General features: G+C 38.9%; 1 protein-coding gene across 1 annotated transcript; it reads left to right on the top strand.

The window, feature by feature from the left end:
* Window positions 1-66,709: 66,709 nt before the first annotated feature.
* On the top strand, window positions 66,710-113,279 carry SLC30A8 (solute carrier family 30 member 8). The gene is made up of 8 exons (XM_030304158.2): window positions 66,710-67,003; window positions 79,413-79,612; window positions 95,827-95,973; window positions 98,298-98,451; window positions 102,499-102,649; window positions 105,103-105,208; window positions 110,836-110,970; window positions 112,343-113,279. The coding sequence occupies exons 1-8, from the start codon at window positions 66,933-66,935 to the stop codon at window positions 112,486-112,488; spliced, it is 1,110 nt and encodes a 369-aa protein (XP_030160018.1). The 5' UTR covers window positions 66,710-66,932; the 3' UTR covers window positions 112,489-113,279.
* The last annotated feature ends 30,900 nt before the right edge of the window (window positions 113,280-144,179 follow it).

Here is a 144,179-nt window from a genome sequence, read left to right as displayed (position 1 = left end):
CATTCTAATTGTTCTCTGCTTGACTTTCCCATCAGCTTCCCATCAGATTGACTTTCCATCCTTGACTGCTTTGTTGTGTGCCTGAAGAGACTGACTCTTATAGATGGTATTTTGGGAGCTTCTTCATCAGAGGGCTTAGAATTGGTTTTGGCCAATGGAAGGCATTAGTGTAAAATTGGAGGGTTGGCAAAGAAAGTGATCCAGTGTTTGATTTCTTCCCTCTTTTGTATCAATTTATGGTTCTCCGTAACCACAGCTCCTGCCAGGTAGCTGTATTTTTCTCTCTGTGGCCTTTAGCCAGAGAGAGGGTGGTATTAGCTTCCTGTTCTAGCTCTGTTCCTGTTCTAGCTCTGTGTGCCTCACCATGCCCTGTCTAATCCCTTAACTCTGCCCACACTTCTGAAAGCAGTCCCTTCATTAACTCTCTTTATTTCAATCCTCCTTCTCAGAATTCATTTTTCTACCTATTCTCTGCCTGACACAACATTCATATATCACCATAAAAATACATATTAAAAAAATTAACAGGAGTTTTTTTTAAGATGGTAATATTTATGGTTAACTTTCATTTCCTTCTATGTGATTTTTGTGTTTTTGCATTTTTAAAGAGAAGAATACATTATGGCACATTATTAAAAAAACAATGTGAAGATTATTACAATGTGACTCTTGTAGATGAAATTGATCTACTGTGCATTTTAGCATTGTTTATACCACACTAACACTTTGTAGATGTCACTGTAGTCGGAAATACATTTTATTGTTTATTCTTCCTACTCTGTGAATGGAGTGGGTGGCCATTAACATCTAAGTTTCATCTATTAGGAATTGGGGGCTTAGAGAATGAAAGTGATTTGCCCAAATTGCACAGCTAGTAATAGAAATTCCAATAGGAATTGGAAACCAGATCTTCTAACTCGTATTCAGTTCTTTCAACAATGTGGATATTGTGTAGGCCTAAATTGTGGGGTATACCATTATTATAGATGCTGGTGACGCTTGAACTGTAAGATTTTTCTTAGAAAGTAATCATGCCTATTTAAAATAAGACATTTTCCCATAAAAATAAGCATGCTCATTTGGAAAAATGCAGACATAGTGAATGCATTAAAAGAAATCTACCCCAAATGATATTGACTATTAGAATATGCTTATTCTTATCTCTTTTTGTGTTTTGTAAGAGATAATATTTATTTCTTAATGTCTAGCATATATCTAATAAGGATAAGATTTACCAGATCAACACAAAAAGATTGTCCAATTGTTTATGTTTATATTCTTTACTTATTTCAAGTCCTTTGTCTGACTCTCCTTTATAATGCCTTACTCTTCCCTGCAGTTTTCTTTCTTTCTTTCTTTCTTTCTTTCTTTCTTTCTTTCTTTCTTTCTTTCCTTTCTGTCATCACCTACCTTTGATTTTATTTTCCTCATTTATTTCCAGATGTTTTATGGACCCATCTGTATGAGATGCTTTGTCAGTCCCTACATTAAAGGGACATAGAAAGGGAAGTCCAACTGAGAACATCTTACTCAGCCAATAGCAATCTACACCCACCAAAGAAAAACTGCTCAAATCCCAAGTCTTACTTTTCCAAGGCTTATAGGGGTCCCCCTGATCCATTCTTGAAAATTAGCAATTCAAATCTTCATTTCATGTGTCCAAACTCCAGAGTCTTTGTGCATGTAAAATTCCCATTAAATTTAATGCTATCTTTGGGTATAAAATATATGGCGTCTGACATTTATGTGTGATTGGGAGTAGTGTGTCTGGAGCTTTATTTCAGTTGCTGAGATTGCTTTATATCTTTTGATTTCTGGATCATTTTGCTGCATTTCAATAGCCACTATTGTGGCTCCACTTGAAAAATGTTCATTTTGTACTTTAAAGTAGATGCAATTCTGCACGGTCGAGTGCACACTACTTCCAAGACCAGTGCTTTTTTTGTTAGCAGCATTGCTTTTGTTTCCTTTTCTGAGTCCTTCACTACTTCTTTCCACTCCACAAATAGTTCTTGCTTTTTGCCTTTAAGTAGGCCACATTCTTTAAAAAATTTCTTCTGAAATCCTATTCATCCCATTCAATACCATTTCACCTTAAATATTCAAAACTCTTTCCCTCTAGAAAATAAATAACCTCATACTTATGAGTTTTAACCAGTTTCTCCATAAGAGATGTATTTTAGGTTAGAGAACATTCTGGTCTGAGTAACTTAGATCGCCAAATTCAATGGCACAGTGGATGACACTGCTCGTCTGTGATTTTGTGCCCACCTAAATTCCCTATCAACTCTTCGTGAAGAGTCCCTAAGAATGACATGTTGGATCCAACAGTTTACTCATTCTGTCCTCTCTATGTGTTTATGGATTAAGGTAAATGGCATAGGACAAGTGAATTCTTCTTGCCACAGGAGAGCAAGTAGAGGGCAATATAGCACTTAGTTAATTCCAAGTCTCCTTTTTCCCCCATGACAAGGGGTGGGAAACTTCCAGAAGTACATGAAGGAAGCAGATCCCAACTGTGGGAGGATGGTAAAAAATACATACAGAACTTTCAGAATTAAGTATGTGTAAGTTTATGTGTGCTTAATTAGTTACAATTCTAGTGCGATGGAGAATTCAACATTTGTTTCTGAAAGATTAGGTTTACTCAAGTTGGAGAGCATAGTATTTAATGCCACAGTCCTTCCCACAGATTTGCACACAATGATTTCATCAAGTCAATATGGAACAATACAAAGAACATTGGTACTAGAATTAGAGGATCTGTGTCTAAGGTGGACTTGTGAATTTGGGCAACTGTCAACCTATCTAGTCTTTAGTGTATTCATCTGTAAAATGGGAGTAATTTTGAACTACCTACCTCAGATGAGATATTATATGGTAAGTGTGCTTAAAAAATTGTCACATGCTCTACAAATGTAAAGTATTGTTATTTCAATGGGCATCAGTGTCATAGCAATTGCTGTCACTAATACATTGTTAATCCTCAAATCTTTGTTGCCAACTCCAGTGTCTCTCCTAAGCTCAGATCCATATTTTCAAGTACCTGCTGAATATGCTTTTGAATGTAACTAAAGGCATGTTCAATTTAAGATATCTTAAGTGATACTTATCTCTTGAAGCTGCTCTTTCTCCTGCAGTTTGGTTAATGACACTGCTATATTCCTCATCACTTAAGACAGAAATCTGGGAAGTATCCCCCACTCTTTCATCATTGATTATCTTATAAAGAGTGGGACCCATTTATCTGCCTCTACAACATTGCTTAACTATCTGATTCTCTCCATGACCATCTGAATTCTAGGTTAGCCTTCTTGTCATTGTGGAAGAAACAGACCTGGTTTGAATGAATGTTGTGGAATCATGCATTAGATTTTATTCTCAAATATGTCTATAGGGAAAAAAGCCAACAACAAGGATCAACACTTTTAAATTCATGCATCTTATACAGTAGAAGCGTTCCAGAAAGAAGTCAGTGTAAACTACAATTTCAACGAGAAAACTCAATTTTCTACCTCATAATGTAGTAAGTGCAAATTCCTGTAAACAAACATATAGTGAGTAAAATACATCTAATCACAAACATGCAAAACAAACTTGCAGCAACTTAGAATTAAGGATTATATTAAGGAGAAAATTACAAATCTTAGTGATTAGAAAGCAAAGTATTACAGGAAATCCTTGTCCCCTTTTAGCAAACTGGCCAGAATCTCAATTTTATAGTAACAATATATAGAGTACGATAGGTTTAGTTTTTTTTTCACTGCGGCTGAATAATTCTTTTTATTTAGTATACTTTTTGTAGTAAAGGATTTACAAATATTTTTCTCTCTTCCATATTTTTATAATAAATCATGATTAGCTCAGTGCTTTGTGGTTTCAAGGGCTCGAATGCCAAAAACTTTCCTTTCTATTGAGATATCTCATAAAATGCCATTGTGATATGTGCTCTGTGGTTTCAACTGCAATTTTAATCATGTTTGAATCATAATTTGGGTTGTCTTATGATTTTCTAATTCCACATAATCTTTTACTGGATTATTTAAATAGCCTTCTTATTGGTTGCCTCATCCTTGGCTTCATCTTCCTCCAATTAAATCTCCATATTGACACCAGTGATCTTTTAAAAATGCAAATGTAATCAAGTCACTTTTCTGTTGCAAACACTTCACTGGGGTTTGGAACCCTACAAAATGCAAATAAAAACCTTAGCATGGTATACAAGTTCCTCTATGATCTTGTCTCCTTAGAGTCATATTTGCTCATGCTATTTCCTATCCCTTATGCCTTGGATATCTTATATTGCAGCCTTTTAAACTACATACTTGGATACACCATGTGGGTTCATGTCTCTATACCCTTACTTGAGTTCCCTCTCTCACTACGTTTTTCTGCCTTTCCCTTCCTGGTGAAATCCTGCTACCTTCCTTTTTTCTTTGTTTCCTTTTTCGTATATATTTTAAACTTTTCAATCTGAAATAATTTCTAGGTTTAAAAAGTTACAAAATAAAATAGTACAAAAAAAAAAATCTCTGTATGCTCTTCATCCAGAGTCTGCTGGCTTCTAATTGCTATTCAGGATAAGTATGCTAAATAAAGTTTATCCCAACCATGGCCTATCAAAGCATCCAGGTGATACCAATTTCCAAACATTGCTCGTTGAATAAATACCTCAAGAGAAGGAATAAGTCTGTTTTTCTGTATTTACTGAAATGGAAGAGCTACTGTTTCCCCCCCACCCCCCCTTTTGGGAAGGCAAAACACACACACACACAAACACACACACACACACACACAAGTAATCTGATACGAAACTAGTTCCCTCTGCCTTTTCTTGGTACTTCAAAAAGTTAAACTACAAAGAATTATAAGAAATAGAGTTACTCATCAAGAGGAGTGAAGAAAATTGCAAAGCTGTCTGCCATAGTTATCACACGCCCTGTCTTGTATTCTGACTACCTAAGGAAAAGGAAAAAAAATAGACTGAGAACTTCCAGGGAGAACCAGGCTATAATTAACCATAGCAAATGGTCTTTCCTCCAACACAGACTTATTCCAGTTCTTAAGTTTGGGTTCAGTTACTTCTGTGCCTCTTATACTTCATTCTATCAAACTACACATCATATTCTCTTTCTGTCATTATCTATTTATTTGTCTCCACTAGACTCTGGTCTCTTCAGGAAGGAGCGGCAAGTGTTAGTCATTTTTCTTTTTGGCAGCACTTATTATAGAGCCTGGCAAAGAGTAGGAATGTAAAAGATACTGGTAGACTGGCTGACTGACGAACTAAATTAACAAAGTGCAGCAGAAATTAATAAAGGAAACATTGACATTTGTGACATCTTTAGAAGGGACATCTTGGCATTAAAAAAGAAAAGTAGTATTCTTGTGACAATTCTTGGTAGGATATGTTCTACGGTTCTAAATAGTCTTAGCTGACATAGCTAATTATAAGCCTTTTAAAGAACTACTAAGATGTTTTTGAACTCTGCAAAGCTATTAGAAGAGGTAGCATTCAAGAGACCACCTGCCTATCCCTCATGCATCCTGGAATGTTGGTGATTGTGTCTCACAGACACGGGCACCATCCATCATCCCACCTGTGAAATTTCAGACTTGACCTACAGGCGTGTTTTGTCTATGGTTCCTAAAGGAGTCTTTCCATTTAAGAGACTGTATTCTTAACTAATACCAATTTTCGACCAAAGAAGCAGCCATTAAAAAGCAATCAGTAAGTCAGAAAGGAGTTTTTGTTTTTAACAGAGCAAGTTTTTTTTAAATGTTTTATTTATTTTTGAGACAGAGAGAGACAGAGCATGAGCAGGAGAGGGGCAGAGAGAGAGGGAGACACAGAATCCGAAGCAGGCTCCAGGCTCGGAGCTGCCAGCACAGAGCCCGAGGCGGGGCTCCAACTCACAAACCGCGAGATCATGACCTGAGTGGAAGTTGGACGCCTAACCGACTGAGCCACCCAAGCGCCCCAACAGAGCAGGTTTTAAAAGGAAATGTGAGAAGCAATGTTTTTCCTTCTCCATTAACTCTATGAATCTAAGCATCAAGCAGACACCCTTCTTACTAGGGTGCCCTTTTAAGTGGCTCCTGTCTGAGCTCCTGTAAGTTGCCTAACTGTGCATTGGCCACTGGTGGTCTATTCATTCTACACACGTTAAGCCTCAGTATCTCCTGAGGAGCTTGTTAAAAATACAGATGTCAAGGCTCTTGCCTATGATGACAAAGGGATGGCCCTAGATGGACATTTCAATAGTTTTTGCACTTCAAAGTTTCTGATTCTTTGCCCTATTCTAAAAAGAAAAAGAAAAAGAAAAAAAAGTTTCTTAGGATGGCTTGCCAAAGTAAATCTCTGTGTTTATTATTTCTAATCAATAAAACATGATACTTTCCCAGTGTGACCTTTTTTGGTGTCTCTTTCCTTTAATTAACTTAACTTTCTCCGTAAGAGTGAAGTGTAATACAATTTGTGTTCAGTTTTTGTTTATTTGATTAGCACTATGTTGCTACTGACATCTGATTTGGGTTTAACAATAAGGGCTATAGTCTTTGGAGACAGATAAAACAAAAGCAAAAATAGGAATATAGGGGATTCTGGGAAGATGGCGGCGTAGGAGGACGCTGGGCTCACCGCGCGTCCTGCTGATCACTTAGATTCCACCTACACCTGCCTAAATAACCCAGAAAACCGCCAGAGGATTAGCAGAACAGAGTCACCGGACCCAAGTGCAGACGAGAGGCCCACGGAAGAGGGTAGGAAGGGCGGCGAGGCGGTGCGCGCTCCACGGACTGGCGGGAGGGAGCCGGGGCGGAGGGGCGGCTCGCCGGCCAAGCAGAGCCCCCGAGTCCGGCTTGCAAAAGCGGAGGGGCCTGACGGACTGTGTTCAGACAGCAAGCGCGACTTAGCGTCTGGGAGGTCATAAGTTAACAGCTCTGCTCGGAAAGCGGGAAGGCTGGAGGACAAAGGGAGGGTGAGCTGCGGAGCCCCCGGACGACAGAGCTCAGTTTGGCCGGGAACAAAGGCGCTAGCCAGCGCCATCTCCCCCGCCCATCCCCCAGCCAAAATCCCAAAGGGAACCGGCTCCGGCCAGGGAAATTGCTCGCTCCGCGCGAACACCCAGCTCTGTGCTTCTGCGGAGCCAAACCTCCGGCAGCGGATCTGACTCCCTCCGGCTGCCACAGGGCCCCTCCTGAAGTGGATCACCTAAGGAGAAGCGAGCTAAGCCTGCCCCCCCTCCCGCCGTGCACCTTGCCTTCCCACCCCAGCTAATACGCCAGATCCCCAGCATCACAAGCCTGGCAGTGTGCAAGTAGCCCAGACGGGCCACGCCACCCCACAGTGAATCCCGCCCCTAGGAGAGGGGAAGAGAAGGCACACACCAGTCTGACTGTGGCCCCAGCGGTGGGCTGGGGGCAGACATCAGGTCGGACTGCGGCCCCGCCCACCAACTCCAGTTATACACCACAGCACAGGGGAAGTGCCCTGCAGGCCCTCACCACACCAGGGACTATCCAAAATGACCAAGCGGAAGAATTCCCCTCAGAAGAATCTCCAGGAAATAACAACAGCTAATGAGCTGATCAAAAAGGATTTAAATAATATAACAGAAAGTGAATTTAGAATAATAGTCATAAAATTAATCGCTGGGCTGGAAAACAGCATACAGGACAGCAGAGAATCTCTTGCTACAGACATCAGGGGACTAAGGAACAGTCACGAGGAGCTGAAAAACGCTTTAAAGGAAATGGAAAACAAAATGCAAACCACCACGGCTCGGATGGAAGAGGCAGAGGAGAGAATAGGTGAACTAGAAGATAAAGTTATGGAAAAAGAGGAAGCTGAGAAAAAGAGAGATAAAAAAATCCAGGAGTATGAGGGGAAAATTAGAGAACTAAGTGATACACTAAAAAGAAATAATATACGCATAATTGGTATCCCAGAGGAGGAAGAGAGAGGGAAAGGTGCTGAAGGGGTACTTGAAGAAATAATAGCTGAGAACTTCCCTGAACTGGGGAAGGAAAAAGGCATTGAAATCCAAGAGGCACAGAGAACTCCCTTCAGACGTAACTTGAATCGATCTTCTGCACGACATATCATAGTGAAACTGGCAAAATACAAGGATAAAGAGAAAATTCTGAAAGCAGCAAGGGGTAAACGTGCCCTCACATATAAAGGGAGACCTATAAGACTCGTGACTGATCTCTCTTTTGAAACTTGGCAGGCCAGAAAGAATTGGCACGAGATTTTCAGGGTGCTAGATAGCAAAAATATGCAGCCCAGAATCCTTTATCCAGCAAGTCTGTCATTTAGAATAGAAGGAGAGATAAAGGTCTTCCCAAACAAACAAAAACTGAAGGAATTTGTCACCACTAAACCAGCCCTACAAGAGATCCTAAGGGGGACCCTGTGAGACAAAGTACCAGAGACATCACTACAAGCATAAAACATACAGACATCACAATGACTCTAAACCCGTATCTTTCTATAATATCACTGAATGTAAACGGATTAAATGCGCCAACCAAAAGACATAGGGTATCAGAATGGATAAAAAAACAAGACCCATCTATTTGCTGTCTACAAGAGACTCATTTTAGACCTGAGGACACCTTTAGATTCAGAGTGAGGGGATGGAGAACTATTTATCATGCTACTGGAAGCCAGAAGAAAGCTGGAGTAGCCATACTTATATCAGACAAACTAGACTTTAAATTAAAGGCTGTAACAAGAGATGAAGAAGGACATTATATAATAGTTACAGGGTCTATCCATCAGGAAGAGCTAACAATTATAAATGTCTATGCGCCGAATACCGGAGCCCCCAAATATATAAAACAATTACTCATAAACAGAAGCAACCTTATTGATAAGAATGTGGTAATTGCAGGGGACTTTAACACCCCACTTACAGAAATGGATAGATCATCTAGACACACAGTCAATAAAGAAACAAGGGCCCTGAATGAGACACTGGATCAGATGGACTTGACAGATATATTTAGAACTCTGCATCCCAAAGCAACAGAATATACTTTCTTCTCGAGTGCACATGGAACATTCTCCAAGATAGATCATATACTGGGTCACAAAACAGCCCTTCATAAGTTTACAAGAATTGAAATTATACCATGCATACTTTCAGACCACAATGCTATGAAGCTTGAAATCAACCACAGGAAAAAGTCTGGAAAACCTCCAAAAGCATGGAGGTTAAAGAACACCCTACTAACGAATGAGTGGGTCAACCAGGCAATTAGAGAAGAAATCAAAAAATATATGGAAACAAACGAAAATGAAAATACAACAATCCAAATGCTTTGGGACGCAGCGAAGGCAGTCCTGAGAGGAAAATACATTGCAATCCAGGCCTATCTCAAGAAACAAGAAAAATCCCAAATACAAAATCTAACAGCACACCTAAAGGAAATAGAAGCAGAACAGCAAAGGCAGCCTAAACCCAGCAGAAGAAGAGAAATAATAAAGATCAGAGCAGAAATAAACAATATAGAATCTAAAAAAACTGTAGAGCAGATCAACGAAACCAAGAGTTGGTTTTTTGAAAAAATAAACAAAATTGACAAACCTCTAGCCAGGCTTCTCAAAAAGAAAAGGGAGATGACCCAAATAGATAAAATCATGAATGAAAATGGAATTATTACAACCAATCCCTCAGAGATACAAACAATTATCAGGGAATACTATGAAAAATTATATGCCAACAAATTGGACAACCTGGAAGAAATGGACAAATTCCTAAACACCCACACTCTTCCAAAACTCAATCAGGAGGAAATAGAAAGCTTGAACAGACCCATAACCAGCGAAGAAATTGAATCGGTTATCAAAAATCTCCCAACAAATAAGAGTCCAGGACCAGATGGCTTCCCAGGGGAGTTCTACCAGACGTTTAAAGCAGAGATAATACCTATCCTTCTCAAGCTATTCCAAGAAATAGAAAGGGAAGGAAAACTTCCAGACTCATTCTATGAAGCCAGTATTACTTTGATTCCTAAACCAGACAGAGACCCAGTAAAAAAAGAGAACTACAGGCCAATATCCCTGATGAATATGGATGCAAAAATTCTCAATAAGATACTAGCAAATCGAATTCAACAGCATATAAAAAGAATTATTCACCATGATCAAGTGGGATTCATTCCTGGGATGCAGGGCTGGTTCAACATTCGCAAATCAATCAACGTGATACATCACATTAACAAAAAAAAAGAGAAGAACCATATGATCCTGTCAATCGATGCAGAAAAGGCCTTTGACAAAATCCAGCACCCTTTCTTAATAAAAACCCTTGAGAAAGTCGGGATAGAAGGAACATACTTAAAGATCATAAAAGCCATTTATGAAAAGCCCACAGCTAACATCATCCTCAACGGGGAAAAACTGAGAGCTTTTTCCCTGAGATCAGGAACACGACAGGGATGCCCACTCTCACCGTTGTTGTTTAACATAGTGCTGGAAGTTCTAGCATCAGCAATCAGACAACAAAAGGAAATCAAAGGCATCAAAATTGGCAAAGATGAAGTCAAGCTTTCGCTTTTTGCAGATGACATGATATTATACATGGAAAATCCGATAGACTCCACCAAAAGTCTGCTAGAACTGATACATGAATTCAGCAAAGTTGCAGGATACAAAATCAATGTGCAGAAATCAGTTGCATTCTTATACACTAACAATGAAGCAACAGAAAGACAAATAAAGAAAATGATCCCATTTACAATTGCACCAAGAAGCATAAAATACCTAGGAATAAATCTAACCAAAGATGTAAAGGATCTGTATGCTGAAAACTATAGAAAGCTTATGAAGGCAATTGAAGAAGATTTAAAGAAATGGAAAGACATTCCCTGCTCATGGATTGGAAAAATAAATATTGTCAAAATGTCAATACTACCCAAAGCTATCTACACATTCAATGCAATCCCAATCAAAATTGCACCAGCATTCTTCTCGAAACTAGAACAAGCAATCCTAAAATTCATATGGAACCACAAAAGGCCCCGAATAGCCAAAGGAATTTTGAAGAAGAAGACCAAAGCAGGAGGCATCACAATCCCAGACTTCAGCCTCTACTACAAAGCTGTCATCATCAAGACAGCATGGTATTGGCACAAAAACAGACACACAGACCAATGGAATAGAATAGAAACCCCAGAACTAGACCCACAAACATATGGCCAACTCATCTTTGACAAAGCAGGAAAGAACATCCAATGGAAAAAAGACAGCCTCTTTAACAAATGGTGCTGGGAGAACTGGACAGCAACATGCAGAAGGTTGAAACTAGACCACTTTCTCACACCATTTACAAAAATAAACTCAAAATGGATAAAGGACCTAAATGTGAGACAGGAAACCATCAGAACCTTAGAGGAGAAAGCAGGAAAAGACCTCTCTGACCTCAGCCGTAGCAATCTCTTACTTGACACATCCCCAAAGGCAAGGGAATTAAAAGCAAAAGTGAATTACTGGGACCTTATGAAGATAAAAAGCTTCTGCACAGCAAAGGAAACAACCAACAAAACTAAAAGGCAACCAACGGAATGGGAAAAGATATTTGCAAATGACATATCGGACAAAGGGCTAGTATCTAAAATCTATAAAGAGCTCACCAAACTCCACACCCGAAAAACAAATAACCCAGTGAAGAAATGGGCAGAAAACATGAATAGACACTTCTCTAAAGAAGACATCCAGATGGCCAACAGGCACATGAAAAGATGTTCAGCGTCGCTCCTTATCAGGGAAATACAAATCAAAACCACACTCAGGTATCACCTCACGCCAGTCAGAGTGGCCAAAATGAACAAATCAGGAGACTATAGATGCTGGAGAGGATGTGGAGAAACGGGAACCCTCTTGCACTGTTGGTGGGAATGCAAATTGGTGCAGCCGCTCTGGAAAGCAGTGTGGAGGTTCCTCAGAAAATTAAAAATAGACCTACCCTATGACCCAGCAATAGCACTGCTAGGAATTTATCCAAGGGATACAGGAGTACTGATGCATAGGGGCACTTGTACCCCAATGTTCATAGCAGCACTCTCAACAATAGCCAAATTATGGAAAGAGCCTAAATGTCCATCAACTGATGAATGGATAAAGAAATTGTGGTTTATATACACAATGGAATACTACGTGGCAATGAGAAAAAATGAAATATGGCCTTTTGTAGCAACGTGGATGGAACTGGAGAGTGTGATGCTAAGTGAAATAAGCCATACAGAGAAAGACAGATACCATATGGTTTCACTCTTATGTGGATCCTGAGAAACTTAACAGGAACCCATGGGGGAGGGGAAGGAAAAAAAAAAAAAAAAAAAAAAAAAGGACGTTAGAGTGGGAGAGAGCCAAAGCATAAGAGACTGTTAAAAACTGAGAACAAACTGAGGGTTGATGGGGGGTGGGAGGGAGGGGCGGGTGGGTGATGGGTATTGAGGAGGGCACCTTTTGGGATGAGCACTGGGTGTTGTATGGAAACCAATTTGTCAATAAACTTAAAAAAAAAAAAAAAAAAAAAAAAAAAAAAAAAAAAAAAAGAAAAAAAAAAAAAAAAAAAAAAAAAAAAAAGCAAAAATAAACTATTGGGAATACACCAAAGTAAAAAGGAAACCATCAATAAAGCAAAAGAAACCATCAATAAAGTTAAAAGGCAACCTATTGAAGGGGAGAAGATATTTGCAAACGATATATTCCATAAGGAGTTAATATCCAAAATATACAAAGAACTCATACAATTGAACAACCAAAAAACAAATAACCTGATTAAAAATGGGCAGAGAGGCTGAACATTTTTCCAAAGAAGAAATACAGAAATATGAAAAGATGTTCAACATCATTAATCATTAGGAAAATGTAAATCAAAACCATAGTGAGATATCACCTGACACATCTCAGAATGGCTGGAATCAAAATCACAAGAAATAACAAGTGCTGGTGAGGATGCAGAGAAAAAGGAACCCTCATGCATTGTTGGTGGGAATGCAAACTGGTGCAGCCACTCTGGAAAACAGTATGGAGACTCCTCAAATAATTAAAAAATAGAAATACCATACAATCTGGTAATCCCACTAATAGGGTATTTATTCAAAGAAAATGGGGGGTGCCTGGGTGGCTCAGTTGGCTAAGTGTTCGACTTTGGCTAAGGTCATGATCTCACAGTTCGTGGGTTTGAGCCCTGTATCAGGCTTTGTGTTCACAGCTTGGAGCCTGAAGCCTGCTTCAAATTCTATGTCTCCCCCCCCCCCTCTACCTCTCCCCTACTTGTGCTCTCTCTCTTTCTCAAGAATAAATAAACACTAAAAAAAGAAAATAGAAATACTAACTTAAAAAAATATATGCATCCCTGTTTATCACAGCATTATTTACAATAGCCAAGATATAGAAGCAAACCAAGTGCCCACTGATTGATGAATGAATAAAGAAGATGTAATATATACACACACGCATGCATATATATACATATGTATATACATATACATATACAACACACACACACAGGAATATTATTCAGCCTTGAAACAGAATGAAATTTTGCTGTTCATGAGAACATGGATGGACCTAGAGAGTATTATGCCAAGTTAAATAAGTCAGACAGAGAAAGAAAAATACCAGATTTCACTTACACTTGGAATCTAAAAAACAAAACAAACAACAACAAAACAGAAACAGACTTATAAATACAGAGAACTGGTGGTTGCTAGAGAGGAGCCAGGTGGGTGATGGGTGAAAGAGGGATTAGACTGTACAAGTTTCCAGTTATAAATAAATAAGTCATGGGGATGAAAAGCACAACATAGGGAATGTGGTCAGTACTAATGTGATAATGTATGGTGACAGATAGTGACTACACTTATCATTGTGAGCACTGCATAGTAGATAGAATTGTCAAATCACTAGGTTGTACACTTGAAACTAGTGTAACATTGTATGTCAATGATTAAAAAATAATAAGAATAAAGATAATTATAAGGATAAGAGTATTTTATTTCACCAACTGCAAGATTCACATCTTTCATATTTTAAGATGTCTGAAACTGGGATGCACCTTTCAGTTCATGGCATTTTATAATCTGTCTTAGAGAGGCAGCAGCTGTGACAAGGTTAGAATTGCCCGTACATACATTCACGGTGTCAGCATCACAACATGCTGAATAGATGGCAACAGCATGGAAGGAAATCCTGGAGACTGGAGAAGAGAACTCTTAACTACTATAAACCAATTGTTTTCCTGAGTATTGGCAATACTTCTAGAGCTGGATCAAAGAAAATTAACTCTACATAATTACAAAACCATGTTAGTCTGACCCTCAGTAAACGCTTTTCATAGTATTACGAGTTATTTTAGGAAAGGCTTAATCACCAGCACTCTTTCTGGCACAGAGGCTGTTGTGTGGAATATGTTGGATATTGACTGATGACTCCAAGTTGGAAAGTGGTGAAGATTAGGATTCTGAGTTTTGAAGTGGTTTTAGAAGTACCTTAACCAATTTATTTCACTTCCATTTTCCTTTTTATGTGTGCACAAAGTTGATTTACGATAAAAGAATCTATGTTTAATTAAGCCAAAAGAATTCTTCCGATAAATATAATACAAAATTATAAGTGATAAGAATGCCCTAGGTTATAATTTAATCAGAAACATTTCTTTCTTTCCTCTTAGTGGTAGTAATAGAAAATAATGCAGTTTCTTACCACTGATGGACTCTTAGATTCTATGAAATGAAGTTATGACAATGAAGGAGATTACAACTTGCTTACTGTGTGTCAGGCACTCTTCCAAGCATGTCACATGTATGAACTCAAATTAATCCTCACAAAACCCTATGAGATATGTACTTTGCTATTCTCATTGTACAGAAAAGGAACGAGTCACAGAGGTGTAACTCTGGCTCTTAACGAGTCTCTAGATTTGTGACCCATGACACTTTTTTCTCTGACACCCAGTTCCTTGTGTGCAAAGTGGGTATCATAAAGCCCACCTCACAGGGCTATTGTGAATATTATTATATTATATATATTATTATATTATATTAATTATATTGTATTATATTGTATTATATTATACTACTTAGTACATAAAAAGGTCTAAGTAAGACCTTAATTCCACAAATTATAAATTCCCTTTGTTGGGCATTTTCGGTTACCTACACAACATTTATTATCCACTTCCTTCATAACAGAATCCTGATTTTGTCCAGATTATCTACCACCTCCTCCAAGAAGCCCTTGTGCCGCAGGCGAACGACTCAACTGTAGTAGTGATCTTTGGTTATTTTAAGCTACTCATGGTAACATTCTCCTTGCTAGTGATTGGTTTAGGAACACAGGACTAAGCCAATCAGATCAGAACATTCCCCTAGCAGCAAGGAAATGGCACAGACATTTGACCCAATGGGGCATGAAGAAAAGTTAGGGTTCTGGAAAAAGTCTTAGAAAAATGCAGGTCCATGCTTCAGATTCTGTGTCTCCCTCTCTCTCTGCCCCTCCCCTGCTCACCCTCTGTCTCTGTCTCTGTTTCAAAAATAAACATTAACAAAATTTTAAAACAAATAAATAAATACATTTGGTAAAATGTTAAAAAAAAGAAAAAGAAAAATGCAGGTCTTTTCTTCTGAATATTTTGGGGCTCACAACTGGACAGCCATTTAGCTACCAGCCTGAGGATGAAGTTGGCACATGGCAAGGGACAGAATTAAGATATCTACAAAGAAACAGAGTCAGTTGGAATTACTAGATTAAGTCAACTCTACCCCAACTTTGGATTTCCAGTTATGGAGCCATTTCAATTCTTTGTTATTTAGACTACCTTGAGTTGAAATTTCTGTTATTTATAGCTGAAAACATCCTGACAGAATGAATAGCTCCAATTACTTTGCCCTTATTTGTTCCAGGTGCTGTGCTCGGCACTTTGTATACATTATACACATCCCTGAATCATTATCTTTATTTTAAAGGTGAGGAAATGGAAGTCAAGGGAACATAATCAGAAGGTGGCACAGACAAGATGCGATTCCTTTCTCTTTTTGCTTCAAAATCAATGATCTTAACTTCTTAAACTTATATCTGATAGAATTTTACAAACCCCATTAAAATTTTGTTCATGGTACTATGTTTTGTTTAAGAAATATTTGCCTTTGCAGAAACTGTTTTTACCCAAATATTTAGTCCAGTTTCATTATACCTACTTTAATATCTTCATCAAAGTCACTGATTTTTTAACTGCAGAGCCATCTGTATTTTATTATTGGCTAGAGTGATTATATCACGGGTGACAGACTCAAATTCCTCAGGGACCCAAAAAAGTTACGAGTGAAATAATAGGGAAGACTTATTCCATAGCTTTTCCTGCTTTTCACATACTCTCTCTCCATCTCCAGGTACTACTTCAGTGGAAATACTCATGGAATGTTTGAGCTGGACTCAAACAGTAGTCCAGTCTCAGTCATCCAGGGGGTTAGAGGTCTTTTAGTGGTCATTCATGATTTCTCATCTCCCTGAGATAGTTTTGAGAAGTCAGCTGTTCTTCAATAGGCTTATAAACTATAATTGGTTCCACTAAGATAGAAACATATAGCTATATTTAAAGAATCAATAGTCTCAGTCAATTATTAAAGTAGGTTAATAGCTACCTAGTGTCCAAGGACTAATGCCATATATGCAGTGATCCATATCCTGCTTTAATTATAATTGGCCCAGGTCCTTAAAGCACAGGGCACTGTCCAGATGAAGTATGTAATATCTCTCTAATGATGAAAAGTAAGGTGTATATACAAAGATAGTGAGAAAGAATCAAGTGATTAATAGGGGAAAAATAGCTGATCACAGAAAATATGCTTTCAATGAATTTTAAAGTTGAGAAAGTATCTGTTTCTTTTTGTTCCAGTTTAGTGGTCTTGGCTGAGTCCCAAGGTTTCAGGGTTTCAGTTACCAGAAATTGAATCAGGTGGGTGGTTAAGAAGACCCATCTGAAAGACCCAATAAGAGGCAATTAGTAGGTGTCCAGGCATGGAAATTTATTATGATGATGTGAAATATGAGAATATGCAATTTGAAGAGAACTGGATGCCATAGTATAATATATGTATAGAATATAATATAGAATATAGTATAGAATAATATATTCTATATATATAGTATATATATAGAATATATATAGCATAGGATATAGTATAGAATAATATATATATAGTATAGAATAGAATATATAGGATAGAATATATAGTATATATACTATAGTATAGTATAGTATAGAATATAGTATAGAATAATATGTATAGTATAGAATATACTATATTATAAAATACAGTATAGTATATATATAGTATAGTATAGAATATATATAGTATAGAATATGTAGTATAGAATAATATACTATAGTATATAATAAAGTATATATAGTATAGAATAATAGTATATATTATTATACTATAGAATATAGTATAGTATAGAAAAATATATATTCTATAGTAGTATAGAATATAGTATAGAATAATATAGTATAGAATATAGTATAGAGTATAGCATAGAATAGAAATAATATAGTGTAGAATATATATAGAATATAGTATATATAGTATAGTATAGAATATAGTATAGAATATATAATGTATGTAGTGTAGAATATAGTATAGAATATATAGTATAGAATATAGTATAGTATAGAATATAGTATAGAATATATATAGTATAGAATATACTATATATAGTATAGAATAGTAATGTAGAGTCCAGGAATCTGAATTAATAGAGAAGATCAGTGAGGGATAATAAAGGCCTAGACCCCTTGTCTTAAGGTGAGACAACTCTAAACAACCATTCACGCTCCAGAACTCCCATGGGATTAGCCAAGGTCTTTGTTGTTATTCTATCACAGTTCTCTGACCAACCACCTTCTGTCTCTCTTGTAGATGCTAATTCCAGGTTTACTGCCCGATAAGCATTCTGCATATAAAACATCTTGATCTGTCTCCCAGGTAGCCCAACCCAAGACACCTCTCTTCTGCCATTTAGAGAGGTAACTGTTCCAGATGGTATAGCTACAAAATGGCAAAGGCTGAAGTGGATATATGGCATGAATGAAAAATAAACCTTTATTGTTTTAAGCATTGACATTTGGGATTAATCTTCCATCACAGCCTAACTTTGCTATCTTAACTAATAAATATACTCACAGTGTCAACCATGTCCTTGGTGTTTCTGGTGGGCTCCTGCAGCTTCATCCAAGTCTCTATCTTTAGGACACTTTCAAGATGGCTCCTCGGGGCTTTATCAGTCCCAGAACAAGAACACAAAGACTAAGTAATACAGCCTTTACATACTGAACTCTGCCCTAGACTTAAGATATTTTTGGCTGTAATTTTTCTCTGAGAGTAGCATAGTGGATCTATTTAATAGATGAAACTTCAGGGCAATGAAGTATAGCTGGACTCTCTTTATCTAGGGTTCTCCCAAATCTATTGGGGAAGGGGGAAAAGTGGAGAAGGGGGGAATAATAAAGCAATTTTATCCTAATACCTCATGCTTATGGAGTCTGGAAGTCAGAATTTCTTCCCAAGTCATCCACAAGGAGAACTCTGGTGGCCCATTTGCCTGGGTGTGGCAGAAGAACATGTAACTCTTCCCCAAGTTGTGTAATAGGAATGGATTCCTGAATTTCTGAGCAGTACAGGTGGGCCTTTAGGACTTTCTATGTCTAATTTGACCCTTCCATCACATAAAGAGAAATGGGGAAGGACTTGTAGTTTCATCAGGGTGATCCAAGGTGATGTACCATCTCTCTTTTCACCTAATAAGTATCTCTGCAACAATCTCCCTTGTATAGCCTTGGTCAAGCCAAGATGCATTCTCTAGAAATTCCATTCTTGACCACTTAGGAAGATACGTTTCCCAGGGAAAGTTTTGGCTCCTTGGTCCTTCTTATGTTTTGTAAATCCCTGCATTCAGTCTTTCCCTAGGTGTGAATGCTTTGCTCCAAAGTGGGCAGGTTGGGAAGTTCAAGCTCATGAGAATCTCTGATTCTTATACAGTCTTTCCCAGAGACATAACTGGCTTCTCTATGAGTTACTTACAATGAAGCACATCTTGCCACATGGACTCATGAAGAAGAGAGTCTTCATGTGAATTTGACTTTGATTCCTCTTCTTGTGAAATAATAACCTAGGAATTTTGGGATTAAGGGTTTTTAACTCCTTCCTGATACTATTGTAAAGGTTCATGTTAGACAAAATGGCTCTGAGCTATGTGAAACAACTGATATCAACCCCAAGGAGATTTATTATTATTTTTTTCAATGTTAAAATCTTTCCTTTTTAAAAAAGTTTATTTTGAGAGAGAGAGAAAATCCTGAACAGGCTCTGTGTTGTCAGTTGCAGAGCCCGACGCAGGGCTCGATCTCATGATTCATGAGATCATGAAACCGGAGCTGAAATCAAGAGTTGGATGCTTAACCAACTGAGCCACCCAGGTGCCTCTTAAATCTGTCCTTTGATGATGTTTTGGGAATTCATCCTGTTTCAGGAACAAATATGCATACAACCGAGAAAGAGAAGTGACTTAGGCTACAAAATCGACATTTTCCTCTTGGCTCTTTAGTAAGTTTAAAAAATAATGATAACTTCTATTTATTGAGCAGTTGCTATGGGCCAGGAAGTTTGTATGTACTCTATTATTAAGCACTCACAACATTTCTGTTTTTACAGATAGGGAACACCAGAGGTTAGTTAAATTTCTTAAGATGATTCTATTATTCATAGTACTCAGCAGAGACAGGACTGAAACCTATGTTCTTTCTGATCTGCTAACCAATTCTTCTCACCATTATACCTACTCATCTCTCTGTAATGAATAAAAATTTGTAGAAATCACTCACCCTCTAGAGATTTCATTATTGATGTCTACATTAAATGGAATTGCAAGTGGTTTCTGAATGTGAGAAGTACAATTAGAGTTATTCAAACCGGATGCAACTTATTTTAAAACTGTCTTTAAAATGTTATGAGACAGATGAGTATGTACAAAAAAGAGGTAGACAAAAACCTGAGATTCTTATCTGGACAAATACCAACAGCATAATAACTTTCACTTCTTGAGTCCTTCTTATGTGACTGGCACTGTTGTAAAGGGCTCTTATGAATTGACTAATTTAATTCTCAGGATGACCCTAGCAGACAAGAACTATTATTATCCCCATTTTACAGTTGAGAGAATGGAGACTCAGAGAGTTGAATTATCTTGTTCAAGGTCATATAGCTAATAAGTGTTAGGTCCAGGAATTGAACTTAGGTAGTCTAACTTTAAATGTGTGCCCTTAGTTATAAGGAGCTTCTGTAGGATAATTGTACCAGGGTGTCAAAGACAATTTAAATGTTCTTGTGGATACATAAGAAAAAAGATTAAGGTATTTGTGGGCAAGCGTAAAGAACAAAGTAACAAGAGAGTCTGAGGATTTTGGATAAGGGATGATGGGTAACCTGACAAGTCTGGAACTGTTTTCTCTTCCTTATACATGAACTGAGTCAAGTCATACCTCTGTTTAGAATGTTCCTTGCATTTGATGTAAAAAATAGAGGATTGATTGTAATCAGACACTCCATTTCCCAAACAAAGATTTTGTTGGAAGGATGGGGCTGTTTACTTGGTTCCTGACTGGCAACCCAAGAGTTCCCAGGATCACCCTTATGAAGCTCTTTTATATCTTTCTGGGAACTCACAACTGTGAGTAATCCAGGAAGAGTCAGGAGGCTTAATCCTGCTGAAAGAAGGTGAATACTCCCACTAGGGCTTCACCTCAGAAAAGAGCACTCTGGTTCATAGGAAGAGGGTTAGGGGAAGGAAATTGGACGGCTGTGCCACTTGTAACATTTTGGCTAATACACTCCAATGGTGGGCCCCTACTTTAAAAGTTCATAGTCATACTGCAGCCAGAGTGGTTCCTAAAATACAAATCTGATCACATTCCTTTCTTGCTTCCAACCTCTCAAGGGCTCACATTTCCCTTTGTATAGAGTCCAATACCCATAGATGAAATATAAAGCTCCTTCTCACCCGACTCTTGCTGACTTCTGCAGGCAAATCTTTCACCTCCCCCTTCTCACACCCTACAGTCTGGCCACAGTTATCTCTTTGGACTTTTGCGGACATGCCTTGCTATCTTTTGCACCTGGGATTTTGCAATTGTACTTTCTGCATGGAACAGTCTTGATAACTCCAAATACATTTTTTAAAGACTAACTTCACCTATGAAGTCCTCTGAGAAGTTTGTCTTCACTTATTCACTCATGCATTCACCGAACATTTATTAAACACCCACCCTGTGCCAGAAGCTACTGAATGGGCGGCGGGGGTGGGGGGATGATTTTGTGCAAGCATCTAAGATGTCTCATAACACCCATACTTAGCTCTATATCCTTGTCACATTGTATTGCATTTGCCTTTTATGTGATTTTTTTTTCCCCACTAGGCTGAGAGTAGCATCTGGGAACAACCAATGTCTTATTTATAGTTTTGTTGCAATACCCAACTCAATGCTTGACATATAGAGTAGCTACTCAGAAATATTTCTAGGATGAGTGGATGAATGAACTGTTTCTTTCAAAATCCTTTCTTCACTTCTAGAACACAGAAAAGTCAGATTTGGTTTACCATTAATCTGAAAACATCTTTTTTTTTTTTTTTTTTTTTTTTTGCAATTAGGTCGACAGAGTCCCTTCAGCTCAGCAGAAGCCTGACCACTTGCCCTCAAGGTAAATCACATCAGTCTGCCCAGAATTTGCAACCACCAATTCCTGATGGAACCTCTCTAGCTTCAATGAGTCCAAGAGACAGAAAGCTGAAATTCCTTAACATGCCCCTAGTCCCTTTTCTTTCTGTAATTTATCTTGAAAGACGACTGACAAAGCCAATTTCAGGGTGAGGAAGTGTGCAATTGTGCACACACTGAAAATAGGGACTCTGGTTTTCTGTACAGAATCTTTCTTTTACTTTTCAGAAGGTTTTTATTCCATTTTGCTAAATATCCGTGTAGTTCCCAGGAAGAAAATCTTGAATTACAGCTGGCTTTCAGCTTTCGCCCTGCCTCCTTAGCTGGTCTTGGCATTGACACAGCAAGCATATGGTAAAATTCAATAAATATTTGTTGAATTGAATTATCTTGGTGGTAAGGGAAATGAACCCTGTAGAACCCCACAAAGCCACAGTGGTTAGGAGTTTTATTTGTGTTTAATCAGTTTAGAACCCTTGGGACTAGAAATATGATGGATAAGAATTGACCACTGAAATATCTCATGTTATTTCCCTCATTGTCTTTCTCCTCTTTACCTCTAGCCACACAGACACATCTTACAAGGTAATAAAATCAGGGTATTTCTATGGGCTATGTGAAAACAATTCTGCTGAACCTAGATGTGGTGGTACTTTGAAGGCTGATCCAATCACTCATACACTGTGTACATTGGAGAGACTCAGAGTAATTGCTCACAGGGTCTTCACTATGATTCTTAGGGACAGGCAGTGGTGTTCAAAGAAATGTAAAGGACCAAGGAATCCTATTATAGCTTTTATTGCTTATTTATCTCCTTATATTAGCCAATCACTTATGCTGAAATGAAAACCTAGAAAAAAAGGAGAGATAGGACAATGCACTGTTCACTTGCTTTTCAGTTTCCTTACTATCCTTAATCATCTATGAGCCCAAGGTAGAGAGTACTGGTAGAATTATAACAAGAAGTGAGGAGTGCCTGGGTGGTTCAGTTGGTTAAGCATCCGACTCTTGATTTTGGCTCAGGTCATGATCTCACAGTTCATGAGATCTAGTCCCTCAGGCTCTGCTCAGATCGCATTGAGCCTGCTTGGGATTCTCTCTCACCCCCCACCCCCCACCCCTCTCCCATTTGTGATCTCTCTCTCAAAATAAATAAAATTAAAAAAAAATAATTATAACAAGGAGTAAAATAAAAACAGTTCAGTTACTTTTGCATGATGTTTCCACTGTTCTGGTAAGAATAAAAAACAAATGCTTGTATGAGCTATGAAATACAAATTGTGCAATTTCAGTGATTCCACACATGAACTAAGTGCTCTTATATTTGCACTTGAGACTCACTGCATGATATAGACAGTAAAGTTCAGCTAATAACTTATATTTTTAATTTTTCTTCCTAAGAACAAATGAAGCATCAAATAAAAACACATCATGACAAGTTGAGAGAGAAGATATGGAAAAAAGGGAAAGCTTTGTACCTTAGTACTCTTAACAACACTTTCTTGCTTGAATTTTAAATGAGACTCCACATTTTCATTTTGCAAATATGTAGCTGACCTAGAACGACGATGTGAATATTCACTCATTTAACAAACATTTCCTGAGTGCCTGTTCATGCCTACACCTAAAGAGATAGATTAGACAGAGAAGCAGGGCTGAGCCTATGAAGACAGGACAAGAAGCTGAACCTGGGAAACAGAGAAGTGTTCTTCAGGTGAGACTCTGACACAAGTTAGAGGGGGCTCCTCATGTTGTCCCTGGGAGACACTGAGGTGAGGCCCCCATGGATGCTGCCTGAGCAAGGCTCCACTGTGTTGGTGCAATCTGTGCTGTGTCTCTTCATCTGGGACCGGAGCAAGAAACAACTTACTTCAAGACACATTTGAATACTGGTGTCGTTCACAGGTTGCCTGGCTTATTCTGCTCCTAGTATTGCTTGCATTCTGCTGGAAGATATATCAGATGTCCCCTATTTAGCTAAAGGCATCAAGGAGTGAGCCATTGGCCCAGTTCAGCCCTCCTTAATGTATCCTTACAAGGAGCTGATAGAAATAAGCTCTTACTATCAGGCTCTTAAAAAAGGACGGAACTCAGCTTTCTTGAGTTTGATAGACAACTTTCTTTCTCCTTTAATCTCCCTCCCTTAGTCATGAGGTAAGACACACCTAGGTATCCTCCTTCTCTTGGAATGAAAATATCTGGTGATGATATTTTGTACCTTAGTCCGTGACTCCTCTTAGATCATGGCTTGACAGCTTCTAGACCCATAACTTCAGCAGCTTATTTTAAAAGAAAATTCAGGGAGTTGAGATGGGGTTTGAATATTCAACCAAATAAGCTGAATGTGCCCCCATTCTTACCAAGTCCTATCTGGTCTTGAGATGGCTTTCTTCTAAGCTATTTCTCTCCCATTGCTCTTTTTTTTTCTTAGTTTTTTTTTTTTTTTTTTTTTTTTTTTATTTAGTTTTTGAGAGAGAGAGAGAGAGAGAATATCCCAAGCAGGCTCCATGCTCTCAGCGCAGAGCTTGATGCGGGGCTTGAACCCACAAACCTTGAGATCATGACATGAGCCTAAATCAAGAGTAAGACACTTAACCTACTGATCCACCTAGACACCCCTTTAAAACTTGTTTTTAGTTTATTTATTGAGAGAGAGAGAGACAGACACACATACACACACACACACACACACACACACTCTCCCATTGCTCCTTGATGGCCCATAGCTCTCAAAGTTACTATGTTAGATGCAGGAATTATATTGGCTGATACACTTCTGAAGTTTGGTCATTGCTAGTGGTGGGGGCGGGGGGACTACTCTTCATTTGTTCCACTGTTTTATCCTATTAAAATCCTATTAAAATAACTTTTAGTAACATTAGGGAGTAAAACTTTCTTGAGGACAGGATTTATTGTTAGAAAAATGTGCTTATTTTTTCGTAGAATGGTACTTGCTTGATATAAACAAACTTGACATTCATTCTGCTTTCCTCATCTCCCAAACTGAGTTAATTGCAAAGTGCATTTTAAAACAACAACATTGTACAAATGATGCCCATGGGAGAGTAAGACAGGCAAAACCTGTCAATAAGCCTTTCCAAGATTCTATTGCTTCATACATTCACTTAGTCACATATTCAATATTTATTGAGGGCCTGCTGCCTGCTGGGAAGTGAGGTGGATACTGGATGTGAATGATGCAAAACAGAGTTTCAGTCTTCATGGAGCTCATCATCTGGTGGGAGGCATGTAAGATTTTCAACTGACCATAAATTTAAGTAATTACAAGCTGTGCTTAGTACTACAAAGTAAATGTATAAAAACCTGCAGTATCACAGAACAGGAGGTCAGGCCTCATTGGGAGAAGATTGGTCAGGGACATTTCTCCTAAGGGTATGATGAGCTGACATGTTAGGCTGTTGTAGAGACAGCAACAGCTCTCAACTCTTCCTTTGCACATTTTTGGGCTCATTTGTTCATCATTTTGTTTTCTTACACCAGCTGTTATGGTTGGAGTTGTGGCTGGGGATTCTGCAAAGGAGAGAGTGCAGTCTTGATATTATAGTCTCTCTTCTGCACTGATGGTGTTTGAATTTTGCTCTTTTGCATGGCTAGGAAGAACTTGCCTTCTCTGCAGAAGTGCTGGGTTTGGTGAATACATCAGGAGAGCATTGCTTTCTTCATTGCTGTGCGTGGCAGATACTGCTATATCAATAAAGGCACTTCTTGCTGAGCCTAGATGAATAATTCTTAGAAAATGTCCAGGTTGTTGCTTCCAAATGATTAGAGTTGCAGTGAGGAATGAATCCTACTTGCTATCATCCCACACTTCTGCTTTAGTTGATAAATGGAACACAACTGGTTCCATCTAGGCCTGGGGCAACTGGATGCTTCTAATGCCAATATCCTGTCCCTGACTTATGATTCATCTAACCTTCCAGTCAAGGAAAATTCTTCTCCCAGGTTTCTGCAAACCATACTCTGACACACTTCCAGCCTCCAAGGAGCATGGGCACAAGTTATTAAATTAATACTGTAAATTGCTCAGAATAGTATTTGGCACCTAATATTTGGAAAATAGATATAAACAAACATTAACTAACAAGAAATACATAAATATCTGTCCTACTTTAACCTTTGCCTTTATATGGAATCAGATTCTCAGGAAAGAATATGGCTTCCTCCTTACCCCAAACCTGTGTCAGGGGTAAACTGCTACTGAATATATCACATGGACCCTGATTCTCGGTAACGCTCTTGTGGGAAGGGATGGATGGCATACTGTAATTAAGGAAGAAAAGATGTGGAAAATCAATTATATTTGAGATATAATTTTGGTTTCATGTCAGAGATGTTTGGGTTATCTTTTGGCATAGATATATGTTAATAGTATAAACTTCCGCTGGGAATTCATCCAAATCTTTTTTGTGACCACTTCTCAGTCTTACCAATGCCTGGACATAATAGACTCTCAACTAACACTAATTAGATTCTTCTATACTCTGTTTTTTAGTTCCTTCTTGTATTCATTTCTGCACATTCCTTCCCCCTGGGGATACAACTTATTACTTATGGACCCAAAGAGTAGAAATGGACCTACAGAGTCATCTAGTCCAAGAGTCTGTAAATTGTATTTTGAGGGTTCCCAGGGATCCATGGAGGAATATCAAGGGTGTGAGCAGGTAGAAAGACTGAGAGAGCTCAACTCCAGATTCCAACACTGACATTTTTGTCCACTGAGTTCAACTGGAATTAATATAAATGTGCTTTTAAAAAAAGTTTCCAGTGCTAAAAGAAGGTTTGGAAACCACTAATAGTTCTAGCCCTTGTTTTATAAAAGATGAAACAGCACCAGAGAGGGGAGATGGCCAGTTCAAGACCTCATAGAATGTAGAGTGAGACCCAGCTCAAACGCAGGCCTCCAGGCTCATGGGCCAGGGCATTTGGGACTGTTTGCAAATGTTCTGCCTTTGGCTTCCAACTCATCTCAGAAAAAGTAGGTTTTCTAGTGGAATTTTGCCTTGGGAACATCACAGTTAAGAATCTCTGAGTCTATTCATTTAGGATTAAGTTCTCACAGTTGGCTGGATTCCTTAAGACACTACTGAATACAGAAATAATTGAGAAGTGCCTGCAGAAATAAAATAGCAAAAAGTATGGACAGAATTGAAGTTGAGATGCAATTCAAAAAAGGGCAACACCACCTGTGGAGACAATGTCTGAAACAGTAAGTGAGCAAGGAAAATCCTAGAAAGCTGGCTGCAAGCATGGCATGGAAGTAGCAGGCAGAAAAGCATATTTATGTTTATAATGGGATTTAGTAACAGAAAATAAACAGACTGGGATGGGGCACACACACACAAAACAACACCAAGTCACAGCATATTGAGGAGATTGTCCCAATGGTCTTTGGTAATACTGTTCTTATAAAAAGGGCTGTTCCATTTCGTTAGCTCAGCAGCAAAGGGGAGAGATGAATTGGAGGGAGTTCTGAGCAGAGTAACGAATGGGAAGGATAATTGGCTTCTGGGGTAAAAGGTAAAAATGTATAATGCTTTTGAGGCACTGTCATAATAGGTTTCCATTGAATTCTGGAAACCAGAAAAACCAAATGGGGAGTGAAAGAACCTCGGATGCATAGAGAGTTAGTGGAAAATGATTGCATAGAATTAGGAATATCAGAAAATAGGTTATACTTGGGAATAAAGTTCTAGTAGAGAAAATCAATTTATCAGCAAATTGAGTCACCATGCTAGACGTAGAAGCAGCTTAACATAAAGTGTAAGATAGGTATCTTTCCTCATAAACTTTCAGGTATGGGGTGCCTCCAGCCAAACCATTTTTGTTTTCTTCTTGAACAGTCTTTGTTCTCTCCAGAGGGTCTTTGCACTTGCTGATTCTTTTGTCTGGGTCAGTAGTTGCCCACATCCTCTCTCTCCCCATCAAGATCACTGAATGACTCTTTCTTTTGTTCAAATATCAGCTAAAATGTCACATTCCCTTCTTTTAAAATGAGATGTTGAGTGGTTTTTGTTGTTTAGAGAGAAAGAGAGTGCAAGAGTATGGGAGAGGGGCAGAAGAGAGAGAGAGAGAGAGAGAGAGAGAGAGAGAGAGAGAGAGAATCTTAAGTAGACTCCATGCTCAGCACAGAGCCAAACATGGGGCTCAGTCCCACGACCCTGGGATCATGACCTGAGCCCAAATCAAGAGTCAGATACTCAAACAACTGAGCCACGCAGGCATTCCTGAGGTATTAGGTGATTAAGTAACTTGACAAATATTACACAGTGTCTCACACCAGAACCCTAGCTTTCATTTCAATACTGCTTTTCTCAATAAGAAATACATATTTCAATTGAAGAAAAATGAGTGTATTCATATCACAGGAGACAGAGAAGCAAGAGACTCCCATCCTAAGTCTAGGAAAGTTCAACTAAAAAGAAAGAGAACCTGGCCACCACACATCATCATTTGGGGTATCTTGAAAAAAGTTTTACAGTAAAAAAAAATGGGACCTTGTGAGAGCCACTAGTTTATAAGGAATGTCAACTGGATAGACTTTCTATAAATTTTACCAAAATAATTACAAACTAGATCCCTGCGGGCTAAATATCATTTGTCCCTGATATAGATTGTGGTACCAGGAAGTGGGTTAAATATTGAATAATCAGATGTGATTATTTAACAATAATATATAATATATAGAGATGCATGTTTTATTTTAAGGAACTAGTTCATACAGTTGTGGTGGCTGGAAAATATGAAATCTGTAGGGCAGGAAACTGAGGGAGAATTTCTATGTTGCAGTTTCAAGGCAAAACTTCTCTGGAAAAATCTGTTTTTACTCTTAAGGCCTTTCAACTGATTGTATAAGGACCATCCATATTACTGAGTGTAATCTCCTTTACTTAACATCAGCTGATTGTAGATGCTAACCACATTTGCAAAATATCTCTACAGCAACACCTGTATTGGTGTTTGATTGGTGTTTGATTAAATAACTGGGTAATACACCCTATCCAAACTGACACATAAAATTAACCATTTTAGGTGCCTGTCTCTATTTCTTTTCCATTTCCAGCTTACCTCTCAAACTACAAAAGCAGGACAGCACATGTTATTTCAGGTATGACCACCAAGAATATAAGAATAGAATAGGAGTTTATTTTTATTTTCAGTGTCCATCATAATTTTTTGGATATTTTTTGGTGATAGCCCTTTGTTAGACTGGTATTGGCATTGGCTTTATTCATGTCTCATTCTCTCATTTATTCATTCCACAAATATTTATAGAACACCAGCAGGTTCTGGGTGATGGAAAACAGTCTTTGTAAATCAGTGCTTTCTGCAATGATGGAAATGTTTTATAATCTGCACTATTTAATACAGTAGCCACTAGCCACATGTGGCTATTTAACACTTGAACTGTAGTTAGTATGACCAAGGAACTGGATTTTCATTTTCATTTAATCCTAATTAATTTATATTTCCATTTAAATATTCACATGAGACTACTGTATTAGGCAATGTAATTCTAAATTATTGAGTTTCTTTTACTAAGATCTAGAGATCAATTAGATTCTGATTATTGCTCCAGAGAATCTTAGAATTAAAAGGGACTTCAGGGGTCATTTGGCCAAACTTCCTCTACAGATGAGGATACAGAGGTAAAATGAGTTGATGAAGGTTAGAGCTTGTTAGCAACAGTGCAGGACCCAGGACTTGCATCAGCTAACTCTCAGTCCACCGTTTATTCCCTTAGTCTGTACAACCTTCCCATCTAATTAGACCATTTGATTTTCCCCTTAGAATCTCCAGCCCATTTAGTCTACAATTAACAAATAACTCTAAAAATGGAACTCAACCATGCACATGGTTTCAGAATGATTACATCTTGCCTGCATCATGGCAGAATAATCTGGCATTTTCTCTTTTAGAAGCCAGTTGGCTGGTGATACACCTATCACCTCTGCAGTAATGCCAATGGGATGTTCTCTCTAGTCATGCATGATCCCCATATGCTTTAGTGAAAACAGAAAACGATTTTATCTGCATAACCCTTAGTCATCGGTATTTTCTTTGGAGGAAAATGCAACTTGGCCCACATAATACAACTTTGAACACGGCACCTTCTTTGATAAATCTCTAGGTGACAGAAATGGGGTGAACAGAGCATCCTAAGGCTTTCTCATATGGCTACTGATTGACTTTCTTGTACTATGCATCTTTCTTTGTTCATTTCCACTGTGCAAAATAAACAGATTTATAGACAGTGTATCTTGGCCAGGACATCATCCTTGTTAATATGAGCTTGATACCATTTTGCACTACACCAAAGCAGTGTGTCATATTGACTCTGTATTTAATTTAACATCAAAGTATAAAATATAGGCCACATAGGACTCAGAGGAAGACTTTGCTTTTTAAAAATAAGGTACATTTAGAAAATAATGGCTATCAGTTGTTGCATGAATGAAACTGTGTCTTGTTATGTGCTTTGGATTTGAGGAGCAGATGGAAAGTGTCTCTGAGATGAGAATGATTGAATAATATAATTTTAAACATGTTTTGCCAACAACCGATTTTCTGTCACAGTGATCAATTATTGAAGATGAAATTCGTATACCAGCTAGAAACGAGGATTGTTATTTAAGGGAAGGAGATGATACTATCTCTTGGTGCAGAGTTTTATTATTTGGGGCCAGATGTCCAATCCACTATCTGTGATTGACACAACGATCCAAGTTCCATCATTCCTATGAGAGGTGAATCATCCATCCATTGCTATCAGGGAACCAAATTTAGATTGGATATTTATTTGAGCCACAAATGCAACTGCTCCAAATCTGTTCAGCTAAAAAAGAGCAATAACTAACATCAAAAAATCTACAGGATAGGTGATTACAAAATCAACTACAAGTCAAAGACAGTAGTTTGGGTTGGGATAATAATTTTTATTTTGCTTTTATGGAAAAGTTTCAAAAGTTATAGTAAGTGCAGGGAAACCGAGTTCATTCAAGTGATCTATCTTTCATGACCACAACTTTACCATCCCGGTATTAATTGGTTTGTCTCTGAAATATATAGAGATGTATAGGGTCTTTGAATTTTTAGAGAACAAAAGTTCTAGGGGAATTTATTGTTTAATATTTTTCAGCATCATTTTCTATTTGTATAATGTTTTATTTTTTTATTTTGATGAAGAAAACTGATGTTTCCTCCTTAACCAGCTTTGGGGGCATCAGTGGAACAACTGAAACATTCAAAACAATCAGCAGCAGTATGAATAAAATATCAGCCACCTCCTAGCAACATTTCATATTTAAAACTTTTATTAAAGTTAATGGGAGTTTTGCCTGCACAAGGACTGCTGGATGGGAAATCCATGGAGGAAGGCAATTTTTAAATGGGTAAATTAAAATCAAATGGTCCCAGATGACAAGAATAAGCAGAATGGTGTTTAGAGTGATATGTAACAATGGCCACAGCAGGTCTAATATGCTATATTCAGACTTCCAATATTATTTTTACAGAGACTCTGCAAATGGCTCCAAAGAGTGAATTGCCAGTGTTATTTTAGCAAGGGAGTGAACAGTGCTCAGAGGTGATACACCCGGGGCCCAAATTGAACTGATAAATGGAGAATGATCCCTCTCCTCATTGTGTCATTAGATCCTCACAACTATCCTTAAAAAAAAAAATTAGAGGACCGCCATTACCCCTTTTTCACAGAGGATGAAGCCAAGGTGAAGATCAGGTATGTAGTCTGCCTCACATATGCAGCTTCTTCAGGACAGTAAAAGGATTCCAAAAGTTTCTGAGGTTCCTGGACATTAAGTAGATAAGCATGGAGTTTTGGCTTTCAGTTCCTCTGACTTGACTCTGCAAGGAGATAAACCAATTCTCAGGATGTTGAGTAGCATTTCTAAGAATTGAACAACATGAGACCTAAATGTTCTAATCTACTCTTCTAACAAATTGTTACTGAGAATCTACTATGATCCTGCCTTGGGTCCTGTCTCAGAGCGGTTGACTATTAGAGAATTTAACAAACTTAAATTCCTGGATTCAGTGTCACCATTTATTTGATAATTTTCATTCCTCTTTATCAGTTTTGATGATCCTGTGGCTCTAGCTTTCATTCTCCTAAACTAGATATCTCATAGAGTGAGAATGGTCTTGACTGATGGTTCCCAGTAAAAGTCCTGAGGTTGAGTTTTACTGGATTGTTCTGCATCATGTGCTTCTATTTGAATCAATCATAGTAACCAGAGGGATTGGCCACTGATTGGCCAGGCCTGTGTTATACACTTGACCTTGACAGAAGGGTGTGTGGGGGCAGCCTCATGTAAATTTCATTAGCGTGGGAAAGGGACAGTTCTCCAAAAAAATTAAAGCAAGAGTAAGTGAAAATGCCATCCATTCTATAAAGGAGAAAATGGAGGCTCAGAGAAATTAAGTAGCTTGACAGAGAAAAAGATGGTGATGAACGGTACAGACAAAGGTCTTAACTTCTAGCTCCAGAGAAAATCTTCCCACACATCCATCATATTGTGATCACTCAGGTCAGGAAGAAGTGTTCCGTTCATCTTTTAAATCCATCCACTACAAATAGGAAAACACAAGAGAAGCTACTAACCAGATTTTATAAACACCCAAGAGCCCTGAGTATATTTTGGCTGGAGAGTTGTTTGTTCACTTGTGTTTAACGAATGGCCCCTTATCTGACAATGCTGAAACACCCATTTAAACTACAACATCTGTATTTATGTTTGCTGAAGACATGCTGTTATTAAGTTGAAAAATTGCTATCTTAACAGTCTCATGGGCTTTAGACTTTGTCTACCAAGGTAAAAAGTCTTTAACAAAGAGCCTTAGTGCTGTTAAGGACAAATACTGAGAATTCAAGGAAGATATTCTATTGAGGGGATGATCTAGGAGGAATTACCACCCTGGATACCAGTCAGAAAAATGCTTCACAGAGGAGACATCTCAGCAATTATAGTGATTAAGAGGCTTAGAATTACCCTTTCTTTATTGACTTTTCCAAGCCTTCTCTTTTTTGAAAAACTAAACCGTAGTGCAAAACATTTCTGAATTTTTAAATTCCCATTATACCTTGCAAGATAGGTACACCAGGTAAGATTATTAGAATTAAAATATGTTGATTAAAAAAACCCTCTCTAAAGAAGATGAGCCAAGACATGGCTACTATGGATGTTTCGGATAGTCGCAAGAGAGAGATGCTGAGACTTGTCCAAATTCTTTCCACTCCTCTGAATTTTATAGGAATTCAGCAACATTAGCTTAATAAAAAAGCCATCAAATAGGTGGAAATTGAAGTCTGACACTGTGCATTCTGTCACTTGCTCATTCTGAATGACACAGCTGAGGATTTCTTTCCAGTCCTGTGGGTGTAAGTGCCAAAAAGATAAAATGAGCAAGAGCAATGACATAAGGTTGCCATATGTCATGGTGCACTGCCTGGGGATGGAGACCCAGAGAAAGGCAAGGTCCTCCCAGGGTGGCCATCAGACTTGCAGAACAAGAGTACGAAAAGCTGAGAGTAAAGCACCTTTAAGAGGTGGCCGGATGCCAGGTCACACACTGGGCATACAATGAAGCATCACCTCTTTGGAGGATAAAATACTTGGAGTCCCAGAGTGTCTGAGAGGATCAGGGAACTGGCTGAAAAGAGTGTGTGTTCTTGGTGGAGCTAGAAGTTAGTGAATATGGGAATTGGGGTGGTGTGTGTGTTTCTATATCCAAATTTATACCTTAATTACATAAGAAATAATCATAATCACAATGCTACATGTACATCACCTCATCTAATCCTCACAATTGCCCTGAGAAATGAGATAGGCAGATCAGGGCCAGTATCCTCTTTCTCATTTTACAGATGAGAATACTAAAGTCTGAAGACAGAGTGATTTGTCACAAGACACGCAAGCATTAATTGTAGACAAGTCCATGAAAATGTAGGCAGGACAGAGTATAGCGATTAATTGCTTAGACTCTGAAATCAAACAGAACTTTAATCTTGGATCTACCATAATTGTCATGTTACTTTGGGAAAGCGCCTTAACTCTGAGCTCTAGCTGTCTCAAGTAAACACGGAGTTAAGATAAAACACATCTTTATAGGTGTTTGGATGATAAAATTAGACACATAATGCATTTAGCACAAATTCTGGCACGAAGTATGTTTTTTAATGTTTATTTATTTTTGAGAGAGAGAGAAAGAGAGAGAGCAGGGGAGGGGCAGAGAGAGGGGGACAGAGGATCTGAAGTGGGCTCAGTGCTGACAACAGAGAGCCCAACATGGGGCTCAAACTCACCAAACCTCGTGATCATGACCTGAGCCGAAGTCAGATGTTTAACTGACTGAGTCACCCAGAAGCCCCACAAAGTTAAGTATTTGATAAAATTACTAGCCATTATTATTGTTTTCAGGCAGACAAAATGTAAGATCAGACTTAAAAGTAGACCTCTCTTGCTTGCCTACTCAACATTCCTTCCTCCTCCTCCTCCTCCTCCTCCTCCTCCTCCTCCTCCTCCTCCTCCTCCTCCTCCTCCTCCTTCTTCTTCTTCTTCTTCTTCTTCTTCTTCTTCTTCTTCTTCTTCTTCTTTTTGTAACAATAGCCCCAGTTTCCTTTGGGGGAACTACTCCTTCCAAATTCTTGGTTACTGGGCATAGTTGGGGTTTTTCCCTCAGAGGGAAAGGAATGCTTCCCTAGGAGGAGGGAGGCATTCAACTAGACCTGACTAAATAGAACCCCATACTCTCTGGCAATGGTGATGATTTATTTAGCCATGGGCAAGTAAACTCACCAAAATGGAGTGAATCCTGGAATTTTTCTGTGAACTACTAGTGAAAGGGGCACTTTCTTTCCACTGGGGGGTTGTGGAGGAGTGGAAGGCCAACTTACCACCCTACGGGGACACCTTTCTGATAGTGAAGTCAAGCGGGAGAAACACAGAGCTGAGAGATGGAAGGAAACTGAGTCCTAATCACATGCTTTGGGGTAGCTGCACAGCAAACCAATGCTGTTCCTGGTGGAGGTTTTGTTTAGTTTGGTTTTAAGTTTTTCTTTATAATTGGAGAGTTTGGAGTTCTCAATTCCAAGATATCTTTCTCGCTCAACATCTGGAAATGTCTCAGATAATGGGTGTGCCTTAGGTGGAGCCCAGTGATCCCAGGTGGGTGAGAGGAAGGCTGCAGAGATTAGGAAACAAGCAGCAGAGATGGGCTGCAACACTCTGTGAAGAAGGGGGTGACATCCTGTCCCTCTCTATTCTGGTTATTGTCCCCCCCCCCATAGTCCCACTTCCTGAAAACTGTACTTGCTGCTAGGAGTTTGTGAAGGTGACATCATTCATGGGTTAAGTTATACATGACACATGCTTTCATGCTTCCCTGAGACAGATTCCAAGTGCCAGAGTGTCTTGTGCCCCAGACCTTAAAAGGGATTCCTAGAAAATGGTTTAATGTGGATTGTATTGTTCTATCTCACCAACTGTTCAGAGAATTTTAATTAAGTTCTGTCGTATTCATCCTTTACTCTTAAAAAAGCCCTTTATTTCATAACCCAGTTCAGAACAGTTAAATATTTCATTTGAAGTATAAAACCCCATTTACCACACAGGTAAAACATTGGTATCTATGAAAAAACCCTTCAGACTCAGCTGAGTGACAAGATCTGGGGCTCTAATTTCAGCTCTGCTGGAGACACTGGAACAACTCAGACTTCTTTGCCCAGAGCAAAAATGAAAATGCTGAAATTGTTTTACTTTGCTGAACCTTGGCAGAAGTATGAGGGAGGCAATGTCTTCAAAGCACAAAAAGTACTTGGAAAAAAATCATCATATTATGTATAGGGTCAAGAACATATTCTGATGGCTACAAATACATAAGCAAACTGTGTTATTATGGGCTCAAGAGTTAGCATAGGGCAAACAGTGGGGTGTATCTCAAGGACGCTCCTTCCCTGAAAGTCCTTGGTTTTACCATCAAGTGATCACGTGGAGTTCTTCACAATGAGAGTTTTCTTTGTTTCATTGAGTGGTTGGTTAATTCATTAATTCACTATTTGTTTCCTGAGTATTTTACTATCTTCTCAGCGCTAGAGATACCAAAAGTGGGTCATTCGTTATTTAATTGTCAATAAATATTTGTTGATTACCTACTATGTGTCAAGCAGTGGAGATAGAGAGATGGGAGGTGGGATAGCATGGTCACAGCTCATTAGAACCTTACTACTCAAATTGTGGTCTAGAGACCAGCAGCATCAGCATCCCTTAGGAATTTGTTAGAAATCCAAAATTTCAGACATACTGAATCAGAATTTGTGTATTAACAAGGTCCTCAGGCAATTTGTATGCACACGAAAGTATGAAAAGTACAGCATTAGGAAGGCGTGTGTCATAGTGTAGTTTAGTGGGCAAAGAATGAACAAGTAGTCTAGAAACTAAGGTGCTAGTGGTTGGGAAGTTTCTGCTCTGATGCTTGCTATGCAAATAAAGAAGTCACTTATCTATGTTATGACTCAATGCATTCCCTTCAAAATAAGATAATAATATCTGCTCTTCTTCTCTTGTGTGCTATTGTGAAGATCAGATGAGAAAATGGTTGCACAGTGTTAGTGCTGTCCAAAGGCAAGGCATTGCTATTATAACATTTAAGGTTTAGAGAGGTTTCTGTATATTGTACTTAGCTTCAATGCCCAGGAACTGGGGTTTGATTCTGATTTAACAATTTCCTGCATTATGATTCTATGTTAAGACACTCTTATCTCTAGGACTCAGAGATGTGAATAACAGTTTTGTTAATGTGCCAGCACGCAGTGAGGTTCTAGTGCTTTTTAGCTGTGAGTATAGAAATGGCTATAGTAGACATTTTTTACATTCAGCTCATTTCAATAAAACTTATTGAGGGCTTGACTACTGGGAAAATCCCCAGGGTATGGCAGGTTTGATTCCACTTTCACAGAGTGTTTATTTTAGGATGATGATGTAATATGCAAAATAATTATAATTCATGATACAATATGCATAGGTGCTCCAAGAGAAGTTCCAACAATAGGCAAAGACATGGGTATATTTGTAAAACACAAGAGATTTGTAAAATAAGAATGTGACAGATTATTTACAGATTACAGTTTTATCATCTACTCCTTTAGCAAACTCTCAGGCCATTGGGTCATGAGATATCTACAGGCATTGGAGAAAACTATTAATAGATTACTAGAAAGTGATGACCTAGCTCCAGGTGTGAACACCTTGTTTTATCAGCCATCAAAATAGAGAATTCAGACACATATCACTTAGGAACCTGAGCTCTTTCTTCCTGCTGTGGTTTATAAAGTTTCTCCATGAAAGTACTAGCACACTGCTTATGTGCAGTTTGCAATAATTGTTAGAGGAAATCAGATTAGGATTTGGATGAGAGAAACAATATACAAGAACCATCGCTGAACCCCGACATTGCTATTTCATACCTTCGTCCCATCTTGCCACTCTGAATTGCTATTTGGATTCCACCACACAGCTTTTGAACAGCAAGGGAATATACTCAGTGGAGTAGCCAGGATTTGATGATGATAGAAAGTAGAAAATCAATCTGGAGGAATTAACTTTTATTACTGAACCCTGAAGCAGTGGGGCAATCACTTAGAGTGAATTCCCCCATCAAAGGCTAAGCTGACCCCTGCCAGCTTTAAATCCCCATTCTTCCATTTCACAGTGCATCATTTTAAAAAGTGAATTAATTGGTTGTTTAGTGGGCCAGAGGCTTGAGGTCCCACTTCCCCTCATTCAGCAGATTCTCAACCATGTGAGACATGGAGACTGGAGGAGACACATCCCATAGCTGTATGAAAATGACCAAGTCAGCCCTCCAGAATGCCTGCCAGAGAGGCCCAGAGCAGTCTCAGAAATGAGAATAAGGAGGTCTGAAGTCTATTTTAGGCTCTACAAGATAATCACCTTCTTTGTTTCTCTAAATGGAAAGCCAGCAAGAGGAACTGCTGTAGTTAGCACGTGATCAGGCAAACTCAGGAGCAGCTAGAGGTTATCCTGCCAAGTATCATCCCTGTTTGCCATTGTGCCTGCTCTGTCCTCTCCCATCAGTCTTCTGTTCCAATTCTCTTTGTTCCTTTTGGGTAATTAGTTCTTCCCTTGTGCACCCCCCTCCGTGGACCACCTTCACCAGGTTTGCATTGTTTTTTAGTAGCAGTAACTATTCATGTTATAATTATTCTTCCATGATTGTGATTTTATTTCACTTCACAAATAGACATTGAGCACCTACTATGTGTCAGGCAAAGACAAACAATGTCCTTTCTCTCTCTGAGATTCCTTTTGGGCAAGGGAGGCAGAGGCCATCTAAATATGTGAAGTAAGTTCCTTTCAGTTAGCAATTAAGTGGGAGAAAGTTCAAAAGTTACATGATGAAAGGGGGTGAGCATTGGGAGCCACATTCTACCTAGTCTTTGGGTAAATGCTCATTAAGGCAGTGGGAGATATGCTGAGACCTCAGCGATGAGAAAGGGCCAGCCATTTTGAGATCCGAGAGGATCATTCTAGACAGAGGAATCACAGGTGCAAAACCATTGTTGGTGCCAAATTCTAAATCCAGGAGGTGCTTGGGAGTAGGCTAATAGAAAGGAGGGAATTCAGGATTTATCTGGAAATTGCATTTGCAGAGCAAACACATTCTTCTTGCTTATATTGTGTGTTGAATGTGTGCTTTTATGGTGAGTGGCTTGGGGAAGGTTTGTAGAGATTTTATGGAGGGGAGAAGAGCTCTTTTGTCAGTGATATATGTGTGATGTCCTGTTCATAAAGGCTATGGCTTAAATATAATACAGGGTAGACCATAAGTAGACATGGGTAGACCCAGTGTCCTAGCTGTATGTCCAGTCTTTTTAGTGCTCCAAAAACATGCCAGAATGCACGATGACACAATTATGGGTATTACTTTCAAGTCTCCTTTGATTTTTTTACTTTTATTTTTTTAAATATGAAATTTATTGTCAAATTGGTTTCCATACAACACCCAGTGCTCATCCCAACAGATGCCCTCCTCAATACCCATCGCCCACTTTCCCCTCCCTCCCATCCTCCATCAACCCTCAGTTTATTCTCAGTTTTTAAGAGTCTCTTATGTTTTGGCTCCCTCCCTCTCTAACCTTTTTTTCTTCCCTTCCCCTCCCCCATGGTCTTCTGGTAAGTTTCTCAGCATCCACATAAGAGTGAAAACATATGGTATCTGTTTTACTCTGTATGACTTATCTCACTTAGCATAACACTCTCCAGTTCCATTCACGTTGCTACAAAAGGCGATATTTCATTCTTTCTCATTGCCACGTAGTATTCCATTGTGTATATAAGCCACAGCTTCTTTATCTATTCATCAGTTGATGGACATTTAGGCTCTTTCCATAATTTGGTTATCGTTGAAAGTGCTGCTATAAACATTGGTGTACAAGTGCCCCTATGCATCAGCACTCCTGTATCCCTTGAGTAAATTCCTAGCAGTGCTATTTCTGGGTCATAGGGTAGGTCTGTTTTTAATTTTCTGAGGAACCTCCACACTGTTTTCCAGAGTGGCTGCACCAATTTGCATTCCCACCAACAGTGCAAGAGGCTTCCCCTTTCTCCACATCCTTGCCAGCATCTATAGTCTCCTAATTTGTTCATTTTAGCCACTCTGACTGGCATGAGGTGGTATCTCAGTGTGGTTTTGATCTGTATTTCCTTGATGAGGAGCGACATTGAGTATCTTTTCATGTGCCTGTTGGCCATCTGGATGTCTTCTTTGGAAAAGTGTCTATTCATGCCTTCTGCCCATTTCTTCACTGGATTATTTGTTTTTCGGGTGTGGAGTTTGGTGAACTCTTTATAGATTTTGGATACTAGGCCTTTGTCCGATATGTCATTTGCAAATATCTTTTCCCATTCCGTCGGTTGCCTTTTAGTTTTGTTGATTGTTTCCTTTGCGGTGCAGAAGCTTTTTATCTCTATGAGGTCCCAATAGTTCATTTTCCCCTTGCCTTTGGAGATGTGTCAAGTAAGAAATTGCTGCAGCTGAGGTGAGGTCAAAGAGGTTTTTTCCTGCTTTCTCCTCTAAGGTTTTGATGGTTTCCTATCTCACATTCAGGTCCTTTATCCATTTTGACTTTATTTTTGAGAATGGTGTAAGAAAGTGGTCTAGTTTCATCCTTCTGCATGTTGCTGTCCAGTTCTCCCAGCACCATTTGTTAAAGAGACTGTCTTTTTTCCATTGAATATTCTTTCCTGCTTTGTCAAAGATTAGTTGGCCATACTTTTGTGGGTCAAATTCCGTGGTTTCTATTCTATTCCATTGGTCTATGTGTCTGTTTTTGTGCCAGTACCATGCTGTCTTCATGATTACAGCATTGTAGTAGAGGCTAAAGGCTGGGATTGTGATGCCTCCTGCTTTGGTCTTCTTCTTCAAAATTACTTTGGCTATTCGAGGTCTTTTGTGGTTCCATACAAATTTTAGGATTGCTTGTTCTAGCTTCAAGAAGAATGCTGGTGAAATTTTTATTGGGATTGCATTGAAGTGTAGATAGCTTTGGGTAGTATTGACATTTTAACAATATTTATTCTTCTAATCCATGAGCATGGAACGTTTTTCCATTTCTTTATATCTTCTTCAATTTCCTTCATAAGCTTTCTATAGTTTTCAGCATACAGATTTTTGACATCTTTGGTTAGGTTTATTCCTAGGTATTTTATGCTTCTTGGTGCAACTGTGAATGGGATCAGTTTCTTTATTTGTCTTTCTGTTGCTTCATTATTAGTGTATAAGAATGCAACTGATTTCTGCACATTGATTTTGTATCCTGCGACTTTGCTGAATTCATGTATCAGTTCTAGCAGACTTTTGGTGGAGTCTATCAGGTTTTCCATGTATAATATTATGTTGTCTACAAAAAATGAAAGCTTGACTTCATCTTTGCCAATTTTGATGCCTTTGATTTCCTTCTGTTGTCTGACTGCTGATGCTAGAACTTCCAACACTATGCCAAACAACAGCGGTGAGAGTGGACATCCCTGTCGTGTTCCTGATCTCAGGGAAAAAGCTCTCAGCTTTTCCCCATCGAGGATGATACTAGCTGTGGGCTTTTCATAAATGCCTTTTATGATGTTTAAGTATGTTCCTTCTATCCTGACTATCTCAAGGGTTTTTACTAAGAAACGATGCTGAATTTTGTCAAATCCTTTTTCTGCATTGATTGACAGGATCCTATGGTTCTTATCTTTTCTTTTATTAATGTGATGTATCACATTGATTGATTTGTGAATGTTGAACCAGCCCTGCAGCCCAGGAATGAATCCCACTTGATCATGGTGAATAATTCTTTTCATATGCTGTTGAATTCGATTTGCTAGTATCTTGTTGAGAATTTTTGCATCCATATTCATCAGGGATATTGTCCTGTAGTTCTCTTTTTTTGCTGGGTCTCTGTCTGGTTTAGGAATCAAAGTAATGCTGGCTTCATAGAATGAGTCTGGAAGTTTTCCTTCCCTTTCTATTTTTTGGAACAGCTTGAGAAGGATAGGTATTATCTCTGCTTTAAATGCCTGGTAGAATTCCCCAGAGAAGTCATCTGGGCCTGGAATCTTATTTGTTGGGAGATTTTTGATAACTGATTCCATTTCTTTGCTGGTTATGGGTCTGTTGAAATTTTCTATTTCTTCCTGTTTGAGTTTTGGAAGTGTATGAGTGCTTAGGAATTTGTCCATTTCTTCCAGGTTGTCCAGTTTGTTGTCATATAATTTTTCATAGTATTCCCTGATAATTGCTTGTATTTCTGAGGGATTGGTTGTAATAATTCCATTTTCATTCATGATTTTATCTATTTTGGTCATCTCCCTTTTGTTTTTGAGAAGCCTGGCTAGAGGTTTATCAATTTTATTTATGTTTTCAAAAAACCAACTCGTGGTTTCATTGATCTGCTCTACAGGTTTTTTAGATTCTATATTGTTTATTTCTGCTCTGATCTTTATTATTTCTCTTCTTCTGCTGGGTTTGGGGTGTCTTTGCTCTTCTGCTTCTATTTCCTTTAGGTGTGCTGTTAGATTTTGTATTTGGGATTTTTCTTGTTTCTTGAGATAGGCCTGGATTGCAATGGATTTTCCTCTCAGGACTGCCTTCGCTGCATCCCAAAGCTTTTGGATTGTTGTATTCTCATTTTCGTTTGTTTCCACATGTTTTTAAATTTCTTCTCTAATTGCCTGGTTGACCCATTCATTCTTTACTAGGGTGTTCTTTAACCTCCATGCTTTTGGAGGTTTTCCAGATGTTTTCCTGTGGTTGATTTCAAGCTTCATAGCATTGTGGTCTGAAAGTGTGCATGGTATGATCTCAATTCTTGTATACTTATGAAGGGCTGTTTTGTGACCCAGTATGTGATCTATCTTGGAGAATGTTCCATGTGCACTCGAGAATAAAGTATATTCTGTTGCTTTGGGATGCAGAGTTCTAAATAGATCTGTCAAGTCCATCTGATCCAATGTATCATTCAGGGCCCTTGTTTCTTTATTGACTGTGTGTCTAGATGATCTATCCATTGTTGTAGGTGGAGTATTAAAGTTCCCTGCAATTACCACATTCTTATCAATAAGGTTGCTTATGTTTGTAATTCATTGTTTTAAATATTTGGGGCTCCTGTATTCGGTGCATAGACATTTATAATTGCTAGCTCTTCCTGATGGATAGACCCTATAATTATTATATAATGCCCTTCATCATCTCTTGTTACAGCCTTTACTTTAAAGTCTAGTTTCTCTGATATAAGTATGGCTACTTCAGCTTTCTCTTGACTTCCAGTAGTATGATAGATAGTTCTCCATCCCCTCACTTTCAATCTGAAGGTGTCCTCAGGTCTAAAATGAGTCTCTGTAGATAGCAAATAGATGGGTCTTCTTTTTTTTATCCATTCTGATACCCTATGTCTTTTGGTTGGAGTATTTAGTCCATTTACGTTCAGTGTTATTATTGAAAGATATGGGTTTAGAGTCATTGTGATGTCTGTAGGTTTCATGCTTGTAGTGATGTCTGTGGTACTTTGTGGTCCTTGCAGCATTTCACTCACAGAATCCCCCTTAGGATCTCTTGTAGGGCTGGTTTAGTGGTGGTGAATTCCTTCAGTTTTTGTTTGTTTGGGAAAATGTTTATCTCTCCTTCTATTCTGAATGACAGACTTCCTGGATAAAGGATTCTTGGCTGCATATTTTTTCTGTTCATCACATTGAAGTTGTCCTGCCATTCCTTTCTGGCCTGCCAAGTTTCAGTAGATAGGTCTGTCACTAGTCTTATTGGTCTTCCTTATATGTTAGAGTGTGTTTATCCCTAGTTGCTTTCAGAATTTTCTCTTTATCCTTGTATTTTGCCAGTTTCACTATGATATGTCGTGCAGAAGATCGATTCAAGTCATATCTGAAGGGAGTTCTCTGTACCTCTTGGATTTCAATGCCTTTTTCCTTCCCCACATGAGGGAAGTTCTCAGCTATGATTGTTCAAGTACATCTTCAGCCCCTTTCTCTCTCTCTTCCTCTTCTGGAATTCCTATTATACGGTATTGTTGCGTTTCATTGCATCACTTAGTTCTCTAATTCTCCCCTCATACTCCTGGATTTTTTTCTCTCTCTTTTTCTCAGCTTCCTCTTTTTCCATAATTTTATCTTCTAATTCACCTATTCTATCCTCTGCCTCTTCAATCCAAGCTGTGGTCGCCTCCATTTTATTTTGCACCTCATTTATAGCATTTTTTAGCTACTCATGATTATTTCTTAGTCACTTTATCTCTGTAGCAATAGATTCTCTGCTGTCCTCTATACTTTTTTCAAGCCCAGCAATTAATTTTACGACTATTATTCTAAATTCATGTTCCATTATATTGCTTAAATCGTTTTTGATCAATTCATTAGCTGTCGCTACTTCCTGGAGTTTCTTTTGAGAAGAATTCTTCCATTTTGTCATTTTGGATAGTCCCTGGGGTGGCACGGAACTGCAGGGCACTTCCCCTGCGCTGTCTAGAGTAACTTGTGTTGGTGGGCGGGGCCACAGTCAGACCTGATGTCTGTCCCCAGCCCACCGTTGGGGCCAGTCAGACTGGTGTGTACCTAATCTTCCCCTCTCCCAGGGGCAGGACTCATTATGGAGTGGTGTTGTCCCTGTCTGGGCTACTTGCCCACTGCCAGGCTTGTGGTGCTGCTCTGATGGGATCTGGCGTATTAGACTGGGTGGATCTGCAAGGTGCACAGGGGCGGGAGGGGCAGGCTCAGCTTGCTCTGCTGTTCGTGGTCCCCTGTGGAAGGTCCCAGTCCTGCAGCACTGGGAGGGAGGCCAACTCATTGGGAGGGAGGCCGACCCGTCAGAGGGATGAATCCACAGAAGCACAGCGTTGGGTGTTTGTGTGGTGCAAGCAAGATTGGTGACTGGTTCCCTTTGGGGTTTCGGCTGGGATGGGAGAGGGAGCTGGCGCTGGCCAGCGCCTTTGTTCCCTGCTGTGCTGAGCTCTGTCTTCTGGGGCTCAACACCTCTCCTCCCCAGGGTCCTCTTGCCCTCCAGCTCTCTGAGCAGAGCTGTTGACTTGTAACATTCCAGATGTTAAGTCCCGCTGGCTGTCAGAACACACTCCGTCCAGCCCCTCAGCTTTTGCAAGCCAGACTCGGGGGCTCTGCCTTGCCAGGCGGGCTGCCCCTCCACCGCCCAGCTCCCTCCCACTAGTCCATGTAGCACGCTCCACCTCTCTGCCCTTCCTACCCTTTTCCGTGGGCCTCTCGTCTATGCTTGGCTCCGGAGAGTCCTTTCTGCTAGTCTTCTGGTGGTTTTCTGGGTTATTTAGGCAGGTGTGGGTAGAATCTAAGTGATCAGCTGGACGTGGTGAGCCCAGCGTCCTCCTATGCCACCATCTTCTCCAAGACCTCTCCTTTGATTTTTATACAAACATTTAAAATTAGAATCCTTAATTACACATTACTCCCAGCATACCTCATAAACTGGTGGGTAGCCTGGCTATCCTCCAGGACACTCTCTTTCTTCTTGCTATCATCAAAATATCTCCTCATGTAGCTATTACACTGAAATTGGAAAAGTCTGATGATTCAGTTTACACCCAGTTGTCCTTAGGAAATCGGAAAAAATGCTAATTTGTCTTTTCTCCAATATGCACATTAGAATAGGGGCAATGATTTCACTAGCAGAAAGTGTTGGAGGTGGGTGAGTGAATTCAAGCCTAAGTCAGGGTTGTAGGAGACCAATATTCAGGCAAAAGCCCTTCCCAGAACCCCTGAACCTACCCCAGGTAGCTCTTCTCCACACATACTGTGTTTCTGAGGATCCTAATGTTTTAGAACACTGCTCCCTCACCCTACTACTTTGTGGTTTTTATGCTCTTGAAAATTAATGCTGTGACACTCTAGAAATGCACGACTCAACAAATAATGAAAACAGTTTGTAGCTACCATCATTTCTGTCCTGCTAGAGGGCTCTCCTCTCCTCCAAACAGTTTCTATGAAGGAAAGAAGTTCTTCTGAATAACAACACAAAAACTATAACAATCATAGTAATAGCCAATGCATGCAGTGTTCTCTGTGTGCCAGGTTCTGTACTGACTCACATGACTCATTTAATCCTTGCAACACCCTGGGTAGTGGGTATTGTTGCCCATCCCCAATTTAAGAACAAGAAAATGGAGGCACTTATGCTAAATTCACGCACTGTAAACAGGTAGATAATTTAGGAACCGAATATGTAACATCACCTCAATAAGGGCTTCAAACATGGAGTCGCATCCCAGAGGACAGGATTTATTACTCACTAAAGTCATTTGTGCAGAATATGCCAATGGCTTCCACTGTTTGGGATGAGGATGCCTTCTCGAGAAAATTTATTCTTGTTAGAGAGTGCCATAAAGCTACAGAGAGGTTTTCAACTTTTAATTATTAAACAGTGAAAGAGAATTTCAGAAGAATCCCTCAGATATAATTTATATTGTAATGTTTTATATTACTTTATGTACAGACGTCAGGAAAGATGATTCTAAATGAATCTTATAGGATTAAGGGATGGCTCATGGTCTCAGCTCCAGAGATGAAGGCCTGAAAGAAATCTTCATGGAAACTTGAAAATGTCAGAGGTAAAAGGTCTTTCAGACTAAATATTTGGCTTCCAAGGTAAAATTGCAAGTTAATGCTAATAGCTGGGTCTGTCTCATGTTTTCTCTTTTTATTATATTTGCCTTTTTCTTATGAACATGACCAAGAATTCATTGCCTAGAGGTCATCAAAATTATGTAATTGCTCTTACAGTAAGTTTTGAAAGACTTTTAGCCCTTGCAAATTTAACTCAGAAACAGTCTGGGTTATTTTTCTAGTTGATGCTATACCATTTTTCTCTCTCTCCTTCTCACTCTCAAAAAAAAAAAAAAAAACACCTTACAAAACAACAGTTGCTCACAAATAAAATAAAAGCAACTGCCCATCTGTCATTATTCGTTTTTTAAAATTAAGAGTTGTCTTTCTAATTTCTCTTCAACTTTTGACATACAACTCAAAACACCTTTCCACAGACAGGTTATGTGGTTATTTCAAATAGTGTCTAAAAACTCTATAAAGAGATTTGATTAAAATGGAAGCACAGATGACTGATACTCTTAAAATAATTGCTGTCTTAGTGATTCAACATGAGCCCTGCCATTTATTACACTTTTAAGTGAAATAATCTAAATTAAAATCTTCTAAGATCAATAGCTCATTTTTTAAAACCCACGGCGCATTCTTAATGCATTACCAGACTGGATAAGTCATATTTTCAGAACTTGAAAGTCTATAGCAGCTCAAAACAAGTGTAGATTTGGAGTAATATTTTACAGCATTCCCCAACCTTTTTTTTGCACAAATATATTTAAAAAGTTCAGCCATCCTAAGTGTAAAATTTCTCTAAACATATCTAGCTCCTTCTCTCCCTGTACCTCCTCACTTGAAAGATATCATTTTTTTTTTTAAATGTGTGAAAGTAGTCATCAGTCTGGTCCTTTATCACTTGAACAACAATTTGAGACATTCATCTTTGCATTACTGTCAGGTGATAGTAAAATTTTGGTGAATGTATAGAAAGAAAATTGTGCAAACAATTCACTAAAAGTTGAAACTCATTCAAAGATGTGGTACTGGGAAAAGGCAAATGACACTGAGCCTCTGACACAGGCTTAGTGTCCTTGGGGAGTCAGAGTTGGTAGAAATCAAATATGGCAGTCCCCATTTGTGTGCTTCCAAGGCAATGAACAAAGAAGCTGTAATTTGGAAAGGACAGATCCAAGTTTTCATCATCTGTATCAGTAAGAGTGCTCTGGAACAGGTTCCAGACAGGTTCTGCTGATAGGCTAAGAGAAGTCTGATGTGGGGCTGATAAACTGGGGAACTAGCAGGTGTGTGTTGAGGTCTAAACAACAATCTCAGAGTTCTACTCTGCTCACAAAGCAATTCACAGCTTTTGCTGTTGTCTCCAATACCCACAGTCCATCTGCTTAGTGCTACGGAGACATATGAGACCAACCCTGGGCTAGAGTTCTTTGAAAGTTAGTCTGCATTTCCTCCTTCCTACCCTCGTAATTTAGACTGAGTTTGTAAATGAGAAATAAAAGGAGATGCCAGGGTTCTGGTTGCTAAAGTCTCCCTGTCCATTTATGACTCCCACTTTAGTCAAGAGGAAGCAAAGGGAAGTGTGAGAAGAATACATTCTTTTAAGAATTATCCTACTATCTGACCACACATTCAGCCATTCTTCCTTCCTCTATACTGCAAACCCTCTCTCCTCCCCACTCCTGCATCACATCTCCTGGTCACAAGGGCGCTCAGTAAGCCTAAGTTCCATTGTGCAAGGTTAATACCATGTACAGCCCATCTCTAAAATGTTCTTGAGAAGCCCAGCATCTTGAGAGGTGATGCAAGCTATAGCACTAGGAAGGAGCAGTGCTATATTAACATAAAATTGTAAGGTGTTCCTACAGTATTGTCTCTGGTATATGGACTTCCATAGACATGGAAACCAGGGTAGTAGAGACGTTATTTACATCTAACTGCTTTATTGGGTGTTTACATTCAAGCTAATGACTTACTAGTAACAAAGTTTTAGAAGCAGTACCAAGACTGGCTTTTGTATGGCCTGTAGTCTCACTCTAATTGGTTTATTGTTGGATCCTCTGTGGGAAAATGAGATTAAAAGACCTATTTGCAGCTGCAGAGTCATCTTTTAATAATAGGTAACATGTCTTGAGTTTGAGGAGAGGTAGGCAGTCTTCCAAGTGCTGTTCATACTTTGTCTCTTTTAATGATCACTGCAATCCTATGACATAGGTACCATTCTAATCATTGTCCTTTTACTACAGTCCCAGTCCCCTAGGTCCCGAATGGCAGAGCTGCAATTCAAACCCAGGTTTCCTGCTCTCAGACACTGTCCCCTAAACCACTGCCATACAGCCTCTCCTTAATCTCCTCAACTGTACTCATCACAGCTTGCAGCAGCAGGGCTCACTGTCTACAAGAACTCTGCATCTGAGGGAAGATGTCCCCTGTGGGCTCCAGATGAACCCACAGTGGAGGCAGGCAATTTTAAACATTCTCATACTCTCATTTAATAAGACTCATTGCTAGCTTTATTAATTTCCACACCACGAATGAGCTCTGGGTGTCCACTGAAGACCCCCTGAGCTGCCTGACCTCTCACTGAAGCCCTAGTCTCCTTTCCCAGAAGTGAGGACCACAGAGCCTTGCAGTGTTGCATCCGTGTTGATGGCCACACTCTGCCCTTTCTCCCACAGAGGACCCCAGTCTCCGTTCCCCTCCATGGGGCTCTCCACCTCCATATGAAAACCCTTGAGCTGATTTCTCCCCAGATCACGACTGAACTTTTCATTAGCTCTGACATTGAATTGGGCATTCCTTTAAACTATAAGAAAACACACTCCCTCGGAGAGGGACCTGTTTGGCTCAATCGCATTACAGCTTCAGCATGGAGCACACTGCCTGGCACAGAGTAGGTGCGCGGCAAACATTTATAGCGGAATGAATTAATGGGAACTTTCTCTATCTTCTGTCTCACCTTAAACGGTGTACCTCAGGCCAGGCTCCATCTGTTTCACCTTCACTATTTGCTCCTTACCACTGGGCAATTAATTATCTTCTCTTGGACCTAAGTTTTAATATATGACAACAGACAGAATGTGCCAACATTGAAACCTTCCCATTTACTCGGATGATATAGAGACTAAAGGTCTCCTCCCCTGACCAGATGCCTTCATGTTTTAAACATGGGATCTCCCTGACTTTATGCAAGGCATAAACAGGTATCAGAATGAAACGAACAATGACATTTACGTAAATAGTCTATCAATATTAAACTAACATGATGGAACCTTTAAATGTAACATTAATTAGGAACCTGAACTAATTTTATTATTAGCCATTAATACCCTGAGGACATCATCCTACTTCCTGAAATGCTGAAATGAAAGTTTGTGGTATTTTTTTTTGTGTGCAGAGTAATATGAAAATTTCATAACATAAGGCAATAGTTGACTTTTGAATTTATGCTTTATTTAAAGCAATCACATATTTAATTTGGTAATTTTTAATAGCATTTTAAGGTATGATTTACTTACTATAAAATTCACTTGTTTTATGGTACACTTCAAGGCTTTTTAGTAAATTTACACAGTTGTGAAATATTAGCACATTCTAGTTTCAGAACACAACATGTCATTCTTAATGTACTTCCCATATGAGATAGTTGCTTATTTTAATTCCTCAATTCATTTTTGGATGCCGTGCTACAAACCACAAAGAGGACACTGAAGATATTGGAAACTACTGATGAAGAAATTGAACAAAGATCCAGCACTGGGTATTAGCTAGTATAACCAATATATTGACTTGTTGTGGTAAAGCTTCCCTTCTATCATCTTTTTGTTTGCAATGTTTGTTTAGTTTCATTTGATGGGACCTTGATAGGCAATGTCCAAGCCGAGGCAAAACTAGGTGGGGGAGGGGGGGAATGGATGGGCAAATTTCCCCAAATGATACCTTTTCAGGCTTTGAGACTTACAGAGAACATTATCAAAGGGTAGAACTTGTTTTATGTGCTCATTCCCTGATAGTAAAAGCTAGTCTAAGAAAATGCAGTCTTTTGCCATAAGAAGCAAGGGGTTGTGCCAAACGTTTGTGATAAGAATACTGTGTTAGAAGCTAGATTATGCTACAAAACAAACAAGCCACAGATCTCAGATGTTTACAGAAACAAAGCAACGTGTTTCTCCTCAGATGACATATCTCATTACCAGGCAGTAATTTATGTAACTTTCATCCTTAACCCACTGGTAATTAGCAACATGACCACATCCAATTTCAAGAGGGCAGGGAGGTTCTCCCCTATGTCCAGAAAGAGAGGACAATTGAAAATCAATGAATGGCAGGAATGATTACCATGTATATAGTACTGTTTAATGAAATGAGGGAAAAGAAGGTCAAGATATCAAAATTCTAGCATTAGAACTCCTTTTAGTGAAAGAACTCCTCTCATTTGGGAAAATATCTCAATACACATTTTAATGTGAGGGTAGAGAACTACATAAGCTGACAACAGAAGATTATCCTTGAATTACTCTGAAGGTGATACGTTTTAGAATTTGCTATGATATTAAGAGGAAGAGGAGAAAAGAACAGAAAAGAATGAAGTGACAAATCAGCAAGATGGAGAGACTGAGACAAGATGAATGAAAGATGGGTGAAAATCTTTAACCCTGTTAGTAAAGTGACTGAAGTATCTTTTTGGAATGGTGATGCCTACAGTCCCATTTCTTAATTTCCAATGGCTGCAATTTAACTTCTTCCTTCACCCTTGGCCTCCATCTTCAGTAAATATTCTACATTCATTAGTGCACTGAGTGTATAGATTTCTTCTGTGGAAAAAAGTGGAGGAGAGTTTCTTTTCTGGTGTAATACATTGCTAAGTGAAGATAGTTTACGTGGAAGCAGAACTTTGAGCCAGATATCTTCCTACTGCTGTGTCCTTCCTGTTACCCCCCCAAAACTGCCAGAATAAAGGGAAGATTTTGGATTTCCATAGGCCATTGAATTCAGGGTCAAAGCCAAATGTCTTAGGGGGCCAGGAGACCCCAAGTTAGTTATATCAGCATATATTTAAGATTCTTAGCAGGCTAAGAAATCTGGGTGTTTAAGAAAGTTCTTTGTTGCATATATAGAGATATTTGAATCTAGCCCCCCAAACTGGAAATATAACTTTATCTTATGGCTTTTGACTCTTTTTTTTTTTTCAACGTTTATTTATTTTTTTTGGGACAGAGAGAGACAGAGCATGAACGGGGGAGGGGCAGAGAGAGAAGGAGACACAGAATCGGAAACAGGCTCCAGGCTCTGAGCCATCAGCCCAGAGCCTGACGGGGGGCTCGAACTCACGGACCGTGAGATCGTGACCTGGCTGAAGTCGGACGCTTAACCGACTGCGCCACCCAGGCGCCCCGACTCTTTTCTTTTTAATTTTTCCATGTTCTTATACTTTTCATCATTGCTTCTTCATTTCACACAAAGAGACACCAGCTCAGATTTGTGTAAGTCCAGTGTGGTCAGTGGAGGAACCAGGAATTTATGCCACCAATTTTCATTCCTACTTCTGGAGCCTTAGGAAACATGAATATGTTAGGAATTTCTTCTTAGCTCAAGGGAAAAAAAAAACACCAAATGTGGTTATGAATAGAGATGTGCATGGGAAATTGGTGCCATCAATGGGTGGCATTGTGGACAGCAAGGGACTTCTCTTAGCAATGGCTTTTGAGGCTTGGGAAACCAATGTGGCTAGGATGCTTGGAAATTCAAAGACTTGCCGGGTGGTTGTGCCCTCTTCTAATTTCAGCTGCAATTATGAGGATTGTAAAATGGAAAAATAAATATTTGTGCGATGACTGGGAAAACCCAATTAGTTTTGCACCAATGAGAAACAGGGCAGAACTCCTCATGGCCTACAATGAATTGGCTCTCTCCACATATATTTTTAAATGCATATATACTGTCCAAATGTACTTAGAAGTTTAAATAGAACCAGAATGAAGTATACCCTGCAAGTTTAGTAAAAGAAGTAAGCAATAAAGTTTCTGTATTTTAAGAAGAAAAAATTAAAATAGCATCTAGTTGTGTTATATTTTAACTAGTAAATGTCAGAGTTGTCCTTTTTGTTTCCATAATGTGTCAGTTTGCATGATCCCCTCTCTCTTACTATCTTTTTCCCCCCCTTCAAGGAAGCAAAGCTAGGACATGCCAGTTAACCATGCAATTTCAAGCTTAATACTCCTGCCAACTTCAAATTTTTTTAAAAGGGCAAAAAGCCCAATCTATGATAGCCTTTTCTCCTTATAAGTTGACTTAACAACTGGATCTGAAAGTACTTTGTGATTTTTTTCATATTTGATCAGTCAGAATTGCCCGATTACAGGCTGGCTTTATATATGAAGTATTAATATGGCTATCCTTTATTTATTAAGTAGTTACTATTCAGTTTATATGTGAAATGAATCTTATATACATTACTGCAGTTAGGGGGGCCTGGGTGGCTCAGTTGGTTGAGCGAACGACTTTGGCTCAGGTCATGATCTCACGGTTTGTGAGTTCCAGCCCCGCGTCGGGCTCTGTGCTGAGAGCTCAGAGCCTGGAGCCTGCTTCTGATTCTGTGTCTCCCTCTCTCTCTGTCCCTCCCCAACTCATGCTCTGTCTCAGAAATAAATAAACATTAAAAGAAATTTTAAAAAAATTACTGCTGTTCATCTTTATAATTATATATATGTATATCTATATGTGTATATCTATATTTTTTCATAGGAGATACACACACACATATGTATCTTTTTGGAATGGTGATGCCTACAGTCCCATTTCATAATTCCCACCCCCCCACACACATCCTATGAAAAAAATCTAATTTTTCCTATTTTACAGACAAGAAAACAGATTGAGAAAGGTTATGATGATCCACCTGGTGAGTAGAGTGATACCCAAAGTCTTCATGACTTCAAATAGTTTACCCTCAATCCCTATGTAATATTTCTCACCAGTATGTTCTATCCATCCATCCAGCCAGCCAGCCATTCATTCCTCCATTCACTGATTAAAACATTGTATTATTAACCCATGATATACCACACACTCTATACTGAGCACTGGAGATAGAACAGTGTGAAACAGAACTCGTTCCCTCCAAGAGCTTACATTCTCATAGGAGTGGATGAGACCAGAAACAAAAACATTGTGAGGGTAAAACAGAGAGAGTGATAAGATCTCTGAAGGAAATGAAAAGTGCAATATGGAGGGAAACGGGTTGTGGCTGAGATCACACTGCTTTTCACAGGAAGATCTGAGAAGGGCTTTCTGAGGTGGTGATATCTGAGCTGAGACCTTAAGATGAGAAGGTAGCATCCTTGTGCATAGCCAGAGAGGGAGGGAGTGTTCCAGGAAGAGGAAGCAGTGTTGGGGAGGTGTCTAAAAGGGCCATTTCCAGGTGGGGTAAGCTTACTTTTTGGAATGCCAATTTTAAAAATGAGGTAACCAGTTCAGTGGGAACTATCCACAATCAGTTACGCACATGCTACTTTCTAGAAGAGAGGCCACTGGACCTGTCCTCTGGTTTTGTGGATTACAATAAGACCACTATCACATCCTCAGGTGTTCATTTTAGATAAACAACTCTGAAGTCTGTTTATCAAACATACCACGTTTATTTTGGAAACCTAGGAGAAAGAAGTCTCCTGTGGAAGTTCTTAGGGAAAATGATGGGCAAGTCACACTTCTAATTAGTCTTTTCACATTACTTAATGTCTTAGTTAAATTACTTTTTTTTGGTAGCCTTCCCATTGCTTCTCATCTACTGAATAATAAGTTGCTGGGTGTTTGTAAACACCATGCTGAAGAGCAATAACACAAACTCTCCATAAAAAAGATAGGCAAAGCGGAGCGATAATTTTGCCCTTAGGGTGTTGGAAGAGATATTATTTCTTGTGCACTGTCATTACTTTCACAATTAGACGAAGCCAGAAAAGATTCACCTTCTCGTGACATTTCCCTGAACGACAGGAAAATATTTGGATTCATATGACAAAGTAAATGTTTCAGTTTGAATTGCCTGAATCTACAGGGCGATATTAAAAGCTTCAGTGTCTGTAATTTCAGGCCCTGGAGAGTGAGATTTTCTTTTAAAAGCCGTGAGAAACTATAAGATAATGTGTGATGTGTAATATTGTTTTTGATCGACAGAGCCAGATCTAATAACCCAAGGGTCTAAGACAGGAGCTTCTAATTTCTAGTGTTGGCATTAGAAGGTAAACTGGGTTGGTGATAGTCACTTTTATCCTCACTCTGCTCAGGTTTTGTGAATGAATGTTATATATTTTAAGTATAAATATGTTGGCAGTACTGCGACATGTGTGCTAGTTTGTGATGATAGTTTGTGATTACTGTGATATGTCACCCAGTACCAAATGGATTGCTTTTCAAAGGCAGTTCTCCTTTAGATTATAAATTCTCAGACAGCAGGAATTATGCTTGTCTAAATCACTAGCGCTTAGCATAAACTTAGAGCTTAGCTAGTAGAAATGGGAATGTTATCAAGGCTTGAGAGGAAGAGGAGGATTGATTGATGGACCAATTGCTGGGTTGAGCAACAGAGCTGAATTCTCTCCTAGAGCTTCTTGCTTTCTTCTTCATTTCTTTCCCAATGAAAGCGACTTCTGTGAATTTCAGCCTGTTCAGTTTGCTAGTAAACAAGTCATGAGGTGGATGCGGAATTGTATGTGCTCTTGGCTCATGGGGGAGTCATGGAACAGTGACAACCATCAAATCTTAGTGGTCCAGTAGGTAGAGGACAGGCTGGGAGTCTCCCAGCAAAAGCAAAAGGAAAGAAATAGCTTCATTATCGATGTTACTTTAACATTCACCAAACAGCAGCCTCATAAAAACCGGACAAATCTGGCTTAAGAAAGTGTGTGTGAGTGAATTTCGAGGGCAGTGAAACCACCGTGTGTGACACTACAATGGTAGATGCATGTCATTATACATCGGTCCAGACCATGGAATATACAGCACCAAGAGTGAACCCTAATGTAAACTACAGACATTGGATGATAATGTTGTGCCGATGTAGGGTCATCACTTGTAACAAATGTACCGATCTGGCCCTGATGTTAATAATGGAGGAGGCTGTGCATGTATGGAGACATGGGGTATGTGGGAAATCTCTGCACCTTTCACTTAATTTTTCTGTAAACCTAAAACTGTTGTAGAAAATACAGTCTATTAATAATTAAAAATGACATGTATGTAATTAACTGTGGACAGGATTTTAAATTAATTCTAAAATGTACATTGAGTTGGACTACAAAAGAAAAAAAGTGTGTGTATGTGTGTATCTATAAGTGCACAAAGGATTCCATGAAGACATTTAGTTTATCCTTTAAAAAAATTTTTTTAAAACATTCATTAATATTTGAAAGACAAAGAGAGACAGAGCCTGAGTGGGGGAGGGGCAGAGAGAGGGAGTCACAGAATCCAAAGCAGGCTCCAGGCTCTGAGCTGTCAGCATAGAGCCTGACACAGGGCTGGAACACACAAACCACGAGATCATGACTTGAGCCAAAGTCTCATGCTCAACCAGCTGAGCCACCCAGGCGCCCCTTCAGTTTAATATTAAAACTGATTTATTCCCTGAATCCTGGCCTACAATCTTAGCTGGAGGACAAATTGTCCATTGCCTATCTTTTTGAATCTTAAACCTATTTTGCTGTGTATATATTTTACTTTTTAAACTAAAAGTATGTTTAAATTTTATTTACATGGTATTTACCTTCTGGTACATTTTGCTTATTTTATCTACAAATAAATATTCAAATTTTAATGTATTTAATAATATTAAGTACTTGGAAATTGTTTTGTTACCTTTGTAGGAGGAAGAGGATTATTTTTACTCACAAGAGTCTTCTGAGGTGACCCAGTAACTGTCATTCAAAGTTTTCTGGTTAGGAAATTGGGGGCAGAAAGAAGCAAACTTATTTATTGATTGACATACGGAAAATCAGCAAAAGGAACAGACTGAGATCTTGCAGCCCCCAAATTTACTGACTGGGTACATTCGGTATGGTAGCATGTTCTCCCGAATAGTATCAGTTAAAATGGGTGGCTGGGCTGGATTCAGGTGTCAAACATGATAGTTCTGAGAAGACATACCTTCAGAGAAGAGTTTAATATGTGGAAATAGACCCTGTTGTCTAAGCCCTTGGGTAGAAATAAATAACCTCTTCTACCCAGCAAAGACTTTGAATGAACAGCGAGTGATCAAGGGGTTAGAATGGTACACTGAGAGGCCTGTGATCTTGCCTGTCAACAGCGGAAAGGATATATGTGAACAGACAATGAATCCAACGTGTTCAAATCTTAAGACTGATCAGTATACTTCACTTCAGCTGGAGGGCTGGTCTTTATTAATAAGCTAAGGTAGAAATGGCTGTGTGGTAGAAAGCAGATGAAGAACCATTCTTCATTTGCTGACAGCAGCATCCATAATAATGATGATTCTAAGAAGTAGTGAAGAATTAGTGTTCTTTGGGACATTACATTAATCATAGAATCGATTTCTCCTTCTTCCTTCAGTAGAAAATGGCCAAAAGGCACCTGACATTACTTACCAGCTTCCTGGAAACTAACTTGTGACTAGGACGTGCAGGATAGGCCAAACCCCACTCTAAGTAACCAACTTCTATCAAAAACTCTTCCTAGTGTTTTGTCGTATGGATTTTTGTCGCATAAATAATACCGAAAATATGAGGACATTGTCATTGTGCCTTGGATATTAGTTTTTGTGGCAGTTTAATCTGGGCATTAATAATGTTTAAAATGAAATTTTTATTCTGCAAATGATGAATTATCACAATTCTGTTGAAGACTGAGAGAAAAATCTTAGTTTTAAATTCTGAAGGGTAAAGGCGATTATTACCCTAGGTACTTAAAGCTTAAAATAAGCTGTTACAAAATGCAATATTTTTCCATAACTTGCCTGTTACAATTAAATACATATTTCTGTTCTTTTTTGGAGTTAGCTGACCGTGAGGGAGACACAGGCTCCCATCACCTGCTCAGTGGCCAATATCTGGGTGATCAAGTCGGGAATTTAGGATTGCAAAAGGTAATATGATATCTCACTTGCGTGCACTCGATGCAAATTCAAAGAACACATCCCCTGATGGTGGTGGAGAGACCTGTTACAACTGGATTAGCAGCATTTGAAAATGTTGACTCACTGGATGCAAATTCACTAACACCAAGAGAAGAGATGAATTAGTAAGCAGTGCCTTGTGGTTGTGCTTCCAAGCAGAAAACCCACCTGCCGTCCCTTGATGCATTTTGGGTTTGATGTGAAAAGCAATGGCTCAGTCTTTCAGGGGAAAGTTTCCAGGCGGCTTTTGTCTTGTCTTCTGGACTATCTCCTGAGAGGCAGTCTTGTCAGCCTCCAGTCAAATAAATCCAGACTTCGAGATTCAGAGGAGAAGATGAGCTATGTCTTTGCTCTCTTGGCATTCATCTGGGGACTTGTGTGAAAATCCTTCTCATAAGACGAAAGGCCCCTCAAGGTCTTTCACTAAAGGAAAGTAAACGGTACTCATAAAAATTAAATGGTAGCATTCCAGATAATGACAAAGGGGTCTCTCTCTCTCGCTCTCTCTCTCTTGTTTAATTCAGGAATTCAATGCTTTAGGTTTTAGTGATGCTCTGTGCATATATAGATCAAGGAGCTAAAATATCAGAAAGTATGTTTTTGTCTACTCTTTTTTTATTATTCAAATAGGGAAATACTTTTCCAGACAGACCAATACAAGTGTTTGTCAGCCACAATAAAAATGCTCAGATAATAGTATCAAACATCCAAGAAATGTCCAAAAGCAGTAACAACAGAAATAAAATTCTGGTGATTAGACAAAACAGACCAATGGGATTGTTGTCCTGAAGCCAGAAACAGAATAAAACTTAGATTGGTTGAAATTTTCTATGTAAACTGAGAGATAGACTGGCTTTCTGAAGTGGTGTCATAGACAAATACTCATTAGCCACTCTGAGGAGTAATCCTCCATAAGCTCTTTCCTTGAAAACTAGATACTATGCTGGGGCGCCTGGTGGCTCAGCTGGTTAGGCTTCTGACTTTGGCTCACGTCATGATCTTGTGGTTCGTGAGTTCAAGCCCCACGTCAGGCTCTGTGCTGAGAGCTCAGAGCTTGCAGCTTGCTTCGGATATTGTGTCTCCCTCTCTCTCTGCCCATGCCCCACTCACACTATGTCTCTCTCTCTCTCCCTCTCTCAAAAATAAAAATTAAAATTAAGAAAATAAAGAAAATTAGAGATTGCAGGTCCAAACTCTACCTTCGCTTCTAAAAGAGTAGAGATAGGACCAGGGAAAACAAAATGCAGATGGGTAAGAGAGACAAAGTCTCCTAAAAACCTTTTGCAAAACTTAATCTGCCAGACACCTGAAAGCAGTGGGCTGGATGGGCAGAAACAACCTCTAGGTGACACTTTGTTTGTCTCCACTGGATGTAAGAAGCAATCAGCAAGGGAAAGAAAAACTAATCGGATGAAAAGGACCCGAAGAGACAACAGAGAAGTGATCCTTCTGGAAACCAAGGTCCCTGGCCAGCCATGCACGAGGGTCCTCCTCTCAATGCAGAGCTCTTAAGGACCAGCATCCTCAAGAGCTTGCAAGCTCACCACCTAAGGGCAGCCTCCCCTGGTAGCCTTGAGTACTTTCCTTCATGCACAATCCCCTGGGATTAAAGCTGTCAGTCCTGGTCTCCCTACTGTCAAAGAAGTTTGTTGCAGTGAATTGTTTCCTGTAATGACTCTAGGGAAGAGACTCTGTCAAGTTTATTAATTTCATCAGTGCTTGGCACAGAGTCTAGCTAAATGAATTAACAAATACACACACAGACACATACACACACACACACACACAGACACACACACACACACACACACACACACACACACACACAGAGCTTATACATATATAAGCTCTCTAGAGTTTAGTGAGATGCCTGGCTCATAGCAATCACTTGATACCTTCTAAGTAAAATCGGACTTTGAATCATTATAAAGCTCTGATTTTGTTTGTTTCAAATTTATTTAGATCTCTTGCAAAAGGCAGTCAATTGATGGATTTTTTTCCCCTCTGGTAGCCCCAAAAGAACAAAATAATCTTCTACCTCATAGAAGTTTGAAATGATAGTTTGAAAAATCTTTTCTCAAGTATTTCAATTACACTTTTTTCTTTCTGGTTGTTTTTGTCTGGTTAACTTTTGCTCATACAATGATGATCACTTTTATTCAAGCTGATTGAATAAGGATATATACCAGTTTTGTCATCAACATCCTAAATTATCTTTAATTCATCTGCAGTCTAACTAGACAGCTAATCTTTGACCTTCTCAAATAGAGAAGGTCAGTACACATAGGCCAAAATGATTGCTAACATCATTGTTTTTTCTTTGCCATTTTTTAAAATAAATTATATATATTTTTAGCTTCTAAGGAACTAGGTGATAAGAATCAGGAGGAATATTGACACTTTTTTAAAAAATTTAAAATTTATTTAAACTAAAAAATAAAAATAGCTCACCCATTTTTCCCACCACTCCCTCTCTCCCACGAGAGAACTTAGATTTTTGTATATATATTTATATATACAAAATTTAAGTATTTTAATTTTTAATTTAATTTAATTTAATTTAATATTTTAAATTTTATATATGAGATAGGCCACATGGGATTTATTTTTTTCTGACTTATTTCACTTAGCATAATGCCCCTGAGGACCATCCACATTGTTGCAAATGGCAATATTTCCTTCTTTTTTTAATGGCTGAATAATATTTCATTATTTACACATACCACAATTTCTTTACGTATTCATCCATTGGTGGACACTTGGTTTTTTTTTCATATTTTGGCTATCTTAAACAATGCTGCAAAAAGCATGGGGGTTCATATATCTTTTTGAATTAATTTTCCTATTTTCTTTGGATAAACAAATTGCTGGATGATACCATAGTTCTAGTTAAATTTCTACTTTATTCCATGGTGGCTCCACCAATTTACATTCCCACCAACAATGCACAAGGGTTCCCTTTTCTCTACATTCTTGCCAAATTTGATATTTCCAATCTTTTTGATAATAACCATCCTAATACGTGTGAGGCGATACCTCATTGTGGCTTTGATTTGCATTTTCCTGATGATTAATGATACAGAACATCTTTTCATGTACCTATTGGCCATCTGTATATCTTCTATGGGAAAATGTCTATTAAGACCTTCTGCCCATTTTTTAATGATTATTACCATAGTTTTTGCTATTGAATTGCATGATTTCTTTATATATTTTGGATACTAGCCCCCTGTCCGATACATGGTTTGCAAATATCTTCTCCCATTCAGTAGGTTCCCTTTTCATTTTGTTAATGGTTTTCTTTGCTGTGCAGTAGGTTTTAAGTGTGATGTAGTCCCACTTGTTCATTTTTACTTTTGTTTTTTTGCTTTAGGTGTCAGATTCAAAATATCATCACTAACACCTATGTCAAGGAGCTTACTGCCTATATGTTCTTCTAGGATTTTATGGTTGCAGGTCGTTTGTTCAAGTCTTTAATCTATTTTGAATTAATTTTATATATCGAGTCAGATAGTGGTCCAGTTTCATTCTTTTGCATGTGGCAAAAAAGCTACCTGGAGTCTTTTGTGGTTCCATACAGATTTTAGGATTTTTTGTTCTATTTTTGTGAAAAATGCCATTGGAATTTTGATAGGGATTATGTTGACTAGATTCACTAGGTAGTATGGACAGTTTAGCAATAGTAATTCTTCTAATCCATGAGCATGGGATATTTTTTCATTTATTTGTGTCTCCTTCAATTAATGTCTTATAGTTTTCAATATACTTGTCTCTCACCTCCTTGGTTAAATTTATTCCTAGGTATTTTATTCTTGTTGATGCAAGAATGGGATTTTTTTTTTTACATTTAGTTTTCTGATAGTTCATTATCGCTATATAGGAATACAACAGATTTTTGTGTAGTGATTATGTATTGTACACCTTTACTGAATTTTTTTTATTAGTTCTAACAGTTTTTTGCCGGGGTCTTTAGAATTTTCTGTATATAATATCATGTTCTCGGCAAATGGTGACAGTTTTACTTCTTCCTTTACAATTTAAATGCCTTTTATTCATTTTTTCTTACCTGATTGCTCTAGCTAGGATTTCCAACACTATGCTTAATAGAAGTGGCAGACTGAACATCCTTGTCTTGCCCCTGATTGTAGAGGAATAGCTTTCAGCTTTTCATCATTAACAGGCTTATAATAAATGACCTTTATTATGTTTAGATACACTCCCTCCATATCTGCTTTTTTGGGAATTTTTAATCATAAATAGATGTTGTATTTTGTCAAATGCTTTTTCTGCATCTATTGAAATAATCATGATTTTCCCTTTCTTATTCTTTCTTGTACCTTTCTTATTCTAATGCCTTAAAATCATGGCTTGGGTCCTTGGAAGCCTCTCTTGCTTGCCAAAGTAAATAAAATAAAAAAGAGAGACATATACAGTTGTGAGAATGTGAAGCCGGCAGACAACTACTTTGGAGTTTGCAAGACAAAATAAACCATACCTATTCTGGAGAGTGCATTTAAGGGTTAATTAGTTTAAGACTGAAGAGTGCTTGCAAAAGGCATTGTGGTACATGGAGGCTAATCAATAAAATATATATTTCATAAACATTTTAATCACCTAGTCCCAGTACTCCTCTCTACCAAAACAGTGCTAGTTTATTTTTGTATTATTTATTTGCATCTATCAGGTTTAATAAAGTACTTCTTTTATTGTTTCAGTATCAATATTTTATCAAGTTTTTCTTTTTTCAGCAAATACAAATTGCATTTGCACTGAAACATTTCTATAGCTCAATCTTTTTAAAAATAAAAATGGCAAAAGAAAGAGTTATATAGTCCCAATTTATCAAGAAGAAAATAAAACTCAGATGGCTTTCAGTCTATTATCACGTAAAGTATGAAATATCAGGAAATGGCTTGTGTTTTATACATGTTTACTTTATATTAAAATGAAATTTTCACAATGTTCTTTAAAATACAATCCAATTAAATTTTCAATGTCTCTGTTTTCACATTCCTGGATGGAGCTTTTGAAAAGCCCACATTGTAGTAATAACCATAAAACCACCTTGCTAAGGAAATGCTACCAAGCTTAGAAATAATATCTTTATAGTCTGTGTGGGAATACAGAAGTCTAGAATCTTCAGCAGGTGATTACACTGGTTGAGTTCTCATTTCCTTCCTGTTGTGTCCTTTTTTATGGAGGACACATTCGGAATTGCACTTGGCTGCTAAGTGGGTAGAATGAGGAAAGCATGAATCTATTTGAGAAATCACAAATCACAGATTATTTGAGAATATTGAGCCTAGAGAGTTTGAGGTTGAGCCTAGAGAGTTTGAGGGATTTTCCCCAAATCATAGAGCTGACAACAGGTTCAAGTCCCCAGGTCTTCTTTGCAATAACTTCTACTTCCTTGATGATTTCTTCTGTTCGTGGGTAATTCTTAGCCTTCTGCTAAGACTGGGGCCAGTTTTTCAGGGACAGCCAAGACATTTTACTTAGACATGGTCAAGTCCATAGCAACTCACTTCTATATGACACTGGTTATATGGCAGATATCATGCTAAGAACTTTTTTTTTTTCCCAACGTTTATTTATTTTTGGGACAGAGAGAGACAGAGCATGAACGGGGGAGGGGCAGAGAGAGAGGGAGACACAGAATCGGAAACAGGCTCCAGGCTCTGAGCCATCAGCCCAGAGCCTGATGCGGGGCTCGAACTCCCGGACCGCGAGATCGTGACCTGGCTGAAGTCGGACGCTTAACCGATTGCGCCACCCAGGCGCCCCTAAGAACTTTTATAGACATTATCTCTTTTACTCTTCATAAGCACTCTGTAAAGAGGGACTCCACTAGTGTACCATTTTACAGATGAGAAACTGAAAACCACAGAGGCCAGATAACTTGTTCAAAGTCACACATGTATGGAAGTAGTCAAAGCAGAAACTGAAACTAAGTCATTCTGATTCGAAAGCCCATGCATTAAACCACTTTACTACATTGCCTTTCCACACAAACAAGAACATGCCAAACAGAATGAAAATCCACATTATTATTTTAAAACAAGCACATTTTCATGTCTATTTTTAAAAGACAGGTACATGTGAACAATGGCAATATGAAGTGTTTCTGAAATATGAGTTCAAATTTTGGGAATGCAAATCTCAAGAACTCAGTACTTTATTTATTAAAAAATTTTTTCTTTAATGCTTATTTATTTTTGAGACAGAGAAGTGGGGGAGAGGGAGAGAGAGAGAGAGACAGAGAGAGAGAGACAGAGAATTAGCAGGGGAGAGGCAGAGAGAGAGGGAGACACAGAATCCAAAGCAGGCTCCAGGCTCTGAGCTGTCAGCACAGAGCCTGACAGGGGGCTTGAACTCATGAACTGTTTGAGATCATGACCTGAGCCGAGGTCAGACGCTCAATCGACTGAGCCACCCAGGCGCCCTGAGAACTCAGTACTTTAGTGTCTAGGGATGATCATGGTGGTTTTACATAAATACACCCTTTCTGCAGGTAAAATATCAAATGATGTGTAAGACACATGTGTAGATTATTTTTGCACAGGTATTAGCTACTATTTGTAAAATCCTATTAAGAAATTGTTGCCAACAACAGCTAGCACTGGGGAGCTGAACCAGTTCTTTAGTCATGTCAGTGATGTTCTTGTAGCTGACAGAATATTTATTCCCAGAGGTAACTGCTATAAATTGCATTTTGCCCCTTCAGTTGCTACAAGCTTGTGATGGTGAGTAGGCGGAGAGGACAACCTGTAATTCAGGATGGTTTGGAAGCTGGTTGCCTAGGAAACTGGGAAAAGTAACATCATGCACACCAAGACTGTCAACAGGAGAAAGGATTTTTTTTTTTTGATCCATGTTGCTTTCCAAATACATATTTTGTGACTTTTGTGAGTCTGATTAGGGCCATTGGTCCTTGGTGGGCAGTGCATGCCAAGTGGGACAAAGGTTAGTCAGAAAGGACGGGAAATTCTTTATAAATATTGTGCTGACAGAATACTGAGGGGGAAGAGATAATGGTGTAGTTCAAATGAGTTTATAAGATGACAAAGTTATCAACAGGTGAATATTTCACACAATGTGACATGCAAGCAATTCTTAGTCATAATTTACATCTAAATTTATAGCAGTGAAAACTTACTTTTTTTTTTTTTAATTTTTTTTTTCAACGTTTATTTATTTTTGGGACAGAGAGAGACACAGCATGAATGGGGGAGGGGCAGAGAGAGAGGGAGACACAGAATTGGAAACAGGCTCCAGGCTCTGAGCCATCAGCCCAGAGCCCGACGCGGGGCTCGAACCCACGGACCGCGAGATCGTGACCTGGCTGAAGTCGGACGCTTAACCGACTGCGCCACCCAGGCGCCCCACTTTTTTTTTTAAAATAAAAGTTTTATTTGCTGTAACCCACTCTTTGCTGCTTTTATGCTACTTACACCAGAAATTTTGGTTTACAAGGGAGTAGTTATTTTCAAGGGTAGCACTTGGAAATTCACAAATATTCGATGAAAATAATTTCTTAATATTTTAAAAATATGCGTATTTAATTTTTTGTTTTTAAATGTATCACACATGTACACATATACATTTTATAAGTGTGTATATGTGTGCACACTATTTAAGTAAATCATGAAATTGCTGATTTTAGCCTATATTGGGTCTATAAAAATGACAATTTTATATATTTCAACTTATAAATAAATAGCAGAGATCACAGAAGGTATTTTTTTTTCTTGTCCTTCTTTGCTTGGGTCCCCATTCCCTCTTTTTTTATCTCCACCTTACCCCTACCCCATATCAGTACTACCCTACCCTTCTCATATATCCTCGCCCTATTCTTGCCTCACATGAATAACCTAGTATACATCTCTGGGCTCACAGAATCATGACCAGGTGCAAATATGTCTGTGCATCTATGTATGTGTTAGTGACAAAAACTTGCGGTGTAGAATCTCAGGCTTCCAGATTAATTTTTTCCCATTGATATTTATAGCTAAATATTCTCTTTCCTGTATTTGAATACTGCTTATTTTCTCTTCCTTGCACTTATTCTTAATGAATCTCAGCCTAATTTTAAGTAGTTTCTTCACTTTTGACATTCATTCACTTGAATTCTATTTCTCTCATATGTGGTAGCAACAGCTCACAAATGACTCAAGCTGCAAAATGTGGCAACATGTCGCACAGATGGATTAGTAATTATTTTCTGGTTTCCGGCTTTGCATCCACAGAATAACCTATTACTTTGTAAAGTAAAGAGTAAGGAAAAACGAAAAAGAAATACTTTGGATTATTCTACTGACCCTAGACCCAGAATTTCTCCTGCAAGGAAAAATGTCTTCCTCCAGCCATTTATCTGGTTTCCATCTGTCAGAACCAAGTTAATGATTGGTTAGGCAATGGATTCATATGAAAAGACCTTAGAATTTATGTTATGGATGACACTGTTTGAAATCTTAAAGATGTACAGCTTCACTGAAGATGTGATAGGAGACCTGATGCTCTCACTGTCAGCCAAAGATGACTCTCCCTCCCTGCTACTGCAACTGCCATTGAATCCCATGTTCGTCTTCAGAGACAATATTTATTTTATTAGGCCATTGTGGCAGATTTCTGCTCGGTATGGTGGGTAGATTCCCAAGATGCTGGGCAACTGGGCTATTCCATGACTACCGTACTCTGAGTTTTCTTACTAGAAAGTGAGTGTTGACAGAAGGAGAAGGAAATGAGGACTCAGTGGTTGGAGATTTATGCCCTCTTCTCCAGTCTGCACTCACCCTCACCCCTCACGTGCATCTGTTCCGGTCCAGGATGTTCTTTGGCCTCCACACAAATGCTACCACAAAGGGCTATTGCCCTTGGGCTACAGTCACTTCTCTTACTTGGAAAGGAAAGTGCTGTATAATGAAATAAAATGTGAATTCCTAGGAGTTTGGGGGTTGAAGTTCTCTTGGGATTAACTCAGAAGATGCCATTCCTGAGTTGTCATTTGTTTGCCTGATAGAGTTTCCTTGAGTGAGTCTTTTATCCTTAGCAGAGGATACCCCGGCCAGGGAGAATACGGATCATTCCAGTTCTTGTAGGTATGATTGAGGGCTGTTATGTATTTAGAAGCTGAGTCTGCCCTTTACCTGCCTGTCAAAAGGGCTTCAAAGCTGCTGCACCAGGAACCGTTTCAGATTACAGACTTCGGTAACTAATGACCCATGTCCTCCCTTCAGTCGTAAAATCCCAAAATGGTCCTAGGAGAGGAGAAGTAAATCCTGATGGCTGCTGAGAGGTCATCTTAGAACTAAATCTCAGGAGAAATGCTTTTAGGTTGAGAGAGAGAGGGCCCCCTCAAAAAAAGGAAAGGAAAAAAAGGGGAAACATGAGACTAGTATACAGAAAGGTGTTTGCGGTTCACCCAGGTGTGTTCTAAAGACCAAACCCCCACATCAGCAATTAGCAGGAAACCTTTGAGCTCTTCTACCTCTGAGGAAGCACGATGGAATCAGATAGCATGGGAAGCATGGGCACACACACACACACACACACACACACACACACACACACTTCACCTGATTCTACCTGCTGGTCTCCGTAGGAAAGGAGTTTCTGGGGGAGAGAGAATGAGACCAGCTGACAGTCCAAGGAGGCCGTAATTTTAGCAGACCTACCAAGAACATTGATGTAGGAGGCTTGTTATTCTAAATCCCGGAAGCCTTTTTATTTTTTCTCTGGAAAGTACGTGAAGGGTTGTAATGCTGCTTTGCTCCCCAAACTGGACAGCGAGGTAAACAAGAGCAGCCTCAACAACAGCGAGGAGCAGAAGCTCTCATCCTGACCACCATGGAGTTTCTTGAAAGAACTTATCTTGTGAATGACAAAGCCACTAAGATGTATGCCTTCACCCTAGACAGGTAACAGACATCTGTTTCTGCTTCACAATTTTCTGTCTTGACTAATCAGTAAACCCTTGGGTCCTACTGCTTCAAAATTGAGAACTTTTGCTGTGCAACTCAGAGGCATTTTGTAAAATTTGGTAAACTTTTGACTGACTTGTATAATTCAAATCCTGAAGAATTCAGGATTTAATTCCTTAAATATCCTAAGTGCACAAAGGATACATTTTATTAATATATTTTCATCTGTAGTTTATCTTCCAGAAAATAGGCATATATACGATCCAATGTGTTTACCTTTCTTTTCTTCAAGTTATTCCGTTTTTAAAGTCCTAGGTAAATCTTACTAAATTGCATTTAGAAAAAAATTAAGGCTTTTAAACTATGTGACTGAATTGTGATTATACTGATCTTTAAATTAATTGCTATTTTCTTAATCACAAAATAAGATAATCAAATATATACAACTATAATAAATATAGCTGAATTTAATGTGATATATAGTTCTAGTTCCATTTAATATCTCCACATTACTACATGCAATATATTCATTCATTTTCCCCTTATTTAACTACTATTGATTAACTACACCTGGATATATAACAGGAAGAAGATATTCCTACTCTCAGATCTCTGTCCTCTTGAAATTTTGAGTCTAATGTGGAACCTATATAGGGAATAGGCAATTACAAAACATCATGCAAGTGTCATTCTGGTGGTGTTTAATGAGAATATCTCAAAGAAAAGGTATTAGCTAGACTTTAAGGGTCAGAGAAAGCTTTTCAGAAGTGCTAGAGTAAGAACTGAAAAATGAAAAGGAGTTAGAGAGTAAGGTTAGGAAAACTCCACAGAGAAAATAGGGTTAGAGAGAGGGAGGCAAACCATAAGAAACTTTTAACTATAGAGAACAAACTGAGGGTTACTGGAGGGGAGGTGGGTGGGGGATGGGCTAAATGGGTGATGGGTATTAAGAAAGGCACTTGTGATGAGCATTGGGTGTATATGTATGTGATGAATCACTAAATTCTACTCCTAAGACCAGTATTATAGTATTTGCTAACCAGCTAGAATTTAAATAAAAATTTGAAACACACACAAACACAAAAGAGAGAGAGAGAGACAGAGAGAGAGAGAGAGAGAGAGAGAGAGAGAGAATAAGGTTAGGGGACATTTTCCAGACTGAGATAATTGCCTGGAAAAAAACAGAGACATATAAGAATAAGAGTTTGGTGTGTTTGGGGAGTTCAACCTGAATGAAGAGCAAAGAGAAACATGCTTAGTACATATGGATGAATGAATGGAAATCTGAAATGAATTCATGTTAGGAGCAGAGCTTAAGAGAATACACACCCACTAATAATATGTATAATGTTTTTGTTTGTTTTGTGGAACCAAATTAATATTCTAAAGAGTAATAACATTGTGTTTGAGAGCATCAAATGTTTGAACAACAGTAAAGGGACTTTTTATAGGACATTTATAATTTTGGTTTAAAAATATATGATAGATTCTAGCACATCTATTATCTCACATTATAAAAATTATTTTTCTTAGAAAAATAATATTAGATGTGACTTATTAAGACCATAAATAACCAAACCTCATTTTAGGTCTGGCAGAAATTAATTTTTTTTTAACTTTACTCATTTTTGAGAGACAGAGAGAGACAGAGCATGAGCGGGGAAGGGGCAGAAAGAGAGGGAGACACAGAATCCGAAGCAGGCCCCAGGCTCCGAGCTGTCAGCACAGAGCCCATTGCAGGGCTTGAACTCATGAACTGTGAGATCATGACCTGACCAAAGTTGGACGCTCAACCGACTGAGCCAACCAGGCGCTCAGGCAGAAATTTTAGGCAACCAATTGTTAACACTATGGACACTATTAATAAAGCATCTCTATGTTATTAAAATAACACTATTTCCCTTCTCATTAAAATAGACCATTAACACTCTGTTACACAAATAAAGCCAATCATTTATAGTTACAGGGTCTCTTTCACTTCCTAAATGGGTATGATTTTCAGGATATGGTGATGATAAAAACTGTCAAACTCATTTTAATTTTGTTTTCATATAAAAACAGTTAAACCTGGGAGAGATGATTTATCCTGATTCCTGATTTATCAGTTAGGAACCTGAATGCCAAAGAGAAAAATTGCCTTTCTTAAGGTCAGATATCTAATTATGACAGAGTTAGGGTCTGGATCCATGCCTCCTGTTTGTGAATTCAGTGTCTGCTACCTCCTCCATATCTCCTGCACACACACTTTCATCTTGTGCCCTCCTGAATCCTTAATCTATTTCCTCCTGAGGTCACATAGACTTTGATTTCCTCAACAATCATTTTATTATTCGTAGTTCTGTGGGTCAGGATTTCCTCAAGGCCCCATATGAGGTCAGTGAGGTTTGCTCATGAGGGTGCATTCTGCTGGTGTCTGGACTGTGCCAAAAGATACAAGATGGCTTTGCTCACATGTCTGGGAGCTTTGTGTCAGCTTTTGGTTAGTCTTCATTCTCCTTCCTATGGCCTTAAATATCCCCTCCCTGTAAAGGAGCCTGCTGTGGACTGGATATTTGTATCTCCCCCATCCCCCAAATTCATATGTTGAAGCCTGAACTCCCATGTGACTTTCCTGGAGACAGCACTTTTAAAAGGTGATTAAGGTTAAATGAAGTCATTAGGATAGAGCCCTGATATGGTAGAACTGCTGCCCTCATAAAAGAGGAAGAGACACCAGAGATCTCTCTCTCTCTCTCTCCACCACGTGAGGATGTAGCAAGGCAGCTATCTATAGACTAGGAAGAGAGCTTTTGCCAGAAACTGAATTTTCCAGCACTTTAATCATGGACTTTCAGACCATGAGAAAATAAATTTCCATTGTTTAAGCTACCCAGTCTGTGTTATTTTGTTATAGCAGCTTAAGCAGACTAACAAATGGTCCAGCTTTAATTGGATGGGATTGTGGAGAGATTTATGCCTCAGGGCATTGTTGAAAACACTAATCAATAAATGATTACATAGGTCAACTGTTAGATATGATACCCATTTAAACAGAGCATCCAGAAGCTTAACAATGAGACCATGGAGAGAGAGAATCACAGCAAACATGATTAAAAAAGATCAGCATCCCTGGGCTGGGGTGGGGGTAGGAGGTAAAGATGACTGTGTGCATCCCCAAGGCTGCACCCTTTTGCAAATGATAACAGAAGCTGTACATGTAGGGGATGTCAGAGGAAATAGATTCCACTCAAGTAGACAAGTCATTGCTAAACAAATAAAAAAGCAAACAAGTAAACAGCAGCAACAACAGGCCCACAGGAGATCAATATCCAGAACTGCTATAGTGTATTATCTAAAACATCCAATTTTAGGCAAAATATTTTAAGACATGCAAAGAAACAGTGAAGAATAATCCATAAAAGAGCAGGTAATAGAAACTTCCTTTGAAAGGGCCCAGAAATGGAACTTAGAATTCAAAGATTTCAGAGCAGTCATTATAAATATGATTAAAGAACTAAATGAAATCATGTTTAAAGAATTAAAGAGAGGTATGATGCAATGGTTCATCAAGGAGAGAATGTCAATAAAGAGACAGAAATCATAAAAAAGAAAAAGAATAAATGGAAATTCTGAAGTTGAAAAGACAGCATTACCAACAATAGCCAAATTATGGAAAGAGACCAAATGTCCATCAACTGGTGAATGGATAAAGATGTGGTGTGTGAGTACAATAGAATACTACTCGGCAATGAGAAAGAATAAAATCTTGCCATATGAAACAATGTGGATGGAACTGGAGGGCATTATGTTAAATAGAATAAGTCAGTCAGAGACAGACAGATACCATATATTTTTACTCATTGAGAAACCTAACAGAAGACCATAGGGGAAGGGAAGGTGAAAAACTAATTTCAAACAGAGGGAGGCAAACCATAAGAGACTCTTAAATACAGAGAACAAACTGAAGATTGATGGAGGGGTGGGAGAGAGGGGAAAATGGGTGATGGGCATTGAGGGGGCACTTGTTGGGATGTGCACTGGGTGTTGTATGTAGGCAATGAATCATGGGAATCTACTCCCGAAGCCAAGAGCACACTATATACACTGTTAGCTAACTTGACAATAAATTACATATTAAAAAAAAAGAAAAGGACAGTAAGTAGAATAAAAAAATTGTTAAAGGGGCTCAGCAGTAGATATGAGCTAGCAGAAGAATGGGTGAACTTGAGGATAGATCAATAGATATGCAATATAAAGAACACAGAGAAAAAATAAGGAAGGAAATGTAACAGAACCTCAGGGAAATGTGGAAATCATTAAGTGCCCTAACATAAGCATAATGGGAGTACCAGAAGGAGAGGGAAAAAAAAAAGGAGGAGAAAAATATTTGAAGAAATAGTGGCTGGAATCTCCCAAAATTTGGTGACAATATTAATCCACACATCCACAATGGTCAACAGATTCTAAGAAAAATTAAGGAAAAATGGATCTACTCTGATATATCACAGTGAAAATGCTGAAAGGAAAACACAAAGAGAAAATCTTGAAAGCAGCAAGAGAGAAGAAAAAGATTCATCATGTTCAAGAGCATCTCAGTAAGATTCACAGCTGAATTCTAGCAGAAACAAAGGAGCTGGAAGGTGGTAGAATGTCATATTTAAAGGGCTAAAAGAAAGGGCTAAAAGAAAATGACAAAAAGGGCTGTCAACCAATCATCTTATATCTAGCAAAACTATCTTCTAAAATGAAGGTGAAATGAAGACATTCCCAGGTGAACAAAAACAGATGTTTTTTTGCTTGTAGACTCACATTTCAATAAATAGTAAAGAAAAATTTTCAAGCTGAAAATAAGACACCAGACATTAATTTGAATCAACACATAAAAACCAAATAGCATCAGTAAATGTAATTATAAAAGATAGTGTATTTACTTTTCTTTCTTCTCTTAACTGATAATAAATTGCATATATAAAATGTATATAATGTTAGATGAAATGGAAAATTTATGCAAAGATACAAACTACCAAACTAACTCAAGAGAAAATAGAAACTCTGTGTGGATCTATAATAAATAAAAATAATGAATTAGTAATAAGGAGATTTCATGCAAAGAAAATCCCAAACCCAGCTGTCTTCACTGGTGGTTTTTACCAACATAAAAAGTAGAATTAATACCAATTCTTCACAAATTCTTCCAACAAATAAAAAAGAATGAGCATTTTCCAATTCATTTTATATTTCAATATTTCACCAATAGCAAAACACAAAACTATCACAAGAAAATAAAACTACAGGTCAATATACCTTATAAATATAGATTCAAAAATCCCTGCTCCTACTACTAACAAACTGAACACAGCAAGATATAAAAAAATTATAAACCATGGCAAAGTCAGATTTATCCCAGTAATGAATTCTTGATTTAACATTTGAAATATAATCAAAGTAATATACCATATTAATAGAATAAAGGACAAAAACCACCATATGATTATCTCATTAGATGCAGAAAAAGCATTCAACAAAATTCAACAGCCTTTCATTACAGTGTTCACCAAACAAGGAATAGAAGGTAACTTCTTCAACTTGATAAAAAGCATCTATGGAAAATCTGAAGCTAACATTATACTTAGTGGTAAGGCCTGAAAGCTTTCCCCTAATATCAGGAACAAGACAAGGATGCCCATTGTCAGTCACCATTTCTACTCAGCAATTTATTGAGTGTTCTAGCCAAGGCAAACAGGCAAGACAGAAATAAAAATGAAAATAAAAGCCATCCAGATTGGAAAGGAAGACATAAAACTTAACACCACGTGCAGATAACATCAACTAGTATATAAAAATTCTAAGGGATCCACTAAAAATCTTTAGAGCTAATGAACAGGTTCAGTAAGGCTTCAGGTAGCAAGATAATATCCAAATAATAAACTGTATTTTTATATGGTAGCAATGACTAATCTGAAAATACAATTAAGACAACAATTCAGTTTATAATAGCATGAAAAAGAATAAAATACTTAGGAATAAATTTAACAAAGTACAAAACTTGTACACTGAAAATAACAAAACACTGAAATTAAAGAAGATTTAGATCTTTATTTAGATCAATGCAAAGATATCCCATGTTTGTGTATTGAAAGACAATTTTAAGATGGCAATATTCTCCAATGTAATGTAGAGGTTCAGTGCAATCAGTACTAAAATCTCATCTGCCTTTTGAAGAAATTGACAAGATAATCCCACAATTCATATAGAAATAAAAGGGGCCTAGAAAAAGTGAAACACACTTGAAAAAAAATATTTGAAATCATTTCCTGATTTGAAAAGTTAATACAAAGCTACAACAAATGACAGCTAAATGTAAGAGCTAAAACTATAAAACTCTTAAAAGAAAACACAGGCATAAAACCTTATGACCTTGGGTTAGGCTATGGTTTCTTAATATGGCACCAAAAGCATAAGTGATAAAAAAAAAATAGATAAATTACAGAGCATCAAAATTAAAATCTTTTGTTCTGAAAACAATACAACGAAGAAAATGAAAATACAAGCCACAAATTGAGAGGAAATATTTGCAAATTAAATATATCAGAATATATAAAGGACAATTACAACTCAATAATAAAAAGATAAATTGGCCAATTTAAAAATAGGCTTTGGATAGACACTTCTCCAAGAAAATATACAAATGTGTAATAAACACATGAAAGATGTTTAACATCATTAGCCATCAGGGGAAATGCATGTCAAGACCACAATGAGATAGTACTTCATACCCACTAGGATGGCTATAATCAAAAAACCAAAAACAAGTGTTGGTGAGGATACAGAGAAATGATAGCTCTCAAGTATTAAATGTAGGAATGTATAATAGCATAGTGTTTTGAAAAACATTCTGGCAATTTCTACAAAATGTTAAATATAGAGTTTCCTTATGACCCAGGAATTCTACTGCTAGGTATTTTTTCAATAAAAATGAAAACATACTTCCAAAAAAGCTTGTATACAAATTTTCATAGCAGCATTATTCATTATTATGAATAAAGTAAAAACCCCAAATCAAAACCACCTAAATACCCATCAAATGATTAAAGAAAATGTTGTATATCCATGCAATGGTGTGTTATTTGAAAATAAAAAGCAATAAAGTACTGATGTATTAATACTTTCTAAAACATGGATAAACCTTGAAAACATTATGCTAAGTGAAAGAAGTCATTCATAAAAACCACATGCTGTATGATTCCATTTATATGAAATGTCCAGAATGGGAAAATTTATGGAGGCAGAAAGCAAATTAGTGCTTGCCTAGGGTAAGGTTGTATGTAAGGAGATTGGGACATTGGGGAAATATTGCTAACGGGTACAAAGTTTCTTTTTGGGATGATGGAAATGTTCTAACTTAGATTATGGTGATGGTCGCACAACTCTGCAAATATGCTAAAACCCATTAAGTTGTATACATAAGTGGGTCATATGTGTGGTATATGAATTATACCTTAATAAAGCTGTTTCAAAAAGGAGAGGGTAAACTGAATTCCTGTTCTGGGATAAGAAATTACATCTGATGCTGCAAACATTTCTATTCTCCACTCCCTCTAGCTCTCCCCTCAAAACACTTCTTCACATCACTCATATATTTCATAAACATCGAATCAAGTATAATCTCAGCAAATATGTACTGATATTTACTGTGTTCAAGACAAGGTCCCAGGAGCTGAATACTTAGGACTCTTTCTAGTGCAGACAGAGCACAGTGGTTGATAAGGGGAAATGGGCCAGGAACAGTTAAGGGATTTATGACTGTTTTCTCCTTCTTTGACATTTATCCTCTCCTTAGGATTAGAGAACAAAGCCCCGGGGTCAATTAATACAAAACTGATGATTTGTATGATTTATTGTCATTGGAGTAGAATCTAGAATGATAGATGTGGACAAAGGGGCAACAAAAGAAAAGCCTGCTTTTTGTTTATTCAAGCTTTGTTATAAAAATGCTTAGCCTAAAAGTTATTTCACAGTAAAACTTGCTTTATTCTTTCTCAAGAACAATTATAATAATGTAATGTAGTTTGTGAAAATGGTAGACTAACTTATAAATTCACATTTTTTGGTGCATTTACCTTGTTCCAAACACACTTTGAAATATTTATATGAATTAACTAAAATATCACAGCTGCCCTGTGAGAGAGGTGTTATCATTATCACCATTTTGCAGTCAGGAAATTGAGGCACAGAGAGGTTAAGTCATTTTCTTACAGTCATATGATTAGTGAGTGGTAAAGCTGGGAGGTGACTTAGCAATGGGATGTCAGAGCCCAAATTCGCAGCCCCCTCGCTGTGCTGCCAGTCACTCAGCCCATCTCTGAAACTGATATGCCCTTATCCTAGCTGCTGTAACCAGAAATCCATGAGCCATCCTCCGGTCCCTCCCCTTCCTCATTCCCCCTTAACTGATGCTATTGATTAGTATGTCCTGTGGATCCTACGTCCCAAATAGCACTCAAATATGGCTACTTCTTCCCATTTACTTTGTCACCGCACTGGTCCAAATCATCAGCCTCTCTGCTTCAGCCAAACGTGGTCTCCATGTTTTGCCCCTTTATACTCAAACCTTCCAAGCATCACCCAAAGTGATCATTTTAGAAATGTGAACCACCTAATGTTACTTCCCTGCTCAAAACTTGCCAACTTCCTTCCTGTAGAATTTGAAGAAAAGTAAATCCTTTTTTATTATTTTTTAATGTTTATTTTTCAGAGAGAGAGAGAGAGAGGAGAGACAGAGAGCGTGAGCGGGGAAGGGTCAGAGAGAGGGAGACACAGAAACCAAAGCAGGCTCTTGGCTCTGAGCTGTCAGCACAGAGCCCGACGCAGGGCTCAAACCCACTAACCGTGAGATCATGACCTGAGATGAAGTCTGGCGCTTAACTGACTGAGCCACCCAGGTGCCCAAGTGAATCCTTTTTTAATGGCTCAGTGTTGTGCATGAGCTAACATCTGCCTACTTCTCTGACATCATCCAATGTTACTCTTTCTTCACACCACAGTGGCCACATATGTAGTTCCCTTTCCATCAAGCCAAGCTTTTGAACAAGACAATCTCTTTCTTGCCTTTGTGCCCTTGCCCCAGCAACACCCTCCACTTGATGTTTCTCTTGCATGTAGGTCTACTCCCAGTTACCCTTGAACTCACCATGGCAGTATCTCTACAGAAGTGCACCCCCATTACCACTCTGTTTAAAGTAGCCCCACCTTCCCTCATCCAGTCACTGCCCATCATACCACACAGCCTCTGAAACTATCTGCTGGCTTACAGTTTGTGTCCCTCTGCTAGGATACAAGCTTTTTAGGTCAGGAGCTTAGTCTCAAAGACTATGGTGTCATTAGCACCTCTGATAGTGGAGGCATGTTGCAGGCATGCAGCACATATCTGTTGAATGAATGAATGAATGAATGAATGAATACATGAAGTGTGGGAAATGCATGGTGGGACCCAAGCTTTCATCTCCTGTTCTAACAGTCATAGTGACTGGAGGTTCTTGGGAGAAGTGATGTGAAAGTATAAAATGGGATTGATTTTATATGGTCAACATATGAAATAAGAGGGTGAAAAGTATTACCAGCTCTATTTTTAGAGACATAGAATAAAGGAGTTTAATGTCTATCATCAAGCAAAAATGAAATACAAAAGAAAAAGAGAGACTTCCCCAAGATTACAAAACAAAGCTCCATTTTCTAATTCATATTTTAAGAAATAAACTCAAATTTGTAGGCTATTACAAGAAAAATTTGGAATATTTCCCTATTTCTCCTGTTTTTCTCCCCCCTTTTTTTTCTTTGATACTACAGTAAATATCTTTGCTCGGGTCTACTATTCCTACCCTTCTGAGCTTCAACCATCTTTGAATTTGTGGGAATCTATGGTAATTTATTCACAATTCGTTTTTTGATGCATCATAGCATTTGCTTTGTAGAACCTTCTTAAAATTCTTAGGATTCACATCATTTTTTATATCAAGAGCCTATTCTGCATCTATAGGTACCCAGGCCATTTGGCTCTAATGAGGTGATGAGAAATGTATTTTAATTTTGGATTTCAAGTTTGGGGAGGATTATGGACCCTTTTAGGAGCCCAGAGAAGACTGTGGGATCCTGCATCCCCCCCCCACCATAAAACACACACAGACACACATATGAACACACTGCATCCAATTTCAATGGACCCTCTGAAGCCTACCTTTGGATCCCCTGCTTAGTACCTTGAAGAGCAATCTCAGCTCAGAGTGAATCCATATTGGTTAATCTCAGAGTCTGGGGCAACAAAGCAGGGTTTAAAAGTAAAATTGGCCAGATTTCTTGTACTTTTCTTCTTGTGGCATTGCCCAGAGGCTGCACCCTTAGTGGGATTCCTGCCTTGGTCTGCCTTCTGCACTGCTCCAGAATAAGTTCTTTCTCCTGGTCACCACCTGGTTTTCTCTGACCACAAGATTCATGAAAAGTATAAGATAAAGCAAAGCTTCCTATGGCTTCAGCAAATCATATGGTCATATGAACAGTGCCAGAACAATTGGTGACCTTGTCTTGGTCATGTTGCCTTCTCTGCACAAAGGAAGGGAAACTTCTATCATGCTTCCTTTTTAGTTCTCATGCTCCTCTGAGTTGATGGCCATTGGTGACCCACACTGCTACATGACATTTTTTTTATTATTATTATTCTAAGGGTATGTATCACATTACAAAGGCAAAGACTTATAGATATAAATATTCTATGTGCCTATTGCCAAATGGTTCCTATTCTAAAAAAGGAGATTATTTGGAACTGTTCAAAATCCTGAATGCTATTAACATCATCAGAATCCCAGTTCTGCTGTTTGCTGTCTATTTGGCCTCGGGCAATTACTTAACCTCTCTGAACCTTAATTACTTCAGCTAACAAACTACAAATCAAAAACCACACTGAGATATCACCTCACACCAGTCAGAGTGGCTAAAATGAACAACTCAGGAAACTTCAGATGCTGGTGAGGATGTGGAGAAATGGGAACCCTCTTGCACTGTTGGTGGGAATGCAAACTGGTGCAGCCACTCTGGAAAACAGTGTGGAGGTTCCTCAAAAAATAAAAAAATAGATCTACCCTATGACCCAGCAATAGCACTGCTAGGAATTTACACCAGGGATACAGGAGTGCTGATGCATAGGGGCATGTGTACCCCAATGTTTATAGCAGCATTTTCAACAATAGCCAAATTATGAAAAGAGCTCAAATGTCCATCAACTGATGACTGGATAAAGAAGATGTGGTTTATATACACAAGGGAATACTACTTGGCAATGAGAAAGACTGAAATCCTGCCATTTGCAGCAACGTGGATGGAACTGGAAGGTGCTGAGTGAAATAAGTCAGTCAGAGAAGGACAGATATCATATGTTTTCACTCATATGTGGATCTTGAAAAACTTAACAGAAGACCATGGGGAAGGGAAAGGGGAAAAAATGGTTACAGAGAGGGAGGGAGAAAAACCATAGGAGATTCTTAAATATAGAGAAGAAACTGAGGGTGGATGGGGTGTGGGGGAGAGGGGAAAATGGGTGATGGGCCTGAGGAGGGTGCTTGTTGCCCTGGGTGCAAGCGATGAGCCACGGGAATCTACCCCAAAAAGCAAGAGTCCACTTTACACACTGTATGTTAGCCAGTTTGACAATAAATTATATATATATATAAAAAGAAACTATGGGATTGACTAAATGGTACCTATAATCTTTCCATCTATGAAATTCTAGAATTCTATTCCAGCCTGTAAATAATGCTTTATACTTGAGAAGAACTGATATATACTGCCTGCTTTAGGAAGTGTAAGTAGGTTCAACTCACAATACAGCTTTGATAGATTGGTAGAGAGCGTGTGCAAAGCTGTGTTAAGAAGGATTCTGGGGGTCAACAGGGGCTCAACAGGAGAAAGTGCTATGATCTATTAACAGTGTTGGTGTGGAGAAGAAAGGAAGAGTTTGGGCATGTGATAGTATTTGAATCTTCAGACTGGCTCATACGCACATATCTAACATTGCTCTTCACCCCTGCTTTTTAAAATTTGCAACACAGGGTCCAAAATCCTTTCAAAGTGGAGTAATTTGTAAGGAAATGCATCAAAATGTATCTGCTTCCTTTCTCCTGTTCCTTTAACATCTCTTAATCACTGCTGGTATAGCTTGGCTGAATAAAAAAGCAAAACCTTTAGTAGTTGAGACTTCAGAAGGAAATTTCTTGCCTGTTCCTTACACTTGATATTTCTTATAGAAGGAGCTGTGAACTGTAACTTCCTATCTAGTTAGCAAATGTCCTTCTATCAGTTCTGAGAATGGGTAGGGCTGTCAGTGAGGTATTTGTTTGCACCCGTGTTCACTTCTTGCTTCTGTCAAACTCATCCATAGCGTGGAACTCCAGCAGAAATCCTTGAATAAAAATCAATGTCCTGGAGAGAAGCCAGAGGAGCTGGACTCAGGAGCCATCTATCACTGCCACAGCAACTCCAAGGCCACAGAGAACAGAGCAAACGAGCAAGTCTATGCCAAGTGGAAACTCTGCGCTGCTTCAGGAATATGCTTCGTTTTCATGATTGCAGAGGCCGTGGGTGAGTATTATTCAAAAAGACTTCTCTGATTAAACTAGCAAACAGACAAAACCCCACATCATTGCAGGAGGGTTACATAAGTTCTTCTTTTAAAGAAAGATTTCATATTTTCTGTAAGTATGGAGTAACAATATGCTCATTGTAGATAAGTTGGAAAATATTAAGAAACAAAATAAAATTCATTACCATCCCACATTTGAGTACTAACCTCTAATAACATTGTGGAGTATTTTTATACAATATATTTTTCTATTCATAACTCGGTTTTTAAAATATAACTGAGGGCATACTGAATGCTTTTGACCATGCCATCAAATATCCTTCAAAAACATTTTTATGCCTGAACAATATTCTATAATATGCTCCACTGTAATTTACATAACCATGTCTCTATTGTTAGAAATTTAAGGAGTTTTTTTTTTCCCCCTGCTATGAACAATGCTGCAATGAAAACTCGTGAATAAAACTCTGCCTGCCTCTCTGGTTAATCCCTTGAAAGAGATTCCTAAAAGTGGAAAAATTGATTGAAGGATATAAATATTTTTATTACTTCTTGATTCATACTGCCAAACTGCTACCCAGAAAGCTTAAAACAATTCATATGTCTGCCTGCTGTACATGAGCATTATTGTCCAAATCTTTATCAAAACTTATTTTAATCTGTTATTTATTTTTTTAAGCTTATTTATTTACTTTGAGAGAGAGAGAGAGCGCACAAGCTGAGGAGGAGTAGAGAGAAGGAGAGAGGGAGAGAGAAAGAGAGAGAGAGAGAGAGAGAGAGAGAGAGAATATGAGAGTCCCAAGCAGGCTCCACACTGCAAATGTGAAGCCCAACGTAGGGATCGAACTCACAAACTGTGAGGTCATGACCTGAGCTGAAACCAAGAGTCTGATGCTTCACCGACTGAGCCACCCAGGTGCCCCTTAAGCTTTTATTTATTTATTTTTTAAAGTTTATTTATTTTTTTGGGGGGGGGGAGAGAACATGCAGTAGCAGGGTTGGGGCATACAGAAAGAGAGAGAGAACCCCAAGCAGGCTCTGTGCTGTCAGCGTGGAGCCTGACATGGGGCTCAATCCTGTGAACCGTGAGATCATGACCTGAGCCAAAATGGGGTTGGATGCTTAACTGACTGAGCCACCCTGGTTCCCCATATTTTAATCTTTTAAAAATCTTTATTCATGTATAGGTGAATATGCTTTATTTTAATATTCATTTCTTTGTTACTGTTAGAATATTTTTTGCAAGCTTATTAGTAATCTGTATTTCACTTTGTTGATGCATTTCCTGCTTGCCTCTTAATGTCTCCTGATCATTTGTTTTTTAGATAATTTATAATGTTCTGTTCTGATCTCTGAGAGCTCTTTATACTGTTAGGATATTGAAATTTTTATACTTGTTATAAGTACTTTTCTAGTTTTTTGTTTACTTTTTAGTTTTTGGTTTGATGTGGGTAAGTTTTAATGTTTTATATATGTAATTGTATGAAACATTCCACTTTGAGCTGATTTCTTTTATTGCTCTCACTACTTTAGTGCTTTGGTTCCTGCCTACTGAGAAGACAAATACCATTTTGTTGTTCAATTTTTTGCATGTAATTTCAAATTATTTTGTGAGATTAAATATTCTCTAAGGACTAAAGATTCTTTTTCTAAATAGTTAACAAAGTTTTCAGCATTATTTATAGAATAATTAATCACTCCTTCCATTGATTTTTTGATGTTTTTTTCATCACTTATCAATATTTTATAAAGAATAGGGTTTGGTTCTAAGGTGGGTTTCATCAATCTGTATTGCTATTCTCTGTTAGTAGTAAAATATTTAATTAACATACATTTATATGTTATAATATCTGTTCTTTCCTTATTATTCCTTGTTTAATAGAAAAAAGGAAAAGGCTACTTATTTCTGTTTATTATTCTAATTGAACACAAGAACCATTGTATTCTGTTCCCTCCAAAATCAAATTATGATTTTACTGGTATGTAAGTTGATTTGGAAACAAAGATCTTTTAAAGATACTCAGTTTTCTCTTCTAGGAACATGGCGTTTCTCCATTTACCCAAATACTCTATGTCTCTCATCAATATCTTGCAATTTTAGTTAGTTTGCTTATTTGTTTGTTATAGTACAGGGACAGCCTATTTCTTGCTAAGGTTATTTACATGTGTTTGTTTTATTATATTTCTCTTTTTTTCAATAATAAAAATACGTTTCATATTTTTACCATGTTAAATAATATCTTATGCTAAATCAAATCTTATGTTCAACTAGTTAACTGGTAAGTGAAATGCTTCCTGAGAGCTTAAGTATTTTCACTATGTTAATGAAGTGGGTTTTTTTCCCCTTAGTTTTTAAACGATAAACAAATAATCAAGGATGCTTGTTGACTTTTGTCAAGTACCTTTTCTTTTAAACATATTCTGTTAAAAAATTTTTTGACACATTGCTGGTGTGTGTTATATTCAGAGATTTCCTAATATAGTACAATCTCTGCATTTCTGGCATTACGATGATAATAACTAATATTTATTTAATGCTTACTATGTGCCAGAAACTGTGATGAATGCTTTCCATCGTGTTACTTTACTTAATCCTGTTGAAATCCCTGAGAGGTAGGTCTATTATTATTTGCACTATGTAGATGAGGAACCTGAAACACAGAGAGTAAAGATCTCTACTGGAGTACCACAGCTTGTAAATAAGTGGGCAGGCAGCCTGAATTCTGGGGCTCATGTTCATAGGCTCTCATTACAGTGCCACTCAAATGGACTGCGGTGGACCATTCTTTCAACGCATTGCTCAATCTGGGCCACTCATATTATCTTTAGGATTTTTTTAATCTTTATTGATAATTGAAATTTAACTATAGTTTTCTGTTATGGGGCTATTTTTCTAAGTTTTTGAATTAGAGTTACACATATGAAAATGAAAAGTTTAGTTTTAATGAGACTTTTTATAAGAAAATGGAAACCATTTTTGTAACATTGTAACTATCTCTTCCTTTTTAAGAACAACCTGGTAAGTTGTCTAGCTTTGGAGACTTTCTTGGAAATAATTTTTAACATATGTTTGTTTGCTTCTTCCTCATTTATTGATGTACTCAAAATTTCTACTTCATGAGTAAGTTTGGGTCATTTGTGTTTTCCAAAGTCAGCCATCTCAATGAAATTTTCCAACTTATTATCATACAATGGAACATGACAATTTAATACTAAAACTCTCTAACTTATTCTACTTTCTCATTTTAATACTGTTTAAATATTTTCTTTTCCTTGATTTAACTTGGTAGATGTCTAATTTATTGATATATCTATTTATCGAATATATTATTATCTAAATTTTTCTTTTATTTTTAATTCATAATTTTGCCTTTAAAAATATGTTACTTCCTCCATCTTTCTTCAAGGTTGTAGTCTTATTGCATGTTTTAATATCTTGAGTTATATCCTTCTCTGATTATTTTTATCCCATATTTTTATTAATAATAAAATTATGTTTAGCTATGCACTTAGTCTAAGTTTTGACTTTATTATTTATTTGACTTAATATTTATTTATTTTAAATTATTTGAATTTATATATTATTTTTGAGTTTATTTTATTTTATTTTTTAATGTAAAAGGAATACCAGAAACTACCTGGCATATAGTATCATAAGCTATGACTACCCTATTACCACTATTACCGTTATAATGTTACTAATTTTTTGCCTTCATTTGCTATTATACAAAAGGCGGACCAAATTAGTAATTATTTGAGACTGGAAGAAAACAGAACTTGCTAACTTTTTTTGTTTGTTTGTTATTCTCATTTGTGTTTGTTTTTTGTCTTTTGCACTATCATAGATAGCAATCAGAATTAATTGGTTTCTTTTTTTCTGCTTTTTGCATTTATATTTTTTTATATGAAATTTATTGTCAAATTGGTTCCCATACAACACCCAGTGCTCATCCCAACAGGTGCCCTCCTCAATGCCCATCACCCACCCTCCCCTCCCTCCCACCCCCCATCAAACCTCAGTTTATTTTCAGTCTTTAAAAGTCACTTATGGTTTGCCTCTCTGCCTCTCTAACTTTTTTTTTCCCTGTCCCTTCCCCCATGGTCTTCTGTTAAGTTTCTTAGGAACCACATAAGAGTGAAAACATATGGTATCTGTCTTTCTCTGTATGACTTAATTCACTTAGCACAACACTCTCAAGTTCCATCCACATTGCTACAAAAGGCCATATTTCATTCTTTCTCATTGTCAAGTAGTATTCCAGTGTATATATAAACCACAACTTCTTTATCCATTCATCAGTTGATGGACATTTAGGCTCTTTCCATAATTTGGCTTTTGTTGAAAGTGCTGCTATAAACATTGGGGTACAAGTGCCCCTATGCACCAGCACTCCTGTATCCCTGGGGTAAATTCCTAGCAGTGCTATTCCTGGGTCATAGGGTATATCTATTTTTAATTTTTTGAGGAACCTCCACACTGTTTTCCAGAGTGGCTGCAACAGTTTGCATTCCCACCAACAGTGCAGGAGGGTTCCCATTTCTCCACATCCTCTCCAACACCTATAGTCTCCTGTTTTGTTCATTTTAGCCACTCTGACTGGCATGAGGTGATATCTGAGTGTGGTTTTGATTTGTATTTCCCTGATTAGGAGTGATGTTGAGCATCTTTTCATGTGCCTGTTGGCCATCTGGATGTCTTCTTTGGAAAAGTGTCTATTCATGCCTTCTGCCCATTTCTTCACTGGATTACTCGTTTTTTGGGTGTGGAGTTTGGTGAGTTGTTTATAGATTTTGGATACTACCCCTTTATCCAATATGTCATTTGCAAATATCTTTTCCCATTATGTCAGTTGCCTTTTAGTTTTGTTGATTATTTTCTTTGCAGTGTATAAGCTTTTTATCTTCATGAGGTCCCAATAGTTCATTTTTTGCTTTTATTCCCTTGCCTTTGGAGATGTGTCAAGTAAGAAATTGCTGTGGCTGAGGTCAGAGAGGTTTTTTCCTGCTTTCTCCTCTAAGGTTTTGATGGTTTCCTATCTCACATTCAGGTCCTTCAACCATTTTGAGTTTATTTTTGTGAATTGTGCAAGAAAGTGGTCTGGTTTCATCCTTCTGCATGTTGCTGTCCAGTTCTCCCAGCACCATTTGTTAAAGAGGCTGTCTTTTTTCCATTGGATGTTCTTTCCTGCTTTGTCAAAGATTAGTTGGCCATACTTTTGTGGGTCTAGTTCTGGGGTTTCTATTCTATTCCATTGGTCTATGTGTCTGTTTTTGTGCCAATACCATGCTGTCTTGATGATGACAGCTTTGTAGTAGAAGATAAAGTCTGGGATTGTGATGCTTCCCACTTTGGTCTTCTTCTTCAATATTACTTTGGCTATTGGAAGTCTTTTGTGGTTCCATACAAATTTTAGGATTGCTTGTTCTAGCTTCGAGAAGAATGCTAGTGCAATTTTGATTGGGATTGCATTGAATGTGTAGATAGCTTTGGGTAGTGTTGACATTTGAACCATATGTATTTTTCCAATCCATGAGCATGGAATGTTTTTCCATTTCTTTGTATCTTCTTCAATTTCCTTCATAAGCTTTCTATAGTTTTCAGCATACAGATCTTTGACATCTTTGGTTAGGTTTATTCCTAGGTATTTTATGCTTCTTGGTGCAATTGTGAATGGGATCAGTTTCTTTATTTGTCTTTCTGTTGCTTCATTATTAGTGTATAAGAATGCAACTGATTTCTGCACATTGATTTTGTATCCTGCGACTTTGCTGAATTCATGCATCAGTTCTAGCAGACTTTTGGTGGAGTCTATCAGGTTTTCCATGTATAATATTATGTTGTCTACAAAAAATGAAAGCTTGACTTCATCTTTGCCAATTTTGATGCCTTTGATTTCCTTCTGTTGTCTGACTGCTGATGCTAGAACTTCCAACACTATGCCAAACAACAGCGGTGAGAGTGGACATCCCTGTCGTGTTCCTGATCTCAGGGAAAAAGCTCTCAGCTTTTCCCCATCGAGGATGATACTAGCTGTGGGCTTTTCATAAATGCCTTTTATGATGTTTAAGTATGTTCCTTCTACCCCGACTTTCTTGAGGGTTGTTATTAAGAAGGGATGCTGAATTTTGTCAAATCCTTTTTCTGCATTGACTGACAGGATCATATGGTTCTTATCTTTTCTTTTATTAATGTGATGTATCACACAGATTGCTTTGTGAATGTTGAACCAGCCCTGCATCCCAGGAATGAATCCCACTTGATCATGGTGAATAATTCTTTTCATATGCTGTTGAATTCGATTTGCTAGTATCTTATTGAGAATTTTTGCATCCATATTCATCAGGGATATTGTCCTGTAGTTCTCTTTTTTTGCTGGGTCTCTGTCTGGTTTAGGAATCAAAGTAATGCTGGCTTCATAGAATGAGTCTGGAAGTTTTCCTTCCCTTTCTATTTTTTGGAACAGCTTGAGAAGGATAGGTATTATCTCTGCTTTAAATGCCTGGTAGAATTCCCCAGAGAAGTCATCTGGGCCTGGAATCTTATTTGTTGGGAGATTTTTGATAACTGATTCAATTTCATCGCTGGTTATGGGTCTGTTGAAATTTTCTATTTCTTCCTGTTTGAGTTTTGGAAGTGTGTGAGTGCTTAGGAATTTGTCCATTTCTTCCAGGTTGTCCAGTTTGTTGTCATATAATTTTTCATAGTATTCCCTGATAATTGCTTGTATTTCTGAGGGATTGGTTGTAATAATTCCATTTTCATTCATGATTTTATCTATTTCGGTCATCTCCCTTTTCTTTTTGAGAAGCCTGGCTAGAGGTTTATCAATTTTATTTATGTTTTCAAAAAACCAACTCTTGGTTTCATTGATCTGCTCTATAGTTTTTTTTAGATTCTATATTGTTTATTTCTGCTCTGATCTTTATTATTTCTCTTCTTCTGCTGGGTTTAGGCTGCCTTTGCTGTTCTGCTTCTATTTCCTTTAGGTGTGCTGTTAGATTTTGTATTTGGGATTTTTCTTGTTTCTTGAGATAGGCCTGGATTGCAATGGATTTTCCTCTCAGGACTGCCTTCGCTGCATCCCAAAGCTTTTGGATTGTTGTATTCTCATTTTCGTTTGTTTCCACATATTTTTAAATTTCTTCTCTAATTGCCCGGTTGACCCATTCATTCTTTACTAGGGTGTTCTTTAACCTCCATGCTTTTGGAGGTTTTCCAGATGTTTTCCTGTGGTTGATTTCAAGCTTCATAGCATTGTGGTCTGAAAGTGTGCATGGTATGATCTCAATTCTTGTATACTTATGAAGGGCTGTTTTGTGACCCAGTATGTGATCTATCTTGGAGAATGTTCCATGTGCACTCGAGAAGAAAGTATATTCTGTTGCTTTGGGATGCAGAGTTCTAAATAGATCTGCCAAGTCCATCTGATCCAATGTATCATTCAGGGCCCTTGTTTCTTTATTGACTGTGTGTCTAGATGATCTATCCATTGTTGTAGGTGGAGTATTAAAGTCCCCTGCAATTACCACATTCTTATCAATAAGGTTGCTTATGTTTGTAATTCATTGTTTTAAATATTTGGGGCTCCTGTATTCAGTGCATAGACATTTATAATTGCTAGCTCTTCCTGATGGATAGACCCTATAATTATTATATAATGCCCTTCTTCATCTCTTGTTACAGCCTTTACTTTAAAGTCTAGTTTCTCTGATAGAAGTATGGCTACTTCAGCTTTCTCTTGACTTCCAGTAGTATGATAGATAGTTCTCCATCCCCTCACTTTCAATCTGAAGGTGTCCTCAGGTCTAAAATCAGTCTCTTGTAGACAGCAAATAGATGGGTCTTGTTTTTTTATCCATTCTGATACAATATGTCTTTTGGTTGGAGCATTTAGTCCATTTATGTTCAGTGCTATTATAGAAAGATATGGGTTTAGAGTCATTGTGATATCTGCAGGTTTCATGCTTGTAGTGGTATCTCTGGTACTTTATGGTCCTTGCAACATTTCACTCACAGAGTCCCCCTTAGGATCTCTTGTAGGGCTGGTTTAGTGGTGATGAATTCCTTCAGTTTTTGTTTGTTTGGGAAAACATTTATCTCTCCTTCTATTCTGAATGACAGACTTGCTGGATAAAGGATTCTTGGCTGCATATTTTTTCTGTTCATCACATTGAAGATGTCCTGCCATTCCTTTCTGGCCTGCCAAGTTTCAGTAGATAGGTCTGCTACTACCCTTATGTGTCTACCTTTGTTAAGTCAGGGCCTGTTTATCCCTAGCTGCTTTCAGAATTCCCTCTTTATCCTTGTATTTTTCCAGTTTCACTATGATATGTGGTGCAGAAAATCAATTCAAGTTACGTCTGAAGGGAGTTCTCTGTGCCTCTTGGATTTCAATGCCTTTTTCCTTCCCCAGATCAGGGAAGTTCTCAGCCATGATTTGTTCAAGTATACCTTCAGCCCCTTTCTCTTGCTCTCTGTTTGATTGCATCACTTAGTTCTCTAATTCCCCCCTCATACTCCTGGATAGTTTTTATCTCTCTTTTTCTCAGCTTCCTCTTTTTCATAATTTTATCCTCTAATTCACCTATTCTTTCCTTTGCCTCCACCATTTTATTTAGCACCTCATTTATAGCATTTTTTAGCTATACCTCATGACTATTTCTTAGTCCCTTGATCTCTGTAGCAATAGATTCTCTGCTGTCCTCTATGCTTTTTTGATTCCCAGCAATTAATTTTTTGACTATTATTCTAAATTCTTGTTCTGTTATATTGCTTGTATCATTTTTGATCAATTCATTAGCTGTCACTACTTCCTGGAGTTTCTTTTGAGAATTCTTCCGTTTTGTCATTTTGGGTAGTCCCTGCAGTAGCTCCAAACTGCAGGGAGCTTCCCCTGTGCTGTCCAGAGTAACTTGTGTTGGTGGGTGGGGATGCAGTCAGACTCAATGTCTGCCCCCAGCCCACCACTGGGGCCACAGTCAGACTGGTGTGTACCTTATCTTCCCATCTCCCAGGGGCAGGACTCACTGTGGAGTGGTGTGGCCCCTGTCTGGGCTACTTGCCCACTGCCAGGCTTGTGGTGCTGCTTCAATGGGATCTGGCCAAGGGCGTATTAGCCGGGGTGGATCCGCAAGGTGCACAGGGGCAGGAGGGGTAGGCTTAGCTCACTTTGCTGTTGGTGGTCCTCTGGGGGAGTGGCCCTGCAGCACCAGGAGGGAGGCAGGCCTGTCTGAGGGATGGATCCACAGAAGCAGTGTTGGGCGTTTGCGGGGTGCAAGCAAGTTCGGTGACGGGAACTGGTTCCCTTTGGAATTTTGGCTGGGGGATGGAAGAGGGAGATGGCACTTGCCAGTGCCTTTGTTCCCCTTTGAGCTCAGTTCTGTCTCCCAGGGCTCATCCTCTCACCCTCCCCGCTCTCCGAGAGCAGAGCTGTTGACTTGTAACATTCCAGATGTTAAGTCCCACTGGCTGTCAGAACACACTCTGTCCGGCCCCTCAGCTTTTGCAAGCCAGACTCGTGTGCTCTGCCTTGCCAGGCGGGCTGCCCCTCCACCGCCCCAGCACCCTCCAGCCAGTCCGTGTAGCGCACACCACCTCTCCGCCCTTCTTACCCTCTTCCATGGGCCTCTTGTCTACGCTTGGCTCCACAGAGTCCATTCTGCTAGTCTTCTGGCAGTTTTCTGGGTTATTCAGGCAGATGTGGGTGGAATCTAAGTGATCAGCAGGACGCGGTGAGCCCAGCGTCCTCCTACATCACCACCATCTCTCTCTCCCCCCAGAATTAGTTGGTTTCTTAAACCTATGGAGTCTAATGGCTTGTGTACTCGTATTCAGACTTTTATTTATTTTTTAAGTGTTTATTTATTTTTCAGGGAGAGAGAGAGAGAGAGAACATGCACAGGTCAGAGAGGAGCAGAAAGACAACAGAACAGAGGATCTAATGTGGGCTCTGTGTTGACAAAGGAGAGCCGACATGGGGCTTGGACTCAGGAACCATGAGATTATGACCTGAGCTGAAGTCGGACCAACTGAGCCACCCAGGCACCACTTTTTTTTCTCTGACTTTTTTGTTTTGTTTTTTTTCATTTATTTATTTTGAGAGAGAGAGAGAGAGAGAGAGAGAGCGAGCGCATGAGTGGGTAGGGGCAGAGAGAAAGGGAGAGAGAGAATCCCAAGCAGGCTCCATGCTGTCAGCACAGTGCACCACTCAGAGCTTGAACTCATGAACCATGAGACCATGACCTGAGCTGAAATCAAGAGTTGCATGCTTACCCCACTGAGCCACTAAGGCACCCCTTTTTCAGACTTTTATACTTTTGAAAACTGGAAAAGAACTTCAACTCATCCAGTCCAAGACAAATCCAGGGTTGGCAAATAATTTTCTAGTCAAAGATTATAAAATTAATGGACACCACACAATTTCTAGACCCACAATAAGTCTTTTGAAGGAACCAACTTAATAGCTTGGTGAGGTTGCAAAGAATTTACTTTTAGTAGTTCCAATTAGAAAATTCACTTGGAAAAGCCACTGACACTCATGCCAGATGTGTATTCTTTTTTAATTATTCAAATTCATAAGATCATGGACAATACTCTGTTGCTCATGTAAGAGATGGACAAAATGGAAAATCTAAAAAACAGAATCCATTCAAAATGTGATTGGAGGGGCACCTAGGTGGCTCAGTCGGTTGAGTGAGACTCTTGATTTCGGCCTGGGTCATGATCCCAGAGTTGTGGGATTTAGCCCCACGTCGGGCTCTGTGTTGACAGTGCAGAGCCTGCTTGCGATTCTCTCTTTCCCTCTCTCTGTGCCCTCCCCAGATTGCATAGGTGCTCTCTCTCTCTCTCTATTTCAAAATAAATAAACTTTTAAAAGTGTGATTTTAAAAGGTGATGTTCTGGAAATTCATAGCTTTCCAGATAAAGTATTGACACCACCCCATGCAAACACAATTCAGTTAGATAAACTGGCTCGTTTTCTCCATTACTTTCTTCCTCTGCTTTCCCCTGAATCCAGGTAGATGGTGAAAACAGATGGCATCTTCTTCCCAGTATGTCTAATCAACAGTCTGAAATGAGATGGTCTCCCATTCATAAAACTCACTTTTCTCCTCATACCTTTCCTATGCCCTGGCATTCTGCTTTAAAATGACATATTTCTAGGAGAGGAGGGAAGAAAAATTATTCACTTGGAGTGAACAAATCAATCTCCCTCTTCCCTCTCATTCTTAATAATTAATTCATCTATGAGTTCTAATCTGGATGTTGTCAGTAAAGGAATTAAATGGATACTCACAGAATCATTTGGAGTTTGAGCTGCATTGATTTTAGGTTGATTTTCCTAAAACATTGCTCTCATCATGTTAATTCTGTCTCCAAAATTCTTTAGTGGCTCCTTCTTGCCTAATTCAGTGCTTCACACCCTTCTCCTCATCCTGGCAAGCACAGGAAATTTTACTGATGACTGGGGTACACCCACAAGGGTGTTGTAGCAGGAAGAGGCTGCTTCAGAGGCTTCCTCTGTGCTAGGTCCCACTTGGCTGCCCCATGTGAAAAGAGATCGGTATGTTCGAAAGCTCTAGCACCCTGGACAAAATGAAAAATTCTTACTTTGACTTTCAAGTCATTCCACCATGTGGCTGCCAAACTGACTATTAATCCTTTACTGCTTCACTACATGACTCTTCTGTTTCAGCTGTTTATTCATCCTATGCAAAATAATCGTGGCACCTTAAAGTCTCTGTAGCTTTTGCTTATGTCTTTTTATCTGAATGGAAAAGGCCTCTCCTCATGCCCCACAATCATCAAAACCCTGCTCATCATTCAAGACCCCAACCAGACCTCATCTCCTCCCTAAAGCCATTCTCAATCAGGTCAGAGAATGCAACTGTTATTCTCAGGTTACTTTTGGGAATCTAGGATGTCCACATTCAGGATATAGGATTTGAGACAGGACTTGAAGTTTGTGTAGGAATTGAGGGGTGGCTAAAAGAGAGAGGTAAAAAAAAGGCCTTGCAGAGAGTGGTCCCTGACTATTGCTGTGGTCCAGGAGGTAGTAAATATCAGCCTTGCCTGGAAAGAGTTTAAGTGGGTAGGTCTCAAAAGGACAGGAAATCTGTATTCTTAGAAAGTAATTCAACTGAGGGGCACCTGGGTGGCTCAGTCAGTTGAGCATCCAACTGTGGCTCAGGTCATGATCTCAGGGTTCTTGGGTTTGAACCCCACATTGTGCTTTGTGCTGCCAGAAAGGAGCTTGCTTCAGATTCTCTGTCTGTCTCTCCCTCTCTCTCTCTCTCTCTCTGCCCCTCCACTGCTCGCTTGCACACACACTCTCTCTCAAAAATTAATAAACATTTAAAACAATTAAAAGAAAAAAAAAGAAAGCAACTCAAGTGATTCTTGATGCCACTGTAGTGGTAAATATTGCCTATTCAGGAAGCTTCTTCCTACTCACTGTGCTAATTCCATTTCTGGTCCTCCTGGACCAAAAACCTCATGCTCACAGGCAAGGCTGGGTATGAGGTTCCAAGCTGGATTATTCCATCTCTGGGTCTTTTTATAGGGAGGATAGATGGAGGACTCTCTCTATCCTCTGCAAATACTATGCTGTAATGCTATAAACCTGGAGCTTCCAGAGGCCAACCTTTCTTGCTAAGGGTAAAGTAGTCTATCTTCAGTAGGACAATAAATAACAATAGTTAGTGACAGAGCAGAGTCCCTCAAACATTATTTGAACTTTAGGATTAGCCTGCACTAGATCCAATCCCACCCTGATTTGTTCTCAGTTATTTGACCCAATAAATTATCATTTGGTTATTGTTGTTGAAGCTAGTTTGAGTTAGGCATTTATGATTTACCATGAAACCTATCTAAGAATCTATCTAAGTCAGCGATGTAAGATAAAACACAGTGAATGGAGAATAAAACTAGACTGGTAGTTGGGGGTTCAAGAAAGAGGGTGAAGCCTGGCTGGGGAATCCGGATTAATTCTATAGGCCTTGTGGAATAAGCTGGCATTTAGAACAGGGGAGAACCAGGTCATAGGGCTGTGTTTAGAGAGAGAACTGGCCATGGAGCAGATTGGAGGAAGGAATTAAGGAAGGCCATAGGCATCAGCATGTCCACTCCTAATGGGCCTTTGAGCCTGTTGAATTGGGACTCTTTCTGACTACTTGTGAAAATTACTAGTCATGGAAAGGCCCTAACATGCACATGTACGCATGTATCCCTATTTGAAAAGGCAGATGTACAGACACTGAGACCTCACAGAAATCAGCTCAAGTATGGCTATTACTGGCAGCAATTGGGAATGGTCAGAGAGAGATGCCCCGATGCAGGACTGTTTAGAGTGCAAAGAGTGATGGAGAATGCACGACGTTGCTAGATTGGAAAACAGCTGGGGGCTGGCTGGGGAAGACAGTAAGTAGCTCGGTGTACAAAAATTCTCTTAGAGAAAGCTATGGCTGGGGGGTTTGATACCCACGAGCTTTACTGATAAGGGCGCTGGCTTCATACTATAGTCAGGGTGTCTCAGAGCCTTAGGCTACTTATATTTTTTGAGGTTCTTGGTATTAAAAATTTAAGAAGTGTCAAAACACACCTATGTAAACTGTGGTGTGTTTTAATTACTTGTTAAATAATAACTCCATGTGTTTTTGATATGCCACGTTATATAGTATAATACTGCTATTCATAAGATAGTTAAAGGATTTTAGAAACATGAATTAATAGCATACAGTAGTTGTCCAGTAATAGGACACAGCCTGATGTTGTCAGAGAGACATTTACTTCTTTCGATCCCATCAGTATGTCTCTGTTCGCCACACAAAATGTTATGTGTACGTAATGCACACCTTCTGGAGCTGAGGTGAATATGAGACCCAGGCCCAGTGGCTCCCCTGATGACCTCCTGTCCTGACACCCCACAGGCGCTAATAAGAATATGTTTCTAGAAGGTAGTCCTTAGTGCCTCTTCTATCTTGTTACCAGTGCATTGCTTTCTACATCTTGCCATATCCATAAATGAGTGCTCCTGTCTTACTTCATGACTTCATGGCATTTTCTTGGCTATCACTGTTGTGTCTTAACCTCCAGTTCCTTCTCCCTCTAGGTCAGCCTCCACACTGCTGGCAAAGATGTCTCTCTTAAATACAAATCTGAGCATGTCACAACCTTATGCCTCAATATCACATTAGATTCCCATATTCCATATCCTTATCCATAGAATAGCATTCAAATTCTTTAGCAGGACATAATTTCCTATAAGAGGGTCCCCCAACCCACTTTTCAACTCTCATTTCTGGTTTTTCCTCCAACATTCCTCACCTCTTGCTATTCCACAAAAGTGCCATTTTCTTTTTTTCTGTTTTTGCTCCTGTTCTTACCTCTTCCTGAAAAACCCTTCCCTTCTGGCACATTCTTACCCTTCTGTCCTCTGAAAAGCTCCTCAATGCTGCCAAGGAGGGCAGCTTTCTGATCCTCTGGCCCATTGTACATGTCTTCAATACAGAGAATGTTAACAGTGAGATCACTGAAGGGAGGGACTGTGATTTAACTTTGATTACCTTGGTTTACCCCATCCCTGTACCATGCACAGCAAGGGCTCAGTAAATACTGGCTGGATGACTGTGTTAATTGTTGGTAATACCCCATGCTTTCAGAAGCAAACACAAGTTCAGTCAGAAACTACCTCTTGCAAACAGTTTTATCCATAGAATTCATCTCGATGGCTCACAGTTTTCTGGACTATTCTTATATATAAGCAAGGATGGTTGCAAAAGAGTTCTCACTTCCCAGGCCTCCATCTAAGTATGTTTCTTCCAAAGTAAGCCCTTTTTCTCTCTCAGTTGCCTCCTCATTCAGCTGAGCCTGTTGAAGGACCCCTATAGGACTTCATTTCCTTGACTTAGGCTACAATTTGAGCCCAGCACATGGAATCATCACCACCATTCGTTGTTGAGATTGCGGCCAACTATTTATCTATATGTAGTCATTCTCTGTGTAAGAAATAATGCATTATTAACACGGCTTTATTATCAGACCCAAGTTTGGCAGATAGAGCAACATTAGAGGGTAATTGGAAGAAAAGCTGATTTGTTAGCAAAATGTTGCCTTTTGGCTAATGAATCATTCTGATTTTTTGCACTGACAGCTCAGTAACAAGCTTGAAGACTACTTTGCTTCAGACCATTAAACTTTGACAAACCAGTGATTAACTACAGCTAGAGCCAGTGGTCTGTGGGGATTATTGCAATTATGAGCCATATCTATAACTTTTCAAAATCATTAGTTGAGACAAGGTGGGTTTGATGATGGAGGGGCCACTGACGGATAGGCTCCATTGCCTCGTCGTACACAGGCAATAAACAGCTGCTGGAAGACAGTCAGTCAGCAACAGCTCTGTTTTGGGGGAAGCTCTAGTGAGAGCAATAAAGGCTGCTTTCAGAGAATGAGCCTTGTTTGGGAAGGAAGAGACAAGAATTTCTTCTGACTTGTAGTTGGAGGCTGGAGGTCTTTTCTCTAAGGAGAACTCAAAGGCAGTAGAGAAGGCAAACCAAACAGACAGAAAAGCAAGGTGGGACCACCATGGCTTGGGTTCTCTTCCTGTGCTTTATTGGATTGTTGTTACACTCAGGGGCCCCAGTGGAAGGTGCCTGCCCTTTTCTTTACTGCTCCCTACTATTCATAATAGGGATCTTGAAATAAGGTGAATAATATAAATTAGTAGGGCAGAAGGAAGTGGTAAAAAAAACTGTGGTAAAATTGCAAGTCAAATACAAACACAGCTGTGGGCTGTGACTCCTGGGTTACAGGCAAAAGTCCAAGTCCTCAGCCTTAAGTGTAAGACTCTTCAAATCCAGCCCTCACGTCTCCAGCCTCATCCTTTTGTATTTTTGAACTCTTATGTCCCAGTCCAACTGTGATGTTCTCTAAATGTGATGTGACCCACACTTTCCAATCTCTGTACCTTTGATCTCCCTGGAATGGCTGCAACCTTGAACTTCATTTCTATTTGTTCAAATCCTATCCACTCTCTGGGTATCTGTTTCTTATAAAATTGGGAAGAAGAGGTGGATTAAATCAACATTAAGACCCTTTCTCTGATCAAGTTTTGTGAGTCTGTGGCATATTTCACCAACTACGGTTGATATGCATGTGAATCTAGTTGCATTCTGGGGCCCTTAATCCCATGTAATGTTCTGTATCCCCCAGGTGGGCACATTGCTGGGAGTCTTGCTGTCGTCACAGATGCTGCCCACCTCTTAATTGACCTGACCAGTTTCCTGCTCAGTCTCTTCTCCTTGTGGTTGTCATCAAAGCCCCCTTCGAAGCAGCTGACGTTTGGATGGCACCGGGCAGGTATAGTTCACCCACTGAGCATTAATGTCAAGGTAGTGCTGCAAGGTCAAACCAAGGATAAAGACAGAAGAGACAAAGCAAAGCCTTGTTCAGAAATCCCTTAGAGGCACGTCTGATGTTCAGGATAAAAAGGATGTGTGTTCTCAAGGGCGCTTTGGCAACAAGCCAGATTAATTGCACTACCTCTATTTCAGTGGAATAACAGGAACACAGGTATCACTTCTGCAACCGCCCTGGCCCAAGGGTAACATTCATCAAGTTACTCTGCATCTGGGAGGGAGGATGGGATAAAGCATCTACCATTTTGCAAAGTCAGGCACAGAGAGCCCAAGAGAGCTAGAGAGATTGAAGAACTTCTCACAGGTAAGTCGAGAATAGAACGTGAAGGAGAATTTAGGGCGGAGCAAGGGTGGCCAACATGCTGACACGGAGGCCAGCCTTCACTGGTGCCTCTAGATACAGACCACAACATACACACTGACAATTGTGGGCTGTGGTTTTTCAAGTTTAGAATGGTAGGAAGTTCTCGTTTCACACGAAACAATTTATCATAGCAAGTGTTTTGGATCACCTTTCCCTTAACATCCGGCAGTGGGGGGAGAGGGAGAGATGAGACAATAAACATCAATAAAAAGAATTTGTGACAATGTGACCTGAAGATGCTTTTCAGTCCCTGAACAGTGCTACACTTGGGAAACCTGCATTTTTGGCTGAGCGCCTGTCATTTGTACGCATTTTTACACGTACTCTCCCCTTTCTGGTACTATTGGTCAAAGCTCTTTGGTAAACATGGGATGTTTTATAAACACAGGCACAACCCAGAATTTAGAATACTGCTTGTACTTTCTCATCTTGGTGATGGAAGCTCATGAGCATTGACGCTGTAGAAAATCAGGGCTGTTCAATAGCACTCTCTGCTTTAAGACAAATGTTCTATGATACAGAGTATGATGTGGCCATAGAGCACTTTAAATGTGGCTACTGTTACTGAAGAACTGGATTATTTTATTTTATTCTATTTTATTTTATTATATTATATTTTAGAGAGAGCACATACCTGCATGTGAGCAGGGGAGGGGTGGAGGGGGAGAGAGAGAATTTTAAGCAGCCTCCATGTTCAGTGCAGAGACCCTGACGTGGAGCTCAATCTCACGAGCACGAGATCGTGACCTGAGCTGAAATCAAGAGTCAGACATTTAACTGACTGAGCTGCCCAGGCACCTGGAAGAACTGGATTTTTAATTTTTTAATTTAAATGGATACAGCCACATGTGATGATGGTTACTGTTTTAGGCAGTACTGCTTAGACACACAGGTGAAAATGAACTAGCTTGTCAAATAGGTAATTTCATGGATGACTTTGTTTAGGAAGAAGCTAAGTATAAAAAGTGAATTTATTTAAAAAAAAAGTGTTAAGTGGCTAATAAGACAGGTGTCATGTGGACAGCTTGCATGTAAATGATTGAAGTCTGGGATACAATAGCCCCACACTGGGAAACAATACTTTACATTGTTCTGCTTTGACAGGGGAAAGATCAAAAGTAGGGAAAGTCCCCGGCAATGGACTCTCAGAATACTTCTGTGCCCTGGAAGGCTTTTAGTACCTGCCTACAAGGTTGAGTTAAAGATCAGGGAGAGGTGTTAAGGAACTCCACAGTGAGCAAATGTGCTTTACTCAGCCTGCAGACTGAACACTATCTTATCTTTAAATATTAATATACATGTCTCTTCTCTGATACTTCTTTTCGATATGGTTGCTCTTAAAATGCAGTTAGAGTGTTGATATACCTCTGAGCTTGCCTCCGTGTTTATAATATGTTGGGTTGGCAAATGAAACTCATTTTCATCAAGTACCCTCCGAAGTCCTCCCTTGTTACTATTTTATTCCACACAAGGTACCGCTACTGGCAAATTGTAAATGTTTTATGGTGAAATTAAGAGTTTCTAAATACATTTTACTCTTTGCCTCTCATTATTTCATCTCCTAATAAGTTTCAATCATTTTAGCACCTGTTTAAATTAAAATCCCCGAGGAAAATAGCAATGGCAGATAGCAATTAATATGCTTTAAAAATTTGCTAGAAATTACTTACTAATATGGAGCATAATGAACTCAGATGCTGGTGTTTAATGAATGCAACACTAAAGTGAATCATCTTAGTGCTAAAATCCATCCACACATTTGGAACTAGTTAGTTTAGAGCCTCTTTTCTCAGGGGGACAGGTTGGGGTAAGCAAGGAACATCAATGTCTTATGACTCTTGGGAGATCAAGGTGATCCAAAAATTATTTGTGTATGGGTGTCTGTGTGCTCGAATCCCTAGAGATCCTTGGTGCCCTGCTGTCCATCCTGTGCGTCTGGGTGGTGACGGCTGTGTTGGTGTACCTGGCATGTGAGCGCCTGCTGTACCCTGATTACCAGATCCAGGCGACGGTGATGATCATCATTTCAGGCTGTGCGGTGGCAGCCAATATTATGTAAGTCACCCCGCCCATAAAAGCTTGTTTTTAACCCTGTGTGGACACAGACAGTGGGGTTTTTCTTGATGTTCGTTTTTGCTTGATTTTTCCATTTGTGGAAATGGTGAATTGAATAAACTGCCAATGAGGTAGTGCAAAGGCCGGGATCTGAATCTAGACCCAAGAGGCCCAGGATTGAGCTCCTAGCCAGTCTGCACTCTCATACGTATTGATAGTTCCATATGGGAAATGACTTACTCCTATTTATTTAAAAAATTTTTTAAAAAATGTTTTATTTATTTAAAAAAAATTTTTTTTTAACATTTATTTATTTTTGAGACAGAGAGAGACAGAGCATGAACGGGGGAGGGTCAGAGAGAGGGAGACACAGAATCCGAAACAGGCTACAGGCTCTGAGCTGTCAGCACAGAGCCCGACGTGGGGCTCGAACCCACGGACCGCGAGATCGTGACCTGAGCCGAAGTCGGCAGCTCAACCGACTGAGCCACCCAGGCGCCCCAGAAATGTTTTATTTATTTTTGAGAGAGAGAGAGAGAGAGAGAGAGAGAGAGAGAGAGAGACAGAACTGAGTGGGGGAGGGGCAGAGAGAGAGGGAGACACAGAATCTGAAGCAGGCTCCAGGCTCTGAAGTGTCACCCCAGAGCCCGATCTGGGGCTCAAACCCACAAACCGTGAGAGATCATGACCTGAGCCGAAGTTGGACACTTAACTGACTGAGCCGCCCAGGTACCGCATCCGATTTGGTTTTTGTTACATGATCACATTATGGGTTCCCAGAGTGCTGGGTTGGAAGGGATCTTAGATTTTGTTTACTCCAGTCCCCTTTCTATTTTTGAATTCTCTTTTGCAACATCCCCATAAAATAAATAGTCATTAGTGTCATATATTTTAACAGAACTAGTAACAGAGAATTTGTTCCTCTCAAAAGCAGTCTATCTTATCTTTGTATCATTGTAAGACTGCCTGAAAACTCCTTCTTAAGCTCTATTAGCTAGTCGCTGTCTTTAGTTTCCACCTTTTGGTCCATTCTCTTATCCAAGCAGTCTTAATTCATTCTTATGAGACATGTGATGTTACTGGACATGTGATCATTTCTGTATTGGTCTGCTCTTACCCAAGTAAGCTACTTGATTGTTCATGACAAGGGTGCGGGGTGGGTGCTGTTAAGGCCAGGCCTTTGGTCCTTTTTGGTTGATTTACTCCTTCCAATCTGATAGCCTGATTCTGGGCAACCCAACTTAAAACTGCATCATCTACCTACCTACCTACCTACCCTACCTATCAATTATCTGTGGTCAACAAAATAATGGCTCAAAGATTTCCTCAAAGATTTCCATATTCTAATCCTTGGAACTTCTGAGTATGTTAACTTACATGGTAAAGGAACTTTGCAAATGTGATTAAGTTCAGGATGGATCTTGAGATGGGGAGATTATCCTAGGTTATCTAGACAGGCCAAATGTAACCAGAAAGATCCCTGTGAGAGGGACACTTGAGGTCAGAGTAAAGGGAAGATGCTGTATTGCTGGCTTTGAGGACAGAGAAAGGATCCTGGAGCTAAGGAAACTAAGTGATCTCTAGAAGCTGGAAAAGGTAAGATAATGAATTCTCTCCTAGAATCTCCAGAAGGAATGTAGTCCTGCATACCCATTTTAGAACCATAAGACAATATATTTATATTGTTCTAAGCCACAGAAGCTTTGTAATAATTTGTTATAGCAGCAAAAAGAGACTCATATACACTATCTGTGTATCATCTATCTATCTTGTGATGCAACATGATACATGCTGTGAGGTAGGCTTATACCCGAAAGTGAAGAAGAATCACATTTTAAACAGTGTCTTTTAAGGAAGGCACAATGGAATCTCTGGTATGAGAGGAAAATCCGAATGTGTACATTTTGAAAACGCTCCTCAGGTCACTCTAATACCCATACCTTTTGCCTGCGTCAGTTCCTCACCTCTTAGTGTGCAAACTGTTGCTCGAAATATCTAAGCTAACCAATTAGAAGAGTGGTATTTGACTGCTATTACTGAGTAGATCCCTATTTCCATCCAGCTAACTTGAAAATGTGTTTCATATTGGCACTGGGAGAAAAAGTGTGTAGAGTTCAATGCAAATCTATCAGCACAAGGAGACAAATAAGGCAGAGCACATGTGTTGCTGACTGGGGTCAATAACATCATCTTTGCATAAAGAGAACAATATGTCCCCAAGACAGCAGGGACAATGAAAATATTAATAATTTCCCAAGAGGCATATGTCACATAGGTTGTGTCGATGCTACATGAATATGAAGGATACAGCTAGCTAACTTCCCCATAAATCTAGAACCTTGATAATCGAGTTTGCCTTTCTAAATAGATGCCATCCAAATTTTCTTCCTACAGCAACTGCTTTTGAACTTTGATCTTAACATTGCAGGTGCTTTTCCTACTTAGAAAGATAAGGAAATTGAAAAGTGGTGACTTCCCTGTGCAAGTAGGTAGTTATTTATAGAAAAAGATATTGAGTGACTATAATGTTTCTCCTAGAACTGGGATTATAGTTTCAAGTGCTGCTAGATGCTGTGTTGTCTGAATACAGAAATATCAGAACCATAATTTGGGAATAAATCAAACCCTTGCAGACTCCAAATCAGGACAGAAAGTTCTAACAAAAGTTGCAAAGGGATTCTAGGATAAAGATTACTGACAGAGCCTTAAGACTGTTGCATGCTAAGTTTTCTCTGCCTGAAATATTCCCTCCTCTCCAGCCTGTAATTTAAATCTAACATAATCTTTCAAATCCAACTCAATTACTTTGTTTAACTAAATCAGACTTCCCTGTTATATTATCTATAGTACCTGTTCTTACTAGACTTATTAAAATGAGAATTTTCCACTTATGGGTGTCTTTTTAAAATCTATGCTATCTCCATCATACTTAAAGCCACACCGGGGAAGGTTCACGTCTGTTTCATTCACCTTTATACCCCAAGCATTTAACAGTGGCTGGCACACAAGAGTCCCTAAGTTGTTTTTTTTTTTTTTAATGAAATGAGTAAAAGAATGAATGACAAGGTGATGAGCACACATGGATAGATCTAGAAAGAGAGTATGTTAACTGCCAGCCATATTAAGCTGTCTGAGGATTCATAAATGGTAATTATTAATTAAGGGTGAATTTCTGTCCAAACACTGACCATCTAAAAACTGTGTATTAAAGGGGCGCCTGGGTGGCGCAGTCGGTTAAGCGTCCGACTTCAGCCAGGTCACGATCTCGCGGTCCGGGAGTTCGAGCCCCGCGTCAGGCTCTGGGCTGATGGCTCGGAGCCTAGAGCCTGTTTCCGATTCTGTGTCTCCCTCTCTCTCTGCCCCTCCCCCGTTCATGCTCTGTCTCTCTCTGTCCCCAAAATAAATAAACGTTGAAAAAAAAAACTGTGCATTATGTAATGATCAAATATTGCTGGATAGCAGTCATTCTACTTTGTGGATAATGACCTTGGGTTTAACAGACACTTTACCAGCAAATAGACTGGGATGTATAGTACTAAATAATATTTTTTTAAAACTTTTGTTCCAAAATAAAATCAGGTACATAATTTATATGCCTAACACTTATCTCTTTGACTTGGGTAGGAGATGTTAAATTTTGTAATATGTTATCTATAGAGAGAGAATGAGGCCACAGCTCATACTCTTAGGACTGTATACACACATGTGTTTATATATATATACATTTATATATACATTTGCATATATATACATTAATATATATTTACACACATATATGTGATACATTAATATATTTTAGTCTCTTGTTAATAGCTAATATGGAAGAGAAAACAGGTGAACCTTTGTTGTCTGTCCTTGTGTAAAAATTTAAAACTTGTATGATACATTTGTTTTCAAAATTAGTCGAAAATAGTACATTTTACAGCATTAATATTTCAACTATCTTCCATCTTGGATAACACATGCGCTTGTCAACTGCTTCATTATGCTGCATAGGTTTTCAATGGCTAATCTCATGTGTGCCAAGAACATCCTTTTCTCTTTCAGACTAAGTGTGATTCTGCACCAGAGACATGCTGGACACAATCACAAGGAAGTGCAAGCCAATGCTAGTGTCAGAGCAGCCTTTGTGCATGCCCTTGGAGATCTATTTCAGAGCATCAGTGTGTTAACCAGTGCACTTATTATCTACTTTAAGGTGAGTATGTTTGAGTTTACTCACTGTCATAGTAAGTTTATAGATTAGGTACTGCAGAAGCTGACCTGCCAGTATTAACCTAAATGAGGGTGGCCAGCCTCTATTTACCTATACCAACTACTTTGCAAGGTTTAAACAAACAACACATATTCAAAGCCTGAAACCTTAGACTTTCCAGATTCCTAAGTACTATGTCTCCAAATGTAGGGCTGCCAGTCTTCCAAGAAAGTAGTTCCTTTTGTCATGGAGTTAAGACGAACAGCAATGGAACCATGAATACCTTAGGATTCTTGGGTTGTAAGCAATAGAAAGGATGTCTAGCTTACTTAAGCAAAAATATATTTATTAGTTGAAATGTATTGGATGTACTCTTGGATAGAAATCAAGGTAGAAATAAGGACAACATTAGGTATCTTAGATTTCAGAAACTATGCAAATTCTGTCCCAGGTACCAGTGCAGAAATGACTGCGAGTCAACCAATTTTTTTCCATTTCTTGGCATTCTGCTGGAGATTCTCTTTCTCTGGGAAAGAGAGCCCACCAGACCTAGCTTGGGTCTTGTACCTGCTGCTTGGCTGGGGAGGAAGAGCACCTGATTGACTGTCCCACCAATATCACCCCCCAGTGGGGGAAAGATAATTCTCCCCCTGCCCCCGACAAATCAGGGTGTTAATGAAAAGTTGAGATGGATCTTGGATGAAACTCTGACCCTAAACAAACATTTACTATAGATCTGTGTTTCTTGTACCAAGAACTAACAGAAGTGGGTTGGGGTGTAGGTGGGGGAAATGGAAAAGAAGAGCATTGAGCTCTGTTGTTTGCACCTTGATTGTCCAGTTATCAAGGACTCTTTATTATTTTTACTAAAAAATGAAAACACATAAATAAAAATTATAAAGACGTATCTGAATTCAATTGAGCAAATATTCACTGAAAGCTTTAAGTTTAAGGCAAAATCATTCACACTTGTCCTGGGTAGTGGAGTTTGAGAGTTTCTCAGAGGTAATGAGGCATGGACTTTTCTGTGGGACAAAACTTCATCAAGGGCAGAAGGACACGTATCTCTTCTGGAGCTAATGGCTCCAGTGGTGAGACAGGGCAAGAATGAGGCCTCAGCTCACACTCTTAGGACTTAATCAAAGATGCCTGTCTCAAACATTTCTCCAAAGAAGACATCCAAATGGTCAACCGACACATGAAAAAATGCTCAACATCACTCATCATCAGGGCAATGCAAATCAAAACCACAATGAGATACCACCTCATACCTGTCAGAATGGCTAACATGAACAACTCAGGCAACAACAGATGTTGCCAAGGATGAGGAGAAAGAGGATCTATTTGAACTGCTGGTGGGAATGCAAACTGGTGCAGCCACTTTAGAAAACAGTATGGAGGTTCCTCAAAAAATTAAAAATAGAACTACCCTATGGTCCAGCAATTGCACTATTAGGTATTTATCCAAGGGATACAGATATGCTGTTTTGAAGGGGCACATGCACCCCAATGTTTATAGCAGCACTATCGACAATAGCCAAAGTATGGAAAGAGCCCAAATGTCCATCGATGGATGAATAGATAAAGAAGATGTGGTATATATATACAATGGAGTATTATGTGGAAATCAAAAAGAATGAAATCTTGCCATTTGCAACTACATGGATGGAACTAGAGGATATTATGCTAAGCAAAATTAGTCAGTCAGAGAAAGACAAACATCATATGACTTCACTCATAGGAGGATTTTAAGATACAAAAAAGATGAACATAAGGGAAGGGAAGCAAAAATAATATAAAAACAAGGATAGTGACAAAACATAAGAGACTCTTAAATATGGAGAACAACAGAGAGTTGTTGGAGGGGGTTGTGGGAGGGGGGATGGGCTAAATGGGTATGGGGAATCTACTCCTGAAATCATTGTTGCACTATATGCTAACTACTTGGATGTAAATTAAAAAAAAAAAAGATGCCTGTCTCGAACATGTGCCATCCTGAGTAGGGAAAGAAAGGAAACAACCCCAGTCTGCCATGACCAAGCTCCAGCTGGGCCTTGGTCATGTGCAACCTCTGGGCAGGTGATACCCTTTCTTCTCATCATAAGGAAGGCTGAAAAGCCATTGACTATTATATAAATTTGTGCATATTTTCATCACATACTCTGTGCTTCTATTAACAGAAAAGTCAAATCAGGCCTTCAGAAAGAACACTCAAGGCCCCTCTCCTTTATGTCTTAAATTTAATTTTTAAATTTCTTCAGCCACTGATAGTTTAAAGCTTAAATGAAGGATTGAATCTTCAGGAAATCTTGCCTCTGAGTTGGATGTCAAGTTTCAGGGAGGTGAAAGGGTGATAGAGAGAAAAAGAAGCAGGGAGGTTTACTCATTTTATTATAAATCAGAATTTCTGCATGGAAGGCCTGAATTCAGTTAACCTAAGTCCCTATATTTTCTAGCCAGACTATAAAATGGCTGACCCAATCTGCACATTCGTCTTTTCCATCCTGGTTTTGGCCAGCACCATCACTGTCTTAAAGGACTTCTCCATCTTACTCATGGAAGGTAGGAGTGATTTTATTATTATTTCCAGGATCGGTGTTTCTCTTCCCTATAATCACAGAAGGGAATGGCATCAAGGCAAATCCACTGTTAATTTGCATTATAAGGAAAAGCTAAATGTTTAAGGATTTTTTGTGAAAACAAATATTATGATTTTTCTTCATATGGGAACAAAAAGAATTGCCTTCTCTTTTTTCCTCCAGCAACTATTAAATGATATGGCATACGATAAAAACGATATGTACAAATAATAAGGACAGGCACTGAGGGAGATATTGTGAAAATATAAATTTCTCCCTAGATATATGGAAAAGGCCTAAGAAAAATTGAATAAGCTATCTCTTAGGCAGCATTATAGCTACTATTAAGGGCTTGTCTAAAACCCTTGTTAGACCAGGCCAGCACTCAAACTTCAAGGCATCAGAATCACTTGGGGTCTGTTAAAACACAGATTTCTGGGCCCATCCTGATAGTTCCTGAACTGGTGGGTCTGGGGCAGCAGCTGGGAATTTGAATTTCTTTTTCTTTTTTTTTTTTTTAATGAAATTTATTGTCAAATTGGTTTCCATCAACACCCAGTGCTCATCCCAACAGGTGCCCTCCTCAGTGCCCACTTTCCCCTCCCCCCCCACCCCCATCAACCCTCAGTTTGTTCTTAGTATTTAAGAGTCTCTTATGGTTTGTCACCTTCCCTCTCTGTAACTTTTTTTTCTCCCGTTTCCCCCACCCCTGGTCTTCTGTTAAGTTTCTCAGGATCCACATATGAGTGAAAACATGGTATCTGTCTTTCTCTGCCTGGCTTATTTCACTTAGCATAACACTCTTTGGTTCCATCCACGTTGCTACAAATGGCCAGATTTCATTCTTCCTCATTGCCAAGTAGTATTCCATTGTGTATATAAACCACATCTTCTTTATCCATTCATCAGTTGATGGACATTTAGTCTCTTCCCATCATTTGGCTATTGTTGAAAGTGCTGCTATAAACATTGGGGTACAAGTGCCCCTATGCAACAGCACTCTAGGAATTTGAATTTCTAACAAGACGCTGATGCTGCTCGTCCAGGGACCACACTTCGAGAACCACTAGAATGACCTTTTCACACTACTGAAGGATTACTACACAAAAGGCACAAGAATGGAACCTAGAAAAGTCCATCAGAATTAGAGGTTTGCATCATATCAAGCAGTTGGATGATCAAGAATATCCAGACATTGGCTTGAACTTTTCTTTTTTGTCCAGCACATTTTGACATAAGGCAGACAGAGTTTCAGAGTGCACGTGCCTTCACAAAAGCCCACATTTCCTTAGTGTTCACTGTTGAGTACACGTTTAAGAGTTTTGTTCCTTTGGGCACTATAAACGTTGGAGGATGATGATGCTGACAACGGTGAATCACAAGATGGAGTCAAGCGTCACTAACAAATGAACGTCCTCTTTCTGAAGGTGACAATATTTGGTTTGTCAAGTCACAGATGCATCCATTTCCTTTCCTGAGGGCCAAGCGCTGAGCTGCAGCTGTTGTTCCTATTAGGGAACTTTGCTGACTTACAGGTGGATAAAAGGCAAATGGGTATCCATCGGAGATGAGTATTTTCCATCCCTGTCATAGCTCTTCTCAGGTGATTATCTCTTCTTATTTAAGGAAAACGTAGCTAACTTAAAACAACCTTCATAAACATTTATTTTTGAAAGAGAGTGTGAGAGCGAGTGGGGGAGGGGTAGAGAGCAGAAGACAGAGGATCTGAAGCTGGCTCAGACCTCAGGAGCTCTGAGTGCAGTGCTCCAACACACGAATTGTGTGATCGTGACCTGAGCCGAAATCAAGAGTCGCTTAACTGACTGAGCCATCCATGTGCCCCAGGAAAATGTAGCTAATTATTGAAGCTGGCAGGTAACTCCTACCTGGAAGAAGCTTTTTTTTTTTTTTTTTAATGTTTATTTATTTTTGAGACAGAGAGAGACAAAGCATGAACGGGGGAGGGGCAGAGAGAGAGGGAGACACAGAATCCGAAACAGGCTCCAGGCTCTGAGCTGTCAGCACAGAGCCCCACCCAGGGCTGGAACCCATGAACCGTGAGATCATGACCTGAGCCGAAGTCAGACCTTAACCAACTGAGCCACCCAGGCACCCCATTTTTTAAACTGGGTTTTCAAATTACGTTAGCATACAATAATACTTGTACTTAATAAAGTTTTATAAAAATATAGAAAGGAATAAAATTATAAAAAGTCTTTCCATTTTTTTACCTTTGAATTTTCAGTCCCATTCTTCAGAGGTAATACCTACTGATAAGTCATCCCAACATATCTGTGCATTCACACACACACACACACACACACACACACACACACACACACACGTCTTTTTTTATACAAACAGAATTTTGCATTGATACATAATTTTGCTCTGCACCTTGCTTTCTTTACTTGGAGGTCTTTCCATATGAGCATATATAGAGATACACCCTATTCCTTTTCATGATACAAAGTATTACACTGTATGCATGTACTTGCTTATTGATGATATTACAAATTATGGTGTAATTACCATGTGTGCATATATATATATATATATATATATATATGTATATATATATATAGTGCTTGTATGTCTGTGGCATAACTCCTAGAAGTGGCTTTGCTATTTCAAAAGTTATGTGCATTTAAAAATTTGATAGATGTTGCCATTTCTACCAAAAACGCCATATCAATTTCTTTCCCACCAATAGGATTTGACATTTCCACACATCCTCACCATCACTGAGTATCATCAAAATGTTGATTCTTTTGTAATATGATAGGTGAAAAACTATATCTTATTGATTCCATATGCAATTCTTTCATTATGAGAGATATTGAGTGATTTTGCATATATTTATTAACTTGGGTAATTATTTTTTAAATACTAATTAGCTATTTTCCTGGATGCATTGATATTTTGCAGGCTCTCCCTCAGGAAAAAAAGTTTCTAATATATGATGAAGCACTGAAGCCAGTGGGAACATATCTTCTTGTTTGTTGATATTATTTTACAGAGTAAAATAAGTAACAGTGAACTTGTGTTCTCCATAAAAGTAAAGAGATAATAGAGGCAAAAGAGAAGGGGGTAGTGGAATAGTGCGATTTCATCTCAAGGGTCCTAGATGAATGACAATAGGTCTTCAAAGGGTCAAATGAAACTCCTCAGAGGTGACACATTAGGCCTACTAGTCAGCTTTGGGTTGGGATACTTAGAGTCTACTATTTGCGTAACATTTCACACTGACAGCCTGGTCTTTAGAGTCTGACATCTCCCTTATCTATATATCCTAAGCAATGCTTCTTAACCTCTCTGATTCCCAATTTCCTCTCCCCAGTGAGATAGGAATTGTAACATTGATAATTAGCTCTTAAAGTTCTTAGAACTACTAAGTAAGACAATCACTATGAATACAGTACTTAGCACAAACCTTGACATATGGCAGTTTCTCAATAAAGGTGTGTTATTATCATTATAATATAACAATGTTACAATATAACAATGTCACCCACGAATCCATTCTATGGCTACTCTGAGAACTCTTTTAATTTGTTTCTAATGCCTGAGTTCGCAGAGTAAAAGAACATGTTGACCAGCTCTTTGTTACCCCATGAAACAATATGAAGTGGGATTAAACTAAACTCAAACTGTATAGAATTTTAATATTAGCCTCAAGGAGGAAGTCTCCATGAGCAAGGTTCTTAAATCCTGAAAAAGGAGGGTTAAGGGTTCCCTATTCCTTTAGTCCTTTAAAGGAATAGGGAACCTATTGGGAACCATTGGGTGGCTCAATGGGTTAACTGTCCGACTTCAGCTCAGGTCATGCTTTCGTGGCTTGTGAGTTCAAGCCCCGCTTCAGGCTCTGTGCTAACAGTTCAGAGCCTGGAGCCAACTTCGGATTCTGTGTCTCCTCTCTCTCTGCCCCTCTCCTGCTTGCACTCTCTCAAAAATTAATAAACATTAACAAAAATTTAAAGTTATTGTTGACTAGCTGCTCATTATAATCATTTGGGAAGCTTTTTAAAAATACTTGTGCCTAGGCCCCCCATACCCAGAGATTCCAATTTAATTGACTGGGGTAGGGGCCGGTTTTGTGTTTTTTAACATGCAGCCAAGCTTGAGAACTACTGCAAGGCACAGCTGCCCAGTGGCTCTTAATGTTAGTGCAATGGTTCTCAACCTTGGTTGTATGTTAGAATCACCGAATGAGCTATAAAAATACTGATGCTTCATCTTATCCCCAGAGGGTCTGATTAATTGGTCTTGGGTGTAATCTGGTGATCAGGATTTCTAAAATCTCCTCTGATGATACTAATGTACATTCAAGTTGGAGAGCCATATCAACCATATCGAAAGTGTGTCGATTTCAGAGCTCATCCATAGAAATTTTCTTTAGGGGGACTGGAATGAATCTAAGGCATATATATATACATATATATATATATGTATATATATATGTGTGTGTGTGTATATATATATATGTATAACAAACACACCAGGTGTTTGTGTCTATATGATTGAAGTAGAAGCTAAAAGGTGGTCATCCTTAATAATCTTTTCATTCTCTTTGGGTTAGTTGGCAGGGATTTAGTTATTGCATCAAATAGCCTTATCATTGTCATTCTGGTTGAGTTGATTAAAAAAAAAATAGCTTTATCATCGTTATGCTGGTTGAGTTGATTAAAAAAAAAAAACAACTTATGTTAAACTGATGTGTTTTCCAATCCTAACCACCCATTAACTTGCCCTCTCTCTAGCCAAGGCAAGGACCCTTAACACTTCCATATCCTCTCATCTTCCAAATGACGGTCCTTGTAATGTTTGAAGAAAGTGATCCTTCTTCCCTTAGCCTTCACTTCTTCAAGCTAGAGAAACCCCAGTTCCTTTAGCCAAAAGAATAGCTGATTGGCTGCCAGGGTCCCTCCCTCCCTGTGTGCCCCATACCATTCCTTTAGAAGCAAGGATGGTGTCAAACTCTGATCTTATATGACCCAGACAGTAAACCCTGACTAATGTACCTAAATAAATAAGAATTCTATAAATAGATGGTATTACAATGTTAGGATCATCTATTAACTCAGTTTAGTTAGTGACCTGTCAGATAACTACTATTATGTAGCATTGCAGTATACAAAGAACAGATATTTTCCCATTTTCTCCTCAAAGAATTTAGTGTACATATTGCTCTTATCACCCCTCTTTTACTACAGATGTGCTGAGGATCAGAGAAGTTCCATGATTTGAGTAAATTCATGGTAGTTGTGGTCAGAGTGCTAACCAGGAATTATTTGATTCCAAATCCCATGTTCCCTCATTTTGCTTTTTAGAGCGTATGCAAAGATAACTGGAAAAAGCTCAGTTGGTTTAATAACACACCCTGAAAACCAAGAATGATTACTATTGTTGGTTATTGCATAATAAAGTCTTTCATGTTGAACCCTTTGAAAGAGTCAGTTGAATTTAATTTGTAAACATCTGAAGTAAGAAACCAGAAAAGCGGAAGACAAGTTGATAATCCTGGGGAAAATTTTGCAGCCCCACTTAGCCATGTTAATGAGCTGTAGTTAGTTAAATAACAAAGAGTCTCCCTCCCTTTCCACTTGTCAGGTGTGCCAAAGAACCTGAACTACGATGATGTGAAAGAGCTCATCTTAGCGGTGGATGGAGTGGTGTCTGTGCACAGCTTGCACATCTGGTCTCTAGCAATGAACCAAGTGATTCTCTCAGCTCATGTTGCTGCAGGTCAGTGAGTTTTGTAAACACCCTAACAAAATTCAGTCCTTGCCCTGTAAACTCAATAATTTCCCTCCTTTCTGTACAGCTGCCCTTCGTGTCTGTTGCCTGTCAAAACAACCGTGGAGTGTTTCCTATTACCAAAGCCCTTTGAAAAAAGCCCTTGTCAATGTTATCATGGCAACAGTGATACTGAGTACATCCCTTGAGGCAGACTGCAGAGGGTAGTGGGTAGAATGAATGGCTAAAATGCCACCCAAAGTTCAAGGTCTTCAACTGGGAAAATTAGATCTCACCTGTTTGACTTGGTGCCCGATGAATTAAATAATGGGATGAGCTCAACAATAAACTTCATTGAGTTATTTCCTGTGTCTGAGATGCTCTGCCTATTACAGAAGATTAAAAAAATGAAGGAGACCTAGGTCCCATACTTAAGATTCTAACAGGTTAAAAGATGTGCTAGTAGGAATTAATGGTGATTCCCTCACTGGATGGTTAGAAATTCTGTAACCATGTGAGATAATTCTTAGAATTTGGGGTTTATTCTAAAAAAGTACTTTCTCAAGTAGAATGTGATTTGTGCACCATGTGTCCTAGAGCTGGGGAGATAGGCAGTGGGGGAGGGGAAGCCTCTCACTGCTTCAGGAGACAGCTCAGGCCAAATGATATGTTAGGCTGCTAAAAAAATAATTCAAGAAGTTACTTAGAGGCAGGGTACAGGATCACTGGCGACAGGCATTTGAGGACTATGCTTTCTCTGATATCCTCGGCTTTGCTGAGAGGCTCAGATGTGGCTACAGGTAATTTATAGCATCTACTACACCAATATTTCACTGCAGATGGTAGAATCTAGTAAACAATCAGGTTACTATGGAGGGAATCTTACAGCTTCCTGATACCTTTTGGGACAAGAGAGAAGATGGCAGTGAGGTTCCTGCTCAAAGAAGAGTCTGTAGGGAGCTCTAAATGCTTCCCTGTTCCTATCACTGGTCTTGGTATAAATGCTGACTAGATACAAGAGCTTCAACGCAAAAGGTCTCTGGGGACTGGTGGGAAGGGCTATATAAAAAATCAGAGCTTTGTCTTGGCTTTTTTCAGGCCTTATCTCCCCTTCCATGGTCAGGTTCTAGGAGGGCCAGACCCAAGAGAGAACTGTGGGCAGGAAGAGTTTCCATAGTGATGGGTACTTTGCTGCACTAGAATTTCCCCCTGTCTTGTCTGTGTGAATATAGCTGATTATCAGAGCCAGAGTACTTCCCCTGAGTGCTCCGCCTGTGGCCCTCCCCACCAGGTTAAAGACAAAGTGCTTGAGGCTGGAAATTTAGCCGTCACCCATGTGTGTGCAATCAGTGCCCCTCTCACTGTGGTTCTTTCTCAACAGCAGCCAGTCGGGACAGCCAGGTTGTTCGAAGAGATATTGTAAAAGTCCTCAACGATAGCTTTACTGTGCACTCACTCACCATTCAGATGGAATCTCCAGCTGACCAGGACCCTGACTGTTTTTTCTGTGAAGAACCCCGGGACTAGTTCAGCCACAATGTCAACTTCCAGAGTTCAATGGCCCACTATACACTGCTCTGCAGTTTCTAGAATATAAGAAATAAAGAACCAAAGGAAGAAGTTTGAGAAATTCATGATACAGTACAGTGCACATTTTATCCACCATGAATGAAGATGCATATAGATTCATTAATCAATTGGATTATCAACTCATCAGTAGCTGTGTTCAATTACAGGAATGTGTGTATGGACTATTCCTGACTGGGGCTGAAGTAACAGCTGTTCGTAACCACAGGCAATAAAAAGTTCATCCCCCTTCAGTGATGTATCCTGAGGATGAGTGGGTAAAATTGAACTTGGGAAAGTCTTATTAGGAATCAGTGCCCAGGAAAAGTCACAAAATTCTCCTCAAATGGGAGAAAAAAGCAAACTAGGAAGAGCTTAAGTTAAAAGAGATGCTGGAAGCTTAACACCCCACTAGACCTTGACTCTCTGGCCAGTTTATAATAGGATTTGGAGCAGTTTCTTTTTACTCCCTATCAGCATCACCATTCCCTAAACGGGGTAGAAATGTCCTCTTTCCTTCTCACAAATTATGTTTTAACATGTCTAAAACTATTGAATGGTATTTTGCTTCTCTGTGTAAAAGCTCTGGACAAATGAAAAATTATGAAATTGCTGCTTTTTGAGTGTTTTCACTTGGTGTGACCTAATAACAAAACAAGAGGCACAGAGCATCAGAGTTCTTATTCCAGATCATATGGAAAATAATTTAGTCAAATAATTAAGAACTCACAGGTGTTAAATAATATTTATGGAATACCAACTATTGTCCAGGTATTATACTAGGCTTTTCAGATGTGTCACCTCATTTCATTTGAGTGACAACTTTGGAAAGTTGCAATTAATACCATCGTTATATAGACAAGGACATAGGCTCACAGAAGGTAAGTTATTTAACCGATATCATTATTCATTCATTCAAAAACAATTTTTCAGAGCACCTGGGTGGCTCAGTCAGTTAAACATCTGACTCTTGATCTTGGTTCAGATCATGATCTTACGGTTCATGAGATGGAGCCCTGGGTCGGGCTCTGAGCTGACATCCTGGAGCCTGCTTGGGATTCTCTCTCCCTTTCTCTCTGCTCCTCCTTCTCTCTCTCTCAAAAATAAATAAATAAACTTTAAAACAATAGATAATCTTTCAATACAGGTTATGAGCTAAGCATTGGTGAACTATGTCAGTGTGGCCTTTGTGTTCATGGAGCTCCTCCCCTTTTGTTGGGAAGACAGGCATTCCACCAATAAACACCAAGAATGTACTACAAATAGTGGCAAATGATGAAAGGAGAGAGGCTGATTTAGGTTGGTGGAGGTCAATGGGGAGCCTCTCTGAAGAAACAGCACCCAAGCTGAGACCTGAACAGTAGGTGGTAGCCAAACGAATTGTAAGAACATTCTGGATGAAGCAAGAGCATCAATGGATACCATGAAGAAAGTACTTGGTGTGTGGGAGGAAATGAAGATGGCCATTGTGGCTGGAGGGTAATAAGTGAGGGGTGAGTTAAAAAAACATTGAGGACATGAAGCAGGAGAGAATGACAAGTCTGGCTGGCAAGGCAAAATTCTCTCATTCTGAGTCATTGATTGTATAATACCATGCTTCTAGCCCTGATTGTAACTCAACATCACTTGTAGAGAGTAAAATAAAATAAAGATGTGCAGGCCCACATCCTGGAAATCCTGAATCAATGGATCTGATTTGGAACTTAAACTTCTGTACTTTTTTTTTTTTTTTTTTAACATACCCAGAGATGTTTTGAAGAACAGCCAGGGTCTAGAAGAACTTCAATCAAAAGAGGTCACTGAGTATGGGAATTCAGACACATAACCAGGATACCTACAATAATATATTGAATTGCAAACACATGGATGGGGCACAGAAAAAGTGATGGGCATTGCTGTGTGGGCATGGCTGTTGAGGCTTCATGTCATTGAGGTGACAGTCATGTTGGACTTTGAATAGATCTGGAGTTTCTGTAGACAGATGAAGAAAAGGGCATTCTAGACAAAGGGAAGACTGTATGGAAGGCATACTCAGGGTTACCTGTTAGTTTTTAATTTGAAAAGCAGAATATATGTGGCAAAGGAAACTTTCAACTCTGATTTTAAAACTATATACTTTTTACCACTTTACCATTATTAATATTGTAGAGAACAAGAGTTATGTCTCTGATGATTTTTATGTCACTGTCAGCATCTAGCAGGGTGCTGGAAACCTAACAGGCATTAAATAATTGTCGAGACAATGACTCTGGGGCCGTTCATGGGTCTTGTCATTATTTTTCATTTACATTTGTATTTTTCTGGAAATTTGAGGGCCAAGAAAACATTGACTTTGACTGAGGAGGTCACATCTGTGCTATCTCTGCAAATCAATCAGCACTGCTGAAATAGCTACTTAGCATTCTGCTGACAGCTCGCCCTGCTCAGTGGAGACAAATAGACTTGTCCCCCACCTCAGTGAGCACGTTTAGGCAACCAGAATTAGAGCCACTAAGGTTCCTAATGTCTCCTGCCTCATCTGGCTCTCCAAATTCGAGGGATAGTTCATGCCAAATCATATCTCCTGTCTCAAAGACCATTGAATGGTTTTGCTTTTCCATATTTTGTGTAGGACATAGCCCTTAAGACTTGGCAAACACACAAATTCTGGTGTAATTGTTCACTCTGCTTTCTTTTCAAAATCTCATTTATCTTTTATGTCAGAAACACACTGAATGCCAGGTAATCATAAGGTAAGGGGATTTGTATGTCAACCAAAGGAATTGCCCCATGGCTCCTAGCCATTTATTCTGTCTCCCTGAAATTCTACTTCTTTTGTTGGCTAGATTGAAAACTCTGGACAGTAGATGTTTTGGGGATAAAGTGCAAGACAATCTGCAATGGGGATTTTAAGGATTTGAAGATGAAAGGGCAGATGACACCAAGGGACTTTATGCACCATGTGTCAGTTTTGAAAGTCTGCTTCCCCTTTTGTCTCTTCCCTGCAGTTCAGGATCATGAACTCTAGGCCACTGACATTACTGGAATAGTGTAGTGGAATTCTTTACTTTATGCCATTGCATTCTCTCTGCCTGTCAAAACATCTTTCAAGTCATTCAAAGCAAGACGCTTTATTCTTCAGGCCAACTTCACCGCCATCCTCCACATCTTTAATATGCTTCTCTGTCATCCAACATCCAGTCAAGATTTATCTAGGACTCTATGGTGATGTTAGGGCCCATAAAAGAAATTGATGTGTTCCATATGTTTGGTTACAGATGGGAAATGGGAATGTCGAAGGACATGAAGGAGAGAATGTTTGCACTTTGAACATCGTGTTTGTAGTTAGATTGCCTGAATTTGAATCCTAGCTCTTCCCATTATTAGCTCTGTGGCTTCAAGCTGGTTACTTAAATGCTCTGTCCCTCTGTTTGCTGATCAGTAAAAGCTCGCTATTCAGATGTGTGACAATTTAGTAAGTTAGGACACTTAAAGACATTGGACTTGTGCATAGCATGTGGCTAACACTCAGTAAATACTAACCTCTATTTATTCTTATTTACAAAGGGAGTGCATATGAATGTGTGCATGAACACAGATTTATATCATCCTGGCTTTTAAAAGGCTTTGAATCTTCAACACAACTCCCACAAGAGAGTGGCAGAATTATTGGTGAGAATTGAACAGCCCTTTCTCTCATGGAGCAATTGATGCTTGCTGAGATAAAGGTGTCTACTGAGAGCATTGCCTAGTGAGGGAGGCATGGAGTCATTAAAATAAGTCCCTTTCTGACACACTCTGAAAACTTCTACTTTTATCTTTAAAGTAAACACCTAATTAGTCACTCACAGTACATTTATTAATAAAATACAGCTGTCCAGTTCAAGAAGGCAGAGTCACAGATCTCCCAGCCCAGTTCAAGAAGGCAGAGTCACAGATCTCCCAGCCCTCTTCCCCTGCTCCTGAGATGTATCCCTTCCTTGGTTTCTTTTTCTCTCCCAGCCACAACTTGGCTCTAACCATGTGTGTTTCCTCCTTTTGGTTTCTAAATTGTCATTAGCATGTAGGCACCATTTCCTTACCTGTTAAGTTTGGCAGAGCCAACAAAGACCTTTAGCACTCAGGTGTCCCAAAAAAACCACCTGGCATGTGCATTTTATAGATTCTTGGAGAACACGGCTCTCTGTCTATAGCTCCACCCCGTGAACTATGAGCCAGAGAATCCTACACAGAGACAAGCCTCATTTTCTGCCATTAGGTTTAAAGTACCTTCAGGAAATGATTTTCTCAGCTCATCTCCCTGAATTCCCTGTGTTGGATCACAGGGCAATCTGTTTAAATGACTAATTAGAGAAATCATTAAAGGCACCAAGCAAATGTCTTTGAATACCCACATCCCAAGTTTTACAAGTCCTGCTTGATGTGACAGTGATGAAACCACTTAACAGTCCAGCACAGGCGGATATTTAAAAAAAAAAGAAAAGGTGACCATATGTAGCTCAGTTTCTTAACTTTCAGATTTCACACTTAACGTTTGTCATTCTGTTATTGGGCACCTGTTTGAATTCTATTTTAAAATGTTAATGTATGTTGTTTAAAACAAAATCAGGAAAATGAGAGAGTTTGGTTAAGTCATCATCTTTTTGTCACTAAAATCATGGCATAAAATGATTCTCATAACACCAGTCAAGGCTGTAATGAGAATATATTCTTCCACTCTCAATCTTTTATTGGAGGACAGAACCCATTGAGGAAACAGATTGGTCTAAGGGAGATGGAAGATGATCTAAGAATCGTGGGCACTGTTGAAATCATCTTGGTCATTGGTATGAAACTCCAGTGGGGAAAAGGATGGTGGTCAGAGACAGTAGTAGCCCTTGACAGTTGTAAAAAACAAACATACTTGTGCTTCTTCACCCATAAAGGCCAGGAAGCGATGAGAGATGTTGAGCTGAATTGCACTCCTTTCAGGTATGTCAATCAAGCCCTAGGAGACAATGTTTCAGTATAATTGCCCTATATTTCCTTTCTTCAAAGGGATACCCATTTGCTAAAAACATAATTATCCTATTTGAAGCCATTGAAACCATGTGGTTGTTGTACACAGTCCAATGGTCCCTTCAAGTGTTATTTTCCTAGATCGTAGAGTTTAGAAGGTTTTGGGGGTATTACAGAAGAAGAAAGGGCACCAGCCGTACTGAAGAGATTATAAACCACGGTGAGTTAGCTTGTACAAAAGAATCAGGATCAGATGTGACTTTGGGATCTTGTTCAAAGTTGAACAGCATTCTTCAAATGGGAATCTGTAGGCACTTAAGAAGCTAATGCCCTGTTTCTTTTCCATCCTCTCTTTTATTTTTTCAGAGATGAAGAGTGGATTTTATCTGGCATGTACAGGAAAATGATGAACAGTAATTTCTGTTACTGTCCCATTCTCCACTCCACATTTGTCTTTGACATGAAAGAAGGCTATAGTCAAAAAATATGAGTACCCTATGTCGATATTTCTTTAGAGAAATACTTTCTATGAATAATTAATGGCCTAGACAGATTAAGTGTCTTTTTCTAGTTTCCACTTTCTCATAGAGTTCAGCACCTTGTATGAATTTGGATGGGGAAAGGACAGTTCAGATTTCCTTGGCTCCATGAGCTCTGAACTCATAAACAAGAAGCAGATTCTCTTTCTATTCAATCTCTAATCCTTTATAAACATAAAGACATAAAGAAGATTTTTTAAGATCTTAGATTAGGTCATCTTTAATGTTGACTAAAGGGAAAATTCTGAGGGAGGCACTATGATCAAACGCAGTTGATGAAGACATCTCCTCCTCCTCCTCCTCCTCCTCCTCTTCTCCTCCTCTTCCTCCTTCCCCTCCTTTTACTCCTTCTTTTCTTTCCCTTCCTCCTTTCTTCTTCCCCTCTGTTTTCTCCTCCTCTATTATAATTATTATTTTCATAGCTTTTAAGCACTCTGGAATTTACCATTTATACCCCAATGATGGAGAATGTTTTACTTAAGTACAAACATTTGCACAATAGTAGAGACACTTCAATATACAGAGTTTGAAGAATATGACTAATCTCCTACCCTGAGACTTCATTTTATTAATTTTTAACTCATACAATTTATTTTCCAACTCATTTTACTAGTATTTATTGATCAACTACATGTCAGACACAAGGTCAGAGAGTACAATATTGCTTTAGATATGTTTATGTTACTCTAGAAGACTTCCATTTCTATCATGAGTTAAGAAATGACTGCATTACTAAACGCTGAAGGTCCTAAAAAAATTTATACTCAAATGCTACACATCAACTCTGAGAAGTAAACACACCTGCATGGCTTCTCCCCTGGAAAATATATTTCATAAAGGTATTTCTCAGGTGCAGTCAAGTCATGAAATTAGTCACATTTCCTGATGAAATCTTACTGATTGTTCCAGAACTTGAAGTATTTCACTTCACTTCTTTCTCCAGTTACTGAGATATCAGTGTGTCTCATTGTATAATAGCAAATATTGGGCAATGACTTGAGGGTTAGATGAGCTTGGAATGTTAGTACTGGAACAGGTAAGATTAAATAGGAAAAAAATTAACAAGAAGGGAAATAATGTGCATGCTGAAAACAATATGGCATTGATGAAAGAAATTGAAGAAGACACACACAAATGGTAAGATACCATCTGTTCAGAGATTGCGATATTGTTAAAATGTTTACACTACCTAAGGCGACCTACAGATTCGATGCAACCTCTACCAAAATTCTAATGACATTTTTCACAGAAATAGAAAAAACAATACTAAATTCATATGGAACCATAAAAGATCCTAAGAAGCCAAAGCTATCTTGAGCAAGAAGAACAGAGCTATAGGCATCACACTCCCTGATTTCAAAATATATCACAAAGCTACAGTAATCAAAACAGTATGGCATTGGCATAACAGCAGACATGTAGACCAATGGAAGAGAGATCTTAAATATAAATCCATGCATTTATAACCAAATGATCTTTGACATGGGTTCCAAGAACACATAATTGGGAAAGGACAGTCTTTTCAACAAATCGTTTTGGGAAAACTGGATATCCACGTGCAGAAGAATGAAACTGGACCCCTGTCTCACACAGTGTACAAAAATCAACTCATAATGGATTAAAGACTTAAGGGTAACTCTTGGAACACTAAAACTATTTGAAGAAACATAGGGGAAGAGTTTCTTGACCTTGGCCTGGGCAATGATTTTTTAGATATTACCCCAAATCACAGGCAACAATAGCAAAATAGACAAGTGGGATTACATCAAACTAAAAAGCTCCTGCACAGCAAAGGAAACAATCAGCATAATGAAGAGACAACATATGGAATAAAAGAAAATATTTGCAAACCATAAATCTGATAAAGGGTTAATATCTAAAATATATATGGAACTCAAACAACTCAATAGCAAATATCAGATAACATGATTGAAAAATGAGCAAAGGGTCTGAATAGGTATTTCTTAAAAGAAGACATGCAAATAGCCAACAGGTATTTGAAAAGGTGCTCAACTTAACTAATCACCAGGGACATGAAATCAAAACCACATGAGACATCACCTCACACCTTTTTGAATGACTATTCAAAAAGACAAAAGATAACAAATGTTGGTGAGGATGTAGAGGAAAGAGAACCCTTGTACACTGTTGGTGGGCCTGAAACTGGTGCAGCCATTATGGAAAGTAGCATGGAAGATCCTCAAAAGTTAAAATAGAATAACCCTATGATCCAGGAACCCCAATCCCACTTCTGGGTATATATCCAAAGGAAATGAAATCAGTATCTTCAAGGGATATATGCACTCCCATGTTCTTTGCATCACTATCAATAGCCAAGATATGGGAACAACCTATGTTGTCTGCTGACAGATAAATGGATAAATAAAATATGGTGTGCACATGTGCACATGCTCATGCGCGCGCGCGCACACGCGCGCGCACACACACACACACACACACACACACTGGAATATTATTCAGCCTTAATAAAGGGAAATCCTTCCTTTTGCAACAGCAGGGATGAACCTTGAGGGCATTATGCTAATGAAATAGCCGGACACAGGACAACTACTACATGGTGCCACTTATATGTGAGATCTAAAAAAGTTTAGTTCATAAAAGCAGAGAGTAGAATGGTGGTTGCCAGGGGCTGAGGAGTGGGGAATGGGGAGATGGTCAAAGGGTACAAAGTTCCCATTAACGCAGGATGAATAAGTTCTGGAGATCTGATGTACAGCATGGTGACTGTAGTTAATAATACTATATTATATATCTGTAATTTGCTAAGAGAGCAGATCTGAAGTGTTCTCATCACACATACACACATACATGGTAACTACTAAAGTGATGTAAATGTTAATTGGCTCGATTGTAGTAATGTTTTCACATAGTCAAAAAAATCAATGTGCACATCTTAAATATATACAATCGTTATTTGTCAATTATACTTCAATAAAGCTGGAAAAAAAAGAAAAAGAATGGGGAAAGCTGACAGGGTGGGGTGGGGTAGGACTGGGAATCTTGAATTATACAATTTATTAAACAAAAAAGTGAATGGGGCCCCTGGGTGGTTCAGCCAGTTAATTGTCCGACTTCAGTTCCAGTCATGATCTTATGGCTTGTGAATTTGAGCCCCACGTCGGGTCCGTGCTGGCAGGGCAGAGCCTGGAGTCTGCTTCAGATTCTCTTTCTCCCTCTCTCTCTCTACCCCTCCCCTGTTCATGCTCTGTCTCTCTCAAAAGTAAACATTAAAAAATTATATAAACAAAAAAGTGAAGCTGTCAAATAGGCAGTGCTTATATGAGTCTACATTTCAGGAAATAAATCTGGGCTACAGTTACAAAAGTAGTGGTTTTGCTGGCTCCACATGGTTATACAGGAGGCTATACAGGATGGCCATGAAGGCCATCTTATAATGGTGCCATGTGGAACATTTAGCCTTTGTGGTAAAGGGGGAGAGAGAGGAGAGATAGGCTTGTGTTTAACCACATCTTAAACTTGTCACTTGCAGTGCCTTTAAACTGACACATCTCATTTCTGCCTTGAGTCCACTGGCCAGAATTCATCCCAACCCAACTGAAAGGAATCTGGGAAGTATAGGTAAGCACGTGGATTATTTGTACTAATGGTCACTCAGAGAGGAGACAATTGCTAGAGTGGTATACGTGGATAAGCAGGAGGGGAAGGATTCTGTGGTGCAAGTGTTGGGACTGGCTCTAGGGGGGCACTGGGTAATTTACCTACAAACCCAAGATTGTACAAGAACAGAGCTCTGCGGGTTGGTGAGCAGATGTGGTGGAGGCAGCCTGGCATGTTCTTCTGGTTGCTTCAGTTTTCTAAGTGAAGGAGGAAGAAAGGTCATTAACAGAGTGTGACAATGGAGGAGGTATTGGGGATTTAAGGCAAGAGGAGGAAGAGTGAAATAGTCACCAAGGACGGGGAACAGTGGAAGGGCAATGATGAGAGAATGACAGTGCTAAGCCTTTGTCTCTCAGCTCCCAGCTGTCTACACTTGGCTTCACGATGCTGGGGTAGGGATGGCGTTAACTACACTTCTGCTTTGTTGGCTGCTTCCTGTTCAGAGGCCCTGGAGGGGGACCAGAAGCCTGCAGGGAAGAAAAGGAGACTTTCTTCTTGTTAGCTTCCTGCCTGATTTTCTCCTGATCAGTGTCAACCAGCAATGCTTCTTTAGCCTGGCTGTGGCAGTTCATTCTGGTGGCAGCGGTCTTTCCAGTTTACATTTTATCCACCACTCACAGAACCAGCCTCATCACAGAAACTCAGAGCAAAGCAGCAGCTTGCTATATTCCTTCCTCAGGGGTCTAGACCCCAGCTGCACCATGGCCACCCCAGGCTAAGACACCAGCATCAACTGCTCAGTGCCTCCATCTCAAGGCACAGAGTTTTAGTTTCTTGGGGGTTTCCTTCTCTAGGTCTGAGTTCTATTAGTTTCCCAAGTCCTAAAAGTGTCAGCTGCTTATGGGGTTCTGTGTTTTATATTTTAGTGTTCTCTTTTTGCCTTCCAGTTCTTCAATACCTAGTTAACATATTTATATGAAACATAAAATAATAGAGAATAACTAATGTGGTCTCATTGGACCCTGATCGACACAATGGCTGTCTGAACATGAGAAATCTATTCGACCTACCTAAGCCTTCATTTCATCACTGATAAATGGCTTAATAATACCCACTTTATTTTGTTAGTCATGACAATTAAATGAGTTGTGAGGATTAAAGTACTTAGCACAATGCACTACTTGGAGTAAGTTCTCAATAAGTTTTAGTTTTTTGAACTAAAATATAAAGTTTACTTTTTTTGGGGGGGGGACCTACTTAGATGGTCCCTTGTCCGGGAAGCTTTCCCTGACAGTCTACCCAATGCCAATCATTCCATCTTCAGTGCTATACTTTCAACTAGATACCTGCTTGTGCTTTTGCCTTTGACTCTCTGTATCGTGTCTGTGGTTTTTATATTTGTTTCCCTCCCTGTTAATCATATTTATGATGAATAATAACACCTAGAATATGGCCTAACACAGAAAAGTCTTCAGTGAATTACCTTATTCAGAGTAACATACCCTTGTCCAGCAGACTTTAATGGTTATTAATTAAGATGGCAAAACACTTAATTCTTTCATATGTTTTTTTTTTAAACACTAAATATGTGCACTTAAATTCTAGCCTTGGATTCATTCACTCCTGGTTCTAATCCAGTACATTTTTCTAGCTGTTTTGACTACATCATGAAGTAAAATTTTTCACAATAAAATGGGGATACCGACACCTATACCACAAGGTTGTTGTGATCGTGAGATAACTAATGTGACATCCTCATTGTGGCCTGCACATAGTATGGACTGAGAACATAAAAAATTTCCTCTTTCTGTGAACTAGAAGCCTGCTTTAAAGATAAACTTGTTGGGGCGCCTGGGTGGCTCAGTCGGTTAAATGTCCAACTTCGGCTCAGGTCATGATCTCACAGTTCATGAGTTTGAGCCCCACGTTGGGCTCTGTGCCGACAACTCAGAGCCTGGGGCCTGCTTTGGATTCTGTGTCTGCCTCTCTCTCTGCCTCTCCCCCACTTGTGCTCTGTCTCTCTGTCTCTCTCAAAAATAAATAAACATTAAAAAAAATTTTTAATGAACTTGTAAATAAGAACCCTGATGCAGTGTCATAGAAGGTATGGGTTCTTTATTTTAGAAAAATTAATGTGGACACCTGGGTGGCTTAGTGTTGAGCATCTCACTCTTGATTTTGGCTCAGATCATGATCCCAGAATCTTGGGATCAAGCTCTGAGTTGGGATCCATGTTAAGCATGGAACCTGCTTGGGATATTCTGTCTCTCTCTCTCTCTCTCTCTCTCTGTCTCTCTCTCTCTCTCCCCCTGCCCCTCTCCCCCACTCGTGCTCTCTATAAAATAAAATAAATGAAAGATTAATGCACTCACTTAAAGTATCATATGATCAAAGTATGCCAGAAAAAAATCTCTGGCCCATATCAGATGACCTTTAAAAATTAGATTAGTTCTGTTGAGTAAGCTATTATTTTAAGGAATTGGTAGAAATAAATAGGAAGTGGAAAAATAGAAGGGAAGAAGGAGTTTCTAAACAAAAAGAGTGAGGCAGTTATAGTGCAAACTTGTGGGATCTGACAACATTTGGAAGAATAGATGGAGAGCACGGAAATATGGGGTGAAGGATGGGGTGTGGGGTAAGAGAGAAGGCTAATAGGTTGGGGATAACAAAGGAAAACTGCTTTCTAAGTTACATACAACCTGACCAGGGGACATTGAAATAATGTGATGCAAGGAAGACGAGATGGCATTTCCCTCCATGATTACTGATGTCAAATAGATATTAGGTATTTGAAACACTAATGCTGATGTAGGGCAGAATTTAAGTCACCCTAAAATTGTCTTTGCTTTTTCATTCTTTGTTTATTTAATGACTGTTTGTTTAGTGGTTGCTGAGTATGCCCTAGGCTGTGTGATAGGCATGGGATCCGAGAGAACCGTGACACTCACTCTCTAGTGGGGAATATGGACAACAGACCAATCAATGAAGACTTTAATGAGAAATTTTCACATAACAATAAATGGTGTGAAAATAGATAAAGAAAACTTCATTTAAAATGGAGTCAGAAAACCCTGAAGTGGGAGATCTCACACACACGTGGTCCTCACTGCAGCCTGCATCACCAACAGGAAGGAGGAAGATGAAAAATATTTCAACAAGGGAGGGCACTTCTCACATAGGAATTCATCTCCTGCCTTTACAAAAAGGCAGGAAGATCCCGCTCTGCCCCAGCAACAACACACTACTGACCACCTGCAGCCAATGAGCAGCTGCACAACCTCAAACTATTGTTCTCCAATCAACTTTTGTTCAGAATAACCCTCCCCAAGTTTCTCCTAAAACCTAATAAAAGGTGACCTTCCCCTTTCTCTTCAGACTCGCCTATGTTTCACCATAGTTTGCTTTCCCTGAATTACAATTCCTCTGTTATTCTCAAATAAACTCTTTTTTTTTTTTTTTTTTTACTTAAATAAGATTGATCTTCACTCTGTGTAAAGTTAGCAGTGGTAAGAAGAAAACCAAATCAGATGATACAGTAATGAGTGAGATGGCATAGAGGGAAGCAGTTATCTATACAGCGTGGTCACATAGGTCCTTTACGTTAGATGACATATGGGCTGAGCGTGAATGTCCAGAAGGAGCCAGTCTTGCAAAGGAGCAGAGGAAAAGGGAGGCCAGCTTGAGCAAAGGCCTGAGGTAGGAAGAGCTTGACAGGCTTGAGGAAAAGAAAGGCAGTCACTGTGCCTGAGCCTCGTGAGCAAGGCTGGGGGAAGAGAGACAAGTAGGGCTGGAATGGGTAAGGTCTCTGAAGGCCATGGCAAGGAACTGAAATTTTAGTAAATGCAAAGCTCTCCACTGGATAGAAGGGGAAACTGCAGAAGCTTGGCAGGCTGCAGTTGGGTAGGTTTGTATTGTTTTGGCAAAACACATTTTCAAATAAATTGATCAAAGATTGACCAAGTACCCTAAAACCCCTTATAAAGAAAGTCTTTGTTTTTAACACATACTCAGACTGACACACACACACACACACACACACACACACACACACACAGTAAAGCACCACTCTCGGGGAAATATAACCCATGATCAGTGTCAGGAGAATCACCAGGTGGAGGTGGGGGGTGACATAAGTAGTCAATCACATCTCCATGCTCCTGAGATGCATCTCTTGTTTGGAGTCCCCACCATTGAAACAAGATAATTATAAATAAACCCATACTTGTCTATCTTTCCTTTTTGGCTATGATGCCCTGGCTTCCTCCTCTGGGTCTGCACAAGCTGTCCCTTTTCCTTCATACAGACACCAGGGAAAAGCTATGGTACCCAGTTGATCCTTACCATGGACTTTAAGACCCATATCCTATCCACACCTGATCTGGGACAATCTTGGCCTCCCTCCAGAGAAGGAATTTTAAAATTTATTAACCAAGTACATAGGTACAACACTTATTTACAAATCTTGTGCCTTTTTAAAAATTAAGTTCTGACAATATACATTACACACAGGATTAAAACCTAGACTTCTCAGTATGGGTTCATCTGACATGATTTCATTTTCCAGTTTCATCCACTATCACTCTTCCCAAGCATCCTATACTTGTGGCTCACTGAGTGTCTCAAATCTGTTCCCAAGTAGGCCATACTTGTTCATGACTCTGCACTCTGGCTCACTTCCCGTACCTAAAATACCCTCTCTTCTCTCCTCCTCCTCCTCAAAATCTCATATTCCGCAAACTTCAAGTTCTAAGATAAATACATGTCAGGGATGTAATGTACAGCATGGTGACTATAGTTAACAACACTGTATTGTATATTTGAAAACTGCTAAGACAGATCTTAAAAGTTCTCACCATAAGAAAAACAATTTTGTCTGAGTAATGGATATTAACTAAACTTACTGTGGCGATCATTTCACAATATATACATCTATCAGTTCATTATGTTATACCTTAAATTTATACAATATTATATGTCAGTTATATCACCATAAAACTAGAAGAAAATAAAAACTCCTATTCATCCTCTCAGCCCTGGCCAAAGATCACGTCTTCCCGAAGCTTCTCTGACTTCCACCCTCAGGAGACAGCTCCTCCACCTTCTTTACTTATTCAACACTTTGTAGGCATTTATTATATTCCACAAAAAATATTTCTTTACAAATATGATTTTCCCAGTTAGGCTTCAAGTCCCTCAAAAGCAGTGATCTTTATCTTGTTTAGCTTTTTATCCTCCCCTAGAACCCACTCTTGTGCCTGATATCCAAGTAACCACAGGATTGCTTGTTGAACAAATAATTATTATAACAATTATACCATATTATATTATATTACATTATATATCCTACATTAAAATATAGGAGTGGGTCATGAATCCCTGCTTAAGCCTCTAAGGAAGTGGGGTACAGGTAGCAGATGGGAATAAGGGGTGGCAAAAATAACAAGACAGGTGTTGACAGAGCCAATTCTATCATTATAAGTCATTCATAGATAACTCTGGAGCTATGTCACTACAAGTAAAATGAGGATAAGCATCTTCTTGACCCTTTTTACCCCTGCACTTGTTGTGGAGATCAAATGGGAAATCATAGGAGAAAGCACGTTGTAGACTGTAAACTATCATATAATCAGCAGTTGTTTTTATTATTATTATTATTATTATTATTATTATTACTAACTGCCATGAATTCTGCACGGTACTACCTTGTAGAAATTGTATTTTATAGATTTACCTCTTTTCATGGGAGTATAGCTGCCCCTTCTCCCCTCAATGTTCAACACATCTAAAACACACACAGTCATATACACACTGACTATTTGCTTCTCTGAATTGTGGAGAATTGCTTATTGAGGTCTTCCTGTAAGACCACTTAACCATGAGGTTGCAAATACATATCCATTTAAGCTGCAAAATAATTCTTTTGGTAGTAACAATTGTTCTCTGTTCAGCAAACATTGACTGAGCAGCTCTTATACGCCTGACATTATATCTGAGAAACTTAAAGTAATTCATGGAAAATGAGGCAGAGGTTCTGATCTGAATTTTCCCCCAGCACTGTAAGTCAAATTTATAAGACAAGGTTTTAATAGGAAGGTCTTACTTAGCTTATTGGGGAGTGTGGACACAGTTAGCCTTCTTGGAATGCCATTTACCTGGCTTAAGCAGATGATAAAGTAAAGAAAGCAAATGCAGGATGCATTTTATGACTTAGAATAAAATCCTGTTACTAATTAATATGTTGGAGGAGACAGCTTCTGTACTGGTGTTATGTCGGAATTAAGGACACCCTTGACCTTCCAACAATTTTTGGAAGGGTTGGAGGTCAAGGACTGCATGGTTCTAGAAGGCACTATTGGCCTGGAAAAAAGCCTGCCCATTTTCCTAACAAGAAAGGGAATCTGTCATCTATTCCAGAAGAAGTATTATTAGAGTGGCAAAGCCATAAACTCCCAAATGTGTTTAGACCTCTTAAAGTGAGGGTTTGGCAGTGGTGTTTATTCAAATTAGGGATTTGATTTATTATAAGGGAAAAGTCTCTATTTTCCAGTGGATCAATCCAGCTGACAGAAGTGAGATGGGGCAGAAGAAAAAAGCAGCAGGCTGATTGATACGGGCTCCTATACATCACACGCCTCTTTATGAGAAATTAGCATCTTAGACAGGAGGGCTTGGAGAATTTTAATGTTAAGTTGATTAGAAGCCAAATAATTTGGTTTAGTCAGAGGCCCCACAGGTTTCTTGGAAGCCCTGATTGCTCTGGTCCAGATGGTCTTTTTTGGCTGTGCTATTCCCAGTCACACACCCCACCAGCTCTATGCTCCCAGCTCTTCTCAGAGCCAGAGAAGCTGTCCCCACAAATGCTGTAACTTCTCAGTGCTCAGTGAATACTAAATAATAAAAATAGCATTAATAGCTCAAGCTGGCATATCCCTTCAAAAGTCAGACAGAGGTAAGGTACCATCTTGAACTGGCTCCTAGAGGGAGAGAATAGGGTCCAATGTGTTCCTCATTATAAATGATTATCATGATAGCAATATATTATTTTAAAAAAATTTTTAATGTTTATTTATTTTTGAGAGAGAGAGAGAGAGAGAGAGAGAGCAAGCTGGGGAGGGGCAGAGAGAGAGAGGGAGACATAGAATCTGAAGCAGGCTCCAGGCTCCGAGCTGTCAGCACAGAGCCTGATGTAGGGGTCGAACTCATGAACCATGAGATCATGACCTCAGCCAAAGCTGGACGCTCAACCGACTGAGCCACCCAGGTGCCCCTCGATAGCAATATATTATTGATATAATATCAGTAATAATGATAATAGTAGCTGGCCAGGTGTCAGGTACTGGATGAGAAATTAAACACATTTTCTTATTTAACCCTTAACAAACTTCATGATGTACATATGATATCCTTCACATTACAAATGGGAAACAGCTCAGAGAGGTGAAGTGATTTGCCCAAAGCTAGTTAAGTAATAGAGAATGACAATTCAAACCCAGGTTTCTGTCATTCCCAAACACATGCTCTAAAACTTTATTCTATACTCCTTATTTCTCATTGTGGCTACATGCATAATGTGAAAAAATAACTTGGGGGGTCAAAGGTCAATTCCCTCATTTGGCACCAAAGGGGCAAAAGTAGTTGAGATGACAAGGTGGGGGCTGGAGAAAGCAGACTCTAGGTGAAGTGATGCCATTCTTGAGCATTCTGACTCCTGAACCCCCTACTTTAAGGAGAAATGAATCTTACCTATTTGGGAAAGCCAATTGTACTAATAATGGTGATGGTGATGGCCACATAGCTTCAGTGAAAATTCTCCTAACTGTTGGATAATACCCAAAATATTATCAAAGTTCATTAGCTGTAGAACTGTAAATGCAACCCACACATGCTATGTCCTGAAAACATTGAATGTCCCAGGAAACTCATTGGTCTTAAATATGCCTCAATTTATTCTACTTAAAGAATGGGGAAGTAGACTTTTATACGTATATAAATATTTATGTATTGTTATATGTATATAAATATTTTTTACTGGGATGGGTGGAAAATTGTGTTTGTGTTGTGAATATATTACTTATTTCAAAAATAAATTTTGGGGGCACCTGGATGGCTCAGTCGGTTAAGTATCTGACTTCTGCTTAGGTCGTGATCCCCCAGTTTGTGGGTTGTGAGCCCCACATGGGGCTCTGTGCTGACAGCTTGGAGCCTGGAGTCTGCTTTGGATTCTGTGTCTCCCTGTCTCTCTGCCCCTCTCCCACTTTCACTCTGTCTCTCTCTCTCTCTCAAAAATAAGTAAATGCTTAAAAAAAATTGATGAAAATAAATTTTGAAAAACAATCACCTTCAACAGCTTAAAATAATTAATACACACTTAATGTAGTGTTCTACATCTATAGTCTCTGAATTTTCCATATGCAATAATACACAAAACAGAATTAAATGATTGGCTGTTTCTACTGTATTCCCCTTGTTTCTCATACTCAGGATTTGGGTGGGGCAGAGTTTTATTTAGAACTTAAAAAAAGACACCTTTGCATACGAGGGTGACCACTGCTCTCTTGTACGAGTCTTTTGAGGGAAAGAAAAAGTCAAAACTTTCACCACGTTCTAGCCATCATTAAAGGTTGGTTGTAGTTGGTAAATGATTCACAACCACCCAAGAGCCCAGGATATGGGTTTGACCTTGTGCATCTCACATTAAAGTAATTAGACTGTGCTATCAGGAGCAGACTACAGGATGGCTGGGCAGGTGAAGGGGGAAACTTCCACTAAGTAAAGAAGATATTAATCCAAGGCTTGCTATAAGGCAGGAAATGCAGGGAAGGTATATGACAGCTTAATGGAAGTTGCTGAAATATGGACTGCTTCCCATTTTTGCAGAGCCTCTTAAGTGCAAAATGTCTTATAGGTGCAGAAAGTACTTCTGCCAGTGATGTTCACATTTGTCAAAAGGCCTCCTCCTGCAGTACCTACCCAAGGCAGATAGATGACTAGTGATTTCTTCTTGAAATCTTACTCTACTTTCATTCACTCATGAATCCGACTGATATAACTGATGTTTGAAACACGCTTATCAGTCCACTCTCCTCTGAAACACAAAGCTAATCATTAGAGGCAATGTCAGGTAACAGTTCCGGGGAACTGGAGCCAGATTGCCCAGGTGTGAATCCCAGTTCAGCTTTTTGCTGGTTGTCTAACATCAATTATTAAAACTTTGTATGGCTGAACTTCCCCGTGTATAAAAGAGGGATGCTCAAACTATCTGCCTGGTAGGGTTGTAGAGTTAACACATATAAAGTACTCAGAAGAATTCCTGGCTTGTTATTATTATGTCACACCCCAGCTTGACATCCTTCCGGTAGCTTCTCAGTGCCCTTAGAATAAAATCTGAAATACCAACTACAGTTGACGAGGTCTTCCATGACCCATCTCTACAGTCTCATCTGGCAGCTCTCTTCCTTCTGTGCTCACTCCAGCCACATTCCCATTCATCGGATGTCCCAACTTTCTCCCTCAGGCACTTGGCATATTCTAATCCTCTACTTGGAAGAGTCCCACCTTCTGCTTTACAGAATAAGGGCTAAATTCTCATTCAAGTCTTGATTTAAATGACACACAGTTAGGCCTGGTTTAGATCCCCTATTTTGCTCTCCCATAGCATCCTGGACTTCTCCTTTGTAGCACTAATCAGATTTATAATTAAACACAGATTTTCTGCATTTTTAAAATACCCGTTCCTCCACCCTATATTGACATAAGTATTTGCCAGTGATGAACACAGTCACTGCCATTTAATAAGAGGCTCGAGAAATATTGGATAAATAAACTGAATGAAAAAAATGCAAGCCTACCATGGGTAATGTTTTGTACCTTGTGTTACATAATAATAAACATGGTTTGCAGTTTATCAATGTGGGCCTGATTTCACAAGTCTTCGTAGAAACATTTTGAGGTAATAGATGGGTTTACGGCATAGATTGTGGCCGTGGTTTCATGGGTGTGTACTTATCTCCAAACTCATCAAGTTGTATCCATTAAATACATACAGCTATTTGCACGTCAATCATAACTCAGCAATGTAGTTTTTAAAAAATACCCAACTATGATAATTCTAGACTGCTTTTTAAATAGATTCCACTAGCTGTTCATGTGCCTATCTCCCCATGAAATTCTATAATCCTCAAAGACAGAAGCCAGTGGCTGAAACATACTGAATCTAACATAAAGCATGTAGATTACTTAACTAAAAATAATAAAACAAGATTGGCTATTCTGTACAACAACAAGTATTCACTATTACAAATGTACGTGTAATATGTATGAACTCAATTGGAAGTTGACACTGTAGGGGTGCTGTTACTTATAATGATCTAAGCGCTGATGATACCCAAGGCTAGGAGTACAGCACCTGACCTCTCTGTGCCACATTCCAGATAAGCAGCTATGCCTTGCTGTGTGTCCCCTGTCATTCTGTTCTCTGCTCCTTTGCCCTGATGGCTGTCAAATGCTCTCTTCTGAGAGTCGGTGTATCTCAAGTTACCACATACTCCAGTTTGTGTCTCTGCCAAGAGAGGGTATAGGCTGCATTATGTTGCTTCAAGTCGGCTGTACGGATCTCCCTCACCGGTGTTTTGGCCTGTCCTGTATATTGTGGCTTCTTTACGAGCTAGGCTTGAGCATCTGTAGGTAAAGTACCAATAATCTTGGCCCAGTGCTTTCAGCCTAGTACTTGTGCAACAGGCAAGCCAGCATGTTTTAGCTTCTCTAGGAACGATACAGAGAATTAGTTAAGAGCATGAACTTTGGAGTCAGATGGACCTCTGTTCAATCCTGCCTCTGCGATGTATTAGGCATGTGGTTTTTGAAAACTGGATCCAGTTTCTTCAGCTTTAAAAAAAAATGATCTCACAGGTTATCATAGGACTTAGTGAGACAATATCTATAAAATGATCAACATGGTGGCTACTGTTATTACTAGTATTACTAGTATTAGTATTATTACTAGTATTACTCATGGTACCATGATTATTTTTTCAAGCTAACCGTGAGGCTGAATTGAATTTCACCAATTCATGTGGCATAGGGCAGGTGTCCAGAGACCACTGTTCTACAATTAAAAGTGCATTAACATATCTGAATGGATGGTTCTATACCCCTTAGGGAAGACTCCAGGCGCTTCTTTAGCATCTTCATGCTGATGGAACCGCTGTGGTTCAAATAATGTTGAAGGGAAGAAGGACTGATAAAAAGGAGGACAGATGAAAGACTTGTAAATTGAAAGTTATACTTGAGAATCACATAGAAGCCCTTGCCATCTATTTTGCAAATTAGTTTTCTTTCTAAACTTCCAAAAAGCTCAGCTTCCGCAACTAGCAAGTCAGCAGGAAGCAAAATTTTGGTGAGTTTCTTATTTTACACTGCATGTTCTCACTAATTCATTTCATAAAGTATATAAACACACATATAGTATATAGTATATCTTTATGCACAAATGTAAAGGCTCCCGTTTGGAGTTTATTTTTAAAATCACCATTTGTTTAAAACAAAAAAGCAACGGGGGGGGGGGGGGGGCGGTGGCACCTGAGCGCCTCAGTCGGTTGGTTAAGCATCTGACTCTTGATTTCAGCTCAGGTCATAATCTCAGAATTGTGAGATTGAGTCCCTTGATGGGCCCCCTGCTGGGCATGGAGCCTGTTTAAGATTTTTTTTCTCTCGCTCTCTCTCTGCCCCTCCCCCTACTTGCACGTGCTCTCTCTCACTGCCTCTCTCCATTTGTTGGCAGCAGGCAATTTTGTCCTGGGGCTATTGGGGTTGGGGGGAAACAACCACAGAGGTATGATGAACTTCTTTAGACATGGATGTTATCCCTGCCCTCTGAGAAACTTCCTGTAGCTATCAAATGGAGGCCCTTCCTTCTGGTGACAAGGCAGGTCCAAGCAGCAGTTCAGGCTGGTTGGCAAATGAGTAAAAAAAAACCCAAAAAACAAACAAACAAAAACAAAAACAAAAACAAAAACAAAAACAAGGGGGCTCTTATGGAATATCCAGGAAGGGGGACATACACATGTTTTTCATCTTGGATGGCTTTTTTGGAATTTTATTTTATTTTGTTGTTGTTGTTTAGAATTTTAATCTATGCTGATGGGCATGGGTATGATGATAATGTAATCGACCCAAGTCTTTAATACCTATTCCAGGTGCTAGATTCAGGGTAGGGTCAGATTTACCGTATTTGCCTGTGGGGCTTTTCTGCTTACCTTCTCAGGACTTGGGACCCACTGCCATGCTGACTTTTACTTCATCTTACAGGTAGCTTTTATCTCAGCAGAATTTCAGCCTAAAACTTATAACATATTTAGAAGTATCTGCAATCATTGCAGGTAATTTATTGAGGTGTATTTATGACACATGTAAATATATATGTGCATGGATATACACACACACGTATATGCAAGTATAACATATATATACAAACAAAAGATGCATACATATACATACATAAATGTGTTATGTGTGTGTATATATATATATGATGTCTAATATAAATATGTTGATATAGTTTTTATAAATTTACTTTATATATTTTATAACTCACAAATAATATTTCTATAGCTCTTTTCAACCAGATCAGAGATGGGAAGCAGTCTTCCACAAACACCCCTTTATACTGTACCTAAACATTCAAATTTACATATGCATGTATTTATTGCAAATATTTATTTATAATGTAAATTTATTTTATATTTATTTATATAAAAATACATTCAAATATATATATAATTAAGTATATTTAAGTACACTGTATATTTTATATAGATAAAAGATTGAAGGAGAAGACCAAGAACAAAGAAAGGGCCCAGCTAGGTTGTATTGTTTCTTTAAATCACTAGGAGCACTCCTGCTCAAATGTAGTAGTTGAAAGCTACAAGCTATTGGTTGGGTTAGAAATTATTTCTCTTAACACCCTGGCAATCTGATCCATTGTACATAATCTGAATCTTATTTAGTAGTATCAAGATGCTCTACTCTGGAGTCTAACAAACTGTGAGCCTTGGGAATTTGTAAGTCCCATTCTTGAAAGTCACCTTGAAAGTCAAAATAAGCTAAAATTCATTAATGAAAAATATTTTCAAGCTGTAAATAACAGATAATTGTAAAGGTTTCCAGTGCACAAAAGAATAACTTTAGGGATACAGGAGTGCTGATGCATAGGGGCACTTGTACCCCAATGTTTATACCAGCACTTTCAACAATAGCCAAATTATGGAAAGAGCCTAAATGTCCATCAACTGATGAATGGATAAAGAAATTGTGGTTTATATACACAATGGAATACTACGTGGCAATGAGAAAGAATGAAATATGGCCTTTTGTAGCAGCGTGGGTGGAACTGAAGAGTGTTATGCTAAGTGAAATAAGTCATACAGAGAAAGACAGATACCATACGTTTTCACTTTTATGTGGATCCTGAGAAACTTAACAGAAGACCATGGGGGAGGGGAAAGGGAAAAAAAAGTTACAGAGAGGGAAAGAGGCAAACCGTAAGAGACTCTTAAAAACTGAGAATAAACTGAGGTTGATGGGGGGTGGGTGAGGGGTATTGAGGAGGGCACCTGCTGGGATGAGCACTGGGTGTTGTATGGAAACCAATTTGACAATAAATTTCATATTAAAAAAAAGAATAACTTTACCAATAGTAGCACATATCAATGGTTTATGGTAACCATATCCTCTACAATGAATTTGTTCCCTACCTTCTATTAAGAGGTGGAGTATTTCCCCACAAGCCTTGAAATTAAACTGATCTGTGACTTGTCTTAGTCAACAGAATGTAGTGGAAGTGAAGGAAAGCTAGTTCCAAGTTTAGGCCTTAAATGGTCTTGTGGACCTCTGTTCTCTTTCTCCCTCCTGTTTTTAGACTAATCTTCTAGAGGATGAGACACATGGGGCAGAATAGTCAGCCAGTCATCTCAGTTGAAGCACTCACTAGTCATGTGAGAGAGACTATTCTAGACCAGTGGTCCCCAGTCAATGCACCAGCTCACTGCTGACTCCAGCCAGGGTCATCCAAACCCAGACAGGAAAATTTCCCAGATAACCCATAGACTTGTGGGAACAACAATGTTTTGGAATGGTTTTTTACATCGCATTATTGTGGCAATCTTAATTGATATAGCTGGTGTACAGAAATTAAGAGAAGGACCTATAGATAAGACAGAGATAAAATTGTCAGTAGGGTAGCTGATCATCAAAACTTGGTTATTTCCTACTATGCTGAATGTCAAGCAAAAGAGGAATGTGGTTACCAATAGCTAAAATTACCTTTCAGTCCCAACCCCTTTAAAGATGAGCTACTTGGGGGAGCAATGTTTAATATAAAATCTCCATCTAAGATTTGCCTATGATTTGATGTACATTTCTGCCCACTGCATAAAAGTCGGACACTCTCAAAAAATGTTAATGATGGAGCACAGGTCATCAAGGGAAGTTAAATGGGGAAGTTCATGCATGTTTGGCCTACTGCTCAGAATGATACGTGATTCTGATGATTCAAAAGTTAAGTTCTTGGAAGTCAAAGATTTCTTATGCCAAAATGGGACACTATGGACTTACAAAATAAACACCAGAAGAGGTTATGTATTAAAAATTCAACAAAATAATGTTCGAAACCATTTCAACAACCCACCCAAAATAGGGAAACAGAAGCTGCTATAGACTGCATTAAGGCTAGTGGGGCTTGGAGATGTTATAGCCTGACCATAATCCCAATGTAAATTCTAAAGTCCTCATATCTTAACTATGGTGATTAAAGCCCCCGCTTAGCTCCATGTGGTACAAATCTCATCTGGGGGCTGTCTGTGCAAAGGGTCAGAGGAGAGATGCAGCTTTCCTCCTTCTCACCTATTGGGAAGTGATGTCTCCTGAGGCTGCCAGCTGTGTTCTCTTTCATTTCCTAGGCTTCCCAGACAATCCTGGGACTGTGAGTGATTTGTGATTATGTTAGGATTCTGCTTTCTCAACCTCAGCAGCCTTCTGTGGATTGACACTTAGAAGTTTCCAGCACACTAAATATGACTTCTGCTGTCTTTGCTCTTTTGACATCAGGCAAAGATAACTTGTTTCAGACCAGATGGTGTCAGTTTAATCATTGGCACCTAATGTAGCATAATACACTAGTGTTGACCCAAAGTACATTATGGGTAATTTTCTGAGATTTTGCTTTGGAAAGGAGAATGGAGAGAGTTTAGAGGGAAAAAAAAAACATTTGTAGTAGTATGAAAACCTGATCTAAGATTTTTTTTCTAAACTAACATAAAATACACGTAATTAACAATTTAACAGTAGTATTAATCTTCTATTAAAAATCTAAATGTGCTATTGAATATAACTGGTTGTTTTATTTCTTTTTAATTAAAATTTTTTTCTTACTGGGCCTCAGTCAGTTGAGTGTCTGACTTCGGCTCAGGTCATGATCTCACAGCTCATGAGTTCAAGCTCCGTGTCTGGTGCTGACAGCTCAGAGCCTGGAGCCTGTTTCAGATTCTGTGTCTCCCTCTCTCTCTCTGTCCCTCCCCTGCTCATACTCTGTCTCTCTCTGAAAAGCAAATAAACATCAAAAAAATTTTTTTAATTACTTATTTTCTTTTTTCAGTCTCATTGATTTTACTTAATATACAAAATTTGCACATATGTAATGTTTCATTTTGATGTATATTTGGACATGCACATACACTTATGATACCATTATCACAATGAAGGTATTAAAGATATTCATCATCTTCAAAAGATTTATTGTGTACTCTTGCTTTTTTTTTTTTTTTTTTTAAACCAGGGGGCCAGGGGCAAGCACACTTAACATGAGATCTACCCTCTTAACACGTTTTTAAATGCACAACACCATATTGTTAACTACAGGCAGTGTGTTATACAACAGATCTGTATAATTTATGCATCTTTTAAAATGTTTTATTTATTTGTTGAGAGAGAGAGAGAGAGAGAGCGAGCGCACAAGCAGGGAAGGAGCCAAGAAGGAGGAAGAGAGAGTATCTCAACACAGGGCTCAATGTCGCGAACCATGATATCATGACCTGAGCCAAAATCAAGAGTTGGAGGCTCAACCCAGGTGCCTATAAAATTTATTCATCTTGTATAACTGTGACTTTATACCCATTAAACAACAACTCTTCATTTCCCCCTGCCCCATCCCCTAGAAACCACCATTCTATTTTCTGGTTCTATGAATTTGACTATTTTAGGTAACTCATATGTGTGGGATCATGCAGTATTTCTGTCTTTCTGTGTCTGGCTAATTTTGTTTGGCATAATATCTTCCAGCTCCATTCATGTTGCTGCAAATGGTAGGATGTCCTTTCAGGCTGAATAACATTCCATTGTATGTACATACTACTTTTTCTTTATCCATTTGTCTATCAATAGACACTTAGATTGTTTCCATACTTTAGCTATTGTAAATAAATGCTGTAGTGAACATGGGAGTGCAGATAATCTATTTGAGATCCTGATTTCAATTCTTTTGGATATGTATCCAGAAGTGGGATTGCTGGATCACATGGCAGTTCTATTTTTTAAGTTTTTGAGGACCTTTATACTGTTTTCCAAAGTGTCTGTATGAATTTACACTTTTATCAACAGTGTACAGGGGTTCCCTTTTCTCCACACTCTTGCCAATACTTGTTATCTTTTGTTATTTTGATAATAGCTATCCTAACAGGTTTTGATTTGCATTTCTCTGATGATTAGTGATGTTGAGCACCTTTTCATATACCTCTTGTACACATGTATGTCTTTAAATGTCTGTTCAAGTCCTTTGCCTATTTTTTTAATCCAGTTATTTGCTTTTTGTTATTGAATTATAGGAGCTCCATATATATTTTGGAAATTAACTCCTTATCAGATACATGGCTTACAAATATTTTCTCTCATTCCATAGGTTACCTTTTCAATTTGTTGTTTGTGTCTTTTGCTGTGCAGAAGCTTTTTTGTTTGATGCAATCCCACTTTGTCTATTTTTGTTCTTATCGCCTGTGATTTTGGTGTCATCTCCATGAAATCCTTACTAAGACCAATGGCACAAAGATTTTTCCCTTTGTTTTCTTCTAATACTTTAATAGTTTCAGAACTTACCTTTAAGTCTTTAATCCATTGTGAGATGATTTTTTTGTACATAGTGTGAGATGGGGGTCCACATTCTTTGGCATGTGGATCTCCAGTTTTGCCAGTACTATTTGTTGAAAAGACTATCTTTTCCCCGTTAGAGATTTTGGCACTCTTGTGGAAGATCAGTTGCCCATTTATGTGTAAGTTTAATTCTGGACTTTCTGTTTTGTTCCACTGGTCTATATGTTTGTTTTTATGCCAGTACCATTTTGTTTTCATAACTATAGCTTTGTAATATATATTGAAATCAGGAAGTCTAATGCTTCCAGCTATGTTCTTCTCTCTTCAAGATCACTTTGGTTAGGGGTGCCTGGGTGGCTCAGTCGGTTAAGTGTCCGACTTCGGCTCAGGTCATGATCTCAAGGTCCATGAGTTCTAGCCCCACGTCCAGCTCTGTGCTCTCAGTTCAGAGCCTGGAGCTTGCTCCGGATTCTCTGTCTCCCTCTCTCTCTGCCCCTCCCCCACTCACACTCTTTCTCCATCAAAATGTGAATAAACGTCAAAAAAAATAAAAAATAGATCACTTTGGTTATTATTTGGTCTTATGTCTTTTATCATTCCATATAAATTTTAGAATTCTTTTCTATTTCTGTTAAAAAAATTGAAATTTTGAGGCAAACAGTATTGAATCTGTAGATTGCTTTGGGTAGTACGGATATTTTAATAACATTAATTCTTCCAATCAATCAACATGAGATATCTTTCCATTTACTGTGTCTTCTTTAATTTCTTTAATTAGTGTATTGCAGTTTTCAGTGTAGAAATATCTCACTTCCTTTGTCAAGTTTATTTCTAAATATTTTACTTGTTTTGATGCTACTATAAATGGGATTATTTTCTTAATTTCCTTTTTGGGTAGTTTGTTTTTAATATATAGAAATGCCACTGATTTTTGTAGATTGGTTTTATATCCTGCAACTTTACTGGATTTGTTTATTGTTTCTAACTGGTAGGTGGTTTTGTTTTTGTGTTTTGGAGTCTTTAGGGTTTTCTGTGTATAGGATCATGCCATCTGCAAACAGACACAATTTTATGCCTTCCTTTCTGATTTGGATGCTTTTTCTTTTTCTTGCCTATATGCTTATAATCTTTAAATTCCAGACTCTACCATGTTCTATGGGTTTCTGTGTGGTCTGGATTCTGCAGACATCTACAACTATATCAGTTAGGAAGTATGGCTATATGTTCAGCACAAAAAACTCAACAAAATGAGTTATTAAAGGCGGGGACCAATTTTTCTCATATAACAATTTTCTAAAAGTAGGAAGTCTAAGCAGCTGATCAAGGGAGTCATCGAAGAGCCCAGGCTCCTTCTTTTTTCTATACTATTTTTACTAAGCGATTTTTGTCCTTATGGCCACAATATAGTTGCTGTATCTCCAGGCACTGCGTCACTATTTCAGGGAGGAAGAAGAGAGAAGCATAAAGGAGCAAAAGCAAGAATCTTACCATTTGAGACTTTACTGCTGCTTTTATTTCAGAAAGAAAGTCTCTCCCACAGGGAATTAGGTTTCATCTCATTAGCTACAGCACTGTCATCTGGTCACCCTTATCCAAGGTAATCTGTTACTGCTCCAAACAACATCAGGATATTGTCAGGAGTGAACAAAGGCAGAATAGGAGGCAGTTAGTGTCTGCCTCAATAACCTCATCTTACACCACTCTGCTGCACTCTTCGTTTTCCAGCCACACTGGTTTCCTTAGAGTTCCTTCAGTACAGCAAGCTCTTTCTTCCTCAGGGCATTTTTGCATTTACTGCTTTTTCTGCTCAGAATATGCTTGCCCTCACTCTTTCCTATGATTTGCTTCTTCACAGCTAAGCTTACACTATGTACAGTGGCCCCTGCTACAACCCCTAAGCAATTACTATTGAGCACATCCTTTTGTCCTTGGCTCTAGCCACCATCTGTAATTATACCATTCACTTGCTTACTTGTGTGGTATCTGATTGAAATTGAAACCTCCATAAGCATCTCTTAAAATTTTTCTTTTGTTCCAGGTGCATAGCAGGTACTAAATAAGTAGAAGTTGACTACATTAATATTTTACTGCGTTTAATATTCCCAGCAGCCCTGGGGGATAGATAGTCATTTCCTGTCATTATAGAACTATTGCAAGTGTCAGAGTTAGATTTCAAACCCACGTCTGCCTGGCTCTAAAATCTTTCTCTTTCCAGAAAGACTGCTTCTTATAGAAGAAGGCTCAGCTGCCAGTTCTTGGAAGTCCCTCTCTATTTGGGGCACAGAGGTCATGCTCTACACCAAGCTAATTCCTCTGTTTGCCACCTCCTGGGGTTACTGACATTAGCCCTCCGCTAACAAGCCAGTCTTTTCATCTGATTCTCTCCAGAAGGACAGAGACCAGAGTGTTTGTAGTTTCCCTTGAGTGGCTTCATCTTCAATGATGAAAAATTACTTCATTCTGTTGACTAGCAAATGGGAAACCCCAGTCCCCAGTATATTTATTAAAAAACATGATACTTATTAATAATGTTTCATTTCAGAGATAAGGGAGTTATTTTCCTCAGAGAGGGGACCCCTCAGGCTCAGGTTAGTTGTTTGTAAGCATTATTACTTAATTGCAGTCAAAACCTAGTTTACACATAAATCTTGTCTAAGGACACCCTCTCCTGATACAATTTTTATCAAAGCAACTGCTGACCAGGGTCTCTAGTACTTAAAAATGACTCACGTTGGAAATAGATTAGTTGCCTAGGTCATCTCCTGGGAAGTTCCAAATTTCTGCCTCTTGCACACCTGCACATTCCCATTTGGAGGGCTCTGAATGCATTCTGATCCCCACTCAGAAAATTTTAGTACGCCTCTTTGAAGGTTTTCGTTGTTTGTTAGTGTGTTTGTTTTTCTGCCAGCCATGCCTCTTCTCTGTTTCTTCCTGAATTACCACCAGAAGCTTACTCCCTTTGCCTTTTTTCTGTGTTAGGTTAATGGGGGTTATGGTTGGTTTGTCTCCATGATAAATGCTGTTGGTTTTCTTCCTCAGTTTTTAATCATGGATGAGCAGAGAGAGCTGTGCTCCGCAAGAAGTGTTATTTTTTTGGCCTTAATTGCCATGCCCTTCTAGCCTGGGTCAGGCGAACCTGCTGTGTGATTTCACTGCACCCTTTATCTCTACTCCTCATCAGCTTAAATAAAACCCATATCACACTTGACCCACATCAGACATTGCTCTTTCTCCTGCTCCCCATGTTGATCATGTGAATAAATATTAGTAAAAATAATAAATGAATGAATAGATTGCCAGTATTCTTCTCTTGCCCTATAGGAAACCAGAAAAAAAGAGTACTTGGTGCAAAAATAGTGTTCAATAAGTATTTGATGAATAGGTGATTGCTTGCTTCGCATTGTTTCTTCTGAGTGACTCACTACTTTATCTCCACTTCTTTTGTCTGCGGCCTTTATCTTTTCATCAGTAACACTCAATGAAATAACTTGAAGGCCATTGGGCAAATCAAATTTATGTCTCCAATTCAAATTATTGAGCACCTATTTTGTTAGGCACTGAAGCGAATACGCAGATGAGAAGGACACAGCCCCTGTCATTTAAAATAAAAAAGACCAGAACTATATAGCCATGTAGTGATGCAGGAAAATACAGTCAGGGCCAGAAATCAAACAAAAAGTAAATGATATGGCATTCCAATGAAGAAAGAGACCACTTCTGTGTCCTAGGTATGAATTAGGAGAAATTTCTTTGGCTCAAAATAAAAATAAAATATGATTTTTCTTTTCAGAAAAGTTAAAATGAAAAAGAGTGTGATATCCTAGGCTAGTTTATCAGTTTGCAATGGGTTGGCTGGATCTCTCTAGTTCACCCCAGCTCCTAGTAGGGAAGCCTCTATTCTACTCAGCATGGGTAACCACCCTGCACCTACTAGGACTGGTAATGGGTCCCTGCTGTTGCTAGCTCTGTGGTACTATTCTATCTCACTAACTCCCTAGGCTTTACCCTCCCCTTTGTAAAGAGCCCCATGATTAGACAGTCCTTAGTGACTCAGCTTGAATGTTTACTACCAGGGCAAATCTGAAATAGGTACTTGCAAAGTGCTAAGCACTGCACATTTTGTGATTTAATTTTCAAAACAAAATTGTGGGGTAGGAATTACAATTACTACTTTAAACATGAAAGATATTCATTCCTGAGTTATTAATTAACTTAGAAAGTAGCAGGGGGACCAGGTAGCCTGAGACTCTGTTTTCAGTTCTTTATCTAACCTCCCTTTGTTTCTAACTATAGGAACATGACTTCAGCAGATTTTTCTTATTTCCCTTTATTTTAGTGCTCAAGGTCTGTTCATTATTTTTTCTTTTAGGCTTCTCTCCCGCCCTCCCCCCCGCCCACCTTCACCCCCTACTTTTACATGCACTACGTATATGCATTTTGAGGGACTTCCCAGTCAACTCTTTTATGGATAGTCTGTGAAAATGAAAGCACAGAGAAGGCCATTTCTCATCCACTACAGGTACATAAGAGTGGTAAAGAAAATAAAGTTCAATTCTTGCAAGTGACAACCACAGGTAATAGATACGATCAAACCAGGAATTTGAGAGTGGGTTGTAAATCAAAACAACACAATGTGCAGTCAAATAGATAGGAATAGGAGTGATCAGAGTTCTTTTCATCTATATATTTATCCACTCTCGGCAAAAGCCTCTGGCTCTAAAGAACTGGAGCTCCTAGAAATGCCAGTTCTCATTGCCAAGCAAGGTTGGATAATGAAATGTTATTTTACACACCTGACATCAACCTGCCACTGTGGTCTCCATGGCAAAACCTACGAAATACCAGAGAAGGCTATGATGGAGGGATGCACATTTTCAGTAATGGTAGGAAAAATAATAAGGCCCCCAAATGGAAGCATCTGCCAGAGTAGAGGTTGCCTGATGCCTTTGACAGGAGAGGGGTCGAAGCTGCTTCACTGTAATACCATGAGAAGCAAGATGGCACTTTAATATAATGACAGTGATAATGTCACTTAAAATTTTTAAAGCTCCTTTTATTCTGAAGGAGACAGTGGGAAAAACACAGAAAACATTGTAAGTTTTGCTAATTTGGTGTTAATTGCCCTGCTTTAAGATAGTTTATGGTCCTGAGAATGTGGTAAGAGTATGTGGGGCATTTATCCTGCTTTTGAATTAGCACTTTCCTGATTCAGGAAAGATGGTATGAATCAATGCTATGCAGTAGGTATTTGTTTCATAATACTCAGACACACGAAACATCACGTTGCTTTGTTTTTCCAAATCAAATTAAATCTTGTGCTGAGTGTCCCCAGAGCCACTATGCAATAGCCAGTATCTGTCATTATCAAGGAGCTTTTCTTTTTCATCCTGGTTGTTCTGGGTCCCAAATGGCTTCTGCAAT

The sequence above is a fragment of the Lynx canadensis genome, chromosome F2 (genome assembly GCF_007474595.2).
Source record: "Lynx canadensis isolate LIC74 chromosome F2, mLynCan4.pri.v2, whole genome shotgun sequence".
NCBI classification, from domain to species: Eukaryota; Metazoa; Chordata; class Mammalia; order Carnivora; family Felidae; genus Lynx; species Lynx canadensis.
Note: the sequence above shows the minus strand (reverse complement) of the source record. Positions and strands in the feature narration are given on the sequence as shown.

Bases quoted from the DNA above. Each gene is read 5' to 3' on its own strand.
- SLC30A8 (XM_030304158.2), top strand. From the start codon at position 66,933: ATGGAGTTTCTTGAAAGAACTTATCTTGTGAATGACAAAGCCACTAAG. The intron at 105,209-110,835 runs GTAGGAGTGATT...TCCACTTGTCAG, and splicing joins CTCCATCTTACTCATGGAAG to GTGTGCCAAAGAACCTGAAC. The intron at 110,971-112,342 runs GTCAGTGAGTTT...CTTTCTCAACAG, and splicing joins CTCAGCTCATGTTGCTGCAG to CAGCCAGTCGGGACAGCCAG.